The sequence below is a fragment of the Micropterus salmoides genome, unplaced genomic scaffold (assembly GCF_014851395.1).
Source record: "Micropterus salmoides isolate LMB-PRFRI ecotype aquatic unplaced genomic scaffold, ASM1485139v1 Ms_hic_scaffold_6, whole genome shotgun sequence".
In the NCBI taxonomy this organism is placed as follows: Eukaryota; Metazoa; Chordata; class Actinopteri; order Centrarchiformes; family Centrarchidae; genus Micropterus; species Micropterus salmoides.
The window spans coordinates 35,531,658-35,675,836 of NW_024044348.1; the positions used below are offsets into that span (position 1 = coordinate 35,531,658).

At 40.5% G+C, this 144,179-nt stretch overlaps 2 protein-coding genes across 6 annotated transcripts; one reads left to right on the forward strand and one right to left on the reverse strand.

Moving 5' to 3' along the window:
* Nucleotides 1–12,638: 12,638 nt before the first annotated feature.
* Nucleotides 12,639–20,010, reverse strand: dhcr7 (7-dehydrocholesterol reductase). The gene is made up of 8 exons (XM_038701233.1): nt 19,875–20,010; nt 18,836–18,944; nt 16,461–16,683; nt 16,240–16,330; nt 15,810–16,023; nt 15,437–15,641; nt 14,377–14,508; nt 12,639–14,194 (listed from the first exon to the last, which is right to left on the reverse strand). The coding sequence occupies exons 2-8, from the start codon at nt 18,922–18,924 to the stop codon at nt 13,730–13,732; spliced, it is 1,419 nt and encodes a 472-aa protein (XP_038557161.1). The 5' UTR covers nt 18,925–18,944; nt 19,875–20,010; the 3' UTR covers nt 12,639–13,729.
* A 17,828-nt stretch (nt 20,011–37,838) lies between these two features.
* mtss1lb (MTSS I-BAR domain containing 2b) lies at nt 37,839–119,859 on the forward strand. 5 transcript variants are annotated; one of them, XM_038700791.1, is made up of 16 exons: nt 37,839–38,431; nt 60,780–60,841; nt 61,417–61,490; nt 93,033–93,117; nt 95,392–95,483; nt 96,045–96,119; nt 97,193–97,201; nt 99,816–99,973; nt 101,767–101,874; nt 101,969–102,066; nt 103,287–103,434; nt 103,714–103,788; nt 108,822–108,977; nt 109,435–109,617; nt 109,802–109,967; nt 110,459–119,859. In XM_038700791.1, exons 1-16 carry the CDS (start codon nt 38,345–38,347, stop codon nt 111,352–111,354), a joined length of 2,472 nt encoding a protein of 823 aa, XP_038556719.1. In that variant the 5' UTR covers nt 37,839–38,344; the 3' UTR covers nt 111,355–119,859. The 5 variants fall into 5 exon arrangements, with proteins under 5 accessions (XP_038556719.1, XP_038556717.1, XP_038556718.1 ...); XM_038700789.1 differs by having other exon boundaries at nt 37,840–38,431; nt 103,152–103,434; XM_038700790.1 differs by lacking the exon at nt 97,193–97,201 and having other exon boundaries at nt 37,843–38,431; nt 103,152–103,434.
* Nucleotides 119,860–144,179: the final 24,320 nt, after the last annotated feature.

The window sequence follows — 144,179 nt, forward strand, 5'->3', positions numbered from 1 at the left end:
CTGGATAGTGTTTGCCATGTGATTATAACAGGTAACCAGATCTGGTTACCATGGTAATAAAAAGGTGTACGGTAATAATAACCGTCGGTAATTTTACCATGGTTTACCGTTAAACCGGTAATCGTTTCAGCAGCAAATTCCAAATAATGATGTTGTTTACATTCAAGTGACAAAGACCTCATTAACATTCTGTCACTTCATGCATCTTGGATGAATCAGACAGTAGATAGAATAATAGATAGAAGTGTGTCCAAGAAGCATTCAAGAAATTGAAATCCGAGGTGGTTTGAAAGACAGATGTTGAAAAGGTGTAAATGCACCTGTCTCAAAGATGTGTAATCTGTACTTCTCTCATGAAGCACGCTGTGGAAATAGCCTCTGCTGGGTCTGTACCTGTGACAGTGGCAGCAAAAGTTACACTCAGTCATTGTCCCTGTCTCATTAAAGCGATTTCATACAGAACGCGTACCGAGCTAATGTAGCGTTTATCTGATCCCTAATCAGTTCTACCCCTGAATGATCTGCGTGGGTGAGTGAGACGATAAAGCTTTTGTCCCACTCAAAGGTTATAGATACAATTACGTCCATGTGTTTGTGTTAAAACATTAAATAAAAGAAATAGTCAGAAACCAACCATTGTGCAATAACCCTTTAACACTAAAACATCTACTGTAGCTACAAATTATGAATACCATATATTAAAGTTTAAAGATACACTATTTTAAAACATGTACTGTACATACTGCACGCTGTATATACTGTATAGACATGTGTATACTATATATAGCCACCTACTTCATGTAAATATTGTAAAGTAACCTATCATTCAATTTATTCCAGCAGTTTCCACTCTGCAACCTTTGGTATTTTTATTGTATTGTTTACAATACAGACACAGGTAACAGTTGACAGTTGCTTTTTATATAGATTTATATACGCATCTTTTTTTTCACCTACTTGTATGTACATAATTATAAATGTTATATTTATGTTTACCGACAGTGTCTTTGTTCAGCATTTTTAGCTGTATGTCTATTTCTAGTCAAATTTCCAATGACCAATAAAGCGGATTCTGATTCTGAAATAATAGTTTTTAGGTGGCTAATGCTAGCTAAACAATTATTGTTGTAACTATTAACTCCAAAGTTATCCTTTGGCGTTTTACCAAGCAGCCTCAAGTACATTACCACCACCCTCTGGAGTGAAGTAGAGTCAACCCTGATTTGCACGTAGCCCCAAACCCCCCAAGATGGATTGCAATCAGATTTGTGATCTGGCTCACAGAGATGCATAAATTTGGCTAGGCTCATATCTCATCTGTTTCAAGTGTAAATGTGCCCACTGCCCTCAAGCAGCTGCAGGGATTGAGTCTTGAGTCTTGTCGTTTTGGAGTGAATGTGGAAGAAGTGTGATGCTGGTATAGAGCCACAGAGGGGGGAGGTCAAGGTGGATGGGTGGGTCAATAAAACGACCAACCGAGAGTCATTGTTGGTTTGTTTTGAGCGTGACCAGGATGTTTCCCTAACCTTAACTAACTAGTTATTTTAACCCAACAATGATCATTCATAACATTATCCAGTTTTGTTTTGCCTAAACTTAACCAAACCAATCTATCACCAAACCGCACGCACGCACGCACACACACACACACACACACACGCACGCACACACACACACAGACTCCACCCACAGCTCACTTCCAGTAACAGCAGGTTCAGCTAACCGACTAACCCGACTGCATGTGTGTGTGATGTACTATCAGTGGGGGGGGGGGGGGGGGTGAGGATGGAGCTGTATACTGGGCGAGGAAATGTGACTATGTGTGCCAAGGGACTGGCCCACAGGAAGACGCACACACACACACTCACACACACACACACACACTCACACACGCATGAAGGCTCACAGACGAGCTGGGAACATAAATGGCAGACAGGCCTCAGAATGGACTCAGATGGGCACTGTGCCAGCTGGCTGAGAGAAGAAACTGGTGTGTGTGTGTTTGTGTGCGTATGTGTGTGTGGCGGGGGGTATTTAAGTGTGTTTGTGAGAGTAGGACATAAAGACTGAGAGAAAGAGAGAGTGTCAAGACAATCACCGCACACTGTCTGTACTATGAAATGTGTTCACTTTCTATTGTCTTAACCTTCACCTGCAGCACTTCCTGAATGGCAGTGTCTGGTTGTGAATGTCAACTATGAGGCCTCATTCAGCTATTCATGGTAGCAGCTGTTTTGGTATTAGCCACATAAATCTAGTGACATTCCCTCCGTCTAAAAACAGCTCGCCCACAAAGCCCAGCCGCTGTGGCAGCAGTGATGGGAATCAGCAGCAAAGCCCGTTTGGCCTGGCAGGACAAGAGAGGAGACAGAAGTGTGTTCATTCACGTATAATATTCCTCCAATGGACGTTTTCATGTTTTATTGTTTAACAACATTGAATCAATGTGGATGTGGCTTTTTTGACAATGATGAACAAAAAAGATCCTTTAATGGTAAAGTGAAAATAAAATCTACAAAGAGATGCAAATTGATTACAAATATCACATACACAATACTTGTTTGCATAAGTTTTCAGGGGGCTTCAGTTGATTGATGTATAAATGCACTTAAGGCAAAACCTCAAACCTGAAGACAAAGTAACACTCCAAACAACTCAGTGAACGGGTGATTGAGAAGCACAAGTCACAGGATGGATACAAGAACATTTCCAAGTCACTGAATATCCATTGGAGTTCAGCTAAGTCAATCATTAGCTGCAAATCTGCCTTGAGCTGGCTGTCCTCAAAAAATGAGTGAATGTGCAAGAAGGAGACTAGTGAGCGAGGCCATCAAGAGACCTATGACCGCTCTGAAGGAGAAAGATTGGAGAGACTGTGCATGCAGTGCAACAGACTGTGCAGCAGTTTGGCTGGCGCACCAGTTGCAGCTATACGGGAGAGTGGCAAAGAGAAAGCCAGCAGTTTGTATTAGCTTCTATGGTTGGATGACACCAAAATTTAGCTTTTCTTTTTTTTAGAGGAAGATTTGTTTTCCAGCAAGACATCGAGCCAAATAATGAAACTGAAGCTACACAGGAATAGCTTCAAATGAATATATTAATGTCCTATAGTGGTTGAGTCAGAGTCCATGTCTAAATCCAATCAAGAATTAGTGGCTGGGCTTGACAAAGGCTGTCCGCTCATGATCGCCATGCAACCCAATGGAACATCAGCAGTTTTACAAAGAAGAATTATAGGAACTGCAGCAAAGATAGAAGAGATTTGAAAGAACAATTTGACTTCACATCGGGAGGAAATTCATAATCTTGCAGAGTGGTGCACAGAGAACAACCTACTGCTCAACATCACCAAAACCAAGGAGCTGATCGTTGGTTTTAGGAAAAAGGAGATAAAGACACACTCATGTCTACGTCAGTGGAGGTGAGGTAGAGCAGGTGAACAGTTTCAGGTTCCTGGGAATCAGCATCACGGAGAACCTGACATGGTCGTGTCACATCACCACGCTGGTGAAGAAAGCTCAGAAACGACCGTATTTCTTGAGGAAGCTTAAGAAGGCCAAATTCCCGTGCCAAGTTCTTGTCAGCTTTTACAGAGGAGCAATAGAAAGCATCCTGACTGGAAACATCACTAACTGGCATGGGATGTGCACGGCCCAGGACCGGAGGGCTCTGCAGCGGGTGATTAAAACTGCTCAGAAGATCACTGGTACCCATCTCCCGAGCATCAGTGATATGGGTGAGGTGCCTGCAGAGCCCAAAGGATACTAAAGGACAGTACCCACCCAGCCACAGCCTGTTCACCCTGCTGCCTTCTGGGAAGAGATATAGAAGTTTCTGCTGCTGCCCCACCAGACTGCAGAGCAGCTTTCCCCCCAAGCTATCAGACTCTTAAACTCTAATTCATCCTCAGCACTATTGTTTCAGTTTATTTCTGATTACAATTTTTAGAATTGTTTCTAGATTAATGTATATTGTCTGCTACGTAGCAGAAGGAAGTTACAAACTCAATTTCACTATATAACCTGTTGTATTGTGACAAGCATGCATAGAAAAACACCTCGCTAAGTAGCAATACATAAAAATATGGTAAATATGGCTTCATTTCTACCTGTACACGCAAACATTCACACACACATACACACACACACATATATACACACACACATACAAAGACAGACCCGCACACACCATGTACATTCTGCTCATGTACACAGGAATACATGAATGTAGCTGTGCACAAAGTAGGTCAGATAATACTTCTTGAACCATAAAAGAAGTAGGAGGGGAATCAATGGGACTTTTCATGGAGATCAAAACACACACACTAACACACACACACACACAGTTTTGATTCTCAGCATTTGACAGAGGAATACTCTAGCTTTACAGTACCACTGACCAGACAGGAAGTAGGAAGTGGAGAAAGGAAGCGCAGAGTGGCTGATGACAATACCTTCTACATCCTACCACTCTGCACAGTACAGCAAGGTCAGGCTCTGGTGGAAATCCATTCATTCAAATCTTTCAGAGCAGCAGTCTGATTAAGAGACTCCTGTTATAACATGTAAAGACCACTGGCAACATGAAGCTCAGCGGAATAAACTCGGCAGAAAACTGGCAGGTATAGTAAAAACACCCTTTATTCAGCCAATTTCGCTCATCCCAATGCAGCCAGAGGAAAAGATTAACACAACGTGTCTCTTTCCATCAGGTATTAACATTCAGACAGCAGCTGCTCACTGTGATTAGACAGAGGTTAAAGCATATATTGAATTTGCCTCTTATTGCACCCAAGGTGACCTGAATATTTGATAACCGACAGCCTCTGGAATATGTCAGAGATGAATTTGGCCACATGACACATAAAAAGTCTCTAAACTCAACCATCTAACTGCAGAAATGGAAATGAGTCCATCAGTCATTAGACAGCTCAGATACCGATCAGTGTTAAAGGGATTATTGTGTATGGGATGGTGTATGCTTTGTTGGCTCAAAGCGTTGGTCTGAAGCAGTGTTTCTCAACCTTTTTTGGGCCTGTGCTCCCCTATCCATTATCTAGGTCCCTCGCGGCCCCATCAAAAACAATTTAGGCTATTTGCCTTGAAAAACATTTTAAAAAGCACATAATTGAAACAGCCAAACAACATTTATTTCTTTCCCTGGGAACTGTCTGCTGTTTTGTTGGATAGGGCACTTAATATGTACGGGGTCTGAGGGTGCTCCCCCAGAAGATTTGAGTATTAAAGATTTAATTTCCTACATTCAGGCGAAAGTTTCTGCTCCAATTTCTGCCTTTCTGCACCAATTTATGGTGGAAATGTTTATATTAATATAAAGGGAAACACGAAATTCAGGTGCCAGGTTACAATTCAAAATATATAAATATAATCGAATATAATGTAGCGAGGCTCTCTCGCACGGAGCTCCACCACAAGTAGCTTACAGAAACATTGAAGAGAAAAAGAGTTACAATACACAGTCTCATCCAGTCGCGGTGGAGTAAACTTGCAGGTTTTAATGTTGCAGACCACAGTTTTATTGCAAGTAGTTTAAAGTTTAAACTCATATTGATGTGAATCTTTGGTGTAAACTCCCCTTCTGCTCAAGCTTTCTGCCTCTTAAAAAGAAGTTTTTCCTTGCCTGTGTGGCCTAGTGCTTGCTCTTGGTGGGATTTGTTGGGCTTCTGTAAATAACATCACAAAGTACGGTCTAGACCTGCTCTTTTATGAAAAGCGCTGTGAGATAACTGTTGTTGTGATTTGGCGCTATATAAATGAAATTGAATTTAATTAAAATTTTCACCTCAACAACAAGAGCACAAGAGCACCTCACCCCCTTTCCAAAATATTGCTTCCAGCGCTCCCCCCGTCATCCTCTGAACGCCCCTTGGGCGTTGGTACCACCCCTATTGAGAAACACTGGTCTAGAAGAAGGTACGGTATCTGGTCAGTTTTTCATTTACTCTGTTTTTTGGTAAGAAGCTATATAAATATCTTACTGTATGTCCAGGGGGAAAATATATGAATGATTCATGTTAGGGAGTCCAGGTACTTAATGTGACTGCATTTTGGTATGGGTAATAAAAACACAGCTTTTGGGAAATTAGCCTTAGCCATTAGACATAAGCCCCCTCAGACAGTGTTGGCGGCTCTGTTACTTCTAATTGTCTCTCCCCTCCTTTTGTTTTTGTTGTCTCAGCATGAACAGACATCCTTATGAAGATGATGACAAAACAGTAGTGTGGATGCCTTTGTAGATTGACCTGGCTTAATGTGGATCAGCAGCTGGTCTCTAGGGACCATTAGCGAAGCTAGACCTTCAGTCCTGAAGTCTGCACACGTCTTGCTCATGTTTACCATCCTCGCTTTGATCTTTAAAAGCAAGAGATTTACAAAAAAAATCCAATGTTGGTGAGTCCACCTTTCTCTTGACAGCATGTTGCTCCTGCTGTTAAGGAGGCAGTTTGGGTTTCCTCTTGGTAGGGATTTCCAGCCAGTGTAAATACCAACACCACAATTTTATCATCACTGCATCATCTTGCTTTGCTTGGTTGGATGTTCACTTTTTTTTTTAAACAATTCAAAAAGGGCAGCTTAAATAGCTGATAAGGACACCACTACTTAAACCACAGGTTAGCACTGACGAGGAAGGGGAGTAGAGATGACCTGATCATGAATGAGCGGCATTGGTGGGTGTGACGCAATCAGAGGAGGAATCATGATATCAGTAACACAGGAGGTAGCATGAGACAACACCAGACATAGTGATGGAAGGGTTGGGGATCAAGGTAAAATTAAGGGTGTGGTTCAGAGCATGTGTTTAGAGTTGTCACACTGGATAAAGGTGAAGAAGGGAATGGGAATAAGTTAGCTGTGAAGGGATGGGGTGACATATAGACAGACAGAGTTCAGAGTCAGGCCAGGGCAGGGTGTGGATGGTAATGGACTCTCTGTATGTGGAGCATGGTTTCACAGTCCCTACAGAACTGTATTCATCACTGTATAAGCATGTTCCATGGCGGTACTGTTCATAAAATGCAACATGTGTTAGCCCTTTATTTCTGGCTCAGTTTCTTTGGCTCCATATCAGTGCTGGAACCAACATGCAAAGGTCAAAGCTAATAATGTGGCAAGGAAGAGCTTCGCTCAGCAATAAGAGGGCTAGTAGAATAGATTGAGTAAAGGGAGGGGCATGGTTAATGTCTTAAACAAAGCGAGAAAACGCAGCTTGACTGCCAACAAAAGGCAAGATGGAACAGTGGAGGCACATGCGTGACATGTGTAAAATGCTGACTTCATACCAGGCACTGGTGTTAAAATCCAACTCTGGTTCCACTTCAGATAATAGAAAAGACAACGGATTGGTTTGCTGTCATCATGTATAATGTATACAGTGCACCATTTTAATGGTGTGTGATTGTGGCAAGTGTGATTGAAGGTAATGGAAGAGTGATTGCCCCTTGTGATTTATTAAAGAGAAAGCTATTAGGGGCTGTGTGAGGCGCTGCTGCCGCTTCAATTATCATTAGGTCCAGCTCAAGCCAGTCAGCTAATTGGTAAGGGGAAAGTGTAAGGCTCATTCAGCATCTCTTTACAGGTTCTCTTTCTGTAACTGTGAATCTGATGAGAGAAGTCAGGAGCTTACAAGGATGCTATCGCATTTTGACTCATTTACACACATTGGAAAATAGTTCAGGTTAGAGAGGTCAGGGACAGTCGCAGAGCAGCAGCCCTGGAGCTATTAGGGATTTAATGCCTTGCTCAACCTCACCTTATAAGGGAAGTGTGTCTCAAGCCGCAGCTATCTTCTCCATTTTGACCTCGGGCTCCCATAGAAATGGTTTGTTAGTTTTGGTGTTATTCTTCATTTAATCCACTTGATACTCCTCGCTCCAAACTGATAAGCAATTTAAGAGGCTGAAGTATGTTAATGTGATGACTCTGCTAGAAAGTAGCACACAAACTATAAAAATGTCTGAGTTTCTTGCTGATGTGAAGCCTTTCTGAGTTAAGCTAATGATGCCTCTTCACGCAAACATCTCTGCAAATCAACACTGAGGAGGGTGTTTTTTGCTAACTGTAGGTCGTTAGTCGCTCTGTCTTGTTTTCTTAATTGTGAGGAACCTCAGACAAATTTGGTTACAGTAGTTGTCATCTTAATCCGTGTAACATTAAAACATACTTAAAACATTCTGTAAACAAGTATGTAGTGCTAAGCAGCTAAACAGGGTTATGTAGGACGAAATAACGATAAAGTAGCTCTAAACTGATATTTTATGTCAACGATGTTGTTTCTTTCTTTCCATGTCTTCTCTTCAGCATGAATAATCAGCTGGGGGGATGCTGAAGTACCCCTGGGGCATAGACTACAGCTACAAAAAGTCAAAAATTTTAGGTCAGTAGAGCACGTACCCCATGTACTAAGGAGTTTTCAACCAGCTCATGTTAGCTTAATTAGCAAGCTAGCTATAGCTGATACAATGTGCCGGCATAGAAATCCACAGTTGCCATCTAGATATGAGAAGCTGCTTTTGTGTAGCTCTATCTGAATCCTAGGGCTCATTGTTTTAAAAAAAAACAAGCCATAAACATTTTTAAACTGCATATGTGCCATGCAAGAAGGGAAAGCAAAAGCATTCGTTGTACTTTCATTTGTATGTCAGCTGAAGTGACAAGAGTCAAACTTTCATGCCATGATGTGGGGAAAGACATCTCTCCGATTCTGCTTAAAATAGCAAGTAGGCTTGAGAATCTTGAATAACTGGAACCTGCAAGAGACCTGAAGTCTGACTCCCAAATTAATGTCAGCGGCTGTCATTGTTAATGAATGCCATGCGAGCTTATATCCCAAATTGTGGAGTAGGGCGAGGTCCGGTGAGGCTGGGAAAATCTTGTCAGAGAGCGTCCTTGGTGTAGAGGCTCTGTCCAGTTTGGCAGCTTTACCATTGGACTACCCTACTCCCTACCCTCTGGACAACTGGCTGTCAACCGGTAAATTCTGCCACACACACACCCACAAGCGCATGTTTGCCTATCTCCAAAGCAACCAAACAAGAGTCAAACAAATCTCCTCCTGGACACTACCCACCTGTTTCTTGTATATGTGCTATATAATGCTCAAGATTGTGCTCATGAGTATCATGCTTATGTTTTTTACAGTTCATGGTGTGTGTGTGTGTGTGTGTGTGTGTGTGTTTGTGAGCATGGCAGAAGCAAATAACTCATTCTGTCCTCCGGTTGTGTTTTCGGGAGTAAAATTCAATGTTGCTATTCTATCAGCATCATTTATAATCCGGTAAAAAGTGTAAGTGTAACTACAAGCACAGCAGCTCCCCTGCAGTTCTGCCAAGCTCAATTTGGCTCAGTGTTAGCGGTGCAGGATTCAAGCTGTTCTCAAGCGGAGTCTGACTATCAACACAGGAAAAATAGGTAGAAGGAAATCAGGCCCTCCAAACATGTAAAATATGGGCAATTTGGTGCCTGAGCTCCTGCTGGTGTGTCTACTGATGTGTGAAGAGTGTGCCTCCATGCCTCCCAAAGCCTTGTTAATATGAGTTGTAGAATCTACAACCAATCATTTTTTACCACATCAGCTATGGATTTGCGGCATGGCCTGGGAATCCTTTTTAATCCCTCTAATTCTTTCTCTGCTCCTAATCCTTTTTTAATTCAACTCTCTGTGTGACTTACAAGGAGTCAAGCCTAAAAGGTAGGCGTAGGATTCTGTCAGCTTATTTTGGCGGACCCCTCTTCTCAATCTAAGACCTGTTTCAATATGTCTGGTAGAGCACAACAGAGGAAGACTTTTTAGAGTTTAGGTGGGACGTGTTGTCAGGCTTCAAGCTAAAGACAGATGATTCTGGTCTGGAGTCACAAAGTTCAAGTTGTTGCTAAATTGAAGGGGAACAGATATCTGACAAAAACTCTGACTTCCACAGCCGACATCTTTGGGGGTTGTCTATTCAAGCTAATCGGTGTTAACCACATGCCCTGACCTTCAGCAGCAAACTACTGGGGCTCTTTTTGCTCAGCCTGATGGTCAGTCTGGCTGTTTCATCAGTCCATTAGTGAGAGGCCAGAGAAGAAAAGGAAGGAAGGAAGGAAGATCAGTGGAAGATTAGAAGACTTGAGAGACTGCTTTTGTTGTCAGACAGATGTACAATGAGGATGCTATAGGCTGTTGAAGCAGGGGGAAAAACTCAGACTCAGAAAACTCAGAGATTAAAGTTGAGCAATTTAGAAGTGGTAAATTCACTAGAATTCCTAGTTTTGTATCACAACATTACCCTTCTCCCCCCACTCCGTAATAAAAAAAAACAAACTACAATGTCCCTAATATGCCAATGTATAAATCTCACTCCAAACCACAGTCAATGTGCTTGCGCTCAAGCAAAAGTCAGGGAATCACCATAGACAGTAAGATATTTGTTCTGGGACGCATGCATATCTGTACATATAAGGCAATCCATCAGAGAGTTTCAGCCTTTACCAAAGACAAAACAAAGACATGAGTGACTCCTTTTGTTACTAGCCTGTTGTAGTAGAAGAAATTAAAGAAAGACACAACAATACACTGCAATAAATGTACCCATCAAACCCAACCACAAGAAACATTATGACGGCAAGAATTGCTCCTTTGCCACCTACCCCAAGCAGCCAGTCTATCTAACCTCACCCACCACAGTGTGATTATTAAGCCTACTGCGGCCTGGAATGTTCTTTAGAGGTCTGCTGTACTTTATGGTACATGTGAACTGTCAGTGCTCGCAGTTTGCTGACAAATCATGTACTTTCTTGCCTCTGAGGTGCCCCTTTCCTCCCGGATTACGACGCTCACCCACAAGTCTCTTGCCCCACAAACTTCCTATAAAAACTAATTTGGCCTCTCGGGAAATCAATCCAAGCACTAACTCCAAGTGTACCATTGTGCTTTCTGTACATTGTATTCTACTACTCCCCTTCTGTGTCTCACTCTCTTTGCCTCTCATCCACTCACTCAAACTGCCCACTCTGCTATGGCTATTTCTCTTTTCACTGACCCCCACTTGCCCCTTCATCGCTGATGAATGAGCAGCTACAAAAAGGGGCTTCCACAATATGGTTATTGTGTACACTGGACATTTAGATGAATGGGTGCATGATCCCCACTCACAAATTCATATGTCTGGCTTTTAGTGTCATCACAAAAAGATCACCCCTTTCTTCAGATTCCCATTTCTTTCACAGAGTACTATTTGTCGAATCGGTTATGAGTGAACCCGGCCATCACAAAGTACAGCCCCTTCAATATCACGCAACACTTCCTCACCTTCAGGGATAATTTGAGAATCACTTAACCTGAAAAAAGAATTAACAGTAATTTAGCTTCCCGTAATGCCGTGTGATGAATCTGGTGATTATTGCATTAGCTTTGAACAAAGGCAACGGAAATCAATGAGTCTTCCATTATGATAACTGATTTACATCATAACTTATATCATTACACTGGTGGGAGACCTGCTGATGGTGGCGTTCAGGGAGCAGGCCAGTGCTTACATGGCACAACAGGCCGCAAGGTCCAAGGGGTTACTTACACACTTGAGAACAAGTTGTCAAATCATAAACGGCAACGTCTTCACCTTAAATATGTATTTAGGATGTGTTCTCAAAGTAGTCGTATCACTTGATCTTCATCAGCAGATGGAGTTTGCTCAGATTGCGTGGAATTAAGATCTTCCAATTTCTCATTTTTTCCCTGAGCACATCATGTACTTCTCATCCACGTTGGCTTAAATACTCAGGTTAAAAGTTCATTCGTGACTTTGGAAACAGACAAGAAAACAATCTCAACGCAAGGTCAATTTAGAAGTTGTTCTGAAGCTTTTGATCATATCACATCATTTTCATAAGCAGAAATGTATGTTTTCATTCTGGTATGTTATTCAGTGTATCCAAGTATGTATCCACAAATGAGATGATGATTCTTTGTGGATTCTATTTGTACAGATTAGTATGACTACTGCAACCGCAAGAAGACGATAATACAGTGGTTCTACATTTTTTTAAAAAAGCATTAAGAGGATAATGCAGCAGCCTGTGTCTGGATTTGCCAAGTGACAAAAACCCTTTAGGATAAAGCTTTAAATAAACAGTGAGGGGAGCTACACGTCTGTTTTGTTTGTTGTCCTCTTTAAAGTGTGTTTAAAGATACATGACTGCTTGCGGGATCTCACTTGAGTGATTGTGTGGAATTTATGCTTTAAGGTAAACCCATTCCATGTGTGGAGACATGTACAAATGCAACTCTCATAATATTTATCTGACCACTGGGATTAGCTGTCATCTGCTGCCCCCCAGTGTTGAGCATTAAGAATGACACCACACAGCACCGTGGTGTGAGCTGGTGTTTGTTAACTTTTATTACTATGCTATACTATTTATACTGTTTGTATTAGCTTTGACCTTCAAATTCACAGTATATCTAGGCTTTTAAAGGTCATCTGGGCAGATTCCTTAAAGGACCTCTGTCTTGAAATATTTCACTGGTACAGAGCAAAATCTCTTTTTGACCACTCTGACTTGTTATCAAAATTAAGAATATCCCGAGAATAGAAAATGCAAGAATGAGTGAGCGAAAATTTCTACACAAAACACACACTGTAGGCAGATAGAAAAAAAGTTTATTTTGTTACCCTATCTATAGCTATAAGAAAGGCAGTGCTGGTATGAGAATGAACAAAAAATAACTGTAATTGTTGGAAATAGAAAACCTCTGTCAGCATAGAACTTAAACTTGGCTAGACCGTGATCAACTTAACATGTTGATTTAACACAAAGCAAATACAATGATATAACTAAATTATAATTGTAGTTTCAGAATGGCTTAGTGAACTTCAGAAAGAACAGACAGAGCTTTTTGTTGGTGTTAAAGTCAGTAGGGCAGCAACAAATTATTACAGTCAATGTGGATTAATAAAAATGTATTCATACATTACTCATTTAGTTTAAAAATGCCAAAATAATGAAAAGCCACTACCTGAGAGCCAAGTGACATTACATTGCTTATTTTTCTGAGCAATAGATAAAAAAAAAAACTTTAGTAGGAGTTACATTTAAAATGATATATAACTGATAACATCAAATGCTCTGCCATGTTTTGGTCTTTTTTTTTGATAACTTTTTTGTCAGTTTGATTACTATCAAACGAAAAAACTTGTCATTGATTTTTTTTTAACTGACAAATTGATCAAGTTACCGTATAACCCGTATGTGTGTTATGGGAGTGTCACAGCATTGTGTTGAATAGTTGACGTCACTCCACTACAGAATCGACTCTGTTCCTGTCCCTGATAGTTTGGCTTGAGCTGGTTAACACTGTTCTTGCGCTTATTGGCTCCAAAATATATTGTACTGTGTTAAAACATGTGGTTGAATGTGTTGAATGGTCACAGCATAATGAAAGCAGCAGACTGGTGTATCAAACTGCCTTTAGTAGTTACAGCAATAAACCATCTGTACCTGCATGTACAGCAGTTTAAGCACGTTGAAGAAATAGATACAAATTACAGAATGTATGTAATGTGGTGTTAAAACGTTCATCAGTGTGGTGTATTCTTGATACGTATAAAACACACACATGCATATGCGGTCGGTCACACACACACACACACACACACACACTTAATGTTTGTTTTGCTAACCCATTCCAATTTCTAGCTTAATCTTAGCCCCTCCCTCACCTCTCCCCCTCACTAAAACACCCCAGGAATTAGCCGGTAAGGCACCGCATCTGTGTAGCGTTTCCAGTCCTTGCCGTACTTGCTGCTGCAGCGGTGCTCATCGCGCACACAGCGGTGGACGAGCAGGATGGTTATGTAAACAATGTAGAAGTACGGGAGTATGTGGCCGAAGCCACAGGCGGCGCAGTATGCCAGTGAACCCATCAGGTCACCGGTGTAGTTGAAGTGTCGGGCCACTCCCCAGAAACCCGAGGTCAGGAGCTTACTGCGGTGGACGCCACCATCAGCGGAGCGGTACGAGCACTCAATGTATGTTGGCTTCCGGCCCCAGATGGAGCAGGAGCCCTCGGTGCGCCGAAACAAATCCTTCTGGTGGTTGGTGGAGCGGAAGATGTAATATCCAACAAGGCCGAGCAACAGTACGGCCAGGGCGTGGGCGTCTGAGAGCTGGACTGGATGGTACACTAGGTACAGACCCTAAAGAGTCAAAACACATTATTTATTTATTGTAGCTCCATATCTATTATTTGCCCATGCTAGAGTTATACATTCTATTCTTTTTTTAAATTTCTAAGGATAAGGATTTCATATTTACAGCCTAATTACTACAGTGTGTCTGTGTGTGTATATGCGTGGGTAAGCATGCATATGTTTGTTACCTGCAGTGTGTAGAGGTACGGCAGCCAGACACAGTCTCCCCAGCCCAGGTACCATCCAAAGTGGTCATGGCAGATATCAATGGTCTTCAGGTACCACGCTTCATTCCAGAAGAAATCCAACACATAAATGGCCTACAAGAAAACACAAACAATCCAATTTTCCAAAAACCTGACAATGGACTATGGACTTATTTTCTTTGGCAAATGCAAAGTGACTAAAACATGACAGCTATATTGTTTCGGCCTACTTATACAAAACTACTGAGCAAGATTTATATAAGACCAGCAACACCGTCTCTATCATGAGTATAAAAAAAGTTATCACACAGCAATGTGTCTGTCAGTACCGGATGCTTCAAATAAGTACAGCACATCCACTTTAATTATTACTTGGAGCCCAGACAGGGGCAGAAACTTACGAGTCTGCTTACTAATTCATCTGCACTGTTTGTGTTGACAAGACTTAACCTGATATCGGCAGACAGATTGCTAGCTAGCATTAGCTACCTGGCAGGTACAGCCTGAATGAAGTAGATTTCAAACATTGTTCAGTCGGCTTACAGTCTGACACCATGTAGAGAAAATATCTCCTCAACAAACACGACATTTTTTGACAGTACTATGTTAAGAAAATAGATAGACTAACTTCTCGGAGTTAACTTAAGAGGGAGTGAGCAAGCGGAGGTGCAGATCGAATATAGTGTAAATAAAAAAATAAGTGAATGGGAAGCACTGCAGTGTGGGGAATATTCTAGAGACTTATTAAGGCATCTTAGTTCTGATAGTGAGTTAGTTAAAATGGCCTTAATATCGTCGCATGAAAAACCAATCGCTGATCATCCCTTCCGATCCAATCGGCAATCGGAACAAGCCTACTGCAAATTTCAATATCCAAGCCAGAATGAGAAGTAAAGAAAACGCTCATCTAACTCATATAACAGTTTCTACTATCCCTATTTGTTTCCATTTTGCAGCACTTCTGCTTCCACAGGATCAGTACACAGCTTTGCCCAGTTCTTCCATAGATATTGGTTTAAAATCAATCCTTACTCTACCTTACCTGCAGTACGTTGACCAGGATCATGGAGTTGGTGACATGTCCGTACAGTTCCTGCTGCTTGGCCATGTAGGAGAGATTGATAAGAGTCCAGGCTACAATGCCGGGCCGGCCATTGAAGAATAGCTTGAAGTCAAACCACTTGCCGATGCGTGGGTTGAACTCGATGCCCATCATGTAGTTGTAGAAGATGTTCCCTGTGAACTTGCTGTAGTATCACAAAAAAAGGTGGAAGAAAACAAGTTGATACAGTTGTACACTAATGCGGAGTACACGACAAGTTTACATTTTAGATATTATAAGCACTGTGCAGATATGAAAAACTTTTCAGCTGTAGAAATCTGCTTAAACGACTTGTTATCCACTCAGTACTCACCAGTCTTCGGAGTTTGTGGGGAAAAAGTAGGCCTTTATGAAAGCAAAGGTGGCCACAGCATATCCCAGTATGTTAGCACACCACATCAGGGGGATCCAGTTGTCGAAGATGATGGTGGGAGAAAACCAGTGGAAATAGTGGGCATTGGCAAACCACAGAGCATGGGTGATCAACCAAGCCTGCAGCCCGTTGATCTCATACTTGTTAATCAGGCCTACAGCAGTGAATGGGGAGACAACACAGAGAGATAGTAGCTGCACACTGGTTTGATAATGAATGCCATATAAGTGTAAATAAGAATAAATCTTTTGTTACAAGTTGCTACTATTTGCTATCACTGTCTCCAAAAGCATCGAGTCAGATTGGTGTAATACCGGACCTCTCACTTGTGTACTGTGGACTGATGAGCGTGGAAATGAGTTTTAATTACCAGCAGGGGTCAGTGCTCCGTCCTGCACTCCACCAACATAGCCAGGAATAAACTTATGAGTGACATCAGGAACACACATGTACAGGAACCCCTAAGGCACAACACAACCTGTTTTAACTTGCTGACATTTGCCACGATGTTTGGCAAGCGCTGAAGACAATGGACGGGTTTCTGTGAGTCACACCTCCCAAACTCTTCCGCCTTACTCTTCTTTTTCTTACCTGGAAGGCCACCCAGATGGCATATATCGTGGCAGCTGACCAGGTGAAGGAGGGTGCCCGAGCCCAGATGGAGAGCAGCGTGGCCTCTCCTCTGCACAAATCAAACAGAGGCTGGCTGATGGAGCACTGGTACTGATCGCAGGCCATCACAAAGTAGAAGACAATGAAAGGGGCAAAGCAAAGGAGGCCAATCACGCTGATCAGGGAGAACCAGTCCACTTCCCTGAAAATGAATCAGATATACATACAGATAGGGATGAACGGTTACCGGTTTAATGATAAAACACAGTCAAATTCCTGACCTGACAAGTCTGTATTGCCGTTACAAATTTTAATTGTACTGCTCTTTTAAAAAAGTCACTGTAAACACTGTCCTGCATCAACCAAAGTTAGCAAAGGTTGACACAGGCGCAGCATGCAACGTGGGTTTGTGTTGAGTCAACTAAAACATAGCAGATGGCACTGACAGCGCTCGGGAGATTTTCCCAGCCTTTCTGAAGTGTGGTCATTTTATGTTTTTATAAGAGTGCTGAGCTAAGAAAATCACATCGTAGCGAATGCAGGGCAAGTTAACTTTTACCTCAGTGCACAATGTGGGGACTCCGGGGTAAAGGAACACGTCACGGTTTGTCCGTCTAACTCGCTAATAGCTTGTAAACTCAAGCTCTCAGCGTTACCCACTCTTAAAAAACACTAGATGTTGTTCTGCAGCTGTATGTGTCATGTCTCTGCTGACTCTATTTGCCCACTGCACATGATAACATGGTACATAGTTTAGTCACACAACCAACATTCAACTGAATTGTAAAAGTAAAAGTGATCTAACAGAAGGAACACAACAGACTCCAACAAGACTCCTCTGTATTCATGTCAATTGGGCTCATTGCAGTTACTGTCACTGTCTTCTTTAGACTCATTCGTATAAATGTAAACTGTGCATGGAGTCATTGCAGATTTGATATGGTTTTCATATCCAAGGTACTGGTTGTTATTTTTTTATTTTAATGTTTATGCAATATAAAACTGCTGCTAAAAGGCGAGAGCAGTCACCCTACCCGGATTCGAACGCGGGTCTACAGGGTAATAAACATACAATAAACAACACAACTTTGACCGCAGCGCCAAGGAGCCAGGCTCATTGGTATAGCGGTCCTGGTGCATTCTCAACAGTAGTGATGGTACTCTGTCACATTTTGTTAATTTAGAACTCAGTGAAATTATTTCAGTGTGTATATTAGGGCTGTGTGATATGACGATATGTGGATAGAAAAAATCTACACACCCCTGTTAAAATGCCAGGTTCTTATGATAAAATAATGAGACAAAGATATCATGTCAGAACTTTTTCCACCTTTAATGTGACCTAACAATTCAATTGAAAAACAAATTGAAATCTTTGAGGGGGAAAAATGAAAAATAAAAACCCTCAGATAACCTGGTTGCATAAGTGTGCACACCCTTAGACTCATACTTTGTTGAAGCACCTTTTGATTTTATTACAGCAGTCAGTCTTTTTGGTAGGAGTCTATTAGCTATTAGCATGGCACATCTTGACAATATTTGCCCACTCTTCTTTGCAAAAGAGCTTCAAATCTGTCAGATTGCGAGGATATCGCCTGTGCACAGCCCTCTTCAGATCACCCCACAGATGTTCAATTGGATTCAGGTCTGGGCTCTGGCTGGGCCGTTCCAAAACATTAATCTTCTTCTGGTGAAGCCATGCTTTTGTGGATTTGGATGTGTGCTTTGGGTCGTTGTCATGCTGAAAGGTGAACTTCCTCTTCATCTTTCTAACTGATGCCTGAAGGTTTTGTGCCAAAATTGCCTGGTATTTGGAACTGTTCATAATTCCCTCCACCCTGACTAAGGCCCCGGTTCCAGTTGAAGAAACAGCTGAACTTTATTTATGATTAATCAGAGTCACTTCAAATGATGGCAGGTGTGTAATGACTTCTAATTAACCTGAGTTTGAATGTGATTGGTTAATTCTGAACACAGCCGTATCCCCAGTTATAAGAGGGTGTGCAACCAGGTTATTTGAGGGTTTTTATTTTTCCCCTTGGGAAGATAAACAGATGCAGAAGTATGATGATCTGGCTACTAGTATGCCATAAACCCAAAGGACAAGCTGGTATTGGGTTGAGTCTTCTGAGTCTATAACTTAATTACATTAATTTGTTAACAAATACTGTATCAGAGCTTTATTTGCTGTCATCAAAAGTTAATTCCTTCAATCTAAATTTACTTTTTAACAAGTTTTTTTCCCCCTCTGTCTCAATTGTCAGTTCCAAGGCTGTGTAATAAGCTTGTGGTGGAACTTTTGGTGTATAAGTATATAAGATGACAAAATGGACTTTGACATAATATAAACTCACCATGCTCTCCCCCACTGTGCTGTCTGCTCCCTCTGTTCAGATGTCTTCCCATTGTGACTGTGCTGGGTTCGTCTCCGTGTTGCCTCCATGGCCACTGCACCGTTAATTTCTGATGAAGGATCAAGTTAAGATCAGTTCGCAGAAGCATGCTGTATTTTCTCCACGACAGCCGTTTTAATTAAGACAGTACAACATACAGTGGCATGCACCAAATGTACAAGCAATTGGCAATGGCACCAATGGAAAAAGAAACGCCATCTTCCTCTTAGTTTCACAAATTCACTGTGTCTTTGTGTGCTCCAAAGTTAAAGTGTCATGAAAGGTCAACACATAGTAGTTTAGTTCCACGTGCCAAACATTTCAAAACAGATCATGAGGTAATCGGAGGTATTAAAGTGCATGCCTTGAGTCTTGAGTGGAGGTGAGCTTGATAAAGCTAGCTTGTACAGCAGGATCTGGGTGTACACATGTATTCAACTAAAATAAAAAGTGTAGTTCTCTCTCTCTCATACACACACACACACGCGCGCGCACACACACAAACACACAAACACACAAACACACACACTCTCTCTTCTTGGGCAAAGGTACTGACAGCACGGCTGGCTTTCCAGTGATCACAGTACATCTAAAGTTCCACCAACAACAGAATTACAATGTAAGGTAACGTTATGATGTTTATGCGTTGGAATAAAGATGAAAGGACTCGCGTGCCTCTCTGTTACAGCACCTCCTGTTTAGCATGTTTCATCAGTTTGTCCGACAGCTGTGTGACGAGGAAAAGGAGCAACCCACCGTTGCATAACGTTAACAAAAATCAAAACACGTAAGGCTTTTTAAATAAATCTTTAGATTTCAGCACTTTCCGTGCGCACGCGCCTCTTTTTCTGATGCTAAATTAGCGTGAACTGCCTCGAATAACTGTGCCAACATGCTTTGTTGAACGGTGCATCTTCAAAAGCAGGTCATATGATGTAACAGACGTCATACCAGATTATAATCCCGTTACAGAGGCACAATCATACAGTAGCTCACTCACCCGTAGATAATTGTGCGGTCAGACAGAGATGGAGGCAGGCAGCTCGTCTCTCCTTTCTTCCTGGCCCAGGTGCTGTTATCCGCTGGAGACCTCACAGTAGCGCCACAGACTCCGCCCATGTCGCCACTACGTATTAAAATGTAACCAATGACATCCATGCGAGTGCGGGCCTGGGACGGGAACTGGCCTCTGATTGGGCAATACTAACTGGAGCCACCAGCACCTGATAAAGTCGCCCGTGGTTGAATGGTGTAGTCTGAGTAAACAGGGAACTGGCAGTGTTATGAAACTCCTGTCGTTATTATCTCCTTTGCTGTCCAAGCACTGGCCTTTGGCACCCTAGCTTTTTATAACAGGTTGTTACATCACGATGAAACAATGATAATTTTGTAAAGACACTAATAGCCCACTTTTTCTTAGACAATTAAATTGAATTCTAATGCTTTAAAAAGCTGAGCAATGAAATTCCCTGGCCAGAAATCAACTACATGTATTGGTGTGTCTTATTTCTACAACATACATCTCTGAAATTAGTAGTATGCCATTTTAATAGCAAAACCAAACACCCTTTAATACTAAGAACCTAGCTGATAAAAATAATAATTTAATTTCAGACTAAAAATAGCGTGTGGGTATTACATGCACAACCAGTACTGAGTAGTAGTTAAACAATTGTTTCTGTGCAAGCAACTAAAAATCAGTGGATCTAATCTCCAATACATTCACATAAATGCATGTTTCTGTCAATTACCATCTCATCAAGTACAGTTATGATCCAGAACCCTAAAGTACCTTTAACCTGACCAGAGAGCACAAAAAAAAGATGTGGCCCTTGTGAACAGACTGTTGCATATTGTTCTAGTGGAGGATGAGAACTGTCTCCTGTGAAACCTTAATGGAATGAAAGACATCACAGTACTCTATACCGTGTTGTCACAGGTGGATGCAGTAGTGGGCAGTTACATTCTTGACATTCATTGTTTCTGCCAAATTGAATGCTGTAGTCATTGATACAACTTGGGGGGAAGAAGGTTCTTGGATCTGTAGTAAAATCTGAAGCCTTTGTGATATAAGGGTTCCTGTGTTTCTAGGTGCATGTACATAAATTAACCCCTAGAGGGTAGCACTCAGCTGTGAAATACAAAGGCAATGGATTAAAATGTAATGTTTTAGTTGCTGTACAGGTTGAGTGGACAAAAGTCATTAAATACATTAAGTACAAGTCCATACCATCACCGCCACCTGCCCAACATTTGATAGAATGATAATATCATATACCTAACACATAAGCCAGAGTTGTACACAGATACAGATCATACCAAACTGTAAATACCAACTAGCAGTGGGACCATGTATCAATGAGCAAATGACAATGGACAAGTTAGCAGCATGATAGCCAGTAACAACAATAAAAACAGAATTAGTGGATTAGTGTGTTCTGTAGATTAACTGTGTTCATGTCTGACTTTTCAAAAGCCAGTCCTTGAGATGTGTGAAGGTACGCTAGGTGGCACAGTTTCTTATTGCAGATGGTAGGGTTACTCACATTTGCAAAGCTATTACCAAAAAGCATGATTGGCTAAAGGAGCTGGGCCTTTGAGGTTACACAGTAACCCTCTCAGAGCAAAACTTATAGATCCGTTGTTTTATTTTTACTGCTTAATGAAAGTATTAAGAAGTGAAGGTGCTTTGTCTTTTAGGATCTTAAACATCGGATGCTGGTGGAGGAACTTGTGTCACTTGTGTATTTTATCAGATTTTCCCTACTAAAGATATCATATTTGCTAAGAATGTTGCACTGTTGAACCCTCCTTGAGTCCAGCTTGTCATCATTGCATTCATTTATACTTTAGCTCTGTTGCTGTAGTTGTATCTGAAAATTGCCAAAAACAAGCAGCAGGCAAGAGAAAAAATACTTATAGAGGAGAAGAGATCTGTTTATTTTCATTTCAACTTTTGGAATGGGTTGAAATGTGAACAGTTGATTTTGGGGTATTTCCTCTGCACTACTAGCTATAATATTGGGAGTGGGGATAAATTCCTGTCTCATTACTTGTGGCTTTTTGCGCCAAGTTAGGCAGTCGACCATTGCATTGTTCATCTAATGAGCGCCAAACACACTCATTCTGAAATTCAAGACAAACAGTATATTTCAGTAATGTTAAGGGGACATACTAATTTCTTTTATGGAAGAAAGAAAAAAGGAACTTAGCCTTGATTTGGTTCTTCTCCAGATCTACTGGTTCCCTGCAGAAGAGCTCCTCCCCAGCCTCCTTTAACATCATTCCATCCTTTTCTTTTTGTCTTTCTATTACTGGTGTTTCAAACATGTCTCTTTCCTATGTCCCTCTGCGATTCCCCCTGTTTTTGTTTTCTACCAGTTTTCTCTGTCTGTGTCTCCACAATCCGTATTCTGTTTCTCTCTTTCCAGTCCTCTCTTCTATACTCTTTGATCAGATGCCTTCTATGCTGTATCCAGACAGTATGATGTATCTGGGCCAAGCAAAAGACATCACTTCTTCACTGTGTGTCTGAGACAAAGGAGATGTTTTGTGCTGTTTGTATGTTTTTCTACTTTATGAAATATGTGGTAAAAATGCAGCAGCCTGCTCTCAAGGACCTCATTTATTGAACACTTTTGGTAACCTGTTTGACATTTTGGGATTCCTATAGATGTTTACATTACATCTTTACTCCTTATGAACCACAGCACAGTACAAAGTCATTGTATAGTATATAAAATACACTACACTGTATTTACCCTTTTGTTGCCATTTTGTAAGTGTCTGGATTCCCTATGCTTTATACTAAGGCCCTGGAACTGGCTAATCTGCAGTTGTTATTTAATATATTACTCATGGGCTTTACCTGCTATGACATGTCAAAATGTCTGCAATAAAAAAAGTATTTTCTGTGAGTGAATGCTGTGTGCACTTGTGAAATTAGTGCTTTAGGTTTAGTGAATTACTTCAAGGATGTATGGATGAAGTGAAATGTGCAAAAATCTGTATTACACTGTAATGTAGTTATAAATTTGAACAATAGAAGAAAATCAGGAAAAACCCTACTTTCCCCCCTTGGGTATAGACCAAAGTCTACTTTCTGGAATTTGCAGATTCCAATGAAGAAAGTGTAAATATGCATTTCAAGTGTGGATGCTGATCAGAACACAAACTAGTGAATGGAATATTATCGAGCTAATGTGGCACATTCTTTCTGCAATGAAATTTCCATGTACATACGACTGTTTTTTGTGATAGGTGTGACTCTTTTTCCAGTACGGTTCATGGGTTATTCAACAAACTGAATACATTTACAAAAGAATATGACGATTATAACCAAGTGCAAGGAGGAAGGTCTGTGCTCAGTGTGTCATCAATATAAAAAGAGCTGTCAGTGTTGTCAGTGGTGTGGTGGGTGGGTTGGGGGGGGGGGCATGTTGCCTGACAAATCTTACCCTAATCAGCTCCCGTGGGACAGTGCATGTGTGTCTGTGTGCACAGTAGTGTTAGTGCACATGCTATATTCTGAATTTCTGAATATTATGTATATATGTGCTACTAGGATTGGGCTTATTGGTGTCCCTTTGTTGATGTTTGAGTGTCTTATGAATATGAGGACCCATGCTGTATCACAGACGCAGTGCAACATGGCTTTTAAATAATTTACTTTAAATGAAAGTGAAAATTTAATGAGAGCAGATCCTCTCTTCTGTTTGTCCTCCTGATCTTAACGTCCCCTCCTCCCCCTCACATGCTTACTTAGCCTCACCGTCAGCATCAAGATTCAAGAAAATTCAAGAATCTTTACAATCTTTTCTTCTTTTCTTTTTTGTCCATCCATCCATCCATTAGCTCAACCACTTCTCCTTCAGCGGTATTTCCACTGAACAGGTTGTCAGTCAGTCACAGGGCTAAAAGAAAACCATTCACTCTCACATTCACACCTACAGGCAACCAAGAGTCACCAACTAGTCATTTTATTTCACACCTTTGTAAAAGTGTTTAGCAGCTTTCAGATTGCAATTAATCCCTTGGTGGATGTTCCGGGCTACTTCATAGGTGTTGTGATGTTGCTGTTGTTCTTCCTTTCCACAGGTTCTCTGCTACCTTACCGCTGACGTTTTCTCTGAAAAATATACATTATCAGTCATTCAATAACCCCCCTTCACCCCCGTCATTGGACTCATCATTATACAGTATAAGTTGAAGCCTGCTTAGGGTTATGTAAAAATACAAAACATTGTTCATTGTTTTCTTCAAATTTGTGGTCATAGTTTTGGATGAATAATCACGGTTATTTGTGACTCCTGTAATGGATAAAGCAAATACAGAGAGCTGATGGATTCAAGGATATGTTACCCAATTCTACATGTATGGGATTTTATGTTATTTTATTGTTGAAACCTTGTGTTGCTGCTATTCTTGGCCAGGTCTCCCTTATAAAAGACATCTATGATCTCAATGGGACAAAGCTGGTTAAATAATAAAATAAATGTCTTTATTTCATAAAACAACATGTATGTATTATGACCAGAAAAGACTTCAGAACATTCAATGAAATCACATAGTCACCTAATCTTCAGCAACCTCAGGACATATCAGTAGACCAAAATGAGGCAACCTTTTTATTAGACAAAAATACATATTCATAGTAATTTTATATAACACAACACAGGTCACCTGTTGTACTGGATGTTATAAAATATGTGTTCTGCAGAATATAAAACAAACTGAAGGTGTGTGCGGCCATGTTGGCAGGATGTTATGACACAAAAACAGAGACCACCTCATGGAACCTTTAGACAGCAGCCCAGATGGGCATCATGATGAGTCATTTCGCAATGATTTATTTCAACACCAAGGACCTTTAGTCACAGTTTGCGAACGAGGGTGTCATATTAGCAAAGGTGCTCTTGTTTTTAGAGCACCAATGCTACACAGTAAGTTGGATTTGTGTTTGGTTTCAGAAAAGAGGACAAGGCGCATGTCTGACAGATTAATAGTTTTATTGGAAAATGGGATTTGTCCTTTTTTTTGTTACCGATTAACAGAAACCTGGATAACTTCATTGGGAGTGCACCATGTTTTTCTGTCTTCAGCATGTCCTAGGTGCCATTAATGCAGCTACACCTTCACATAGTTTAAAGAAATTTGTGGCACAATAAAGTGCATTTACAGTGTGCTGTATTTTGCTTTAATGTGAAGGGGAAGGTCAAAAGTTTAAGGAGAACCACATGTAACAATTGCCCCTGTCCAAAACCTGACCTAGACGCGATGCTGTGTTCATTTCCTGGTTTGAGAATTAATAAAAGCACTGTAACCCCATGAGAAACCACCCTGAGTTGTCCATGTTACATTTAGTGTCATGAATCTACTGTATGCATAGCCAGTTTATGTGCCTACAGGGTACTCTCATGAGGAGAATTACACCAAGACAATAACTGAACCAACACACTGTTTTTACAGAAGATGCCTGAGGCCTCAACGGAAACAAGTACACAGAAAAATATACAGTGCATTGTGGCAAAAGTCAATTAAATTAAAGTCTGTGAGACATTTTCTTTTCCTTCTCCCCTACAACAACAGGGTGATAATTGGCATCAAGATGTGCGGGACACAAATGGGTATATTTTGATACAGATGTGAGCATGTAGACTAATGTTACATCAATTTCCTGTTTCATGGCAAGCCACTGATCTTCAGCGCTAATACACCCTTTTGACAAAACCTCACAAACAGTACTTCATCAAATTTTAAGTAGATCAGATTAATTCTCTAGGAGGAGTTTGTTAAAAATTTGGAACGCATGATTAGCCAAAAAAAACATTAAATTCAAAATGTCTGACTTCCTGTTGGGTTTATGATATGGCTCCAAGAGGCTTTTTTGTGTGTCCTGGGGTGATACACTCTATGTGCCACAAAACTTCTTGCATCTAGTAAAATGTTGTGCGGGGGCAGCATGGTTAAAGGGTCACTTACTGTTGCCAGTACGTGGCGCTATGACTTTGAGGCTTTTTTGTAGGTCTGAATATGATACATCTCGCACAATTTTTTTACATTTCTTTGAAACGTGGCCCGGGGGCAGCTCTTTAGGGGGCACTAGCGACCCATTTTGCCATGCCCATGTACAAAAACATATGACACGTACATTTTTGCAGCGTTTGAAATTTGTGCATTTGAGTTGTGGAACATGTTTAGGTCGCAAAAAAATTGCTTCATTTGCAGAAAGAAGGAAGAAAGAATTCCTTCATTTTCTATAGGGTCCTCGCATGTTTCATGCTCGGGCCCCAACAAGAATTGTTCCAATGAAGCACAGGTGATTTTCAGTCAATCCAACTTATCAAACCAATGTAGTCATTAATTACTTGAAATGACACACAAATGCCAGCAGAGGAAGTAAACCAGGTTATGAGGCGTGGTAGTAGAAGTATGTAAACAAAACCAAAAGCCAAACAAAACAACGTGCAGGCGAGAGAGAGAAATCCAAACTGATCACTTAGGCTTATATAACCCAAGGGGCACTGAGTCCATAGTGCTCCACACCTGTTGTAATTAGAACCCTTGAATATCTTAAAGACAGCACAGGTGAAGCATACACACACCACGGCAACACACACACACTGGCCATGACCCCCCAATAAAGACAGGGCCTTAGTGGCATACTTTACAACATACACAAAGTTGGAATAAAAGAAATATACCCCACTCATCCTCAGAAACCCAAGGGGATAGCAAGAGCCAGGTCAAAGCAAGGCACTACGAAATGTACGGTAATGCCAGGGACCAACATAGTGGCAACATGTTGGCTACAAATATTGCAAATTGCAAGAAAGTTGGCCTAGACGGGAGGCACGCTGAAATTGCTCTAGATGGCAGCTGTTTTCAGAGAAAGCTACAAAAATCCACTGGACGCTACCTGCTCAGCACCAAACAGGAGACAGACACAGTTAGGAAACAGCTGATGAACATAGTGGAGCATCTAGCAGCTAAAGAGCCAGAGGAGTTGTTAGAGACCAAAAACAGAACTTAAGGAGAGTGAATAAATACATTTGCTAGTGTTGTAGTCAAGACCGCCGAGACCAAGTCAAGACCAAGACCAGAGTTTATCGAGACTGAGACAAGACCAAGACTTTTAGGGGCTGATACCAAGTCGAGATCAAGACCGAGGGAGGGCGAGACCGGGTCAAGACCAAGACCAGTACCCACATTACACGACACACAATGTGGAACGAGATCATAGGTGCTTCTCAAATTGATCTGAAAGATCCACATACCTATTAAAACACCCACATACAAACACTAAGAGCTGAAATCAACGTAAGCATCTTTATTCAACACTCCTTTTCCATGTTTACCATCGTGGTTAGGAGTGACAGTCGTTAACGGTTATTGGTTGCATTTGAAACAAAAAGTTTTCCATCCAATCAAAGTTTGGATGTTAACAAATCAGACAATGCAAAACAATTTATTGATATTCCCAAAGTTATGGTCTTGACTGGTCTTGAAATAAAATCCCGAGTCCTCAATGTCCAAGACCGAGACAAGACCGAGCACGAATGCGGTCGAGTCCGAGACAAGACCAAGACCATCAAAAAGTGACCAGTCTTGGTCTTAAGACCACTTTTTGATGGTGGTCTCGAGTCCTGCAACACAAACATTTGCCACATTTGTCATATCAACTTGAAAGGCGATGATATGTCAGTGTTTGCAGTCACCCAAATGACCCTCCCAAAAAACCCAGCACTGGGTTGCAACAGCTATGTGTAAGTTTTCTCCTTAGAGAAGGGCGTAAAGTCGACGCTGGTTTCTGGCTGCACCGTAGCACATCGCAGTAAGCTAGATCGATATTGAAATATCATAACAATAAGTTAGGTCTCTGCTGGATGACTGTGGTGCAAAATTGCATGCTGATAATGAAAAATGATGCTGTATGGCCGAAAAACAACTTGTTTTCCCTTTTGTGAGTATAACTCTGTGACATTTTATGTTTTACACATATTGTAGTTAGAGTTATGTTGTAACTTATCTATGTGGTGCATCCTGTTTTACTTTAGTAACTGCTTAACCACCGTGGTGTTTGACAACGTCAGATACATTTTTTTTATTTAATTAGGAATATCAAGCGTATACATTTATGTATCCTCCCTCTCTGTAAAGTGTGCAAACATGATCATCAAATGTTTGCATACATCTGTGCAGGAGTGTTCGTGCAGGAGCAGATCATGCCTCTGTATGCCAGCGTGTGCGTTGTCCTCTCAGACTGTTGTGTGTCTTTCTGCAAGCATATTGTAAGTGCTTCTGTTTCTATGCACAACTGTGTGTGCATCTCTGCGAGTTGTGACGTACGTGCGTGTGTTTAGTCTGTGAGATGCGTCAGTAACTGGGGCAGAACTGATTGTTGCTGATGGCTGTAGGCAAGCGCAGACCTACATTCTGCTCTGCCACACAGAGGAGGAGGAGGGGTGCAGTAGGGTAATAAAAATTGGGGTCTCTGCTGTACTCCTCTCCCTCCTGTATCTCTTCTATGGCAACCTTCCACACTCCTTTTCTTGGCATTTCCAATCTCTGCTTCCTACTCTCTCCTATAACCTGTTGAAAACAGACACCCTTTTCCAAGAAAAACATCTAAAATAACACACCCAAAATGAATCAGGAATAATTCCTCAACCATTAGGCCTAGATGCATAATTCTGGTCTCCTTTGAAAGGTCGGAATCTAAGGAATATAAATCCATTGTACATTAACATATTTATTTTATCATTACAGTCTACATGGAAATGTAATACAGAAAAAATATGATATTTTCATCCTCGCCTGGTAAAAAAAAGTTATATTTTAATGCAATAAACCATCAAAACCATCAAGCTTATAATGCAACTGAAAATCATTTAATACACCTATAATGCCATTCTAACTGTAAATTACATGAAAATAAACTAAAATACACCAGTTATCATACAATATTTTCAAAATATACCAGGCGAATGTCCATATTTTGGCAATATTTACTGTTGTAAATGTTGACGCTCTTTCTGTCCATACAACCGAGTTCCAAGTAACAAAACATTAAAATATTGATAAAAACAGTGACTATTAATCAACATTCCTGTCACCAAAAGCACACCCATGCTTTACAGGCCTGTAGATTGGAACGGAACATCAATTGATCCGTCTTGAGCAGACCTTTCATTTGATACTCTGCATGTCTATGTATCTCCAACGGGTCGGCCAGAAAATGGACAAAAAGGCCGTGTGTATTAAAGCGGCACTTTTCATACTCTGCAGAAAAAGAAGAGAAATGGCAGGCAGCTCACGGGTATTGTGCAATAATCAAGATGACGCCCACTGGGACTCGGAGCGACAAAATAGGCGGATTATTGGACTTAAAACGGCGAACATAAAAAAATTTAATCAGAGGTTTCGCCCTGAGCCCCGTTGCCCTCGGTACCAGGGGGCGTCTGTTTTCAACAAGATAACCTCCCTGCATCTCTTCATTTTGTCTGGTCGGACACTAGATAGACACAGGGACTTACTCAGCATGCAGAGAGGAAGTGACTCTGGGAATGAGGGAAAGGCATGACCAAAAGAGAAGAAGGGAGGGAGAAAGTAAGATGAGATAAAATGAGTGACATCAGTGGGGGGTAAAGAGAGAAAATATTACACCCGTCTCAGAAAAGATCCAGTATCCCAGCATTATGGAGAAAGACAGGAGTGCTCCAACTGCAGATCTCCAACACGTGTCAGTACAAAGAGATGGGTACACACTGCAGTAAAGTGTATTTTATTTAATTCATCAAGTTCAGTATTCTATTCTCAGTATTTCTAAAATACTGGCTAAACCTAACCAAACCTTAACTGGACAACTAATGCTGTCCAGTCGACAGGGCGTCACATCAGAAAACACTTACTGTGAGGAGGGCAGTTACAAACAACATATTTATATCATAATTTGGAGAACTTGTTTGTTTCAGCCAGACCACAAAATCAGCACTTGTTACAGCACTCCTCCGCCAATCAAGATATTCGCTGTGGCTGCTACCTATCTCTGATAGAGTGTGAAGGTGAAGGTGAAGGTCGGACATGTAACAACCTTCTCCACCTCCTGACCAGGCTACATAAAGCGCTGGATGTAAATTATGAGGTGCGGTTCCTGTGATACTGAGCTATGAATAGAATCACCAGCCATTTCGTTTTATTCGCAAGAAGCAAGAATAGTTGAATCAACGTCTCTCTGATAAAATCAACACAGACGTTGTTTGAGAATTTTGAGAATGCACTGGGTTCCTGTTGTGTCCACCTCCTCTATTTTCCATGTCAGATTGATCACTTTTATTTATTTGTTCTCTATATTTGCATTATTCAGTTGTGATACCAAAATCGTAATTAGTCAAAGTCACTTACAAAACTGTGAACTACAACTAGGGGGTGTTCACTGAAATAGTCTTATCTTCCATATCTTCATCTACGGCTGCTTAGACCCCGTCTAAGGATTTACATAGTCGAATACACATTTACGGCTAAATCGACTCGCCAACAACTGCATGCACGTCACGGCTCCATGCGGGTCTACTCCAAGTTGCCTACTGTTTAAAAACGATATAAAATTCTTTGTGAGGTTCATCAATGGTGATAAACGATTCAAACGTCCCACAGAGTTCACGCACAACTCTGCACGACACCAGCGCTGATGTTGCTCTGTCTCTCTCCCTCTTCTACCCTGTACACACACACAGCCACGCTCCGCCACACAAGCACACTGACGCCCCCTACCTTTAGGGTTAGGGTTATAATTTTATATTTATTTACGCACTTTTATTAAAGCATATAAAATCTTGTTTCTCTTTGTTATCTCTGTTAAAACAAACACTTCCTCTTTGGCCAAAGCAAAACAGAAAGTTAGCCCTCTGTGAAAGAACATCACGGCTGATGATAAATCAGCAACTCACCCGATGACACCAACATAAGTTCACATACTGCTGGAAACTGTTGTCTTGAGAACTGCTCACATCTGCTTTCAGTAGACAACATCAGATGCTCAAGTTCTGCTGCTTCCCCTCAAAAGAAAAACCTAGTCATCAGAATTTATGGTCAGCTGACATCTGACCTCACCCAGGGACTTTGGTCTGTGTGTGTGTGTGTGTGTGTGTGTGTGTGTGTGTGTGTGTGTGTGTGTGTGAGTCCAACACAAGACAGAGCTAGGGCCTGCTTTCACTCCAAAATATACTGAGTTATGAAACAATTTTAAATAAATATGTAGAAAGTACAGAAATATATAAACTAAACAAAAACTACATCTTAGTTATTGCTTTTTTCCAATGCTCAGTGGTTTGTTTACATCAGCAATGTTTAAACAAACTAAAATAAACGAAAACAGAGCTAGATATTTAATTGCTACAGTCCACATTTTAAATACATACAGTATGTTTATATATATTTAATGTAAGTGTCCGCAAAAACATAAGTGAGGTAAGGGGGGGAAAATTGACTTAATGAAATGACTTAAATTACCCACCACGCTAAATATTTATCACATACATGAGGATGAGGATAATATGGGTAAAGGCAACTGAATTTGGGGTGGGTTTTAAAGCCAGTACAACCACTCAACATTTTAAGTAATTTCTACACTCTTCTAAATGATATAAAGCAACCGCAGTGATGGCTCAAAATGACAGCAAGAGGTAGGCTGAATGTGACTCAGCCTCTTTTATTAGATTCTCTCTCTTGAAACCAAAACATTCTCAGTTTAAACAGGACTGCTTCCTACACTGGCTCCATATAGGCTTACTGCTGTCATATGTGACTCAACATCTGAATTATCTTTTATGCTAACTCCTTCTGGGGCATGTAAAAATGCCATTTTATAACCCACTGACTAATCTTCTGAGCAATTCAAAATACAATAAATATTACGGAACTGTGAAAAATGCTTCCTTTTTTATTACAAAGGTTCCAGTTTCTCTGCTCACTGCAGAGGAGGGCAAAAAGTAAACAGATAAAGATAGCAGCAGACTAGCGTTGTAGTACTCGAGAGTGGTCTTAAGACCACTTTTTGATGGGCTTGGCCTCATCAATCGACCGCATTTGCACTCTGTCTTGTCTCGGTCTCGGACATTGAGGACTCGGGGTTTTATTTCAAGACCAGTCAAGACCGTAACTTTGGAATCAATGAATTGCTTTTGCATTTACAGACTAATTTATTTGTTAACATAAAATATTGCTTCAAATGCAACCAATAACCCTAAGTAAACGGTGTTGTTACCGTTAACGACTGTCACCCCTCCCTGCAATGCTTACGTTGATTTCAGCTCTTAGTGTTTGTATGTGGGTGTTTTAATGGGAATGTGGATCTTTCAGATTAATTTGTGAAGTACCTATGATCTCGTTCCACATTTTATTGTGTGCCGTGCAATACAGGGAACTGGTCTTGGTCTTGACTCAGACTCGCCCTCCCTCAGTCTTGGTCGACTGCTCTCAGCCCCTAAAAATCTTGGTCTTGTCTCGGTCTCGATAAACTCTGGTCTTGGTCTTGACATGGTCTCGGTTTGGGCGGTCTTGACTACAACGATACAGCAGACAAATGTATTAATGCAACAATGATAAAAGTTGCAGAAAAGCCCTTAAAGAGAGACGTGCAGTTGAAGATGGATGATGGTGAAACACTAGCTCACCAAAGGAGGTGGGATTGTTCAGGTTTTAAATGACTTTCTGACTCACTCACTGAACAAAGCAGGAATATCAGAGATAAGGCCATTTATATGAAAGAATGACATGTATTTTACAGTAATTTGGGGATGGAAGATGTACCCATGCCTTTTTAAACACAATTTGTTTCAATATTTGACTGAGAGCACAAATAAGCTGACCATTAACCTGATTATTAAATTGAAAAAAGAAAATGTCGCATTGGAACATGAGTGCGAGTGGAGTAAATTCTAATACTGTTTACTGTAGCATGAACAATTATGTCAGGCGATAGGACACAGTAAGTTTGAAGTCTTGCAGGTTCCCTATAGGCATAGGATAACTATGGAAGATTTTAGACTTTAGTATTTTTAAACCACAGAAAACAATCCACAAATGTGTACTATGATGCAGAAATATTTCACCATCTACAAATATTTATTTTTACATTTGTGATGTGTAAAATCCTATCCACAAAAAAACAGAGTGACATCTACACACAGTTTTTGCACATTTGCAGATTGCTTTCTGTCAGTTTGTGGGTCATGTTACATTTGTAATTTCCTTTTTAAACATTTGTGGAATTTTGTCCAAAGTGTACTGTGGAGATCTGTAAAAAAAATATACACAAATATCTCACTACCCAAAACATGTATTTTTACATTTGTGTTGTGTAAAATCATATCCACAAAAATGCAGTGCAATTTGCAAATATGTACAATTTACTCTGTACACACATATTTTAATTTCACAGAAAAAGTGTTATTTATGCATTTGTGGATCTATTTTTACACACAAAACAAATTTAGCACATTTGCGGAACATTTTCATTCAATTTGCAGGTCACGTTATATTTGTGACTTCCTTTTTACGCATTTGTGGAATTTTATTATTGTCAACATGTAGTGTGCAGTAGAACAGTTTGCCACATGCAAATGTACCTATACACAGTTATTTAATTGGTTTCAAGCAAACGGTTTTATTTCTAAATTGTGAGAATAATGTATAATCTATAATGACATGACATGATATTGCACGTGCAACAGTCAGGTAAAAGTGAGTTCAGTGGAAATGTGGTCTCTCTCCTCTCTCCTTTGCATGTCAAAATCTGCAAAGTTATAAAAATAAATTTCAAGAAGAAGTTAAAATATACAGATGCAGAAACTGAGTAGATAATGACACAGCTAGCATGCATAGTGTAAAGTGGTATGAAACTGTGAATGTTTGGACACAACAACAAAATGGACAATTGGCAATAGAAATGTTGGTAGAATTTGTTGATTTTTAGGTCCAATACCAACAGAATAGCAGGTGAGAAAACGCAATCAGGGTTTTCATTTGTATGAAGGGAAACAAACTGCACTGTCTGGCCCTTCAGTAGCTGTGCGTGAGACATCTTTAAATAGAAACCAGGTCTGCAGTTGGGAATGCAGTAAAACCTTGTCAAATTGATTTAACCTGTCTGGAATCTGTCACTTTACCATACGCAGCTGTTAATACACCCACTCTTTTCATGACCCTTTGAAGTATGCTTACTTTCTACACTGATCTGATCATTTTCAGGAAAGGCCTCGTGGGAGTTAACAAGAACCAAAGGAGGATTTTGTTGCGACTGAACACTTGCTCTCCAGTCCAAGGGAACCCGTAAATCTGCTGGGTGTTTGGCGGCCAGAGTGTGCGTGAATTAACTGTATTCAGGAAAGACAAGACACATAAAAGCACAGGAGGGGATAGGCTAAAACAAGACAAACACCGACCATGTGATATCTATTACATCCTTCCTTTCTGTCAAGGTCACAGGACTATCATAGCGGCACAAATGCTCACACAAACATGTACACATATAGGGAGCACATATGGTATTCACACACGTGGAGATGATCACATGGGCGTGTCCTCTCCTGTGTCCATATGAGGTCTCTCTCAGGAAATTTGGCGTGAGCTTACAGCTGAGCATGGGAATGTGTACATGAGCGTGTACTTATGCATAACACAGTGTGACATGCCTGTGGTCACCTGCTCTCTATACATACATACAAGGACTCCTGGACATTTGTTCTAGCTCGGTTTTCACTCACAGGGATCTCCATAAACAACAAGTAATTCATGTCCGGTAGCTTTTTTGTCGCTATTGAACAAATAGATGAAAACCTTGCAATGTGTCATCAAAACTGTCTGATTTTCAAGTGCATTTTTAGAATTTTACACAGTTTGTGACATCTGGGGTTATCGACACAAAGGCTGTTCCTATTAAAATATAATATCAAGACACTGTGTCCTGAAACCATCATGGGGTTATCATGTGACAATAACATCTTGAAACTGATACAAGAAAAAGATCCCATCTGCCCCCCTCCATTGCTGGCTGATTTCCGAGCACTTCTCTCTGACATGATCCATCTTTAGTCACAGGAATATCCAGGGCATATTGACCTTTGACCCTTTAACCATCATTATGGTTGCTTGCAGTATCACATTACTTGTATGCTCTGTAAATACAGTACACTTTGAACACAGACACAAAATCCTTGCTCTTTTACTTTTTCAGATACACAGCCTATTCTTCTCTCTTCTGTCTTAGTTTTATCCTAATCTAAAATCAAAACTGCATATTACCTCAGTTATAATGTTTAAAGCAATCATGTCAAGGAACGACACTGAAACAGACCAACATTACACAACAACCCCCCACTGAAGGAATTTCTACCCATGCAAGGACGACCTAGGGAAACATTTTTGTAGTTAGTTTTTAGTTTACTTTTACAGAATTACATAACTGTCTAAACTACAGCAGAGACGTTTGACTACAGGCACGGGAGTTATTATGTAACTACTAATCACTGTCAACGTGAAGCTTAAAACTCTTATTAGCAAAATCAGCAAACACAAAACTATCAGAGTTTCAATTTCAGGGTTGATTTATTTACTCTTTGTGTAGTTTAAATATAACACTATGATACTAACCAGTGTTTCTGCCAGCTTTATAAAGCCAGCTTTTGTCAACACTACTCCCTCACAGCGATATTAATTTAGTTAAAATCTCATTTAATACAATAAAAAGTTAACATACAGTAAACTATGCTAAAAAGAAAGAGAATGTTGCATTTTATTAAAATATGCTCCATAGACATATTTTTAAACCATGTCATTGTCAAGACATGCAGATTCTATGTTTCTTTAAAGTGACAGTATATCAAATGACAATGCGACCATGTGAAAGGGGTCGCTCGTATTAATTAACCTACAGAGAATCCCCCCAATCTTCAACTCCACTCTGCTTCACAGAGCTTTATAGTGAGTTTTAGCTCACTGTTTAGTTGTTTAGCGACTGTTTTGGTTCATTCTTACCAGCACCGCTCTCATATCTCTAAAACCCCACTGTGCCTGCTCAAAACAGCAGGTTGGTAGAGACCAAAACCTGAGCTAAAAGAGGCTTTATATTGGTCTGATATCACCAAGAAGCCAGAAACACAACGCCAAAGGAATAATCATGTTGCTCTATGAGTATCTGTGCAAATAATCAACCTACGAGGTGATGATACGTCACAACTTCTTTCCGCTTCCCCCAAGTATCCCAAAAATTATCTGTTATTGCAGGTTTAAGTCTCGTAGCCTACATCACAAGCTCTGTGCAGTTTTGTATGGGAAAGAATCGTGTGAATAATCTGTTGAATTCATTGCTCTGTGGAACTTCAACATTCTGCAGTCCTCCAAACACAACTTCTGCCAGCTTCCCCTGGTTGCATTAGAGGGCATTTAGGGGTGGTTAGCTTTGTCATAGTATTTTCATTCAGGAAATAGGGAAATTAGCCATCATAGCGGTACTTAACTTACCACAGGAGTTGAAAGGAGGAATACAAGACGTTTGAAACCAACACTGATATAGGTAAGCACTGAAACAAGTCATATTTCTATGGATAAAGAGAGGTAAGAGAAACTTGGTTTTTCATGCCAACTGATTCATAAAGATAAACGGACAAAGTTATGCTTTTAAAATACCCAATCTAAAGCACGAATATCCACTTGACAAGAAATTCAGAAAATGTGAAGAACTGCAAGCAAATAAATTGTTGTGGGTTATGTAGTAAGCAGTAGCAGTAGGCCAGCAAAAAGATGCCCTCTAGGTATATAAAACATAATCATCATAATAATAAAAAGACACTTGTTTCCTTACTAATCAGAGTATCGATATGTTGTTTTTATCTACAAGGCAATCCTGTGCAAATTACCCAGTTACCTTTGTAGGGACTTTAACTTTGTGGTCAGTAATTACAAAACTTGTTTCCAAGTTAGGAAATATTGCCTTTTCATATTGTGCACCGTCAACATGGAACTCCTTACAAAAGATTCTCCCGTTAGAGTTGCTGGTACCACTTAGGGAGTTCAAGTCCCTGGTTGCAGGTGTCCTTAAGGAGGAATGTAGATGTTTCCCATAAACTGGATTCTCTTAGTGAATGTATAGGTGTGCTGGAAGATGTTTTAATTTATTGTGTTGTCATATGTGTATCAGTGTAACTTTTAAATGCTGTTTGGTGCCTTTCTTAGCCAGGTATCCCTTAAAATAGAGATTATATCTCAATGGGCTTCTTCCTGGCAAATTGAAAGTTAAATAAATAAAAAAACTGTAAAATAAATTGATGTTTAATGATAAGTGTGTCCTTCTATGGTTGAATTCAATAATGTTTTGTTTCATGGTGAACGACTGGGTAAACCAACAAACCTTCGGGTCACAGCCAAGTTAGAAGTTAAGAACGGAGTTAAAAATAATCAAGATGACACAACAAGAGTTCACAGTGTTACAGCAACTCTTTGTTGGCAGAGAGTTAAGTCAAACTGGTTTCAGTCAAACCAGAGTTAAATTAAATCTAGAATGAGATTTGGAAAGTTTTAACACCAGCAATTTAACTCTCCTTACTTTGCTGAGTTGCAGATTCATATCAGTCTTATTGAACTCATTTTTCATATTGATGGGCTCAACAGACATGCCCTGCAACAATACCATGAACACGGTCCTATAATGGTATGCTACATCAAATAATAGCCCTATAAGTCTCTGAAGGGCTCTGAAAATGATATTTTATTTTACCAGTATTAATTAGGCTCATCAGGAAACATTCCTACACACGCACTCACTGTTTTTGGTAGCTATATCTGTGACATGTGACAGGCCGTTGTCCAGCCTCCTTTTTTTGACCCTTGCAGTTGCATGGATCGTATTACTGGCTTGCTCTCCCCGCACCGCTGAGCCCACCGCCTCTGCACCAATCACAGCCTGCCTTTACCTACGCGCACATGCATGCACGAACTCACAGGCACAGACCCTGACACACACACACACACACACACAGGCATACACGGCGATCCGTCGCTCCGGTTCTCCTCTGCCTTCACATGCGTCCCCACCGACTCCGCGTAGGCTGGCTGCGCCAAGATGAGCGGTCGCCCCTGTAGCCTACAATTTGAACGTCTCACCGCCTGACTGACCCAGAGCCGGGGAGAGAGAGAAAAAGAGAGAGGGGGAGAGAGAGAGACCATCTTACCTCTCTCACAACCCATCTTCCCTTCGCTTGGCGTCCGCAGCGCAAGCTGTTTCTTACGGCATCTTTTCTCTTGTCCACCCCCTCCTCCTGTTCTTGCTGCATCCCTCCGTTATTGTCGGGCTCCCGATTTGAAGGAGAACCCGGAGAGCCGGTCGTGATTTTGTGGAAATACATTTTTTCATCTTTTTTCCCTGCTGGGTGTTGGTAGCGCGCAGTTGGTGCGCGCTTCTGCAAATTCCGGTGAATGGTGGATTTGGCAAACATGGAGACCGTGGAGAAGGAATGCGGGGCCCTCGGGGGTCTATTTCAGGCGATTGTCAACGACATGAAGGTAAATAATAAGCTTGTTCTTTTAACGTTTCACTGGGTCAGTGATGGTGGTGAAACACATGTGCTTCCTCCCTGAGAACCACACAGCCTAATCATAATGGAGCTGGTGGGTCGCTTTCAAATAGGCTGCACGTTCAAAATGTCTGGACACACAGTTCCACTAATAAGCTCATGATGATTTCGATCGTATTGAGCATTAAGGAATTGAATGATGACACCGTTTTACTGACAGTGATGCGGCCCGCTGGGTTGTTGGTGCGAAACCCGCCCCCCTCCACCTGCTCCATCCCCAGAATACTGGCTGCGTCAATGCATCCGTTATCGGACATGCTTGACGTGATGCTCAAATCCCTTTCCCCCTGTAAAAAAAAAAAACAGACTACCGCACTCACAAAACAGCCAGTCCGCTGTTTTCACACAGGTTTGTCAATGCCTCTGGCAAATTTTGTGATGATACGCACATAATTAGGATTGAGTGTCAATTTGAAAAGCCTTTGGGCCTATATAAGCGCTGGGTCTCCTAAAAAAGCCCCGTGTTAGTGGCCGGAGTCTAAATTAACCAGGAACTTAATTCATCTCAATGGGTTCATGGAGCAAATTGGCGCATTAGTGAGGACTGTAAGACGATCTGTGACTTGTGTCCGATAAAGGACCCATATGTCGGTTAGGCTACACCTTTGACACATTCCGTTACATTCACATCATCGTCACAATCACCGTGGTCTTGTTCTTGCCCAAGCATAAATCTGCCGGTGTATGAGAAAAGATACAGACATGAGTTTAGCATATTCGGGCTGGCTGTATCGTTGCCGCCTTTTTCTATGGTTACTGTGCGTCTCCATGAGAGTGCAGCGTCATTGATTTTCTGTCAGGCTGATCTGGCAGGAAAACATGAAGGCGTGAGAAGCCATGCAGCCGTCAGACACCCAGCCTCCCTGCCTTTCTGGCTGTCTGTCTGTCTGTTTTCTCTACCCACCCTTCTCTCTGTCAGTCAGTGGTTCTGCAGCTTGATGGCTCCAGCATGCCAGGCTTTAGTGGTTCAGTACCCACCCATGCTGAATGCACTGCATCCACTGCTGGAAGATGCTTTGGTGAAAGCGTCCATCAGATGGCTCATGATACAGACTCTGTCAATGTGTCTGCCTGTCTGACGCCAATGCAGCTTTGCAAGTCCTTCTGTCTGCCTGCCTGTCATTCCATGTCATCCCCCTATCTCTCTCATTCTAAATATTGTTGTGTGTGCATATCTGCAGACTGGGATAGACTCTAACATGGGTAGTAATAGTATCTGTAATGGTTTTGTCCATTAGTGATGAAATGTTGTTGTAGGCTGTGGCTCCCTTTGTTGTTGTTGTTTTTTTCTTCCAAATTCTGCACATTTTATTGCTATCTGTTTGACCCCAAATGTTAGAGGTCACGACCAGTTCTTCACTCTTGCTGTGCCATATGGGAGATTATTGACTTTGTGTTGTTACATTGGGACATGTGGGAGTAGGAGGATGAGATACACAAGCATGAGCCTGAATATCAAGTCAATACTAATGCATGATACATGGATCAAAGAATATTCCCAATAGTAAATGTAGAAGCACATACATAGGCTCATTTAGATTCTGATCAGTTTAATTCAGCACTTCAGCATGGATAGAAAAACATCTAAATTTGCGTAAACATGGGCAATTGAAAAGGGGTACTCAAGTGATTTTCTATTTGGCTCCATGAAGTTGGGTGGCTGACTAGAGTAAGATTTAAAAAAGAACAGCCAAAATTGAAGCAGCAGAGGCCTAGACATCCTGACCCTTACTACTACCTCCCTACTGTTGGTCAAGCTCCAAAAAACACTGGATCACTTACATTAAATACTTATTTCACAGGCTGCGTAGTACTCCTCATAACTGAGCAATCTCTGTGTGTAAAATGCACCTTTAAAGTTGGTGTATGCGATTCTAATACAATGCACGTGCTTTTGTCAAATTCAGCGTATATTTTGTATTTGTACGCAGCCAGGAAACAAACAAAGTGGCGTGGACCGAGCCACACAACACTAATCCTTGATTCTCCAGAATCCCATACACCACCTTAAAGGTCAGATAGGTCAAGTATACATTTAGAAATTCAGAAACGGGAATATTAGTAAAGTACAGAGATGGGGACTTGAGTTTGACTCTTGGACTCGAGTCGCACTTAAGTCGCACACACAAAGACTTGACTCAGACTCGAGGTGCGGGACTCGTGAACAGTGTTTACTTTTAAATGTCTTATGATCCTGTTATTCCCGTCCCTGCGTTACCTTCCTACGTAACACATACTATGTATCTGCTGCGCACGGCCACACGTGAGAGAGGACAACAAACTGCTACACTGGTTTGAGAGTCTGGGTGTGTGTTGACTTGCAGTAATTAATAAGCTGTCAGTAGTTGTAGTCGTATTGTACATTACATGGTTGTGCTCTGTAAGTAAGTTACAGAATCCCTTATAGCTATGCAGTTTTATATAGTGATGAGAAAAGTGACTCTTTTGACAGTCTTAAATCTTCTATCTCCAAATTCAAACCGTACAACAAAATATGTTGTCAATATTCAATCGCCACTACTCAGGCTAAAACTGTCCATTTTCACAATCTTTCCTGAGTATACAACCAGACCAGCCATATATATGTATACATAATTATAATTACTATCTTTATATCTTTAAAGTGCTCATTCATACTGTAGCCTAAAAGCCCTATCCATTAGTAAAATCAGTATATTAACATCAGATTTGCTGGGAATATATTGAAGTAATAAGCTTGACATGCTATATGAATAAACACACTCTTATTAAAATTCAACCAATTTAATAATAATCTGGATAAAGCCTCCAAGTTCTTAAAAGAACTCCAGCACAGAGAGAGGAACAAAGAAATAAACACATTATATAAACGCAGCAGTTTGGCAGGTCTGGATGCAGAATGGGCCGCATCAGGTACGGATTCTGCAGACAGAGAAACAAACATGAACACATTGCTCTCAAACACTGCCATGTTGTTGTTCACCACATACATATATTTGTCAAAACAAGCAACTTCCTGACATCACCTGTGGCTCTGGGAAATTTTAAAAGTGAATTGTCCCTGATTTTCTGACAATAAATCACTTTTTAAATGGGTGTCCGGCTTATTATTCATGCCTGGACTGACATGGCAGTAATAAAAATACTTAGCATTGCTTGCGCTGCCTGTGAAGGGAAATAACCAGTTCAAGCTATACAGACCATCCATCTGTACTTTGGTAAACATTGAGGAGATTCTATTGAGCGCTATATAATGGGATGCACCCCAAACGCATGCTCATAAATCAAGGCAGTTCCAAGGGGCCCTGCTTATGGGAAATCATTATTCTGCCAAATACAACCATTTTGAGATGATAACAGACTAAAAATGTTCATCCCTCTGAAAAACATTCGGGTTGGTTGCATAGCAACATCAGCACCTATGACACAGCATTTGTACTGCTCCTCCACAGAGTACAGGATGTAGGTGTATAGTGAGTGGCACACAGAGGTTCTGCGGTACTGTGACATGTCAGAGTTGTTTCGGCACATTTTTCTATTAGGACAGTAAATTCATCCGTGAACAGTAAATCTCAATTGCTTCTCGTCAAATGACCACATACAGGTCTATTCTTAGCAGTAGTTGTGTTTTTAGTTTTGCAGGGAGGCTAAAGAGGGGTATAAGGGCCAAGCTTAGATAATTATTATTATTAATAATAAAATGATAATAATTAAATGTATTTGTATTGCACTTTTCATACAAGAAATGCAGCTCAAAGTGCTTTACCACTCAAGTACACGCACTGAATGCTTTGCATAAAATAAGGCATAGAATGAACATAAACAGGGATAGAAAGCCATAATAAATGTAAAAGGAGATGGAATTATTATATAATATTCATTATTTTTTTCAAATGTTTAGAAAGGATGATCCACAGCACTTTTCTCAGGCTGATTAGTACTCCTCATAAGAAAGTATTTGGCAAAAATATCAACAATATCACTAAAGCTTCAAGACTGAGATCACACTTTATAGTTAGTCTTTATCTCCGTCTCTGTTGTACTTCTCTTGTTCTCTCAGGCACTGATGCTCACACACAACATAGAATGAAATTGGGTAATCAATGTTCAAAGAATACCACTTTAAAGGCATCTCCCTACTCCCTCTTCTCCTGAACTGTCTCCGTTTTCATCTATTATTCAGTTGGTTTCTAATGGTCCTCTTGTTTGTGTTATCCAGCTCCCTCTGATATATGTGGGTCACTACAAACACTACTGCCCTAGTCTGGAATAGATGAATTCCTGAATCCCCTAAGAGGCAATGAATGAACATCAGTGAGTGGATGAGAATCATTGAGTCACCAGCCCTCAAACTCATGTTGACTCAACAGGAAACAATGTGGCTTTAATCAAGGTTCATGGCTCAACAAGGAAGAAGCCATTTTTCAGAAGAAATAAATGGATTCATACTTTTCCTTCACTGGTTTTTGGAAACAGGGTGGTTTTGACAGATTTGGTGAAGTGGATGTATAAGCTAGGAATTGGCAGACTTGGAAAGCAAAGTAAATACAGTTATAACAATTATTCAATTAATTCATACAGAAAATCAGCTGATATAATGACTATTTATTAAATGGCAACAATTATGATAATCGATTAAGCATTTCAGTAATTTTTCAAGTACAATGTCAAATGTTCTCTGGTTCCAGCACGGCAAAAATAAGAAATTTCAAGAAGTCACCTTAGGATTTGGCAAAACTGTGATCAGCATTTTTCACCATTTGTTATCATTTACAGATAAGACGTTAAATCAGTTAGCCTAATTGAGAAAATAATCTGCAGATTACTTGATGGAAATATTTGTTAGTCGCAGCCCTACAAATAAATCAAATCAAATAATATAACATCAGTAACCCTTTGAAATAAACAATCATTCTTTTTCAAATTTACATGGAAAAGTAGGTGAAAAAGTCGGTTTTATGGTCGGTCACAATTGTGACCGGTGGAATCTTGTGTTCCAGACCAGTTATTAAGATACTTAAAACTGTCAATGGCAGCTCCCAACATTGACACTATAATGCTCATCGTATTCTAGCATGACTAATTTACATATCAAAATCCATTATAGAACCCTGACAGTTCAGAGAGCAAAAACAAAAATAGTGTATTTCAATGTTGTAACTTTACTGCAACTTGTATTGAAACATTGATATTGTTGTATCATTGTAAACAGTTGTTTGTGTAACATTCAAAAATAGGATCTGCAGCGACAATGTTGGAATGTCATTTGTGCTGGACAAGTGCGGTCAGGTGATATGAAAAAGAGAGAAAATGATCAGAACCAAGGAGGTTGAACTACCAGAAGGCCACAATGCAGGTGTTCAGAACAGCAACAAATACCTTGGGATCCCCCAGGCAAATGGGAACCATAAGGAGGCAGCAAGGAAGTCAGCCTCAGCCAGGCAGGTCCTGAAAAGTCAGCTGAATGGGAAGAACAAGATCTGAGCCATCAACACATAAGCCCTGCCAGTCATCAGAGACCCTGCTGGTATAATAAACTGGCCAAAGGAGGAGATAGAGGCCACTGAGATCAAGACAGCTCATCACAGTGCATGGAGGGTTTTACTCCAAATCCAGCACCCTGAGACTGTACACTAAGAGGAGTGAAGAAGGCAGAGGGCTAGTGAGTGTCAAGACCACTGTCCAGAATGAAACAACAAAGGTCCAGGAGTACATCAGTAAGATGGCCCCCAAAGATGAAGGGCTGACTCAGGCAGCAGAAACCCAAGGAGGAGGAAGAACCATCATGGAGAGACAAACCGCTGCACGGCATGTGCCACTGACGGATAGAAGGACTGTGACCTCCAAAGTGGGAGAGTGGCTCCAGCAGATTCCAGGTGCAACATCTGAAGTCTCTGACCAGAAGAGTGCAGCCCTAGTAACATCTAAGATACCGCGCAGAACCCGCAAACTGCCAGACCTCAGGTAGAGGACCCAAACTTGAGGATGACACATACCACCCCACGAGGGAGGGAAAGGGGGGATTTTGTCTTTATATATCATGGTGCCTGTCTTGTCTGGGTATAAATACTGGACACCTTAAAGATACTCTCTGTCATATCTTAATGTTTACATACTTTACTAACATTTTGTTTGGGAAGTTTGATGTAGCCATCCAGTTCTCATGGTGCAACCAGGAAGTAAACACCTCTGGTCATGTGACAGTTTACACTAAACATGTGATACTGCACATATTTCATTGATACCCTATTTCAGTGTTTGCTTAAAATGCATTGATACATCATTCAGTAACATTTTTAGAGCCTTATAAATGAAAAAGTTTTTTAAGGTCACTATTATAACCGGATTAAATGGGTTAAGGGGTATATCTTTATATACTAGATATTTGAATGACAACGATCTGTGTCTTTATTTCACAGTGTTCTTTATTTTGTGGGCCAACACCACCAATTTAGCATATCACTCCTACATTGTCAGATTCAGACATTAAAGGAAAAACCTGGCACCTACATTTTCAGAGTGTTATGCTAGTAGAGGCTAATGTCGCCTTGAGATGGAGTGGGCCACAGAGGGCTGGTAAACTGACTTTCTAACTGCACACCCCCAGATTTTTTTTATTTTCCGACTTCTAGTGTTCAGCCCCAACTGATGGTGACTCAAGTGACATCACTTGAGGCAATTTGTGAGATTTTGCACAGCTATCTCTGGAGCCACAAAAGGGTTAATGCAGCAAGACCTGTAATTAGATGTGGCTGTGTAAAATCACTAGACTTCCCTTTTAAATGCCAATACAGGGATTTCTGACAAAGTCTGATATTTTGTGTTCTGTACTTCCAGACACCTGAATTTACAAGTTCTAGCAGGAATTATCAGTATGCTCTACCATAAAGACCAATATCAGCCAGCTAATGCAGCAACCTGGCAGCATTTAGAAGTGAACCATCTCTCCCGCTGATACTGTTGTGCTTTTAGGTGTCATGTAGGCTCACATTTACAAGAGCCAAGCTAAATGCTGTTGTCAGCCAATGTCAGCAGATTGAATCCATGCTGTTTAGAAAGCACTTTTACTTCCTCTTTCCCCACAGTCTTCTTATTCCTCCTTCTGCTCCTCCCCAGGTCCTCCCTTCCTTTTTCTCTCCTCAGCAGATCCTCCTTCCAAGGCAACCAGTCACTCCTTGCGTGTCTGCTTTATTTGTGTGCATGATATATTGACTTCTTTTGTGTTGCGTAGACCTGATAATTTTGAATGAATAATGGTGGACGCTGGGAGTTGCAAAGAAGCTCATAAAGTAATAGTCTTGCATTTTGATAGTTGTTGTGATTATTCCTAGTGCAGATGTTTGGCATTTGAAATATTCGTACAGTTTGAAACCTTCCCATATTCAGAGTGTGTGTGTGTGTGTGTGTGTGTGTGTGTGCGTTTGTAAGGGCATTAAATAGTTGTCTGCCTGGGGGCTATGTCTCGCAGCTTTCTAGTGAATTACACACACACACACACACAGGTCACAGCGGTGTAACGGGATGAGACGTAGAGGTCATGTTCACGGTCAGTAGCAGTAAGATGGAATAGATTTCCCGGTTCCTTAAGAAACAGGAGAGAAAGGCCTTTAAAGGCTTTTTACACTGTTTTCACTTGGTTGTAGCCATAGACTGTATAAAAGAAGTGGACGTAGTCACCATTGTTTGTGGACTACCGTTTTAAAGCCTCGAATTTTGCATTTTGGCCTTCGTCATCTTGGTTTTTGGAACCAGACGTGACCATAATTGGACCAGAGGATGGTGCTAGCTAGCTTTGTTTAACAAGGTGTATTCGTAATTCACATTAACTGTGTATTGTGTACAGGCTTAAAACAAACAACCCTTAATAAGTTTTTTCAACAGTGCTGGTCAAATGTACGCAGTGCAGTGGATGCAAGTATCCTGATTTATCCTGATTTATAGGTCACCATGGTAGCCACTTGTCAATTACAAGGTAGCCACGCCCTAAAGCATACCCTGCTTTATCAACTATTTTCCTCTAAATGCGACCATAATTTAGAAAATGAACATCATGCTGTATTGAAGAAGACTTGAAGCTAGTGATCGAGACCATAAACTCATTAAGAAAGTGTTTACTGAGGTAATAAATTAAGTGAGTAGTAGGGTCATTTTGTCATAAACTCCAATGCAATCAATCTTCTTTTTACAATCAGTGGAGTTGCCCCCTTCTGGCCATTAGAAAGAATGAAGGTTTAAGTTATTTCCTTAACTTTTCCAACGTGTTCTCATCTCTGTGCGTCATTACCAACGCTTTCAGACAGCGTGACAAAGCGTAATTATTTGACGCTAAAGGTACCCTTCAGCATTGCAGCAACACAAAGGAGGTTAACCCTACCTGCTTGCAGACAGCTGTAGGGTTAGCCGGTCGACATGCATAAAGTTAGTGACTTAGGTTTAGGCACTAACATTTCTGATGGTTATGGTAAGCATAGGTGGAAATCGCATCTGAGGGTTGTCCCCCCTAAAAAATCGTTAAATAATATAATGATATATATTTAATTGTAATATAATTACTTCCCCCTTACTTCACCAACACACACAGCTCCCCGGAATCCTGAGGAGGGCAGTAATATGCCTAGAAGCGTCTAAATTGCCGTAAATCCATATGAAGAAGAAGAAGAAGAAGAATCTCTCCAGATGGATATGGTACTCCAGTATGGCTGGCAGGGCTATGTTATTCACTTAGAATATCAGATGAACTGATTTTTTCTTTTTAATACAGATGATGTGAGTCATTAATAAATTAATCATGACAAAAAAATTAGGCTGCTATCTATTGTAGCTTGTTTGGTCACTGGAGTGAAGGAGACATAGCACTTACTATTTACACCTGCAGAGAAACACACAGAAAGACGGTGGATATTTTAAAGCACGGAGCAGGTAAAACTACATAGGACACAGCTGTTGGCGCTGATGTCATTCATACCACGGTGGCTCCATTGGTAATTAACAACAAGCCTTCTCCACACGCGGCTCACATGCTGCTGTGAAAACGGAAAAGTACGAAATGCGAGTTGTCTTCTATAAAACTGCTGACAAATAAAGTCAGAACACACAGATACAGGGAAAGAGAGAGACAGGTGTAGGTGCATGTGTGTCTGAAGGGAAAAGAAAGGTGAGCAGATTACTGTAGTTTGTAAGTAAACAATAAAATAAGGTGGAGAATTAAGTAAAATTGAAATGGTGAGATTAGAAATAATATACTAGAAATGGGGTAATGTATTCTTTCATCCATCCATCGTCAACCGCTTATCCTGCGTACAGGGTCGCAGGGGGCTGGAGCCAATCCCAGTTTACATCGGACGAAAAGCGGGGTACACCCTGGACAGGTCACCAGTCCATCGCACGGCATGTACTCTTTCAAATATTTTCAATGAAAATGGCCTAATTTTTTTAGTTGGATTTTATTTGTAGCTATAAAACAGCTCCCTTCAGTGAAAATGCGAACGTTAGGCTATCTAGTTCTTAATGGTCATACAAATGAATGGACCCCAGTGACAATAGCCAACGTCTATGCTGGTGCTGATGGGGATCCTAATAAAAAAGGAATTTTCCAATAAAGACAAGTTACAAAGATGTTTGTGTATGCTGTCAGTTAGTTGTTAGAAAGAAATATTCGGAATCAGCTGGTCAGACCTTCCAATAATCGGTAATTGTAATCAGCCAGGAAAATTGCAATTGGTGTATCTCTTACTACAACTAACATGGCAATAATCCTATGTGTGAACTGATATTAGGCTAATATTTTAGAACTACCATTGTGTTAGGTTTTGCAAGTATGATGTTAAGTGGCAGATCAGTTGGCTTGCTGCAGCTGAATATCTAAATAAGAGACGTCCTCTTTCCCAGAGGAAACCTAAAATACTATGTGGAGGATGCCAGATAATTAGGATAAAATGATAGATGGTGAACCTATGAACCTAAGTCATATTTAAAAAACTAGTGCTGTGTGTTGTTGGCCAGATAAAAAGACAGAGAAAAGTATGTACAAAAAGTCATGGCAATTTGGTAACATCACAGTCTCCATGCTACACGTATCATATACAGTACAATTTTGGCTGGATTATTTGTGTCCCCTTCAAAAATTTTGCTTTAGAAATTTGTATATAGTGTATAGTGTCCCTCCCCAACTGTTAGATGAAATTTGTGCCCTTGATGGTAAGGTTAGGGGGCTTCAGGGGGCTGTCAACACCTTTAACAAGAATCTAGCTAGCTAGCTAGCTAGCAATTATGGTCTGTACAAGACGCCCCAGAGCATCTTGTACAGACACGTTCCTTTAGCGTCAAATAACTACGCTTTGTCTCTATTTCTGAAAGCGTTGGTATTGGATGCCCTGAGATGAGAATGGTCTAACTTTTCAGACACAATAGGCTTGGTTATAACCCAATTCCTCTATATGCATATTATTAGCACATGCCTAAATTGCTGTGTACAATATCAGTAGGTGCATTGGATAACACAAAAAATATACTATGCTTTGTCTCCAGTATCACTGTTATTTTTCGGGTCTTTTATTGCCCAGTTTTTCAACAAAACACTGATCACTGACTACAATAACAATTTCTTTGACACAGAGATGAGAAACAGTTTGCTGATTGCCTTCCTCAAATGTCTTCCTCAGTGAAATCAGTTTTATAGCATACCGTTGAAGAGTTAATAATTATTGTTGGAATAATGATGTTGTTTCTACATGTTGTTTCTTAGTCATTGCTTGACATTCTTTTATTTGTTATCTTTCATGCAGATCATATTTTGAGCTGGAACACACACCAAATAGTCAAAAAGACAGTTTTTGCAAGCATTTGCAGTACAGAAATGTGGAAATAGTGTCACCATTACATGCCGTAATTGTAGATTGTCCCACTCTGTACGAATCTCATAAACAAATTGGATCAACTTATTTTTAACATCCAAATATCAGTATATATTTTCCAACATACATATATATATATATATATATATATATATATATATATATTAGCCTTCATTAAGTGAAATGCACAAAACTTATACTATTATGTTGCAAAGTCATGATAAGTTATGCTATCTATTTTACATAATTGTATATTGAGCCTATTTGACTAAATAAGGAGATTTGAAGACATTATTTTTGGTTCTGTGTGATCATTTGAGCATTTGATCATTAGCTGCAGCTCTAGTTTAAAACAGGAGAACAGACAGAGAAGGCTTCAACACAACCTTACTAAATCATTTCTTTCCAGTACTGCCAACCAGCAGAATCCCTGTTTTATGTTATGTTTAATGTTCACTGATTGATTCATAGCAAGGACTGCTTTTTTCTTCAGTAGGTAGAGATGCCTCCTCAGAGTAAAATCTTCAGTTCATTTATGGTGGAAACCAAGAAGAGACTGCGGCTTGTGTTGGTCAGTCACATCTGCTTCGCTTCCATTCCCTGGCCTTGCAAGCTTCACACTGCAGTGTATGTAGCTAGTGTGTGTAGTCCACAGCTGATATATTCTTGTAACTGCATGTTTGTATTGAAAAGTTCAAAGCCCAATGTTTACCATCGCAGAAGGTTAAGAAAAACAGAAAATATTCATAATTGAGAAGCTGGAGTGAGCCAGAGAATGTTTGTAAATATGACTTAAGCAATCAGTTGATTGAAAATGATTGCCTATAGATTTTCTGCCAATCGACTAATCGATTAATCAGCTAATCATTTCGTCTTCCGCCAATTTTCACTCTATCATAATGGCACATTGCTGTTGTTATTGTTGTCACATTACTCTGGAGTTTGTAATTAGACTGTTGAAAAAATGAGCTAATTTACATTTACATAGAAGTAAACAAAACAATATGTAGAAATGAGACTCAGTACTCACTTTACAATGCATTGAAAGCCTTCATTCATGAATGGGTTTCAAGAATGTTGATTTTAAATGTTTTTCTACAACTTGGGAACAAAATCCCATCGGTAGTAAGGAAGGAAATTGGTGGAGTTCATTGGAAAAGTGTCTGAAGATTGTTTGCCTCCTCATTAAAGTAGATCAACAACATCAACAAACCAGGAGAAATGAAACTGGCCATTATTGTCCAGCCCTTTAAAATCCTGTGGAAAATTATGTGCAGAACTGAGGAACTCTGTGGAAGCGTATCATTAGTCCAATCTGTGGTGTGTTTGTGTCTGTGTGGTCCAGAGCACTTCCCACCGCAGCACTGTTGTTTAAAACAGAGGCCGAGATGCATGTTGATGGAAAGAAGGAGGAAAAAGACAGCTCCCTCATGCTCGTGGTTTGTAGACATGCAAATTTAGCAGCCATTAAGTTGAATTCACTCTCAGCATCAATTTTTTCTTGTAACAAGTTTCTGGTGTTTCATAATAGGCTCTTTTCACAGCATACACTTTGGCTTATCATAACAGGAACAGTACAGGTGTGACTAAACATGACGACTCTGTTGTCTGTGAAGGTTCTCAGTCACCCAGGTCATAGTTATCCAAGAAAGGTAAAAATCAAGGTTGTTCTGAGTTTTCTGCACCTCACGGGACGTTCAGATCATTTATCTCCATTAATACACAAAGAATATTATATTGTTTTTAAACAGCACTTGGAAGAGACCCGTGAGGCACCGCGACATGCATGCAACTCTGCACAGGACAGGTGAATGGCAGGTGAGCAGAGCAGAAAAAAAAGTGTCAACAATAAGCCTCAGTTTTGCTGGAAATGTAATTACAGTGTAAGTTTCACTGAATAATGATTAGAGACACAAGACATGCACACTTATGATTCGATGATCGGTCGACTATAGGCATGACTTGACAATTCTGATTCGACAATATAAATTCTTAGCCGGGGACCCTAGTAGCCTTACTAACACAAACGTTTTATTGCTGTGTATAAAATCCTTACATTAGGCCTACAACATGTAGCATGTCAACTCACCAGAAAGTGGCGCAGTGAAATTTGTTTGAATATCCTTGAAATGGCGGAAGCTTGGTGATATGGCTACGTTGCAAGGTACTGTGGCTGGCAATCTAACCAGTAACATTCTAGCTAGCTGATGACATAGTAATACAACTAACCAGCCACAATAGCTCAACAATCCAGTTGGCATAGTAATGTGGCAGTTAGCAAGCCTGCTAGCTTGGTGGCTAACCAACCATCAACCGATCAAACCATGCCGCTTTTGCAGAGCCGTTTGTAACGTTACTCCGTCACAGCTTATATGCTAGCTTTCTCCTGTTTGGACTTTCAGTCTCTCTCTGTTCCCTCAAAGTTTAGCTCTAAGACAGTTTGTAGTCAAATGTGCAAGTTTGAAATGTGACTTTATGCAAAACCTCTGCTCAGATTTACTTTACTCCCCATAGCGTAACACCCATTGAAGTTAATTCATTTTGGTCAGACATTTCAGTTCTATAAATGACCCTTGGGATATTTGACTTGCTTAAACATCCTTGATGTTGAGAAAGCAGTTGAGAGCAGGTTTGGTGTGTCTAGCAGCTTAAGGAAAATGACCTGCATTGACACAACTTTATTTTTAAATGATTCAGATGATTTTGACGTTCTGAACTTTTTCATTGCAAAGACAACCATGTAAACACAGTCGGTGCAATTCACAAGGAAAAGGTGCCAACGTGCCAGCCAAATCATAGGACGTGTAAAGGAGCATCTCCCTGATCAGTTAGAGCTCGTTAAAATCTCTGAGGTTGTTAGGGCCCCGGGGCTCGTTAGGCCCGGTAGAGATGAATGGGTAGGACTGGCCATGGGAGGCGTGGAGCCTGCTGGGAGCCAGCCAAGACAGCCTCTCTCACTGAACCCTTTGTCAGGCCTGTCAAAGCCTTCTCATCACACTCAGCTGTTCACTGTAAAACACACTGATCATTATGAACAGGCCAGAGACGGAGACAGAGAATAACAATGAATGTGGCCAATCAATATTCTCTTGTTCATTTCAAAAAGAGACTACTGAATGAACAGAAAGTTCTCTTCATGCTCTATATATCACATGTTCATGTTAGAAAGATATGTTTGTATTGGACTTAACTCTGTATGTGCTCGTGTGTGTGTGTGTGTGTGTGTAGGGGGGGATTGCATACTTGTGGAACAGGTGAAAAAGAGCTAATTTATCCATATATGATTCCACATACTTGTTCTCTCTTTCATGCCAGAAGCTGCAGAGTTGAGTGGAATGGCACACTGCAGAGAAGTTCAGAGGAGAAAAATTCCATTGCAGCATCTGCATTCAGCCATAAAGAAACGCCGCCCCTCCTCTCCATCAGCACTGACAGCTTCTGCATCTCCCAACACACTGTAGTGCTGCGCTGTCCTGTCTTGCTTCCTGCCGTGTGTGTAAATTACTGTACATTAGAACATCTCCAACTGCATTGCTGCATTAATAAGCAAGGCTGATATACAGGTCGAAGTACAGAAATGGCTAATACGCGTTTGAGGTAATTTAGAAAATAAAACATATTAATAAAATTCATAGAGAAGTGCAGCTTTAATGTCAGAGTTGTCACAAATTGTTGCAACCACTGTTAAATAAGGCTCAAATAACATCTCTGCACACATATCTCTCTTCGTGCCGAGGGTCACAATAACGGTTGCTGCCACTTACGCTAAGTGGTCTGACAGACACACCGTCAGCATGCACCAACAGCCCTTTCACACGATTGGAGCAGTGCAGGTAACGATGACTTTCAGCCCAGCAAAGGAGATGAAAGAGAAAGCAAGAGAAAGCTGAAAGTGACATCTTTATACCTGGCTGATTCATGGCTGATTGTGAACGTACCATCCAATGAAAGATAATGTAGATGGCCCCAACCTGGTCTTAATCCAAAGTCGTCAAATACTGCGGCTTAGTCAGTGGTCCTTTGCTTCAAAATATGACACTGTAGGTACTCTAGTGTCAATTCTGGCACTAGAGTTGTTGTGCCTGAACCTTACCAGTGCAACCGTTACATCATACAAACTTTATTTTGAAAGTCTGACCAGACATATTTATTATTGCTAACTTGACCGCGGAGCCCTGAGCATCCGGAAATGGTGCTAGAGGGGTACCCACATTGTCATATTGAAAGCAGAGGGCCACTGAGTACGGGGCAGTATTTGACGAGTTGGGAGTGAGAACATGGCCCCACCGCGGTCTTGTCTGTTATCAGTGTGCTGTCTGTTCTGTGTCTAATTCTCTCTTTACATTTCATGACTCGTGCCTGAATATTTAGGTTTAGATTTGAAACACGGCTATGGCCTGAAAGGACAACTCAACATCAATATCAGCTTACATAGTGAGCACTACTAAGGCTGTGAAAACAGGCTGTGCCCCTGTGAGGAGCTTTCTAAAGTCTGAGAAAATAATGGATGATGTCATTAGGGGTATCTCGAGCGTCCAAGATGCATTATGGGAAGTATAGGATGTTTGGATGGGCCAGGTTCCATAGATTTTCTCACTATGTAAATTATCATGTCAGTTATTTTGTGCTTTGTTTTACACTGTTGTTCCATAACTTCCAAATGGTTGTATGCCATTATTTTATGTTGACTGTGTTTGAGTTATGTTGTTATAGTTTCATATATTCTCAAAGTCTTTGTCAGTCATTATGAGCATAGTGGGAAGAAAATAACCCGGTCAATTAGACAGACTTTGGTTTTCAGACAGGCAAACATAAACAGTTACGGATCCTAAAAATCCACATGTTTGTAGCTGCGTCTGAAACTAGTGCTACTGTCCTTTCGTCCTCATCTCTCGTCTTTTATTCTTGCTGTGATACGTGAGATGAGGCAACTGATTATTTGTGTACATTTGGGCCACCCCTACTTGGAATATTACATGACATTCATGAGTATTGATTTACCCAAAACATGGTGCAGACATCCCATTGGGCAGATGTTTCACTGATAGGGCGTCTGCCATGATCTCTGGCCTTGCAACGCAGAGACACAACAACACACATGGTTGTCCTCTTTCCCCTCAACACTATGTTTAGACTGGAATTAGCTTCTGCACTTCATCAATTATGCAGTGAGGCAGCCTCCGTCTCCACATCTGCATGCTGATTCTTTTCCTGTTGAAACAAAGTGCCAGCCGATGTGCTGGGAGAAGTGTTTTACTCAGCATGGCGGAGGAGATCATGACCCCACATATCTTCATACCCTCGGAATTTAGGGTCTGAGGATAAAGGGTGTCGAATGCTGTACAGATTGCGAAGCCCTAGATTGTGGTTACGGTCAGAAGAAACCAACATTGACTGTTGGTAGTGGACAGAGCCCAACCCATCCTCCTTCCTAAAACGTGTTGTTAACGTTTTAATTTTATGCTACTTGCCCTCTGCTCTGAATAATTACTGCAAAGTGAACATATGAGATTAATCAATCACTCGCCTGCCAAGTTGAATCAGACAAATCCTGACACATCTCATCTGGTTATCATATAATTACTCGACAGTTGAAACAGTCATCAGTCATTAAATGTGTAGCCTTTGCTGTGAGATGGAGTGCCACAGCTCTTTTTACATGAAGCTTAATGAGCCTAATGTTTTCTGTTAATAAAAATATAAGTAGTATGTAATGGTGCACTTTTACAGAGCAGACAAAAACAACCATTCTTTCTGGGAGAAGTGGAGAAAGTTAATATGTAGCATTTTCCTTTGTGCGTTATATTCACCCCCAACCTTGATAAAAATGAGTTGGATCCTCTTTTTGAAAACTCCCATCCAGTCGATTATGCATATGAAGCTCTGTGAAATTAGCTCCTTTTGTTTGGTTCTCGCATTTCTTTTTTAACGTGCGAATTGGCTCGATTATACAAAAAAAACTGGCTAATCCTTATATCCCTCTCTGCCTGCCTCCACCCGTCCTCTCTCTCCCTCTGTCTCTCTTGCTGGATTTCCTCTGTTTTTCTGTCTTGCTGTGGGGGAAACAAAGGGAACAAAAGAACGAGAGGAGACAGTAAGCTTCTCATCCACTGTAGTGAGTGGTGGAGTGGAGCTCTCAATGGAGTGCTGGGCAGAGTGGGTGGACTGGTGGCGCTCTGAGAAGTAGGCCAGAGGACTGTTGACAGCACCCCATGGTCCAGAGTCAGGACCAGCTGAAATGGAGGATTACTGGAAGACAGAAAAAAAAAAGTCAATGTATTGCTCTTTATCAGGGATGAGGATGGAGGGATAGAGGAAGATGGAAGGGTCTCTATACACTGTTAGCTTTAAAACAGGGATCAAGTGGAGAGTAAAGCATTATATACATACTTTTTATTTTTATACAAATTAAAAAGGGGATGTTTGAACATGATTGATAAAATCTGCATCAGAAATTGCAACCCTTTCTCTCAGGCACAAGGCAGTCAAATCAGTAGTTAGATTTAGCTATATCATTACCTTCAGGGCATGTCAATCAAGTCAAAAGCCGGTGTGGAGCAGAATGGCTGTCCACAGTTAACCACTGCGCTGTAGTAACGTTATAACTGAATTTCCACAGAAAGCAACATGAAAAACAGCTGCAGGCTTCCGACACACTACGCTCCTTAGTTAGTGAGCTTCAAATGAGGCTTACTGTCCACAGTTTCTCTGGACTGTCCGTCAGGATCACAACGTTGGTCCAACATCGCAGAGCGTGCTAGCCACATTACCCGCGCAATATGCTAATATCAAGTTAGCTAACCTTTAAAATATACAGTAAAACAACACAAAACACTGCAACACTTACAGCTTCAGAGTTTGTAGTCGGGTCATGTACAGCCCATGGTGATCCATCCTTTAACCGTTACAGAGCTCGTTACGGTTGTGGAACTTTTGAAGCACTCATTTATTAATTTAACATGCCCTGAAGTGTAAAGTATGAACATTGCGGTTGTTGCGGTGCTTGCCATCCTCCACGGTAGGCTTGACCAGTAGCGCGGTATTTCAGTTTTTGCGGTTATCGTGACAGCCCTACTTGTGTCAAAAGTAATCCAGGCATTTGTACAGGAGCAGATGCAACAAGACTGTTCTTGGTGCCAGTTCACGAAAATGCAAACAAATATAGGCTAAATAAAAGCAGCCTGATCAGACTGAATTGCCATTTTTGTTTTCGTTTCATTAGTTCATGCCTGACACCGTGTTCATGTTAGCCAAATTCTTGATGTGGGGTGGTGTTATTTTGTTGTGCCCAAATCAATTAGTTGTGAGTGACGTATCCATCTCGCCACTCTCCTATTGTGCAGTTGTAGTTGCTAGGAGCAGTTAGCTTCCCGTTTTTCCACATTAAATAAATAAATGTCACTTTAAGTTGAAATTTGATAGGGAAAAACAATAAAATCCATCAATCAACATAGTTCTGTAATCTGAGAGTGTCACTGGAAGGAACGAAGAATGGAGGGAGAAGGAGTCTAAAACATTTTCTGGTGTTAAGACTAAAGTTACAGAGGGCGCCTCCAGCTGCAGTTTGGTGCTTGCCTCTATAGTTGTTTAAGTTTAGGTTCATGAGTGAAATAGTAAAAATGTATTTATATAAAAAATCTAAGGTGTGATTGGCTATCACTGTGCAAGTTCCAAAGCTCTCTGATTTTAATTGCCTGTTATGCTACTTACAAGCCGTTTCGTCATAGAAAAAGACTGGAAGGCAGCAGCCACAGCGCAGCTCGCCACATTCAGTACAGCCTGTTCCTGACAGAGGCAGCGATAAAGGACAGAGGAAGGAAGGGAGGGTATAAAGGAAGAGGGAAAGGTGAAGTACCAAGGTGAATTGTTCAAAGCTGAACGTTTCCCTCCCTGATACAGTAAACACACAGTGTTTCAAATCTGGTATCCACCGTGGTATGTAAAAGCAGGGAAGGAAGAAAGCTAGGGTGCATTCTCGTGATATGTTTACACTGGGATGGATCGGGTAGCATGTGCGTGTCTGTATCTGTTTGTGTGTGTGCGTAAGAGGGAATCTTGCATGCCCGGCTGAGTTTTTTTGGTGACACAGGAAGTGGTGATGTAATAGTATACAATCCAAAAGCTTTTTCACACACTCACTGTCTCCCGCTCTGTGTCTCTCACACACGAATGTATTTCCCCCTCGGCAAGGCCTATAATCATGTGAGCGCAGTAGTTATGGTTGCGGTCTTTGAGCTCTCTGGTTGAGACAAACACACACTCACAGACACATTTATAGAGCATGGAGCTTGAAGGCTGAGAGCTTTGTAACCTACTTAAATTTTTGACTTTGACAGTGTACAGACAGCCTCTGTCTTTGTAAGATGATTCCATTTCCCACATTTCACCAGAACAAATCTATAAAGTTTCATCTGATCAAGGAATATTGAAAAGAAAAATACCAAATCTACAATAATTATATTTGTGTTGGGGCTGTTTTAAAGAAAGCAACAATTACTACACCAGCAATCATAAAACACTAAATATGAACATCTATGCCAAGCTCTGTATTTATTTTATGATCTCTAACCCTTACAGTATGTAGAAATCCAAAGTGGGTGGTGACGGCGCAGTGGATGAGATGCCTGCCTTTGGTGTGAGAGACCACTGTGACCCATCCACCAATGTGTCTCTGAGCAAGACACATAACCCCTAGTTGCTCCAGAGGCTCCAGACCTCTGATATAATTAGCAATTGTAAGTCGCTTTGGATAGAATCGTCAGCTAAATGAATAAATGTAAATTTAAAAGTCCTGATGCCATTTCCTGGCTAGCCTCCGCTCCACTAGCATCTGGATCTGGATGCAATCTGTCAACGACAGCTTCTTCAATCTCGTGGTTCTAAGAAAAACAAAAGTTCCCCGGGGGTTTACCATCCATACTGTATCTACTACATCACTTTCCATGAGAATTTAAAACTTTGTGATTTCAATTTAATTCTTGAGTTTAATTTCTTGTCATTTTTAAAACTAAAGCTCTCATTGAGTGTTCTCCAGTGCAGCAGTGCATGTAACACGTCAGGACAATTGTTGTTGTTCGCATCATTGCTAGGTGCCATCATTCCAGGTGTCTAACTGTAATGTCTGCGGTATGAGAAACACATACTCTGGACGACTCTCTCTGTCCATTCTGTTAGTAGTCTGTCCAACTGGTGACATTTAACCAGTGAAGGTCCGAAGATGTTTTCAGACAGAGTCCTTGGCAACATTTAGAGACAGGGTGATTGCACACATTGTCAGTGGAAAGAGGCATCATACATAGTGATAACACAAGGGGAGCTTTTGTCTAAATACACGTTTAAGCTGGTTGGAAATGGTCTGTGTTATTGGCTACAATGTCTGAAATGTGGCTTGAAATGTTAGATAATAATACATTTAAAATAAAATACATACAGTTTTCATACTTAATAGTACTCCAAATGTTACACTCCTACTTTTAACATTTTATGTTTTTTGAACATGGTACATGTTGACAGTACTGCTGCCTCATCATCTCCTTCCCACTGGAGTGAGTTTAGCAGGTTACTGTTAACTCCGTTTGGTCAAAGTAAATGTTCCAGGTCGTCATCCATGTCTTGGTTCCTTATGGTACCTCACAGCAGCATACAAACATTGTGTGTGTCTGTGTCTCTGTGTGTGTGTGTGTGTGTGTGTGTGTGTGTGTGTGTGTGTGTGCGTGTGTGTGGTTAGGGGGTGGGTGCATGTTAAAGAATAGGCAGCAATCACACACACACACACACACACACACTCAATCATCACTTGGTCACTTGCCACCAGGCTCTTTTACAGGATTGAAATGCATGAAATATGCTAAAGACATGCAGGACTGCTCATGTGTATATGTATCAGTGTGTGTGTGTGTGTGTGTGTGTGTGCAAGGAGAAGGGCAACACTGCGTCTCCCATCCACACTACTTAGGCACTTCAAACAGCCTACAACGGGTGAGTGTGTGTGTGTGTGTGTGTGTGTCGGTAGTGCATGTGGTAGGGGGGAGCTTTTGGTACCAAGGGGAAATAGGACTATGATTTCAGACCAAATCAAGCCACATCAAACAGGCCAGATCAAAGGGTATACAGCCTTTACTGTCTGTGCCAGTCTGACATCACAACAGGATGCTCCACCCCCCCAGCACACACGCCCACCTATACACACACTCCCTACTTTCCTTCTTTGCCTTTGCTTTTTAAATATACCCTGCATTTCTTTACATTTCTTTTTTTCATATTAGGCAGATTTTCCTTATCTTTATGTTCCTGTAAGGCAGTAGTCGGCAATAGGCGGCCCATGGGTCAGAACCGGCCCGCCAGCAATAATATCTTGCCTGCGGCCAGATTGCTTTGATAGCAGAAAAATAAAAAATATATAAACTGATAACGGCTGGTGCTGAAAGAGATCTCAGTCATGACAGCTTTACTTCCTCTTAAGTGACTGTGCCTTTAAAATAAAAGTGTGAGAACATCTTTTGCAGCAATGCTTCGTGTCAAGTTTATTAAGAGCTTTTACCTTGAACAGTTCTGAAGGACAATTCAAAAGAGTCTGTGGCGTGCTTGACACATTGTCTTATTTTAATACTTTTTACTTGTTACTGATGACTTGTAACATGTAAGCAGCTGTTGGGTGGGATAGTGCATTTTTTAGGGCTGCAACTAATTATGGATTAATCTGTCCATTCTTTTTTTAATTAATCAACTGGTATGTGAAATCACACTTTCCACAAAAAGGTTCAGCAATCAGTAATTACAAATTCCTAAAATCCTAACATCACCTACTTCTTCTCCCTCATTGAAAAAGCTATATCTATTAATATCCAATGAAGATCAATGCACTGGAGGACAATATATAAGTATCTTAAAAGACTTCTTCGTCCAGTACTTCAGTCAATTTTATTAATGTCACACTGGTGTATTTCTTGACATTGGTTTGCCAAGAATGACTTTTGTATTTCATGTCAGTAAATTTGGAAAAGTGTAACTCCACATTGACTGAGGTACAGCAAGCAAGTGAGAGAGATAAACTGAGACACAGAGTGATAAAAGGTAGAAGGAGAGACAGCACACCAGAGAGGAGAAAAGGAGGCAGTTAAAATGGTTATGGATCCACTCTAAATACAACACGGTGCCGCAAGTTTTTAGAACGAAGCATGTTTGTGGTGTTTTATGAACGTCTGATCGCTTGGCTGTGAGACATTAAAGTTAACATTCATCTGCTTAGAGCAACTACCTCAAATCCTCAACCAAATCAGTGTCATTTTAGTTCCTTCATGAATGCCTCCCCCCCACATTTATTTACATGTGAAGAACACCTGGAACATTCTGTAAAGTTTAAGGTTTCGGGCATGCCGCTGTGTTTTTTTACTAATATGTAATGTCTGTTAATACTAATGCATATTATTGTCTGTCTGTTGCCAGTGCTCCTATCCTGTGTGGGAGGACTTCAGTGCCAAGGCCACCAAGCTACATTCCCAGCTCCGGTAAGTTTCTTTGACAACAAATCAAAAATAAACAGTAAATACATAAGTTCAGTGTAGTGTAACACTGTTTTTGAAAAATAATGTAGAGACTGTAGTGAGAGGCGAGTTCTTGCAGGAAGACAACGGTAGAAATGTGAGTAAGAGTTGGAGAGAGGAATATTTTGAGTACTGTTGAGAATAATTGTCTTGCTAGCAGTTTCACTGCGGACACAACAAACTCCACTCCCTCATTTCCACCGTTGTCAACTCGCCTCTCACGATATTTCAGAGCGAGAATTGTTTCCTTGAGCGAGAACTGGTTTAACAGTCTGAGTTTGTTGGTGGCAAAAGAAGCACTTTTTGTAGATGTAATTTTGATGTGCACAATTGCCCAGAAGGAATACGTTGCAGCAACTGCAGACGGTTTGTGGCTGCCGGATGAAGCCGTCTACTGCACGGATTCCAAAACCTTTCCAAAAACTAGTCCAAAATATGTGAAAATAGGGCATTGGGTTTAAAAATGCCAAACTTAACCTTTAAATAAAGTTAAATCGTAAATGCAGCTTCTTCTAAAGTAATTTTTTTTTTTTGTCCAGAACCACTGTTCTGGCTGCTGTGGCCTTCCTGGATGCTTTTCAGAAGGTGGCGGACATGGCTACCAACACCAGAGGTAGGATAACAGCTGTGTGTGTGTGAGTGTGCCACAGAAACAATTGATTCCCAGCTCAGAAAAGTAGAAGCTGTGTGCACTGGTTTGTGTCCCTTTGCTGTGGGTTGTTTTGCTCCTCTAAAGCGCCCTCCACATGGCTGTACTATTAAGAATCATGTTGAGATATTATCAACCAGCCTGCTAAATTCTCTTTTGGTTGATGAAAGTGTTTCCAGCAGCTTAAAAGGTACACTTTGTCCCAAACTTCAAAGCAGTTGCGCTGCACTGCTTGCAGGGTCAAAAAAAGAGAATCTATGTCTGTAGCAGGATATGTTTTGTTAGACTTCCCAATGCAATGGGAAGATCAGTTTTGGATTTAGTGTGTTGTAAACAACATGGGTGTTTGGAGGCTGATAAAAGTATTTTTGGGTGGAAGCTGCTGCTTGTTGATCGTTTACGCCAGTCTAGCAATCTTATTTGACATGTGTGATTCATAAAAATCCTGAATTCTGTCTTTCCATTAGTGCTTTATTACTGTCAAGATGGAAAAGCTGCTGAAACACGTTAAGAAGTGAGGTTATTACTTTTCCAACAACAACAATTCTCATTCGAACTAATTCGAACAACTTTGATTTTAAATGCGAACAGAGAATCACTGAAATTCTACGAGGTCTACAAACAATCCTGAGACAAATTAAAAGGAAAACCTAACAAAAAAAAGTTTTGTGCATATGATTTGTGTGAAGTCTCGGTTAGAATTATAATTGCTGCTACCTGCTGTCTCTCACTGGAATTCCATTAGCTAGCCAGAGCCGATAGGGTAAAACAGACATGTACCAAAAAAGAATTAAAAATACAAGGACTGCTTATAATGTACTTTAAAAACAATACTTTGACAGTTTTTTAAGCAAGTTCTCTCACTTGAAGTAGTCCTTTATTAAGCTATCATGACATTCTGGCATTGTGTTTTCTACCTCTTGCTGGACTTGTTTGAGATTGTTTTTGAATGCAAAGCTCAACATGTTTTTTTAACCTGCACTACACTCAGCAAAAAACTCACTGAACCATGAATTATGTTCAATGGAATTGTATTTTGTGTTTTTGGCTCGACACTCTTGATATTCTATGTGTAGGCTTAAATGCGGCACTAGTTTTATTAGAGTGTGGGCTGAGAGCTGAGAAGGTCAGACAAACACTCACCGCCCACTGAAGAGCATCTGAATACTATGGTACCACAGAGCGCATAGAGGGAAACGGGAGAGACGACTGAGGCTGTAGAACAGGGAATTTCTCCTCCTGACTTATTAGGTGCAGCTGCCAGGCAGTGTATGGGATAGTGATGTGTGTGTGCGGCCCCAGGTGGGTTCCTGCACAGGAGGATACAGGAAGAGGCTCATGCTGCTTTTACAGGCCAGACAGGAATTCACCAAGCTCTGTCAGCCCATTACACATCCCGCTACAACTGCCACACACACACACACAGAGGCAAAATTAAAACATAAATGATGTTGGCACAAAGATACAGACTGCATCAGAGGCTCTTTGTACTTTATGTGCAGATGAGTCATTCCTGTTGGAGTCCATTTGTCAGATTGCTGTACAATTGCTGCTCTTTCTCAGTGTGTGATGTTCTCTAATAGATTCGTTAAATGGATGGAGGCACAAGACGGCACCAATAATGATGCTCTCTGTCTTCCTGCCATTTTCTACATCAATGTTCCACTTATTACAGCGTGTGTGAATCACGCCCCAAAGGGTACTGATGATCCTGTGCTCTGCTCTTGTACTGACACTCCCATTTATAAGCCTGCATTGGCTCTGTCTCTATTCAGCGTGTCAACCACATTTTATGTGAACCTAAGTGTTTTCATCAGCTGGGTGAAAATGGAACGAAAAAGCTCCCTGAATATTATATATGTATTTCTGGAAGAAAGAAGAGAGAAAGACAAAGGCATTTGCACTCGTGCCATGTTTGGTAAATTAGCAGAAAGGAAGCTACACTTCAGGTGTTTAGTCACGTGGCATGTGGCAATGTCGGTTGGCCCATCGCTTTGGTCCAGACTGAGATACTGGATGGATTGTAATACATTTGTGATTTCTTACTTTTCATTAGGTCTAAATGTATTTGCTCAGGACTTTAGTTTATGACCAAATACATGAAAACTGCCAGCCTACTAACCATACTAACCAGTGTTTGGAGTAACATTTTACAAAAAACGCTATTACAGTAATGTACTGCTTTTTGCTATAACTCATTATTTTAATAAAACGGTAATATTATACCCATTACAATTTAAGTAACATGCGTTAAAATGCTTTTTTAACCCAAAATTAAATGGCGTTTTTTTTTTATAATAACACTGAGAAACATTTCAGTGAGTAAAAGAGTAACGTTATTTCCTGTTGCTTGAATCTTATGGTTGAGACTGTAGGCAGGGTGTAAACTACGGGGAGCTCGGCTAACAAGATGGTAGCTCCCCTGACAGCTCCTCCCATCTGTCAAACTCTTGAAGTTTGCTGATGACACAACGGTCATCGGCCTCATCCGGGACGGTGATGAGTCGGCCTACAGACGGGAGGTTGATCAGCTGGCTCTCTGGTGCGGTCAGAACAACCTGGAGCTTAACACGCTCAAAACTGTGGATATGTCCGTGGACTTCAGGAGGAGCCTGTGTCTACTGTGGAATCCTTCAGGTTTCTGGGTTCCACTATATCCCAGGACCTGAAGTGGGAGTTCAACACTGACACTATCATCAAGAAGGCCCAGCAGAGGATGTTCTTCTTGCGTCAGCTCAGGAAGCTCAACCTGCCTAAGGAGCTGCTGATCCAGTTCTACAAAGCCATCATCCAGTCTGTTCTCTGCACCTCCATCACTGTCTGGTTTGGATCTGCCACAAAAAAGGACAGGAGCAGACTACAACGGACAGTCAAGACTGCAGAAAAAAATCATCGGTACCCACCTGCCCTCCATTCAGGATTTATACATTTCCAGAGTCAGGAAACGGGCAGGAAACATCACTGCAGATCCAGCTCACCCCGGACACAACCTGTTCCAGCTCCTCCCCTATGGTAGGCGCTACAGAGCACTGTACGCCAAAACCAACAGACACAGAAGCAGTTCCCCTTCGAGGGAACTCGAACTGCGTCGGTTACGACACTATGAGGCGTTCCCATAGTGTCGTAACCGACGCAGTGTCTCGTTCCCCTTCTCGGGGAACCAGGGTTACATATGTAACCCGAGACGTTTCTTTCCACAAGCCATCACTCTGATGAACAGCTGACTTCTGACTCCCAGTGTCAGGAACAATTCCTGTGCAATAACCCATTAACTCTGTCTCTAACCAGCCACCTGTTTACTGGTTACCACTTATTATTTATTCACCATTTCAGAGCTGTTCATACTGTCACATTGTATATACTGTCACATTGTATATACTGTATACCAAATCCAACTATCTCAAGTACATAACACCTGCACATAATACTTATTCATTCCAGCATCCTTTACACTATGCTCCATCACACTGTGCATGAGTACATGTATGCATGTATGTATACCTGTAAATCTCATCCACCTCTGACATGTACATAATAATGATAATAACTTTACTCCTGCATCCTTTGCACTCTGTTCATTGCCCTATTGTCTAATTCTGTCCATAGTGTATAGCGGACATTAAATAGCAGTAAAAGTAACTCAGAAGAAACGCAAAATTAGTGTAATGAATTACAATTCGGAGACAATAATATTGTAATATAACTAATTACTCTCAAATGACAGTAACTTGTAATCTATAATGTATTACATTTTGGAAGTAACTTGCCCTACACTGATACTAACACACTAAACAAACATAATGAACATGGTAAACATTATACGTGCTAAACGTCAGCCTGCTAGCATTGTTTTTGTCAGCATGTTAGCTCAAAACACAGCACATATTAAACAGAGTTGCATCACATACTGTGCGAGGTGGCCAATGGGATCCCTCAAAAGTGCTAGTGGTTTTGATCATGGCCAGGCTTTGATTTCTGCTGGGTTCCTAATGGCAGCACAGAGGATTTTGCTTGTGTTTGTGATAGTGTGTGTGTGTGAGAGAGCGATTTAGCAAGTTGGTGAAATCTAACAGGAGGAAACGCACAAGTGTTAATTCCCTGGTGTGGGGTGAAGTTGAGTGCACTTTCAGATGTGCCCTCCACTCCCCTCTTAAAGCCCAAACATTCACTTTCCCCAGGGCAAACTGGCTGTGTGTGTGTGTGTGTGTGTGTGTGTGTGTGTGTGTGTGAGTGTGCGATAGCATACACAGTATACACAACACTCCTGCTTCCCTGATATGGGTTGGTAGAGGCCCTTCGTGTGTGTGTGTGTCTGTGTGTGTGTGTGTGTGTGTGTGTGTGTGTTGTGTGGGGTGTGAGATCTTGTTGGTTTGTTGGCTTTAGTTTTCCAACCAACCCCAGAGCTGTTTAATATGACAATATGACAATGTGACAATGTGTAAAGCAACCAAAGTACAGTGACCGCAGACTACAGTATGCTCTCTGGTTGTACATGCCTTAAGACGTCTTAGATCAGGCCTGCATAGGCAAAAATATGTTCAGGGAAGCCACAGTTGGTAAAACAGTTTACTTTTTAAAGGAAATCTTTATAGAATTGTTCCTTTGTGCCACACTAGTCATCTGCTGTGCATTCTTTGCATGATTATATCTGCCAATTTCTGTCACCACCCTCTTCCTCTTCAGTCATGTAATATTCCACTGCAATGATGTCCAGCATATCTTGCATGGCGAGGACCACCTGAAAATTTGATGATGTGTGAGCTACTGAACATTTGGCAACATGATCATATACTTTTAATTTATTCTTATTTGTCCCAGCACCCTTGAAGTAGATGTTTAGTGGCTCTAATTTGATATTTATCTCATCCAATGACTCTTTCTACTTTTGTCAAAGGGTGCTTTGTGGCATGGAAGTTATTCTACTTTACTTTGTGAACTACGCCTCTGGTTTGAAATAACTTTAGTGGGTTTGAATGTAACAAAATACTGCTCAAATGGATATGATATTTGAACAAAAATAAATGACACGTTTTTGAAACGTTATTTAAAGTTAAGTCAGCACCATGGATAGTCAGCGCTCAGAGGCCTCAGCTGTGTGTGTGTGTGTGTGTGTGTGTGTAGGTGTGCTTGATTTGGTAAAAGTGCAAATAAATGTCTGTAGAACAAGCTTTAGAAAATACTGATCATTATTAGAAACCAGCGTCTAGGACAGTGTTTAGACTGTGTTTAGTATCTGTTTATCTAGACCATAGATGCTGTATGTTACCAACGCTGCTGATGAGCTCTAGACTCTTTCAGTTCTGAAGAGCTTTTGCTATGTCTCTCTTTATTCACATGTTAATACCAATATTAAACTCTATACTAACTATCTTTCTGTCTCTGCAGTAGCAGCAGTTAAACCTGGGTGGATCCCAGGACTCACACTATGCACACACAAGGAACAGCAGTAAAGCTCAACTATGTGTGTGTGTGAGAAGATGAGGATGATGATACAGATGGTACAGAATGTCTGTTGGTTTTATTGCCAGGCTGCCTGCCTGCATCTGAATACCAGATTCATAAAGAATATCATAAATCTTATTAATGCACACACACACACGCACGCATTTGCAAAAATGTAATTTAGGGACATTAACCTCTTGCCGTTCCTGTAAAATTCATGCAAAACTTCTATTCAAGGCATATCCAAAGTAAATTGAATGTAGTTCTTGAACCATTTGGAGTATATGCATGGTTTTGGGCCTTTCTGAAAGATAACACCCTGGTGTCTAACCCAAAAGTCAGAATCACTGTAAGTGCTACTGAAATTGCACTATTGCTTGCAATTGGCTCGGCCTACCCATGAAATAATGCGGACTGGCCCTTCCTTACAGCGCGGGCTCTCATTGGCTATTGTAGGCTGTGAAAGGAACATATGAGGTCCTATTGGATCGAATTCTGTGTCACTCGAAAGGTTAGAGTTCTGTGGCTAATTTGAATACAAGCTATCATAGTTGTTTACGGAATTATTATGGTTATAATGAGGCTTCATAGGTGAGTTGTGTCAATTTTGATTGTAATGGTTGGTCAGACAGAGGCGCTGATTGTACCCGCTGTGGTGATTATATCTTGAAATGGTTTGCATTGGTCGAATCACAAGGATTTTAGCTTTCAATCATATGAATATGAAGTTAACATAGCAGTTGTGTGCACACACTGAAAGCTAGCACCAGGACCTAACCTCTAACCCCAACCCTGAGGTTCAGAAGATGTCTAAAAGTGTACTCAAACAATAACAAACAATAACAACAAATTAACAGTTAATATTCACCATTACAAAGGCATGTGTAAGGACACGTAAGAGGGTTCACTCACTTAGCAGTTTCTTTCACTTGTCCAGCTATTACAGTATACATCATCAAATGATGTGCATCGGGACATGATCACTCCTCTGACCTCTGCTGTTCGTCTTTAAGATAATGGTAACTGAGATCTTGTGTGTTTTTTAAGGATGAAGTGAGAATAATGAGAAAATCAGACAACACTGTTTACAGGCAATATAACTTAGATCTTCAGATTGTCTTCTAAGTACTTAAATGAAATGCAGAAGCCAGGTAGTCAGTCATTTACTGTGTGGTCAACCCAAACAAGCTTAAGGTGCTCCCAAAGATCAAAAGACTGTAGGTAAGGAGAAACTTTATTGTTTATAATAAGCATTTATTACTGTATTAAGGAGGTCATACTTACATACATAAATTACTTTTAATATTTGTTTCATCCTTCATCAGGGCAGTGTTAAAAAAAAACTAATTGTTCTCTGTTCACCCGCAAATGCCAAAGCAATAGGAAAACAGCTAAATGTCTACTGACTACATTTCGAGTAATGTTTTGATAGTGGCTCAATGAGACTACCTGTTAGCAAGACGTACTGTGATGCCAACCAGATCAGTGATCACAGTCATCTGACTAATAAGTACAATCAATGACAACGCCTGTATTGTGCAGTCTACTATGTCAGCTTGAATTGCATTTTCAAATGTATCCAGTCTTGAGAGGTTTTTAGGAAAGCATCATTTTTGGAGTGTAAAAACATCATCTTTGTGTGTAAGGAAGCTCAAATCAAAGAATGCCAAATCAGATTACATGGAGCCACGTTGCTCCAAAGCTTGGTAGTTTTCCAGCTGATAAGGCCAAACAGGCATACTTTCTGACATCTTGATGCTTTCCATTACACCCCATACACTTAATGATGGAAAAGGATCTCTAACTGTACATAATTTTACAAGATTTTTTTTTTTAAACTAAACAAGAAGTGGGCAGCAAGAGGGCTGAGGTTTATCTTGACTGCAGATGGTGGAAAGGAGAGAAAAGACGCTGTAAAACTCATTTCCAACATGTTTATCTTCAGTGAGGCCAAAGGAAGAGAGATGGCTGGGGGTGGGGGGTGGGGTGGCAGGAAGCAATGAAGTTTATGGGAAATGTGGTCTTGATTTTGAGAAACACTACTGCTGATAATAATACTGGTGTGACATAGAGGCTGCCAGTGATCCCGACTGTGGTCTCATGCGTTCACAGTAATTTTGCCAAGGTAGGAATTTTAATTTGAGAACGGTTTATAACCTGCTATACACAGCACATTTAAAACTTGACACAAATAAGAAGAGCACATTGATTTGCTGTTAATAGAGAACTGCAGATTTGAGGCACAGTGGCGCTGTGTGGAGAAATGACGTGTTAATGTGTAACAGTTGAGGATTGTTTCAGATGACTGTATGAAAATACAGAGACATCCATGCTTGAGAGAGGGTAGTCGGCAATAAAGACCAAAAACGGACAGAGGACTGTTGTGGGGCAATTGTGAGGAAGTTTTCAACAGCAGGCCTGTGCTGTTGCTCTGGATACGAGCATCAGCCAGTGGCTCCCACTGTCAGATTAACCCTTTATCAACACCATCCACCAAATTTATTTATTTTCATATTCATTTTGTACTTAAACGCCATTAACCATATAAAGTGGACATTGTAACAATTTAACTGTCAGTGTTTCGTGGGTTTGGTCAATGCAAATTCTGTTACCACTTGTAGCAGAAGCTGGATGTTTCAACCATTAATGCATTACTTTTAGCTATTTTAACCATTTATCCATTAGCTAACTAGCTCAAATGTTCTGTTACTCTTACGTCTAATTTTTAAATCTAATCTGAGTAATCTTTTACTTTTAGTAAGCTATTTTGACTTTTCGTTCATCGCTTATTTCAACCAGTTACTTTAGCTGAATGTCTGGACTTCTCTGCTCACATGTTAATTCGTTTTCACTCACTCTCACTTGCAACACATGGTGCTCAGGTGTTGCTGACACAATATGTGGATATATAATTATTAATCAAATTCTAATTTGTAATTATTTTCAAATAAGTTAGCTACTGAGCCAAGTGCCCAGAGAGTAATTGTGCTGGTGCTCTGAGTGTTGCAGAGGGGGGGTAAGTAAGACAGTATGGGGTAAACATGCCTTTTTTACCAAAGGAGGTAAAACAAATTAAACACAACAAAAGAAACAAAAGTTGCTGCTTATTTGCCTTTGGTTCAAAGCGGTCTGCTGTGTGTGTGTGTGTGTGTGTGTGTCTTCATTCAGTAGGCTATAATAAAAAAGTATCGCTAGTAACAGTCCCTCATTAACTAGCTCGCTGCCTGGCAAAGCACTCCATGCTGCACTGATGACTCCCTGGGTGGGAGGAAAAGAGGTAACACTCAGATGTGAGGCCACTTAAATACACACATAGTACATACAGACACACACACACATGCAACTCAGCAACAGTGGTTTCCCTTATTCAGCTAGTAGCATGGCACCCCCCTGCAAGGACCACCTGCTAGTTAATACCATTACTCACGCAGACACTCACCCCTACACATGCAATTCTGACATGCATTCATATTAGCTCTCTGGCATGTGTTTAAACATATCGTCACTGCACAAAGCATGCCAAGCAATTGTGATCACCCACGTGCACATACAGACATGCATGGTTCAGCCTGTTGAAATGGCATGCAAAGGGCAGTGGGTATTGCCCCAGAAGAGCATGCACAGTGTTTATACTCCCAAAGGTTTCTAGCCTTTCGGTTGTGTGGTATTTGTAAGGTTATACCTCCCGTGTGTGAGATGCATGATGCATGGGTGTCTCCCCCTTTTGTCACTCTGACACTGACATGGCTCTGCTGTCCCTTCAGCCAATCGCAGACAAGACAGATCACATTTACGAGCATGGTTGCCAGGCAACAAGGAAAGAGAGAAAGAGAGTGAGTGTGTGAGAAAGAGAGCGAAGTGGTGGCAGAGAAAAAATAGCTATGTTGTTGCCAAGAGGAGGGAAGAAACCTGAGCAAGATGGCTTAATTGCATTTCACAGATGCCATTCACAGTCAACGGGAGATACATTTGATCTGATAACAGTTGATCATGCACCCAGAGTGTTTGAACTGGAGTTTTGTACTATACATAACTGGGTTAGCATGAGGATAAGTCATCTACTGACCCCACTGAATACATTATGACCTATAATTACAATTATATGTCTTTCCCTGACTTTGTCTCTTCCAGATGTCCAGTGGGATAGTCAGAGAATCAGACAGGTTGAAGACAAGTTTCAGTATCAGGTTACTTAGATTATCTAAACCATGTCATTTAGAGGTAAAAAAAACAACAGAAAGTGAGTGCCACTGTTGGGCTGTAAACAGTATTTGACAATCATATTCAGTAACAAGTAGTGTAACTGTGTTCAGATAAAATACAAAGTGAAACATCTGCCCACATCCCAGGGCTTTATGAATCTCCTTCACAAGGTGTGGAGACCTGGCTAGCAAGTGCACGGCTAACGTTCAGTTGGTACATTGGTTGCTTAGGGCGGATAAACAAATTTGAGCATATGAAGAAAGGCAGAAATGCACTTGGTTTTCTCAACGCACTTTAAGGGATTACAATTTTAAATAAATTAAGTAATTACATCACAATTAAACATCCCAGTAATTCTAGCTTGTTTTCGAGTGGCTATGCTAACTGTTCATGGTCAGTACATAGTACATCCAAACCTTAGGCTGACTGCTTGTTAAACAATGATGTCTGTTTGTTTTTTTACTACACCTTCATAAATAGACAAGATGTGTTGGAGTGCAGGCTTTTGAGATGTTCATTTGACAGAGTAAAAAAATGAATAGGGCCTTAACTAATGATTATTGGACTGTAGATTCATCTGGTGATTATTTCCTCAGTCAATCGATTACCATATTAGAAAAATAAAATGAAATGAAAAATACCCTTTAAGATAGCTTGTTTTATTCGACCAACAGTGCAAAATCCAAAGATATTCAGTTTATACACACATGCTTTGTCTTTACCTTTATATACCTCTTATTATTATTTTTTATGTTGTCTATTGATCCATAATTTGTGTCCTTGTGCTGCTGCAACAAACCAAATTTCCCCTCTGGGGATCCATAAAGGCATATCTTATTTTATATAAGAAAGGAAATCAAAGCATTAAATCCTGATAGAAGAAGGTTTAGCACTTAATAATTAATAAAAATTATTAATCTATGGCCAAAACCTCAAAGATGCAAATTGCAGTAAACAGGAATTGTCCTTTATTGTATAATGCATTTGTGTATTAGTAATTCTTAAAAAGCACATAATGAGTCATATCAGTCTGGTATGACTGCTACTTTGCAGTCATCAAATTGAACTCTATTGATCAAGTATTTAGATAATGTATAGAGGTTTGGGTTTGGTGTTGATAAGAAGAGTTTACAACTCCTTAATTCTTTCTTTCTTTCCCACCCTCTTTTCCATATGTAAGTAGGCCATGGCTGAGAGCCTTGCTGTTGTGGAGGGCTACTAAAAACAACATTATTGTCTTTAATTAAGCCTCAGCCACAGTGTGCATCTATTTCCCAACCTACTACTGCCGTCCCTCTCTCTCTCTCCCTCTCTTTTCTCTCACTCATCCAACTTAAGTGCTTCCTCTACCCTCATCACTCACCCCAAATGCTGCTCTCCTCTTCCCTCCTCACTTGTTCCCCTCTGCCCTCTCTGACTTCCTAACACATTTCTGCCATCAAATCCTGCCTCCCATCATTCCTATTCCTCCATTGCCCTCCTCGTTCCCTCCATCCCTCTCTCTGTCTGTGGCAGCTCTCTAAGGACATTTCCTGATGTCACAGTGCAGCATTGTCCTAGAGGTCAACAACACAACACACGCTCTGTTGCACACACACACATACGCAGTGCACTCACTCTATCAGCATGGGAAGCTGAGCTCAGTGAGTCTCGCTGCTCTAAGGCCAAGTCCTGTTTAATGAGACAAGAGGCTGGAGTGAGGAGTGGTGTGTATCTGTGCGTGTTATGGTGGGTGGTCAGTGATATATTTCCTAAATGTGCTCTTTTCTGCAGCGTAAAATTTATTTAGATTTGTGTTTTCAGAAAGTTTTCTTGTGTTTTAATGTTGACTGAGTAGCTCTTACTGAATTTGTCAAAATATTAAAGCAACACTTGCAGCACTTAGGGAGAACGGGGTATATTGGTGTGTGTGTGTGTGTGTGTGTGTTCAGAGTTAGTGAGAGGTAGGTGTTAATCCGCAGCATTAACAGCCGTCAGCCAGGCGTGATAACTGGCGTGGCTGCTGCTGGCTCAGCTGTACACACACACAGACAAACTTGTACTGCTATCCTTCTGAGGACCCTCCCTTGACTACTTCGGACTACATTATTCTGTAAACCCTGACTGGTATGATCAAAACTACAAGCCTAATCTCAGTCCTTTCTCTGACCTTAAAGGTGCAATGTGTAACAATTGAAAATTACTTTGGCCACCCGTCGATTGTTGTTTCATACTCCAAACAAATAGGGGGCAGCATATCACCAGAGTAACTGCTAACTGCTGCTAACTGTAGGGGCCTTTAGCTAGTTAGCTCAGTTAGCTCAGTTAGCCGTGCAGTTGGTAGTGGTCCTAATAGGTAGTAGCTGACTCTGCCCAGACTGGGAGCATGGAGCACCAGGGGAGTGTTGGTGTACTTTGGAACACTGGAGAAGGTCTTTCAGGCCTGGGGTGCTCACCAAGCAGGGAATGCTGTCTGTGAGCAGAGCTGTAATGTGCATCAGAACCGTAGCAGGGTGAGCAGGTAACGGACCAGGACTTTGACTCCAGGGATGTTGAAGACACAATGGGTTAAGGCAAGGACAGGAGAGGCATCAAGTGGGAGAGGAGTAAGTGGGAGCTCAGGCATCAGAGAGGCAGGAAGCCAGAATATTTCCAAATCTAACTCTTGAATTAAAGGTCCAGTGTGTAATATTTAGAAGGATCTAGTGGCAGAAATGCAATAAAATATACATAACTGTTTGGTGTACAAAGACCTTACATAATTTATCTTTTTAAAATTTTATTACCTTAGAATGAGCCATTTCTATCCATATACACTGCGGGTCCCCTTACATGGAAGTCGCCATGTTTCTACAGTTTGCTAGTCCAAAAGGGCAAACTATTCTTCAGAGAAGAAAGAACAAGTGGTAGTAGTAGTCGTCTTCTGGTTGGTTAGAAGTAAGAACATAAGAGAGCCCACACATATTTATCCGGGGTCGGGTCGCGGGGGCAGCAGCTCCAGCAGGGGACCCCAAAATTCTCTTTCCCGAGCCACATTAACCACCTCTGACTGGGGGATCCCGAGGCGTTTCCAGGCCTGTGTGGAGATATACATATCTATATATATATAGATATATATTTCCACCTAGTCCTGGGTCTTCTCCGAGGCCTCCTCCCAGCTGGATATGCCTGGGATACCTCCCTAGGGAGGCGTCCAGGAGGCATCCTTACCAGATGCCCAAACCACCTCAACTGGTTCCTTTCAACGCAAAGGAGCAGCGGCTCTACTCTGAGCTCCTCGTGGATGGCCAAGCTTCTCACCCTATCTCTAAGGGAGACACCAGCCACCTGCCTGAGGAAACCCATTTCGGCCGCTTGTACCCGCGATCTCGTTCTTTCGGTCATGACCCAGCCTTCATGACCATAGGTGAGGGTAGGAAAATTGACCGGTAGATCGAGAGCTTTGCCTTGCGGCTCAGCTCTCTTTTCGTCACAACGCTGCAGTAAAGCGAGTGCAATATCTCCGGCCAATCTCCTGCTTCAATATCCCCTCACTCGTGAACCCAAGGTAGTTGAACTCCTTCACTTGGGGTAAAGACTCATTCCCTACCTGGAGTTGGCACTCCACCGGTTTCCTGCTGAGAACCATGGCCACAGATTTAGAGGTGTTAATCCTCATCCCAACCGATTCACACTCTGCTGCGAACCGATCCAGTGAGAGCTGAAGGTCACAAACTGATGATGCCAACAGGACCACATCATCCGCAAAAAGCAGTGAAGAGATCCCAAGCCCACCGAACTGCAGCCCCTCCTCGCCACGACTACGCCTCGATATCCTGTCCTCCCGGGGGACCCAGTCATACGCCTTCTCCAGATCTACAAAGCACATGTAGACTGGATGGGCATACTCCCAAGTCCACTCCAGGATCCTTGTGATCGTAAAGAGCTGGTCACTTGTTCCACGACCGGGACTATCGGCCGAACCCTCCGTTCCAGCACCCTGGAGTAGACTTTACTGGGGAGGCTGAGAAGTGTGATACCCCTGTAATTGGCACACACTCTCTGGTCCCCCTTTTGAACAGGGGAACCACCACCCCAGTCTGCCACTCCTTGGCACTGTACCCGACTTCCACGCAATGTTAAAGAGACATGTCATCCAAGACAGCCCCTCCACACCAAAAGCTTTTAGCATTTCTGGGTGGACCTCATCAGTCCCTGGAGCTTTGCCACTGTGGAGTTGTTTGACTACCTCAGTGACTTCCTCCAGGGAAATTGATGAGAAACCCCCATCAGCCTCAAGCTCTGCCCCGTTTGGGCTTACCGGGTCTGTCCAGAGTCTTCCCCCACCCCCTGACCCAACTCACCAGTTGGGTCAGATGGTGATCAGTTGTCAGCTCCGCCCCTCTCTTCACCCAAGTGTCCGAAACATGCGGCCTCAAATCAGATGAAATGATTACAAAATCGATCATCGATCTTCAGCCTAGGGTGTTGGTGCTGGCACCACGTACACTTATGAATATCCTTATGTTCGAACATGGTGTTCCACAAGCCGGGGACCTGAGCGGGGGTGAGTATCCCCACATATCCCCCACTGCCTGGCACCTCACACCTTTAGCAACACCAGAGAAGAATAGAGTCAATTCCCTATCAAGGAGTACAGTTCCAGAACCGAGACTGTGCGTGAAGGTCAGCCCCACCAGATCTAACTGGTAGCGCTCCATCTCCCGCACAAGTTCCAGCTCCTTCCCCCACAGAGAGGTGACGTTCCAAGTCTGGTCCGTCGAGGCCCGTGACCTTCACTGCCACCTGTGTGGCACTGCACCCGACCCCTGCGGATCTTCCGATGGATGGTGGGTCCAAAGGATGGAGAGGGGGGTGCCACGTTGCTTTGTCAGGCTGTGCCTGGCTCCAGATGGGGGCCCGGGCTTCCTCCTGGCAGGGTCTCTGCTCTTCTTCATCGTAGCTTCATCAGGCGTCTTTATGAACCATTCTCAGTCTGGCCCCTCACCTGGAACCACTTTGCCTTGGGACCCTACCAGGATCACTAGGCTCCAGACAACACAGCCTCCAGGCTCACTGGGGCACGCAAACCTCTCCACCATGATAAGGTGATGGTTCCCAGAGAGGGTCTATTACAACAAATGATTTTATTGCTCTGGAAAGTTATCACTGCAGCAATCATTTTATCTTTTGTTGTGACAATTGCAAGGGAAATAAAACTACATAGTTCACATTACAAAGTGCATTTTTGCTTGATAAATCAGTTTATAATGAGTCTAGTTGTTCTGATAGCACTAAACTGCCTCAAGGTTCCTCCTCAAAGCCCCGAAGTTACAGAAGTAGCATCTATAGACATGTTTTGGCATGTTTTAAACCTTCCTGCCTTTGCCATATTTAGGTACAGTATTTTTTGTATGTGCCAAATTGCTGCTTCCATTTGTCCTTCATGATGCACACATATGTCTATTTGCGAACAGGTAGATGTGCATACTTCATCCTCACAATTCATATTTTTTCCCTTCTTCCCTGTCTGTCTGCTCTGCGGCTCTGCCACTGGTTGTGTTTCCATGGTAACAGTGGCACACACAGATGCCAGTGTGTTATGTTTTGGGACTCTCTGTCTAACCCCATATTCCTCCACACACTTTTTGTATGTTATTATTGCAATAACAGTTGTAATATTTTTGGATTCATTTCATTTCTGACCTTGTGTGACAAAAAATCTCCACTGAAGGTCATCTTGTGAGACACAGTTGAAAGCAAAAAAAAAAGTTTAAATGTTTTATCACACAATTCTAATATTGACGATGTGTATTTCTGCGAAGTCTCTGAGAAACGTATTCTGTGCACAAGGAAGCTGTTCATGCACTTCAACCAGCTGACGAGGATTCTCCTCATTTACTGGTTATTTGTTGTGGTATGTCAACAGTTCTCTTGAAAGTCACTGGAAGCTGGAGGAAACATTGTTAGAGAGAGACTCAGTGAGAGAGAGACATTAGCAGTAACAGCAGAACAGGGTTTCCCACAGCTACCTGACCTCCTGACAGCCAGTCTGCTCAAACTAAAGTGTTCTCAGAGACACCCTGTCACCCCCTGACTGTGTGTGTGTGTGTGTGTGTGTGTGTAGAGGGTGTATGTGTGAATTAGTGAGAGAGACAGAGGGAGCTTATTTGATGTTTCCCTGACTTTGCTGTATGTGCTTGAGTATGTTTAATGATCTATCGGTAAAAATCAGCGTTACTTGAGGAGTCGTGACCCATCGTTTTCTCATTCTGCTAATTTTCCTCCAAGCCAGTTCTCTGTAATGCTTTATCTGTGGGGGTCAGGAGTGCGCAAAGAGGCAGAGGAGCATGCATGATGCCTAGACTACATTACCCACAATGCTATATTTAGACCACTGCAGTGTGTGACTCAGCACAGCCAACCCTAACTGTGGTCTGACAGCACAGCTCTTACTGGTTATGCCAATACACTATATGTACATGCCTGTTTCATTAGTATGTCTTTTCAGAAAGGCTAAGCCACTGAAACAGCATCACGACAACCGTGAGTGCTGGAAACCACATGATAAAATGAACTGAATGAAAAGAAGCAAAAAATCACAGTTTTGCCACAAAAGGGCTTTACAGAAACTCCCACAATATGTGATAGACATTCATCCAAATAACATATGATGGTTGCTGTAATCAACGGCACATAGTAGTTCCTATCAACGTGTTTATGTAAATGTGTGTGTGTTTTACTTTGTTAGACATGGAGAGATGTATTAGCCTAAGATTCATTTAATTACAGTAGGGGTTAATATCCCTTCAGAAGCACGTATGTGTGTGTGTGTGTGTGTGTGTGTGTGTGTAATCCTCTTTCTGCTGACACAACCAGGTGCCCAAACCACCTCTTTTGCCCCTAACCAATTCATACAATGCCTCAATGTGTGCTGCATGTTACATACCATGTGTAAAATGCAATGGTTACCATTGTGAATGTTAACATGTGAATGCTCTTAAGCCCTTAACGCCTGAATTTATTTACAATCAAAAAATAAAAATAAATATTTTTGTTTTCATTTGCTTTCAAGCTGATGTTAAATTAAGTGAAGATTGTTAATTTGTCTGTAGAACATAGAAAAGATATAAATTCAGGTATGTGTAGGTATGACGCAAATTAGCAACTGGCATAAACGAGAAACCAGTGCTTGCAAAAGGTTCCTAGGTTCGTATCAAATATGCACCAACAGGCATTGGGGGAATCCATGTGCTATCTTGGCTTGCAGTCTGCAAGGAAGAGGTATGATGCGAATTCGCGACAATCGGCATCAAGGGGTTAAGACTGTGCGAGAATTTGTGTTCCTACGAGGCATGCATATGTGAATCTACTGTATGTTTCAGTCGGTGTGTAGGGAGATATGCATATGTGCTCCGTGTGACGTGTGTTTGGTGACATTAAGGGTGGATGAGCAGTGAATTCCAAACACCTGTCCACGATATGCATGATCATGGACGTTAGTCATGTTTTCAAGCCTCTGTATGTGCACTACATGCAAACCAAAGTGCAAGGAAGCCATGACAAGCAGCCACCCTGAGTGTCTCATGTAATGTGTGCATGTGAGAGAGAGTTTCTTTCCTAGTTGCTCTTCTGTTAGTGTTAAGAAATACAAGTTTACTTGACTGCTGAATCTTGACCATTCCCACATTGCTGTCTAACAAACTTTTTTTTGTTGGAAGAGCCTGATTATAGCTCTCATTTTACCAAGTATCCACCTTGCGAGTGTCCTTGAGCAAGACACTGATTCCCTACCAGCTCCAGAGTTTATTTCGTGACCCCTAACCGCCCTGTGGACAGGTATTTCTTAATAAAACATTGTTTGACAAGAACACATGATTTCAGGTCAAAATAGTAAATTTGATAGGTAACAGCAGGAATATCCCCCTGATGGAGTATAGATGCTGGTGGAGGTGGCTGAAGATCTGCATAGATGTGATTAAGAGTGGGACACTGATGATCTCAGTGGAAAGACCCATGGGTGCTGGATGTGATGAGAAGTGGAAGTGAATGGGGTGGAGGTCGGGATGCATTGATCTGACACTGAAATGACACCTGACAGCAGAAGAGTAAGGAACAGTTTTGAAGTTTGACAGTAACAATACAATTGGCTCACAGAGGTTGTGGAAAGATCTGATTGGTTTAACTAAAAGAATGAACACCCTCAGCCGATTGAGTTGAAATACAGTATATATACATATATAGTTGTTATATTGTTTGTTTTTTTATTTTATTTTATTTTAATGTATTGTTATGCTGTTGTTTTGGCAATATGAACATTATTCTTTCATGCCAATAGAGCCATTATGAAATAGAAAAATTTTGAAAATTGAGAGAGAGAATGTAAATAAATAGAGTAGGAATGAAGACAGTCTTCCTTCTACTAAGCTTCATATACTGTACAGATACACGAGATGACAATACTGTCCTGGGCTATTCCTTAAATGCTATTTTCTTGAAGATATGTGGCCCATAGAGGGGGCTCATTCAGATACAAATACAATGAATGAGTCCTTGTTTCAAGACCATATTTGGAGATTTTCAAACTGTGCAGAGTACAAGCCAAATTATCTCACCCTATTGGCAAAATGTTTTTGACAAAAAACAAGACTCTGGACTGGACTGCATGACTCATTTGACAGATACATCAACAGTGTATTGTTAAGAACACTTGACATGTCTCCAGTATTAACCCTCTGTTCTTTGTGCATAAATGTTTGATCCTTAATAAACTGTTGCAAGTGCAGACAGCTCAGAAAATCTGCCTCTCAACAGCCAGTTTTGAGAGAAGCATTACCACTTACACTGACATCAACAGCGGCTTTGTTTAAACCGGTGTGTTTACTGTTCAGAATTCGTATCAGATTGTGATCAGTGAAGAAGAATTTCAGGTCTGGCTGTAGAATTTTAGGATGTTGCCCTGGGATTACAATGAGGATACTGTATAAAATGATGTACTGTAGGACTGACAGACCTCAAACTGAAATTCAAACATCAAACATTTATTGATGAGAGGAAAGATGTCAGATCAATATCCGGTTGCTCAGGTGCACAAATGTATTTTCCATTGATTCTTCTTTTCATTGATTCTAGTTCAGTGTTAGGTTGCTGTAGTAATGGGAACTTAAAACAGTAATGTGCTATATGATGATGTTGTGATATTGCTTTTCTGTGATGAAAGATGGAATGTTTTTTCAAACGCGTTAGTAAGGTCATTGACCCTGGAGCTGGTAGGGATTCAGTTTCTTTCTCAAGAACACTCAGTCTTTCTTTTGAATAAAAATAATTAGTGCAGTTTGTAGCTAATGTTGACATATTGACATCCTTCTGTATAAATGCTGTGGATTAACAGAGTCACACACATGGAGCCCAGAAAGTTGCAATGTAGTAGAAGGTTATCAGAAAACTGATTACATCTATAATTGTGGTCTTGGCACACATGTTGCCTATAGTCATTTATCTATTCTCTGTTTTTAACCTCACAACATTTTCCATTTCCCACATCACACGTCCAGTGTTCTTAATGCCTATAATGAGATGGCTGTGTTTATGCATGTCCAAGGTGTGTGTGTGTGTGTTTTGACATGAGTGGAGCAAGGTCTGTGTTGTTAACTAGCTAAACACACTGTTTTAGCTAGCTACTTAGCTTAAGCTATATTTTGCCACAAAACTACACTGCTTAGTGCACATAACGTTAATCATCTGTATACTGTACTGAATAAAGTAAACAGTACCTATATCCTTGCAACAGCTAAATCAGGATTACATGCTAACAAAGTCAGCTAGCTGGCTAACAGAATTATTTATTGATGTATTTAGTAATTGTTTTGACTTGTCTGACACATTTTTACCACATTTTGTGCAGTTTACAGCACCTCATCAATGACACAGACATGATTTCACTCTGGTAGAACAAACGGCCGGACTTCCCAGTAGCCTATGATTTGTATTCACGGTTAGATGCTTCAAAAGGTAAGATCAGGGCAGAATTGTTTATATAGCAGTCTTATCTACCAGCTTGCCTTTTACAACACACATTTCTCTCCTTACTGGTAAACATAGACAGAGAGATAGATCCAGGGCAAAACCTTTTAAGTCCCTCTGAACATTTAATTTTTTCCTGCTTTTTTTTCCTTCCTCTCTTTTTCCGTCTTTCAACAGTTTATTGTGTAATGACAGTGGAAGCTGGCCTGGCCGGTTTCACTTTCTGTGCTGTTATTTTTAGCAGCAGAAACTATCCTTTGCCAACAACCCCCATTTTTGAGTAAATATGTCTTGTCTGGAAGCCTGTAGTTCAGCCCTGTGTTGGTCTCTGGGGAAAGAGTGTGTATCTCTATTTCAGTTTGTATATGCGTGTGTGTCTTTGTGTGTGTAAGACAGATTTAAAGCCTCTGTAATCAAAGCCAGAGTGTGCATGCTTTCCCAGGCCCAGCTGACTCCACTCTAAACCATTACACTAGAACACTCGCTATTCTACAGTATCCTGCATCTTAATGGGTCCAAGCCGCTGGGCTTTTGTGTATGTGTGTTTGGGAGTGAGGAAGTTGTCCGGCAGCGGGCTTCCTCTATGATGTTAATGTTGTTCTATAACTGGTAATCCTGGAATAGTGGGGTTTTCTTGAAAGTGATGGAAATGACATTTATCCCATACAGAAGACACCACATGAACACATAAACAACATCAATTTGATCGTTTTGTCAGCTCTTAAAACGTCGCCGCAGAAAACGTTTCTTGGCATTGAGGTGATTTTAAAAAACAGTGTATCTCACAGTAAGTGGATATAGGTTAAGCTGTAGCCTGTGTGAGTGCTGTGCTGCAAGAGTATACAGAAAACTCCTATTATGCTGTTTTATGCTTCTACACTTTCAAGTCAGTGCTTTGAGCTGTCAGATTGTTTGGATGGTTATTCCCACATGACAGGAAAGCAGCACATCTCTCCCTTGGAGATGAATTGGTGTGTATTAAAGAGAGACAGAGAGGAAAGGAGAGAGCAGGACTACGATAGAAAACGAACACATAGAGCTGGCAGACTTTAACATGCTTTTATCTGTAGAACAACAATGCACATGCACACATAGTCAGGCATCTCCAATTGCTTTTGAGCTGAAGCATCTGGCTCTTACCTTTGACCTCTTTATGTCCTACACAGAGGCACATCATTCCTCCTGTCTCTGTGATCAAGGTGACTTTTATCTTAACATACAGTAGGTTCCCTCCTCATTGGGGTTATCATTCTGCTTATTTGTTAATCAATTTGTTATTGTCATGCCACTTCCATAAGAGCTGGTGATATGGATAAAATATTCTCACAGTATATGTATATTAAATTGCAAAATGTATGCATTTAATTATATTTGACATTTTTTGGATAATACATTGAGAAGATGTATCATGATCAGTAAACATTCTGAATCAATGACAACAAAAATGTAACAATATAACACAAAGACACAAAGCACAAGCCTGGACAATAAGACAATAACAATAATTTCGCGATATAATTTCTTTCAATAGCAATATAACAAATGTTCAATAAATATTCAATAAATGTTTGATTAACTATCACTTGAATCATACACAAATTTGGACTTATTTTTTTGATTTTTTTTTTGAAGATGTTTATTTTGTTGAGGAAAGAGGAAGGAAGGGTCAATTACATTACATGAGAATAAGCTTGGAAATCGAATTATCATACAGTATATAATAAGCTATTATTAATTCACAATTTACTAGCTCATTCTAAGGTATAGTACATTAAGACTGACTAGACCTTTTTGGCTCAGCTTTTATTAGACCAACAGAAAGTGTCTAAAAACCTTTGGTCAAGGTAGGTTCCTCACTTTCAGGTCTGTCCTTATGCTGCGATGTAGTTAAACACATCTTTTACATTACACAAGCATTTTAAGTTTAGCTTCATTCCATGTATGAATTTCATTTACTTTTGTGAACCACCAAGAATGTGACTGGATTTCTACTCAAAATAAGTAGTTCTGGCCTGTCGAGTGCTGTGTTTTCTGTCAATCCAGACATCAGACGACATTAGAGAGTGAATGTACAACTCACATGGTCTGTCTCTTCCTCTCCATGACTGAAACTAATTTGATATGTGAAATCAGTAAGGTGTCATAAATCTAGTACATTTTCTATCTATTTTGTGAAAGCAGCAGGTGATCCCAGTAGACTGAACACACAGCGTGCTTAATGATTTCACCTCATGGATAAAAATAGATTAGACAGATGAAGAGATTCTCGTTCTTTTTATTGTGGCCACACCACTTCATAATAATTTGTTAATGCCGTGTGCTGTTCAAGGCAACTGGGGACGGTGCTGACTGGCCGTGGAAATCAGCCAGACTGGACCAGAACATCGACCGTTTAGGTTTATCACAGCGGACACTCATCTAGGTCACATTCTCCAGCGGGATGGGTCGCTGAGGACAGTGTCTGATAAGCAGCAGTGGCATTAAAGAGCTGATGCTAGATAGGCAAACAAATGATACAATTTTACATGACCGTCTGGGAAAATTAGACAGGGCAAACAGTAACGCTCATTTTGTGTGAAATGTGTGAATTTAAAAGAAAATAAAATTCTGTTGTAGGGAAACAGCTCATTTCTTTTCTGACCTTTTTGGGGTTTTTTTTGCCTTGATAGTGTGTGTCAGCTCAGCTGTCATTGGCAACATCCCACCATGCTGACCATGACAATAGCAGCTATGGTGGAGAGATGTGTTTTGACAGGAAATGACCTCACCATGACCTTCTGACGTCATGGGTCCAGGGAGGATGTCAGAGGTCAAAGCTGGCATGTTGTGGTTTTTTATACAGTCTATGGTTGTGTGTGTGTGTGTGTGTGTGTGTGTGTGTGTGTATGCATATCAATTTCTGATGCCTGGAAGGATATCTGACTGACAGGACAACTTGGCTGGATTTTGGTTTACAAAATGGCCAGTTTGAGTCTGGTTAAACCAGGGCACTTCACCTTAACAATCCATCTTTTTAAACCAGTTTTTAAAATGAAAGGCAAATGGGTAAAAACAGTTTAAAAAGGTAGGAAAATTGTTTGCTGTACTTGGCAGATGTGGTGATCTACAGTAAAAGTCACACGGCACAGTCCATGATGAATGGACTGTGTACAATCCATTAACCGTGTGAGATTTTTAGACATGTTCCTACTATTTACTGATAGAGCTCAACAGAGGTAACAGCTATCTTTTAAATGCTCTATTTAAAACACAAAATACGTTCCAGAGGTATATTATTATGGTATAGTAAATTCTAGAGCAACTAAAAACACACAGTATGCCTTCCTGTGTGAGTGCACAACAAGTTTGTTTTGAGCATACCCTTAACACTCCTGCCTGTGATCTAAGCAGATGCCAAACAGGTAAACAGACTCACCGTGAGCTCATTTAAAATTGATGTACATTCTGTAGAAACACACGACAACAGTTGCAGTCTTGCAAAGCTATGATGTGTTTCAACAGGGTCCAGGTTACCTGCATGATCTGACCGATTTGTGAACAATATTTGAGAGAAACAGATCTTTTGTGTACATAGAGAAAGTCTTAGATCTATGAGTTCAGCTCATAATGAATGGGGGCAAAAACAAAAGTGTTGTGTTTATAATTTTGTTCAGTGTATATATATATATTTATTTATCTTGTTATTAACTCACTTCCCAATATCACAATATTTCTTGCTCATCACATTGTTAAATTATTAATTAGTAAACCCAATGAGCATTTACTCTGTTACCACTAGTTTTCTCCTCAATCAAAACCCTTCCAAAACCACTGCCTCCTGTGGCTTATTGTAAGTATAATGTTTCATGCTGTAATGCATTCCTTTAGCATGCGGTATATGAGGTTTGCTGCACAGGATAGCCTGGAATACATTTCAGTGTGTGTTGATGCTGTTGTATCAGAGGCGGATGGCTTGTTTTGGTCTGGGTGACTGGCTGCCTGGTTGTCTGGGAAGCACAAGCTCTAACTTGGTTTCATAGTGAGAGGAGAATCTAGGCCTCATGAATTATTCTGCTTTATCTGGCGCTGCTACTACTGCAGTTTCTCTGGCTCTGACTCTTTAATCTGTCTCCTCATCACCTCCTTCTTTGCAACTCTTTGTCTCTCCCCTGCCTGGCTTTCTTTTGGTCTAACTCTCTCCCATCTTCTTATTGTTGCCGTGTCACCGCAGAGATGTTGGTGTCAGGGGAATAGATGGGCGTGTGGTGCAGACGTCTGTAACCTTGGCAACCGTAGCCTCACCTGCTCTGGCATTAACCCTCCCTCCTTGTTATGCCACCCCTGACACAAAAGCACCGTCACCCATGACTCCATGTTCCTTACCCTTTTTAATATCACCTACTACATCATTAGTCTAATATTGTTTTCCTCCTTCCATTCTTCTTTTTCTCATCCACCTACTTTTAAACACTGCCTTATTGCCAGTATTTGATTGTTATGGTATTGGTCAGTGAGTGTGTGTGTGTTTATTGGATTATATCTATCCACTTAACACACACACACACACACACACACACAGATCTTCACATCTCCCCATTTCTGATATCTGGGCCAGTGCCCCTGCATTGGTCATATGGTTTGTGGGACATTGTGACTGCTCCTCCAGGCTCCAGGTTTCAATAATGTTGCTGTCTGTCTAGTTATGAATTCACATATTTTTAACAGCATAAACCCTGATTTTACCCTCACATTTCACCTTAATAGGGCAGCACCCTATTATGTCCTCAAGGGGGATGACATTCTAGCCAAGGGCACATTGGGACCCAGTGGGGATCAGCAATTTCAATATAAAAAGAAAATGTACAAGAGCAATGTTGCTGTTTGTATTATATATTAAGGTTGTACAAAACAGAGTATGACACACTGCTAGAATAATGACTGCTTCATCTCCAAACACAACTCACCACTCACTTTTTGGATTGATCGATATGTAGGTGAACACAGACCTGAGAGTTTAACTAAAGTAAATAGGAGACAGGACTTAGCTAGTGTGACTCTAACTTTAGGTTAAACAGCATGACAAAGCAGATGTCTAAACTGTGAGCTATCACCTTACCTAACCTAGAAAACATGACTGTACTTGACCTTTTGACTATTGACTTTCTGCCCATCACCTGATGTGACATAAAAAAGAGGACTAGGCATACACAGCAACTACAAACACACACACACACATGCTGGATGCATTTAGCCAAAGTCAAATGGGCATCTAGTCATCCCTACCATTGGTTTTTCCAGTCGCATGTGGGCTTGCATTGCGCAGCAAATGGAGATCCAGAGGCTGACAATTCCCTCTGCAAGATTATAGATAATAGTTGCCATGGAGATGCACCGGTGGGAAGGCCAGAGATGCCCCAGGCAAAGAAAGAGAGAGAGAAAAAAGATAGAGAGAAAGCTTGTTATCATTAGAGAGCAGACTGTGTAATGAGGCTCATTGATATTCTCCGGGAAGGCAACAGTATACGATGGCACATATGTGTGTATGATTACAGTTACAGTTACAAAGTACCTGTAATCGCCCCAGCATATTATGGTGGGGTCTGGGCAGTCCTGCTTCTGTACTGAAGGGACAGAGTATTAAACGATTATTTGATGGAAAAATCTCTCCAAAGTCTTTTTAACTTTTAAGACTTAAAAAAAGCAATTAGAAAAGTTTCTTGTATATCCTCCTCTAAGTTGAATGGCTGCTGGACTGTCGTTGTACATGTACTGTAATCTTGATCATTTTGTTATGTAACTAATTATTTCCAATATGGTGTTTGTGTGTGTGTGTGTGTGTCTGTGTGTGTGTGGTTTATCTGTTCCTGTTCCCACCCCCTCTGCTCTAAGCCCTTCTCTACTTTTCACAGTGAGGTTACTGTGTGTGTGTGTGTGTGTGTATGAGTGAGTGACAGCATACTGTTTGTGTGTTTGGTATACCCTTTTTGACAAGCACTAGCATTTTTCCAAGGAACAATTAGGTTGGTAGATTTATTTTGTCACAATATAACAGGTTATAGAGTGAAAATGAGTTAATAACTCCTTCCTTCCGTTACATAGCAGACAATATACAATCTATTTTAATATAGAAGCAATTCTATATTATGTATATTATGTTATAAATGTTAAACAGAAATAAACTATATTAAATTAATAAATGAATTACTAAAAATAATATGATAAAATTACAGTAGAATGATTTAGTTGATTTGTCAGTCTTTTGAGTTTCCACTGGTTGTCCTCAGTTCATGTCATGAGAAATATTTTGCTGCCATGATTTGGCATTCTGTCATTTCTCCCAGTAAATAGAGGAGTTTCTGATTTAAATTTGAATTTAGTGTATATTTGGGAAATGTTTTTCTCTTAGTATTTTATATTTACGGCGTGAGGTTAGAAAGTGCAGCTCTGTCTCTACCTGTCCCCTGTCACCCTGGGAGCAGAGTCTCTCCTCTTGTGGTAGCCAGCTCTGTCTGTGGCGACACTTTTCTACGGCCAGGCTGTGTTCACTCAGTCTGTATGTTGGCAACATTTTTCATACTTTAGGACATTTATTGTGCTCAGGTAATTTGCCAGTGCCTGTGAGTTCTCTTTTTAGGGCCTTATCTAATTACATAATTTACTTTGTGTTTTGGTCATTTCTTTCCAGTATTTTATATACTTTTCTTTTGCTTGTTGATCATTTGTTTTGGTCTGCTTGAGTTGGCATTGCTGTCCTCAGGACCAGCTGGCTGATGGGACTTCTCTGTTTTCAGCTCCTGGTTAGGGCTTTGTGATGGTATTTCTGTAACTATTTAGAGTGTAATGTTTGGTATTTCCCTACTCCAGTAATATTAATATTCAAGATGGCTCTTTTTTTGGTTTGAACAGGTTTTACGATCCAAACGCAGGACACACAGGCAGAACAGGTACAGTTTCTGGATATTTATTTAAGCCCACAGAACCTACGGCAGAGTCCAGAGTTCAACAAAGGGTAATCCAAAAACCAGGTAGGCAGGCAGGCAGGCAGGCAGGCAGACAGACAGCAGGGGAAAACAGACAGACACTAATAAGTGTCAAAACACAAGGCAAGAATGTAACTGGAACTCAGATACTGAACAGACCAATAAACAAAAAATACAGAGACCTAAACTAAACTGGGCCGATCACACAGGCAGTGTGACACTAATTCTGGTGACCTTAAGCAGCACCTTTTGTTGCATATATACAATTGATACCTAGTGTTTCATAATGAAATTAAGGGTTTTACATTTCACATTTCTCATGATGGATGAGATACATTGTAGAAATGAAACAAAATCATGAATGTTGCTACATCTGTGAAACTACCGTACACGGTTAGCATGGAAACCCTAAGTTCATCTGTTCTGCTTCCGCCCCATGGGACCTTATTTCGGAAAAAAATATGTACAGTAGCCAATAGCGAGAGACAACGGAGACACATATTTTATCCCATTTGAACTGTACCCTGAATTACACATACGATGTTTGTTCATTAAAAGTTAATTCTGTCCGTCAAGTAAGTTGCAGTTTGTTGTAAAACAGTTAAGTAACATTTAGTGTTGTGTGAAACCTCTCAATGAACTACATCTCTTGTCTCACACAATATACATCACCAACATGTTAATGCTAGCTAACCCTTGCTGTCTGCTTGCTACTAGCTACGTAACTTAGCTATGATGTGTTTAATCCATCCACTTCTGGTCCATTCATCACATCATCTACGCTCAGTAAAGTTAGCTTCAGTCAATGAGAGAAAAGGTTGTGACATCACATATGTGACTTTTGGGTTTGTGGGCTTTCTAATTACATATTTTCACAGTGTTATACTTTTATAACAAACAAGACTTTCTTGACTTGTAAAATGATCTTTTAAATTGACAAACATTATCTGTAATTCAGGGCGCAATTCAAATGTGATCAAAAAAATGGTTGTCTGTCTCCATTGACTACTCTACATTGAAATAAGGTCCCATGGGAAGGGACTTAGGCTCTTTATTCAGTACCTTGTCTGGGTTGGTCCCTATCAAAGACAAATGCATACTAACACATGTATTTTACAGGGAGCTTTGCAACCAGGAAGCAGATCAGAAGCAGATCAAAAGCAGGAAAGGGAGAGCGAGTGAGGGGAAGAGGAAGGAAAAAGAGTAAAGTCATGTTTCACAGGAGGGAGTCTTTCCTGCTCTCTGCAGGACAGACAGCCAGACAGAAAGTGGAGTTATCTCTGAATTCTAGGATGTTTTATACCACTCCCAAATCAGTTTATCTATGCAAGTATACACCATAGTCACCTATGCGCCCAGTGTAGAATATTGCCTTTTTGTGAAATAAAATACCATCATACACATAAAACAGCATTGAGTAAACATTAAAAATGCAATTCCACTTGTTTTGGTCATTTTGCAAAAAAACAACAAGCCAGACTAAGCTTGATTTATATTTCTGTGTCGAGTCTACGCCGTAGGCTACGCACTTGTTTGGTTATACTTGTGCGTCAGTGTCTGGTTGTCTTTTGCCGGCCGAACAAGCTAACTTCCTGTTTAGCCCTCAGCTAACTTGGATGGGGGTAAATTGATACATGTGCTCTTATAGACTTTTCACATGTTATTGACCGAATGGATCACAATCTGATAGTGAAACGAGTCATTTAGCGTGGGTTGCAACACTAAAACAAATTGATCCACAGTGTTACAGCCGCTGGTTTGGCCGCTAGTAAAATTTACTTCAACCCACGGAGCACTTCCTGTGGTCTTGGAGGAAATACGAGGCTACCCAGCCGACCAATCACAGTTCTTGCGGTCCGCAGCGCCGCGAGATGTAGTTACATTTTTGGGGAGGTGCACGTCAGACTACGACGTAGGCTATCGTTTAGATTTCACGAAGAAGTATGAATCAAGCTTAAGTGTGGTTTTAGGCATTGCTAGGCCTCTTTAACTTCAAGTATAAAGTGCTGAAACATTTTGATTTGCATTGGAAGCAAATAAATACTGATTTACACACACATATACACACACAGTAGCTGTATTCCAGATGTGAGTAGTGTGTGTTTTGTGCTGCCCCTATGGAGTCTGAGAGGCATGGTAATAACAGAAAAACAGGAAGGGGACAATCATAAACGTAGAGATCAAACACACACACACACACAAACACACACACTTGGCTGTAACTCCAGTCCCATGGTTCTCTCGCCAGCAGAGAGCTCATTAAAATGTGCAAGGCGACCCTTCTCGTCTTCATGCTCTCTCATCTCTCTTCCATCTCTTCCTCTCTCATTTTTTTCCCAGTCCTCGTTTTTTTCTATACAAAATATCACACACCCTCTTTATATCAGTTATGTGACTTTGCTTCACTCTCTCCACACATCAGTTCCACGATTCACTTATTGATTTCGTATTAGATCACACAGTCAACAAACAGTTCAAAATTCTGTTACAGCTGTACAACTGATTGTGTGTGTGTGTGTGTGTGTGTGTGTGTGTGTGTGTTTGGGGGAGGGTGGCTCTGCTTTAATGAATGGTTGCCGGGTAGAACAGGAGGCATGAGGGAGGAATTTGTTAATTATGAATGGAGCACTTCTCTCTGGATGTGAACAACAAACAGTGTAAGTATGAGTGTGTATGTGTGTGTGTGGTTTGGCATTTGTGAGTGAATGTGGTAAAATATGTGAGTAGGTACCTTATGATTGTTTTAATCAGAGGGTTGCCGGTTTGAATCTGCTAACTGGCTGGTGAGGAAGTTAAACACTTGCCATTAAACAAGGCGGTGTAGGTTGATCAGACCACAGGCATGAGGCCATTCGTTTTTAAAATAGAACCAGGGGGAGGAGGTCTAAGGAAAGAGGGTGCAGTATGCCGTACAGATTGTAAAGCCCCTTGAGGGGACTATATAAATAAAATTGACTTTACTTGACTATTTGTATCCTATATCAATAAGATACCATGTACACATAAACCCATTTACTGTGTGTAGCAAGGCAGACAATAAAGGTGTGGGAGCCATAGTAGTGAAATGGTATGTAGCGTGTCTTGTCATGTCATGACTTCATGCAGGAAACTGGAGTTTGTGTTCTGTCATAAACTAAATAAAATTAACCAAGTGTTTTATTCGTCTAACCTTAACCCTTACCCTAACCTCAGCCATAGTTAATTTGCCATAACCATGATCTGTCCAGTTACGAACAGTAGTGTTCTACAGTAACAGTAGAACACGTTAATGTCAGGAATCTACTTGACCGAAGTCTATTTTTATATGCCGCTATACAAAATGTTATATTTATGAGGGGTTATCAAATAACAAGACTAAAGTAAATTGTCATGTTTAGTCTTTATAAATAAAGTAAATGAATCAGAACAAGCACACAGTTTGTCACAGATGTAAAGCAACAAACATTGTTGCATATTGAAAATGCTATGACAATTCCCCCTCCTTCACCCCAGGTCTTAACTGAGTGAGTGATATATTATCATAAACTTTACGTGCTGCCATTTTGTCAGGAGTAGGTATGGGTTTTGTTAGGATTATATTGATTCTAAAACTCCTTTCGATACTCCTTTTCAGTTTATTGCTTACTTACAGTAATGAGCATAGTTGTCAACTCAAGTGATCTCTGCGGCGGCTGCCTGATCTGCTGTCATGCATGACATGCATGGGAAATGCTGCAGCATGAGCCAAATGCTAACCTCAGCATGCTAACATGCTCACAATGACAGTACGAATGTGCTATATTTAGCAAGAGACCTTTACCTTAACGTTTTAGCTTAGCATGTTAGCATGCTAACATTCTCACAGTTAATCCTGTGGTGGCCATACTGTAAATGTCTGTATCAAACTTGATGACAATCCATCTTAAAGGTGTCAGGATAGTTTACTCCTAACCAACAATGTCAGCCTTATGGTGGAGCCTGTGTGGGGTGGACTGATTAACCATTAACCAACTCAGTGAGCGTAACTGCGTTCTGTGACATCATGCGCATACCCTCTATTTTGGAGAAGTTACCCCCTTTTTTTCCAAAAATTGGATTTTTCAGTTTTGGATGAAAATATATATCTGGTGCATAACATTTTGGAATTACACCCTTCCTCCCTCTGCACTCCTTGCATTTTACTGTGTAAGCCTACCTAAGCTCTTATGATAAACAGTGTCTCTCGAGGAAATCCCATTTGGCTGCTGTTTAATCTGAATTTTCCAGTGTGTACATTTCAGTGGCAGCAGTGATTATGGTATTCTCTAGGCACCGTATACTGTAAAAGCCTTACCTCTGCTGGAAAGTCTTAAAGTACATAGCATGAGAGTGAAGCTATAATCCAGTTTTTCTTATTGGTCCGCCACCTGTACAGCGGCGGCAGCAGCAGCTCTGAGCACCTTGTTTGGAAGTTAGCAGTGTCTGCCATCAGTTAAACTGACTTAAACTCCAGGGTCAGCTTTTTCCACATGGACCTACTATGCCTTAAAATAGACTGGTGTTTATAGTTGCAGGTTAGCCACTCACGAAATTGTGTCCCTGAGCGGTTGGCTCTCACACAAACACACACTCACACAAGATACTACTTTATTTGGACGAAGCAGGGAGTGTATAGAGTATCCACAAGAGGCAGATCAGTGTCTTTTGTAAATACTGGCTGAATGTAAAAGGGTACAAAAGCTTGGTAGTTGATCGTCTGTTTATACAACACAATACTTTTACTAGCATTCATTTCACTACACACTAATAACTGTAATGTAAATATTGATCACTGCTTTGTGAGATTTTCTGAGGAACTAAAAAGGGCCTTCTGTGCTAAATGTGCAGTAAGACTCTTTCGTAGCATCTCTATGTGTGTCTGTGTGTGTTTTGTCATATGAACCGGGCTGTTTTGTGTTTCCAGGGGCAACCAGAGATATCGGTTCAGCTCTGACCAGGATGTGCATGAGGCATCGCAGCATTGAGGCAAAACTTCGCCAGTTCACCAAGTAAGATAAATGTCCTACGGGCCTTCTTCCTTCTTGCCTTTCTGTCTCACTGTTTCTGTCACACAGACTACACTGTAGCCCATCTAGGTTTTCAGAAGTCTAACCTCATGTGTTTTTTAATCTTAAGCTGACCTTGTTGTGCCTCCGTGTTGGCAAAGCCATCGCCGGGGGCATTATGTTTTCGGGTTGTCCATCCGTACGTCTATCCTATTCTGGGGAAAATGCAGTATTTCGCTAACGCCTGGAGGGAATTTCTTCAAATTTGGCACAAACATCTTTAACTCTAGGATGAACTGATTAGAATTTGGTTGTCAAAGGTCAAGGTCACTGTGACCTCACAAAACACGCAATAGCTCAAGAACTGAGGACCATATTTCACATTTGGTTGAACAACAAATGGGTGACACTTTTGACTCAAAGGTCAAGGTTACTGTGACTCCGAAATGACCTTGACAAGCACGTTTTGGCCATAACTCAAGAACCGATCCAATAATTAAAAATGTACTGATTGCAATTTTCCTGGCAAATTTCGATTTCAGATTTGTTAAAAGGTTTGACTTGCTGATTCTGATTGGCCAATTCCAGTTTTCATTCTTTCTAAGCTGTATAATTGTCAGCATATACAAACATTTTTGTAACTTTTCTTTAATGGAAAATTGACTAAAAACATGACTATTAAATAACATTTACATATTAGCAAAAACTGCACCAGGTTACAGGAAATTCTCTCACACACATCTCAAAATATAAAAAGTTAGGCTACTGGACAGAGCTTTTTTGTACGAATAAAATCCAACTGGAATTAAATTACAGCACAAGGCTCAGCATAACTGTGGCGTGGACAGGGGGTATATTTGTATATTTTATTTGAAAATATTAAAAAGAATACTTTTTCCTATTTCTAGTAGGTAATTTATTCTCTAATTATACTTACTTCCACACCTTACCGTACACTCGCCTTGTATGCGTTTACTCTGGTTAGTAAAGAAACATGGCTTATTTGGACCTTATTACAGATTGTAAACCTTGTGTCTACTTCACTCACGGTGAGGAACTTCCCAGCTTCTGACAACATGTTTTCGTGTGTGTGTGTGTGGCTGTGACAGTAGTCGGTTACTGCCTGTGTGCATGAACAACGTGCAGTGCAGCATGCGTCTAAATCTTTCCGGCACAGGATCAGATAAGTGGTTCTAATCGGGCCAATTCAGCTAAAAACCGTCTGATTCCAGTCACTGGCCAGTCGACCGGTGCATCTCTAGCTATAATTCTGACAAAATTTCACACAGATGTTTAATGGGATACAACAATAAAGTAATGGGATTTTTTTTACCAACTTCCCAGTGACATCATAAGGCCATTTTGGCCATTATTCAACAGGAGAATAATGGGAGGTAAACTATAATTCACAGTTGGTCGGCCACTAAATAGGTGACACTTTTGACTCTTCAAAGATCAAAGGTCAATGTGATCTCAAAATAAGTATTGAGTTTGACCTACAGCTCATAGATAGACTTTGCATCTAAAAATTAAATTCCTTCCAAGTATTCCCTACATATATTTTGAGTTTGGACAGTCATGGATGTAAACTATAACTTGACTGGTTGGCAGAGGCATACAACCGCGCAATTCTAGTTTTAGGGTTATGATGGGACAATTGCTGTGTGGATTCCATTAGGAACATTACTGTGTCTGCACATATTTAAATGACTGTGAGAGAATACAACCATTGGCTTGCAACACAGACCACTCTTGAAACCTGGAGTCTGTTTTCAACCAGTGTGTGCCTTTTCCTTCATTCTCCACACTCTCTAATGACTTTTCCACGACAAAAGCTATTACATTGATGGAGATGATAATGATGATGATGATGATCTATGTCCGTGGTAATGGCGGGGATCCCCTTAAAGACTGAGTCAGTCTAAAAGCTGTAGTGTGTCTGTATGTCTGTGCACAAGATCCAGTAATCCTCCATTTACTGTATGTGTATCCATTTGTATCACTAATGTATGCATGTGTGAAGAGGGATGGGGGAAGTGTTCCAGATACTAAAATCATGAAGTGGAACGACATGTGGAGGGAATTTATATGTACTCAATTTGAGTGGGGCTTGGTGGTTGGAATATGGGGGTCACTACTGTTTAGTCTTGTCAAGACGCCAGACAATGGAAATATTAGGATTTATCTTGAATGAAACAAAGCAGTAGCTGTTGGCATGGTGTCCAAGCTGTTTCTTAATTTATGTATCTCCCTCTTAAATCTTTGTCTCTCCTACAGTGCTTTGATGGAGAGTCTGATCACTCCTCTCCAGGACAAGATTGAGGACTGGAAGAAGACAGCCAACCAGCTGGACAAAGATCATGCCAAAGGTACACACACATAGCAGCTTATGATGCTAATTAGAGCAAGTACCTATTGCTTTGCGAGATTCTGCTCTGTGGCTTAGTGACCAAACTGCAAACTGCATCTCATTTTACAACACTGTGATAATATGACAAATGGATGTTCTTTGTCCCTTGAAGGTTGGATATAAGAAAAGAGATCAGTGTAATCAGATGGCATATCATTCAGGGCAATCACCAATCAATTTAGAATATATAGTAGAAACTTTGAATTGAGTGTGAAAGCACGCTGAGACTTACTTATGTACTATAATGGTTTTCTTGTGCTTATATAAAAATCTTACTGGTCGCAGTTCGACTGTACTGACCGCCTGGACTGACTGCCACAAATCAAATATATTCTTCAATGCTAACTCTTACCATTAAGGATCAGTGTTTTCCTCCAATCAATGTTAAGGTCTGTAGCCAGTGAGCTCTTGGTTACACACTAAAATTGTTTCTAGCTAAGTTAGCCTTTGAAATGCACAAGTTCACATATCAGGCTTTACATTCCTGTTACTAAAGCATCTCTGTTCATCCTGTTTCAAGAGTACAAGAGGTCACGCCACGAGATCAAGAAGAAGTCATCTGACACCATAAAACTACAGAAGAAGGCTCGTAAAGGTAACAGTCAGCAGGCTTACAGCTGAGCTCAGGCTCCTCTCATATTTAACAGAACAGACAGGAGGTCAAATTGTAGAGGTCAAACAGTGGTTTGTAAGGTCTCTTAGATACCATCAATTCTACTAGTATCAATAGTGTTTCTGTGTGATTAATGTGCTGTAGCTGTGCATTTGCACATTCAGGTAATTTGTACCTCTGTTATCTCTAATATCTCACTACTGTTGCTAGTAGTGCTAGTGAACAGTAAATCAACACCAACAACAATATTGCCTGGGCCAAAACTAGCCAAGTGTTGATTTATATACATATACATTGATTAAATTCAATGCCAAAACACACATAAAATTCAGTCATTCACCGAGGTCAAGAACCATAGACTTCATCCAGTCTAAATCAAAAGAATAATAGGTTTATACTTCCATCTAGTGGAGCACAGTAGTATTGCAGGTCTTTTCTCATTCGTCCATTCGTCCTGAAACACAAAACACTCAATGAGGCAGCAACCAATAATTAGTGCTGTCTTTCTGGAAAAGCTTCTATTCAGTTGCCTGGCAGATGAATACATAAATGTAAGATGTGCACACACACACACACACACAGGGCACTCAATGACTTTAACTCTGAGTACATTGTTATTGTTTTATGTAAAACATAATAGTAGTACAATGTATTAAATGAAGTGTAATAAATACATAAAATAAAATAACATAATTAAACTAAACAGCATTAATAATTACATTAACACAATGTTTGATGAAACTGACAGTGAAACAGTGTCCTGTCCTTTGCTGTTATGTTTGTGAGTGTCTGGTTATCCCCATCAGTGCTGATGCTTGGAGGTATTATTATTTAGTTTTTGGTTGCAGCAGTGTTTTTTTTGCTCTAACCTGTGGCACAGTGGCGGTCTTGTGATGGCTTCCTTGTACTAACCTTAACAATGAGTTCTGCTATTTCTGCTCTCTCTCCCCCTTTTCTCTCTCTGGCCCCTTTCTCTTTCCTTATTTTGCTTCCTTTTTGCTGTCTCCCCTTCTCTCTGTCTCTCCCTCCCTGTGGTATTTGTCCCACTGTAATAGAGATGCTGGGTAAGTATCAGCCTACCGCCTGCTACAGCTCTACCTCATCACCTTCTTTTTTACTCACATTCCCAACCTTCTCCAGTAGCTTACCAGACTAGCATGTACCCAGCAGAGCTCAACATATTACTTAGTGGTTATTACAAAATTTGTGATACAAGGGTTACTAGTGGTCATGGAAATGTTTCGATGTATGTTAAGCAGTTGTTTTACAATACGGAATAGTCATGAAAGTTGACTTCAGGGCAGCAGAGAGAGCCCTGTTGTCAGGGCTGGATTAACCCACCAGGGAGCCCCAAAATAAGCTGTGGAACCCTATTTTCACCACTTTCTGTGCATTGCAGTAGCTATTTAGTTAGTTAGTGATTAGTTTGTGGTAACTTGCTTTAGCATACATTTATTCTGTGAAATACACCACATAAGCACAAGATAAACCAAAATAACAACAGCTTCTCTCTTTCACTCTATCTGTTACTGCAGACACCTCTGCTGACTTTGTTTTGCATACTGTAACAGTACAAAGAGTTTTTAGGTTCACTGCAGAGCAGAACTCTTTGATACCAGAGGTTTTGATGACAGTTTCTTAGAAGTCCCTGAGGCAAGTGATGATGGATTGTACTTTTGTGTCAAGTGATCAGTCAGATATTGGATAAGTATAATTTTAGCACAAGTATAACAATGGTAGCTCAGAGGACCCGAGTCCTTAGTCATCTTTTTTTCTCACTTAAAAAAGGATATGATACCAGCTGCTGTGAATTTTCAGAAAAGTAGTTGCAGCACTAAAGTTCCCAAATAAACTTCACTTAAGGTTTTGTCTCCTGGTGACATTTAAGAGTTCAGCTTCTATAGTTTTACAGTTGTTTTAGAAGTTGAAGTCGTGCAGTTTCAACCCCGGCAATGCATGATGTAATTTAACTTCTTCCTTGACTCCTTCATGACTTCTGTAGCTGCTACTGTTAGCTTTGTTGTCACGCCGCAGGCTTTCGTTCTGCTCTCATGCTACCCCACCTCTCTTGTTCTCTCTGTCAGTCTGTCTCTGTTACTTCAGACATCTCTGCTGACTTTTCTGCATGCTGTAACACAACAAAGAGTTATTTCTTGTCTTGCTCTCCATTCATTGCATTTCACGTTTTTTCAGTAAATCGGATTCAGATTTTCTTCACCATACATATGCACCTATGTCTTACATTAGTGATTGCTGCACAATTACAGCAAGTAGTGAAGTTTTAAGACAGAAACACATTATTTGTGTTTTGGCTCTGTACTGTCATCACATATTATATATTGTGCTCAACTTTGATCTCAAGTCTTAGTTTACAAACAGAGAGGCCACAGAAAAGCATTAGTCTCTCTAGAGTTGCAACTGAGATAAAACTAGCACAAAAGACATATGCTGTTAGCCTGATAGCCTAATTGTGAGTATTCACTAGACTGAACTGTCTTGCAGTAGATTTTGACTGCAGTGCAATGTTCGCTGCCTGTGCTGAAAAAAGTTTAAAAAAAGAAGTCATTCCCCTTTATTATTTAAAGCTGCTATAATGAATATTTTCTCTGTAAATCCATAGAGATGAGCCCACAGAGAATTATAACCTAACTCTGTTGTTCCTCCCCCCTTTTTAAGTCATTGGTTTTACAACCTGCAACTTTACTGTTTTGTTTCACTCTTGACACTCTCATCAATGCTGTTTTTATCCGTGGCAGGCAGCTGTGTTTAGCAAAAATAGCCCTACAAAACCTACTTTACCCTGTCCAGCACCAAACAGTGGACGGACAAAGTTAGCGACTAGCTGGTGAACATAGTGGAACATTTAGCAGCTAAAGAGTAAAATATTTCCCTCGGCGGTTGTTGGTGGAGACCAAAATAGAGCTGAAAGTGAGTGAATATTGGATTGGATATTGTCTGCTGGATGTGTAAATAGGTTGTAGTTTGCCAGTAACACATTCACCATACCAAAACAAAAGGTTTATATGTCAGTGTTGTTTACAGCTTCTTTCTGCTGCCCCCAAGTGGAAAAAAATCAGTTATTGCAGGTTTATCCTTAAGCTCCTGTGAAGTTCCTACATTTCATATGAATTACCTGCAATTTTGCTAAACATGATCAAATCTGTTCAGTATCGAAAGACAACATATTATTAATAATTGAGCATCATAATGTCCCCAAACTATACTATATGCTTTTCTGATTTTTATCTCTCTATCCATATACACATACATACAGTATGCAGGACATTATATCAATGGCTTGGCTGCTGTCTGTCAAATATAATGATATATATGATGATGACACTTACAGTACAGATACAAAACATCAAATGAGGTGGCTCTGCTTACTTTGTCTCACTCACATTATGGGAAGAAAAGGATGTTGGACAGAGATCCCATCAAGGCCACATCGTGTTAATGTATTGTTTTCTTTTGCTGTAAATACCTACACACGCCTTTTCTCCCTTTCACTTACACTATCTGTACCTCAATTTTTTCTTTCCTACTTCCTTTTTGTCCACCTCCCTGGTGAAAATCACGTTTCTACCATCATCCTCTCCCTGACCTGACAATCTCAATTCCACTCTCTTTCTATCTCGTATTTTTTTCTCTCACCACCACTATTCCCTCCCTAACCAGGGCGAGGAGACCTGCAACCTCAGCTGGACAGCGCCATGCAGGATGTGACTGACATGTGCCTGTTGATGGAGGAGACGGAGAAGCAGGCAGTGCGCCGGGCCCTTGTGGAAGAGAGGGGTCGATTCTGCACCTTCATCAGCTTCCTTCAGCCTGTCGTGGTGAGGATAGTTGGTTGTAGAGTGGAGGGAAGGGTGGAAGCAAAGATGGGTAAATGAGGCGCAAGCATTTTCTGTGACCATAGTCTGCCATTGTTGCTGAGCAGCTCCATGTTAAAGATGCAGGTTGAGTGCTTTGCTCAAAGTGACCCAAATGATGGTGATTGTGTTGTGTGATACCAAAATGCAAAAAGTGACACTATCACCGCACTTGATTTTCACTGGGAGGCGACATACTACAACATACTATAACTGACATAAACAATAAACTCACATGTGTCTCTGTTTATTAATCTTACAAAAACTTATATTATTATAATATTATAATAATATTATAATATATTACTGCGCCGCATGACATATCAGATCTGAAATAGCTTTTAAACTCAACCAGAAATAAAACTATGATTTTCCCCCCTGAGCAAACTAAGGTTCCAACCCACTCAATCAATACTCATCACCAATACTTGATGGTGTCTCTATTCAGTTTGTTGATAATTAAAAATGTGGATGAACATAAGTCAAAAAACACTACATTGACTATCTCACAAAGAAATAGAAATTCACACTGGGCTTTTTTATAGCCAGAAATTGCTGCTTTGCTTTTTCTGATTATTGGTGATATACAGATTTACCTCACCATCAACCTTGCATAAACTAGATCTCCTGTATCACTCAGCCATAAATTCTAGTACATGACCTGTCATTAAACCTTTACAGAATGGTGGGGTGGTCATCCCTTACTTTGCGTAAATTACTGGTACTGGCATTTTAATTTAAAAGATCATCTCAGTCAAATTTCCTACTAACTTAAGCCAGAAGTTTTTATTTTTGCAGGTCCTTGTTCCTGGAACGATAGGCAAACCATGCTCAAACTTGAGACCCCTATCTCTTTATATGATTTAAAACTTAGAATAATGGATGTGGTCACTGCTAGCTGCAGTTGATTCCATTAACTAGCAGAAATATGTTAATGCACTATATTATGTAATGTATTTTTTGCCGTACCTATTGTTGCAGTTATGATCTTGTTCCTGTTATGTTTTGGATGTGCTATTTGACCCTGTCTTGGCTAGGTCTCACTTGTAAAAGAGGTTTTAATCTCAATCTGACTTCCTAGTTAAATAAAGGCGTGTATACACCAATCAACCATAACATTATGACCACTGATGGGCAAAGTGAACAACACCTACTGTCTTGTTACCATGGCACCTGTCATCGGGTATGATATATTAGGCAGCAAGTGAACATTGTGACCTTATAGTTGGTGTTTTAATGCTGGAAAAATGGGCAAGTTTAAGGATTTGAGAAACTCTAACAAGGGCCAAATTGTGATGAGTAGATGGTGTTAGACCTATCAAAAGTGGTCCACGAAAGGAAAAGCGGTGAACCGGCAACAGGGTCATCAGTGGCAAAGGCGCACTGATACGTGTGGAGAGCGAAGGCTGGCCGTGTTGTCACACAGTTTCATCACAGTATAAAACTGGTAACCCCCCTCCCACACACACACACCTCTAATACATACATAAGAAACGTTACACACATTTTATGTTATTTATTATAATTAATTAATCATTTCGATAAAAGTTATAAAAAAAAAGTTTTGTATGTGAATGTACACACAGACACACAGTCCTTTTTTTTGATTATGCAAAATAATAAAAATTTAATTTCACTTTGAGATTTTAGGATTCACTCTCTTGAATGACACATCCTGTACCTCGATGTTCGGATCTTGTTGGAACACAGGGAGATTAGCAGGAAATTAGAGTCCTTGTTTCTATCTTGTTTTTAAGAATGGAGAGATCGCCATGCTGGGAGAGATCACCCACCTCCAGGCCATCATTGACGACCTCACTGTGCTGACAACCGATCCTCACAAACTGCCCCCAGCTAGTGAACAGGTGATACACAGACACACGCACAACATGCAAAACACACATAAAGAAAAAAAACGATAATAAACTAACTGTCTCTCTGTGTGTGTCTCTTTCTCAGGTGATTAAGGATCTGAAGGGATCAGATTACAGTTGGTCCTATCAGACCCCTCCTTCATCCCCAAGCAGCTCTGGCTCCCGCAAGAGCAGCATGTGCAGGTACTCACATGTATACACCGAAATAACCCACACCTTGTGTTATAAACTGTCTGTGTATCAGAAAGAGGAGCCTTCCCTGATGTTGGCGTTTCACCGCGACTGTTAGTCTTTCTGTCTGTGTGTCAGTCCATCATTACTGTTCGTCTAGTCATCTTCAGTTTAGTGAAATCTCCAAAAAAAAAAAGAAAGATCCACAACCTTCAGACAGGGAAACATTCTGTAGAAGTATGCTGACCAAAAATATATTGGATATTGGCTTAAATGCTAGATATCAGCATATGCACAATCTCTGCATTTTATGGCTGTAAATGCATACAATACTCAAATTCAGAGTCTTTGAATAACAAAATATATACTTCAATAATAATATTGTAAAGTACAAATGGATTTCTGTACTTCTTTGTCTGAAAAAAACACCTGCATGTAGAAGCAGTCGCTCTCAAGGCGAAGCTCTAAAGCATGCAAGTTCACAGCTTTTGCCTGCAGTGTTTAGTGTGTGTGTGTGTGTGTGCGCACCTTGGATTCTCATAAGCGTACCCACTCTCTGTCTACCCCCTCCTCCCCCTTCTCCCCCCTTTTCCCCTCACCACAACCATCATTCTGTCTCTTTCTTCACATGTCTATCTTCTATTTTTTTGTGTCTTGTTTGTTTGCACTCGTGATTTGCCCTCTTTCTTGAATCCTGCGGGGTGTTACCTGGTTTCCTTTCATTTTCGGGTTCTCTGCTTTTAACTGTGACTGGTCTGTGACTCTAATGTGTCACTGCATCCTGGGTTTTCACTAACCTGATAAACCATCAACTTACCTTGAACTACTCCTGAACCTCACCACATAAACCAATCACAAAATTCACCAATGCATCCTCCAATCATCAATGTATGATATTTGCCAATAACCAACATGTCACATCTTCAACTTCCTCTTCCTAAATCAAACCATCACTTTGACATCGCTTTAATCATACTGTCTTTACCCCATATTGGCAACTGTCACCTTCATCCTTCCCTCACACTCCTCACCCTTCCATCACTCCGCCCTCCCCCTGCTCCTCTGTACTTTTCCCTTTCCCCCCAACCCCCTTGCAGCAGCGTCAACAGTGCCCACAGTAGTGCCTCCCGTTCATCAGGGGGAGGCGGTAGTGGTGGTATTAGTGTCGGTGGTGGAGGCTCGCAGCCCCACTCACCCACCTCATCCTCCTCCTCCTCATATCGCTACCGCAGCAGCCTGCCGCACCAGCCTCCGCCACCGGGGGGGATCGCTGCCCACCGCCTCAGCAGCGTCTCCTCCCACGATTCGGGCTTCGTGTCCCAGGATGCAAACATCTACTCCAAGCCCCCCTCGCCCATGCCCTCAGACATCACTAGCCAGGTACTAATGCCTTAAAATGTTGGTGCCCAGCCATGCCACTGAATTAGCATAAAAACATTTGATTTGGATTTTCCAAATTAATTTAGATTTGCTTTGATTTGGAAATCAACCAGAATATTCTCACGTCACTAGCATTTTTAGCTTGTTTTTGGAAATAATGATGATAGTGGATATTAAGTTTCACACAAATGCAATGCTCACATAAACATGGACTCTTGATCAATTTTGACAAATCAATTAACAAATTGATGTTTTTTCCCACCCTTTTTTCTGCTGTAGAAGTCATCCAGTTCAGCATCGTCAGAGGCCTCAGAAACATGCCAGTCAGTCAGCGAGTGCAGCTCCCCCACCACTGTAAGTCCTCTTATTCATACTGTACAATATGGCGTCCTCAACAGTATAACACTCAAACTACATTAAAACGTAAAAGCATGGTAAAAAGTGTGCCACAAATAGGAAATTAGAGGTATGTTTTATTAATTTAGGTTTGCAATCAGAGCTTTATATATGTGTAGTTCACAACTGGGCCAATAAAGAAACAACATTCTTAAATGATTGGATATTGAATTAAATAAATTAGATAGTTGGTTTTTATTTAAAAAACTACATAAGGGAATTGCATTAACCACAACAGTCACAGAAGGACTGTGAAACTGCCTTCAACACCCAGAAATCCTCCAAATGTGACATCAGTAAACTGTACACAGCATGCCCATATTTACTGATGCTACCGATGCTGTAAAGCAAAGACTTTAGAGTGCAATCTCTAAATGGAAAGCCTCCTAAACTCCTGTTTTATTCTTAAATTTAGATTTTGCAATCTCAGTTTGGGGTTCAGCAATGTCATTCATTCAATTAATTAGTTGTGATTTTTCTATGGACAATGAGTCCATAGAAAGTCTCATGTATTTTCCACAGTCAGAAGATACTGCCGTCTGTTCTGCAAAATTGGTCTTTTAGTGGTTTTATGCTTTTGGTGTACAAAAACATAACTTAATTTCTGGTGAAAAATAGAACCATTGTTTATTATATATAAAAAAACAAAATGAATAAAAAGTATTATATTAATGATAAATAAATACATTTGGATTTGGAATATGTGTGGATAGGAAGTTGTCAGTGTTATGGAAGTTGGGAAGTGCATGTTTGTGTTTACAAATTGGATTATAATAATATAATACCAGAAACAAGATAAACTCTATGCATTAACTGAAATATAATAATATGTCATAATAAAACATTTATAAAAAATAATATTTACATCATCCTCACTACCGTAGGCTGGTTGGTTGTGGATACCTGGGGCCTGTACCACGAAGCAGGATTTGAGCTTAGCAAGGTAACTTCAGGGTTAACCCTGGGTTTTCAGTACCAGGACGGTGGTTCACTTCTTACCAGGGTAGATCACCATGGTAACTTATGCTTATGACCAATCATTTCTCTTGGGGAAATGACACTGTTTTATAGTCTGCTTTTATTTTTGCTGCTGAGAAACTTTTGTATAGCGATATCATCCTACAGATGAGGAAATGCCGACACACAGCCGAGCTGAAAGAATAAGGCATTAAAGGGGCTATATGTAGTTTTGCAAAATCACTTTTCATTGCCTTAGAAATGAAGCACACACCTGTTTTCTCTGTTGCTTGCATTAGCCACAATTTTGCTTTTAATGTGAAGGCACCGGGTCGGGATTCAGCCCTGTGCGCGCTCCTGAGTCTCTCTCAGACTACAGCAACAACACCGCAGCCAATAAAATGCAGTCCACTAACACCACAAAACAACCAGCTTTCAGCACAACACAAACTCCAACATAAACTCCATGTAAGCATAAAAAACAGCACTTTATGTTATGGACCCTGTCAGGCCAGACGAAATTCAGATGATGTCGGGTGAGAACAGTCAACATCAGAAAGGCTGGAGTCACAGAAAAAGTCGCGTTAGCTTGCCAGCTAACACTCAGCACTTGCTATTGTTATCCGACGCAAAGTTGTTTGGCTTTCCACTTTACTACACCAGCTAACACGACCCACATTACTATCCTGTGTACCACTGGTGTTATGTCAAAGTGTTGATTTAGCCTCCAATTAGTTATGTAATGGTGCAAAGCAATTGGGAGCGATTTGTTTATGCTAGCCCATTGTGATGCAAGGCAGGGAAATCAGCCAACTCTACATTAGCTCGGATCTGCCGCTGTTTGCTTGGTAACGTTCAAATTAGATTTATTGTTGTTTTACTGATACTCAGGTACACAATACTGCAAAGAAACTGCGACAACAACACAGAGGAAGAGCCAAAGACCCCAAGCCTATGGTTGAAGCACGCCTACGAGCACAAAATCAGCACTAAACAATAATAATGACACATGGGTCCTCTGTGGGTAATGGTTTTGTTTAGATATATTGAACATTGAATGACATCACTATTTACGTGAAATTCTGCCTTAATGAGCTGAATGTTATTCCTTCATTTAGCGCATACATTTTAAAGGTGGCAGGCAAAAAAAAAAGCTAATTTCAGACTCTGCTACAATGATGTATTACTAGTAAATTAAAACATTTACCTCAGTTGATTAAACATGGCAGAACAGACAAGATGGAAGACAGCGATTGAATGCAGAAAATTTCTGAATTTGGCCACTCCTGATCTGCACCGTCACTACAACCATCAACATAAACAACAACAACAACAACTGTGATAGTTGTGGTGGTAGAAAGTCATTATAGAAAATATTTATACAACACATGCTGTTTAAAATGATAAGTTACATTCACCAAGGTGGCAGGAGATTTATTTTAAGAGCTTAATGCATTTTTGAAAACAGTGGGAGACTGTTAGAAGACTGTTAGTGGGCGGTCAGGCAAACCGAACAGAACAGACAGTAGTAACTCTAGGAGCTAAATCGGCTGTCCAGCAGGGAATGCTTTTTTGTGGTACAGTATCAGTCAAATCAAACACCATCGACTTACTACACGAGAGAACAATCAGTAAAAACAATTATTGCACTGATGTATTTCCATGTTTACAGATAAAAAAATATTTTATTGTGGGAAGTAGGCTGACATTGATCTATTTTGTGCAAGCTCAGTGGGATCTTCCAGAGCACACAGAATACTTCCCTCACCTGCTCATGTTTTGCACTTTGATGTATTTTGGTTACTCGTTGCAGTGTTAGAAGAGGTGCAGTAGAGTGTCACTGGCAAATGAGAGACAATTACAATTTTGGTTTTAAAATACAGCAACTCAATATCAAACTATGCATGGGACACTTCTCATCTCCTCAAAGTCACAGATTCCTTGTATTTATGTTTGAGAGGTTGTCTTTATCGCTTGAATTATTTGTTCTTTGACCAGTATGCACATCTGTTTGCAAAAAAACGCACAATTCACATGTGATTTTAAGCAGCATCTATCATCCACAACAGCTTGCATATATGACTGCTGTCCCTTTCAGTTGATTAGCACACTTTACAGCCATCTGACGGCAGTGTGTGATCCATCTCTAATTTGACTGACACGCATTGTCAAGATGGATTGTGTGATCGACATCCACCAGTTAGGCTACCTTGATTACATCTCGCACAACCACCGTAACGTGGTTGTGCAAGAAGAGGACGTATATGAGGATTTTCAGAGACTAAAGACGAGATAAGTTTTTATTGTCTTATGCTGTCTCATGGAGCTGAGTAGCCAGATATAACGCAAGTTTGATGTTCAGAAGAGAACAGAACAAACTTGTGTTATATCTGGCTACTTTTAGTTAAATTATTAGGAAGTAGAGGTACTGACATCATCTGGACACACACACTCAGCTCCATGAGAAAGCATCAACTTCAGCAGGTCATCTCTGTGCCCACATGAAACAAAATCAGGTAAACAGCTGCATCTGCCTGTGACAGCAGAGATACCGTAACTTACATCCAGCGCAAAGCAGCGCATAGTGCAGTGCAAGTGTCATTGCTGGTTTCCAACCAACCAACACAGCTGTCATTTTCACGCCCACATTGTGTAAGTAGCAAATTGCCCTTATCTGTGCGCCCACGGGAGTTCTGGTCTTAAAATGAGGTGCAGTCAGGTGCACTATTGGTGCATTGCTATGTTGAGGCAGCAGAAAGTGATTGCACCATTGACCAACAAAAACCTGCTCTAAAGTCAATGATGCAGTATTTTCCCGCTTCCCCCCCCCCGCCTTTATTTATACAGAGAATCAGACTGAGACCAGGGTCTCTTTTACAGCTGAGCCTTGTGTACAGCAAACAGATACAAATATTCATGACAGATATAAATTTATATAATGTAATTAAAAAAACAACAGACAATTTACAGGTAACAATTACATTTGTGAGGAAAGTGTTCATTCCACTTTGCTTTAAACTGTCCTGTTGAAATCAGGACATCTAGTTTAAACTTTTCCTGTAATTTATTCCAAGAATTCGCAGCATTATATTCAAAGGCTGTCTTCCTAAGCTCAAAATGGGCTACATTATTCATTGAAAAAAATGCAAAAATACTCAATACTACAATAAAGCATGCATATACCTTCTTCTGGCTAGACCACTTGTTTTTGAATGTGAAATGAGTTTATTGCTGCCCTTTGTGGCAAACGTTCAATGTGGCTACAGCTCCCACCCACAGTGGATCCATACGCTGTATATGAAAATGTACTTGGACAAGAAATGTATGCTTTATCAGTATAATAGTGGGGGTTTTACAAGATTAAAGTATTCAAGGATGAAGGCTAACTAGCGGTGGTTTTTAGAGATGCACTCCTGGTGAAATTCTCCATCTCTGAAAAAAGCAGCTGCTTCCAGCTGCTTTTCTGTAGGGACCATACAAAACTGTCTCCGACAATTTGGATGAGACAGTCTAAAACAGGGCTACAACAGTACTAAAAACTGCAATGATTCAGTCTTACACCAGCACACTAGTACAGCGCATCAAAGTTACCATTTAATATTTTCTGTGCCACAATTATGCAGAATTACTGCACTAAATAGTACCGGCCAAATCAAATCCATCAGAATTTTAAGTGCTTGCATGGTGCTGCTATAACACATCTCATGACCTTTCTAACATAAACATATAAAGTAGTTGTGAAATGTAGGCTTTCTATGCTTCACTGATTAGTTCTTAGAGTGATTACGCAGTTTGCATATAACCATTTTGATGTATGAACAGTAGTAACTGATTGTCAGGTCTGTTCCTCCTCTTCTGTTTCACGCTTGGTGTGTGAGTGTCTATTGTAGTTATGTGTATACTGTACATGTGTTGCTTTTATTCTAGTGTTTGGCCCAGTGGTCCCCCACCACAGCTGGTCTCTGTTTCTGTCTTGGTCTATGTCTCCGGCTTTTTCATTCTCTGTTGACGTGACTATGCCTCTCATCCCGCAGTTTGGCACATCCTTCGCTACCTTCCGCCCCGCTCTCTCTCACTCTGGCTCCAACAGGCCTCTCTCTGTCATTCTTCCCGTTCCTGCGTCCCCACCCTATAACTGCCCCCCCGGATCCAGCTCCTCCTCTCCCACATCAAAGGTTCCTATCTGGAAGGTTTGTTCTCAATTCGGTTCCATTTCTTCAGTTGCACCTTTACTTTTGTTTCTGTTTAATAAGTTTCAGTTAACTTATTTTCTTTTAATTTCCATCATCTGATTAACGCATTCATAACCACATTGCTTTGCTTCCTTTAAGTGTCATCCCTACTTGCTGTGTGTGCATGCATATTTTTTGGTCTCCACTGTCTCACTTGCTGGTTCTGCAGTTTACTCACTGGGGGTTGACCAAAACTAAGCAAATCAAACTCATCAACATGAACACATTCAACCTCTTAAAAAGGCCCAAGCCCACATACACCCATGCACAAACACTCTTCCAAGCACAATCCACCCATAAAGGCCCCCTCTCTCTGCATTCAGATGAAGGGCTTCAAACTGCTGGATAGTGGACAAGTCTCTCATTCTAATCCTACCTGCTACGTCATGTTTATTAATTCCACTCACCTCTTCAGGATTGGTCAAAAGCAGGTCAGTATGAGCAGCCCGTGGCTGCAGCAGCAGTTCAAAGGAGAAAGGAACCTCTCGATAGACTGAGGGAGAACGAGGCATCACCGGGCTCCCAGGGATACGCCGGGCCATCCCAGCCTGATGACGCGCAGAGATCCAGGATGACCCCGGCTACCATCGCTGCCAAGGTAACACTAGTCATTGTAGTAATTCCACATGCATGTCTTAATGTGTAAGCTCATTAAATTACTTCCATAGCATACGTGCAATTAACAAAAGGACAGAAATTATTCTCCTGAGTCTGAATTTAGTTCCTCAAGAACTAGCTGATTAAATGTCATTCCAATGCGGCCTGTCTCTGTATGTCCTCAGCATGGAGAGGAGGTTTCTCCAGCGGCTAGTGACCTGGCCATGGTGCTGACCAGAGGACTGAGTATGGAACAGCAGAAAAGCAGCAGAGACTCCCTGCAGTACTCCAGTGGCTACAGCACGGAGACCACAACCCCGTCCTGCTCCGAGGACACAATTCCTTCCCAAGGTGAATCTCTAATCCTGTTCATCCTAAGGTTCCTCAGGAAAGCCAGCCTGTTAAAGGAATGTAGTCCTTCCTCCGTACACTTTCTTGTTTTTAAGCTTTTAAGTAAAATATCAGTATTTACCAGCCCTGCAGAATTTTGACTTTATCACTTTCACTAGAACTCCTGTCTTTAGAGTGTATTGTTATCAAAATCAAATAAGTGAATTATCCATTTAACTACCAAGCAGCCTGCACAGTATATGGCAGGTATATTCTGAGTTTCCTTGACAGCAGCTGGGGAATGACAACATACAGATGAAATTGAATGATAGTATCCAGCATCATAGTCTTAATCTAGCTGTTTCTGGCTTCCTTTATCCAAATACCCTACCCTTATACTGTGGCTTTTGCTATGTTAATCCAGTGTGAGTTACCACAGTACATTGTCTTTCTTCTCTTTCCTTTGTGATGACAAATCTCTTCTCAATCACGCCTTCACCTTTCCCCCCTAGGTTCAGATTATGACTGCTACTCAGTGAATGGTGATGCTGAAGGTCCGGATGGGCAGACAGAGTTCGACAAGTCCTCCACCATTCCTCGCCACTCTAACATCGCCCAGAACTACCGCCGCATGATCCAGACCAAAAGGCCAGCCAGCACAGCCGGTCTACCCAGTGGGGTTCTTGGTCCCGGGGCTCATGGGATACCAGGACAAGCTGGCGGAGCTGGTGGAGGTGGAGCAGGTACTCCAGGCACTGCCACCATCCGCCGAACCCCGTCTACCAAACCAGGCGTGAGGCGCACACTGTCCAACGCGGGACCTATTCCTATTCGACCACCCATTGTGCCTGTCAAGACACCCACCGTTCCCGGGGACTCGTATTCAGCTGGAGCAGGTGGTGGTGGGTATGCTGGTGGAGGGCACTCGGGTGGCGTGCCTGTGCGTGTGGGTAGTGAGGAGTGTGTGTTTTTCACAGGAGTTGAGGATGCACAGGGAGCGCTTGATTATGTGAAGGCGTCACCGAAGCGCCTCAGCCTGCCTAACACCGCCTGGGGATCAGGGGCGGCGTTAGAGGTGTATGCCCAGCAGCACGGTGGCCTTGCAATGGGAACGGGCTCAGGGGCCGGATCAGAGGAGGATCAGATGATCGCGGCCAATCGGCACAGCCTAGTGGAGAAGATCGGCGAGTTGGTAGCCAGTGCGCACGCTCTTGGAGAGGGGCAGTTTCCTTTCCCTGCCCTCCCTGATGACCCGGCCCTGCAGCCTACTGGGCCCACCGACACTCAGACAGGGACAGAAGGGGCAGAAGGGGCAGAGGGTTCCGGTGACATGTTGACCACCATCAGGAGAGGAGTCCGCCTTCGCAAAACTGTCTCCAATGACCGCTCTGCACCACGCATATTGTGATTGGAGGAGAAGAAGGAAGAGGATGATACTTGTCAGCCAATAGGGAGTCAGGTGTTGGTGTGGTGCAACCCAACCACCTAGTACATACAAAAACTTAACCATGTAGGGGAAAGCTATAATATAACAGAAGATGAATGAAAACAAAAACATACACATAAAATATGTTTAAAGACACCATTAGAGTAAATGATACATACTATATAATAATAATAATAATAATAATAATAATAATAATGATAATATTAACATTAATAATGTTAACCCATGCTGACAATTAAAAGTTAAATACTGAATATTGACAGGCTCCTAGCCAGCCACTATAACTAGTGTGTGTTGGACGCATGTTTGTCTTCTCTACACCTTCACCCAGGGACGGAAAGACTTGGAGGAAAAACAGATAAGATTTAAAAAAAGGCAAAGAAAGAGAGAAAGACTGAGTCCTGTTTGCCAAGTTACACCCTTCCCCATCTTCTCCAGCTAACCAATGTCTAACTCCAGATGAAAGACTGATGACTGAAGGAGGGGCCCGTGGGGGGCGAGAGAGAGGGGGTCAGAGTGCCATGTGACCAGCTGGATTTGAACCCAGGCTGTCTCAGCAGAAACATACTGTACTTACTTGCCCACTGAACTGAAGCTTTGGTATTAGCATGGGGAGCTAACAAGCCGGAGGGCTCCTCTGGTTCATCCTAATCTAAAATAGTCTTAAAAAATACTGTTGGCATTGAACCGTGCTAGTGCTCCCTTCCCCTCTCTCTCTCTGTATGTAGTGTGTGCGCCCATTCATGTGGATGCATTTGGGCAAATGAGTGCGTGTGTGTGTGTGTGTGTGCTTGTGTGTGATGGGGGTGGGTAGAGCTCTGCTGCAGGACAGCTGGTTACCCAATGAGGGCAGGGCTTTTCTCCTGTGTGTTGTGCGTGTATTTTCTTGTTTATATCGTGACGTCATTTACCTTGTTACCACTGTACGAGAAGTTTCGAGAAGTAATCCAGGCGTATAGATATATTCATATATATTTTCTAGAACCAGAGAGAAAATGTTAAATCAGAAATGGAGCAATAAATGTGTTTTATTTTCTTGTTTCCAAGAAGAGGATTGATGGAGGATTGTAGGTTCTCCTTTGTCACATTCAGGCAATCATCAGGAATGCTAAATTAAACATCGACTGTGAATTCATGCCTAGCTGATTTTGGCGTGTGTCTCTCCCTGTCCCTGTCTCATTGTGGTGGAGGGAATGGATTACAAAAATGTTGAAAAAAAAACCTGTAAGCACTTTGATAGGTGGTAGAGTATGTACTAAATGTTGTCATAGTCATACTGTATGATAGGGAGAGTGAAAGTGAGAGAGATGGTCGCCAATAAGACTGTGTCCTGAGGAAATTATTTAATTTGTAGAAGAAGACATAAAGGGACAAAGAGGAAGTGATAAATACTGGTGGAATTGGAGTGATTGGTCAAATGAGAGATGGGATAAGAAAGTAGAGCAAAATATTTATGTACAAATGGAGTGGACGTCAGGGCTGTTCAGGGCTCTACAAGCCATCGCCTGCTGTGGATGGTAAATAGTACTGAAGCTTTTTATGATATGGTTACACTGGTATCTGAATGACTGAACACATAATGCAAAAAAATAGGCTGCACATATAGGTCAGACTACTACAGTAATAATATGGGCTTTGAATGACAAAACAAACATATGTTCTCACTAGCCATAAAAGTAGTCACCTTCCCAGGTGATGCTTCCACCCCAAAACAGTGGAGGTGAAAGGGATTTTGTTTGTGTTACTCATAGCACTGAATCATTACATTTAAAAATTTCAACAGCTACATGTCTTTCCAGACACAATGGCTTTGGATCGTCTACAGACCTCATCTTTTGTAGACTACTTTCTATAACGATAACAGTCCTTCCAACTGTTAACAGCACATGCAGTATATTTTACAACAAGGACACTGTTTCAGAAAACACAGTACTGTTGGACTTTTCAAATGTCATTTTTCAGAACTGTGGGCATGACAAATGAAGTTCTTTTCACCTCAGTTGTATCGGGGGGGAGGCAGAAGTCTTGGACAGATAAAACCAAAATTATCAGCATGCCTAAATATTGTTGAGGTACATGTAGAAAATATGTTTATTTGTAATTTGGGTTCAACGACACAACATACATTAACAATGGACTTGAAATGTATTTGCACATGTAGTTTATGTTCATTGGATGGATATACATTTGAGTGGCATGAATGTACTCTAGAGTTTTCAACACTGACTGCTGTGGGTCTGTGTTTCCAATACTGTATCTTAGAAAGTCATTTTCACTCACATTGAAGTGCAAATACATATCAACACACCTTATCTACAAAAAAATTCTTACCTATAAATACTGTATATTTTTGCATTATGGAAAAGTAAAGTTAAGCCTTGGAAATAGCTGAACAACAGTTTTATGCCTCAGATTCGCTCTAGTTAAAATCTTCCCCTGTGGCTCGACAGTAACATTTGCCAGGTTGCCTTTGGAACAATTGTGAGAAACTGGCAAACAATTGTTGGCCTTTGGTTGCCATCAACAGCAAACCACTTTTTAACATATAAAAATACGGACAGCAAACAGCAAAACATGCACCCCAAAATAAATAAATGTTTAATATTCATTGCATTAGTAACATATTGCTGTTACAGTGAGATCCAGAACCATGCTGTGTCTTGCCAGCCAGCATGTTTGTTGGTGCGTTTACTCGCATGCGCACAGGCATCTTGATTATAGCTGCAATAATGTTACCATTGATAAAATAAATTATGAAAACCATGAACTGTTGGTTGCTAGTGTTGGGCAGTAAAGCATTACCTGTTAACACATTGCAGTGATGACTTTTTTCAGTAACGGATTACAATTTGAAATTCAACAACTACATTACAGTTACTAATCGAAAATTCCAACCTGTGTAAGTTCTTACAAAGGACAGACTGCAGCTGTAGCTTGGCGCAGGGTCAGGATATGCAGCCTCCACCAAAAGAGAAGACATAAATGCACCTTTTCAGTAACATTATTTACACGCGGTGTCTTTTTAACTACCGAGCAGCGACTGGTAGATAAGCCTTTGATGGTCTTCTTTTCCGGTTCCACATGTTCCAATACAGAAGATGTGAAATGCTGTACAAGTAATAAAACTAACTACTATTGCTGTTGAATAATGTGTAATGAGTAATTGATTACATGAAAGTAAGTTGCCCAACACAGGTTACTAGACCAGCATTTATTCAGACACAGAAAATAAACATAGATCCCCAGATCAGGTTCTTTTTTTTATTTTTGTATGAACACAAAATTGCTGTTTAAACTAAAATATGCACCAGGCTACCCCAGTATGGTTCGGCTCAGTTCAGTACAAATAACCCCGTTCGGCTCAGGACATGGCTGTATGAAAGGATTGCTTAGGGACATTAAGATGTGCGAAAAGGTGAATTCAGTTTGGTGCGATTGCTGATGGCAAAAGAGCAGGTTTAAATTAGACTTTTTAAGCTGACTGAGAGTGGAAAATATGAGTGGAATGAGCATTTCACTGCCTGTTCATACAATATGTACTCTATGTGCTGTACTTGTAAATGAGAATCAGGCGCACAGATTTGGTATAAAGGTTTGTTAGAAAATATAACATGGAATATTCAGTTTTATTCTTTTTTTTTCCATTCTGCAGTACTGTTTGAATATTTAGACTTTTAATTAATGTAAAAAGAAGAAAAAAAAACTCCAGTTGTAACACAAACTGCTAAGCTGTGTAACATATGGATGTAGGATGTGTGGGACGAGAGTGAGTGTTTCCTTGTTTGGCTGTTGATCTGTAGGCTAGTGGACTCTTCATCAACATGTCTGTACGCTCTTCTAGCAGTGACCTTAACATCGCCGGTGACATCAGCGCTCTTAACCTGCTCTTTTTGTCAATACATTTCCTTTTTTCCTCTTCACTAGAGCACTGTCACCCTCAGCCAGCCCACTTTTTTTTTTATTACTACCTTTGAAACGGTGCTTTGGCAATGGGGATGATTTATATTTTTTTCTGGAGGAAACCTCTGTATGTATGTTGTCACATGTGGAAGCTGTGTGTTGTATCAGCTGAATCTGACTGGGTGAGAGGGTGGAAGGGGAGAGCAGCGGGCTTGGACTCAATCCCCCCAAAAAACTAATTTTGGGTGAGAAAATGTTCATCTGAAGTGTTTGTGTACGACCGCCTGTCGAGGTCACACTGTACATGAATATACGTACGTATGCTGAATGTACTGCAAGGTGAAGGGGGACATCGACTGTACATGTCTGACGTGCTTGAACTTTTGCAATGTCAAAACTTTGTTCTTGTACACCTGAATGAAGTTTACAGTTTAAACTGTAGGAAAGCAATACAGCGATAGCATGCATGTACGTACATTCGCAGTGATGTTCCAGTGTGGGTATGTTAAAGGAAAATACCACTGTTATGTCATCTCAAGGATACTTGTGTTCCCCATCTAAACGCTATCCCACCTTACATGGCTCTCATGTATGGTTTAGAGACCCTTTACTATATGCCCAAGGACACTACTAGAGCCAATTCAACTCGTCTGACTGTGTATGTGCTGTATATTTATTAATTCTAAACAGTGTGTCTCCTTCTGCGGAGGAGACACGCTGCTTAGTTCCAAATGATGGATAACAACTCAGGACACAACAAGGAAGATTGACCACCATGGTCCATGATGGTTGATTTTCACGTCGAATGTGATCAAGACAGTCATATCAAACTACGCACACCCTGTCATGCAACAGGATGACTGGCTATAGGATGAGTGTGAGATGAGAGTAAGATAAAACACTGCTATTTTCCTTTAAAATGCCCAGTTAACAGCACAAAAAGTTATCTAACTAAACAATAATGTCTTTTTCTTAACATGCTGAATTAACTGTGTAGTGAACTAATTGTCTGAACAAGCTGAAATAACTACTCTTCTGCAGATGTGTCAATATGCCCATGAGTGTATGTGTATGTGGGTAGTAGTAGGCCTACCGGCATTTGGGCACTGCAGGAGCTACAATGAAAACAGGACATTCTGTAGGAACACACATGGACACATAGATTTACATGCGTGCAGGCATGCGTGCTTACACAAACACACATGTACACATCATAGGACACACACACACAAAACAATCCATTCTTCCTCAACTGAGAAAACTACACAGTCCTTACTACAGCATGTCCAAAAGCACTGTAAAAAGTAACATTTTAAAATTTATTTTGTAATTTGATTAAGTTCAAAAGGTTGAAAATATCCCATCTTAATTTTCAGTGACATTACTACATTTGAATTTCTCTTGCTATTAGCTGTCTTGTTGCCCTGCAAGAGTAGCGTGTGAGCTAGACAACATCTAGATGAATACACAAATGGAACATGGTACATTTCTTTTGTTACAGATTGTTACTCATAGCATGCATACTTGATTAAAAGTTGAAATAATGCCTTCAGAAAGTGAGTGTTCTATACATACAGCTACCGTAAGACTATAGCGCTGTTGAGTATTAATACCTGTAGCTCACATTGGAATTGTTGACATTTTGGGAAATATTTGCTTTCTTGCTGCATCTTAGATTAGCTTAGCACAAAAATGGAAGCTAGCCTGGCTTCTATAAAGTTCACAAATTAACATGCTATATCTTGTTTGTTTAATTAAATAATTAAGTACAAAAAGGACAAGTTGTTGTGGTTTTATGGAGGGTAATGTGCAGGATTATTTCTTGCTTGGTCTAGTGACTTCCTGTGGAGTCTCTGCTGATTGCCTGGCACCCAGTGACAAAACTCTCTCTAAGAAAGAGAATAAATAACTGGCTAAAGAGCACATTTTCCAAAATGTTGAGCAGTTCCTTTGACATTAAATGTAAACTTGGTGATTCGTTGTTTCAGAAGGTGTGAACACAGTAGGACACTCAACAGCACCATTGTCTGAGAAGCCTGGATGTGTATGAAAAAGAACAATAAAACAACTATGTAATTAGCATTTCTTGTATGGAGAAAGCAAAAGAAAGCTGAATTTACATTTTTCTCTGATCCCAGACTTTTTCACACTCATGTATCCCTCTCTTTTTTTCCTCTCTGTTATCTTCCTCTTTTCTTACGACGCCCCTCAGCCTCCATCCACTGCTCAGCCCAGTAGGCTACACCCAGAGATGCCGTCTAGTTGACACATTAGAAAACAACACGTGTCATGCCAAGAGTCCCATTGGCTGTACACGGCCTCTTTGTGCCTCGCAGCCCATCAAAGCTAATTAAAAATAATTCTTTATTTTCACCACCGTCCACAGTGAATATGAGCTCAGTTTTTCTCTCAGTCCGTCTCCCCTTCACTCTCTTCCCTCCCCTCTCTGTCTGTGTCTGTATACTGTATGTCAGTATGCATGTGTGCCACAGTTCAAATGTGTGCGTGTGTGGGGTAATGGCTAATGGGTGGTATTGTTATGGGTCCTGGGTGTGTTGTTCAAAGAAGGGCTGGAAGCATTAGCTAGGGTAAACGTCTCCCTGTTGAACACAGCTGTATGCCTGATGCTGTATCTCAGTGCTAGATTACATTTTCATACATTTTGATCAGGCTTTTTGGCGTCACCTCACAGGCAGCTTATATTACTTTCATGGCATGGAATCAATAAAGAGCATTGGTACTTATGTTAAATTGAGCTAAACTGGTTAAGGTAAAAAGCCACACAAAGGCAGACTTTTGTTGAACTGCTGCCGCTGTGGCCACAAATGAGACAAATACAGCATAATGGTAAATGCTAAGATGGATTGTAACATTAGCACAGGAAGGAAAGAGTTAAAGCTGCCAACATTAAATAACATTAGCTGCCGTTAGTCAGTGGGCAACGATATATTTTATCTGCCATGAATTTAACTTTTTATTTGTAAGAGGAAAAATTGGACTTCATTCAAAAGTTACATAACCTTACTTTCAGTAGAAGCTAAAAAACAAGATCATAATTTCAAATGGCATAATGCCAAACCAGTACATTACCAAATCACTTTAAAAGTCTAAGTTTTCAACAGAGGAAGTATTGTCATAGGCCTTAGGCTCTATTTAAGGCAGAAGTAAGTCTCTAATACAGTGACCTGAGTTTTACTCATATCAAAGTACATTTTTGTAAACATGCTTTCACTTAATTCAGATGAATTTAAAGAAAACAGTACTTTTACTCATAATTTGAAAATGAAAATAATACTATAAATATAATAATAATAAAATAAAAGTACAGTAAAACAGATGCTCAGGCTGCCTGTTGATGGATGATCATAAAACATTCAACTGTGGCCACCCTCTCTCAGCAGGTGAACTTGTTGTCTAGCTAAGTTTCCCTGGTTACTCAGATTTATAGGAAATTGGCAGACTTATTTCCACTGTGAGCATTTGCTCACAGCATGAACATGCTGTTAGAAATCTATGTGGAAATTTTGTGAACAACAGCCTTCTTTGTGGTGTGGAATTCTTCTCTTCGTACCTTTGGTTCCCTTCAAATATGTTTACACTGGAAACTCGCTCAACATGCTGACATTCTTTGTTTGACTGATACAAATAAGAAAGACCCTGCGCTGGCCCCGAAGGACAAATTGTGTTGTATTTATGATCAAACCAAAAGAAGTATTTGTATTTGCTGGATGTACAACCCACTCGTTTAGCCATCTGCCCAGGTTATATTGAATGTGTACTTTATATATGTGTGCATTTGTGTGTGTTGCACAAAGACCCCTACTGTTCCTCCCTCCCACCTCCCACACACAATCTGTCAATCCTCCCTGCTGTCTAATACCCAAGAAACCCACTACACTCACACAAACACACAAACGCTCGTCTGGAGCGAACGTGACTAAGGTAGATTCTCGGAAGCTACACGATGGTTCGTTGAAGTCCTCCAGGGGATCATGGTGAAACACATTGAAACTTCCTGTCATACAGCCATGCAGAACAGAGAGGCCAAAGTGGCCTCTTGGTGCCACTGCCACTGTACCTAAACTGAATGTCTTACTGTCAGTAGTCCAGTTCTCAGTAGTGTCTCTCGCTCGCTCTCTTTCTCTTCTTCCTTCACAGCCTCCATATGAACTCTACAATAAAATCTCCCCACAACCCACCATTGAGGCGTTGATATCCATTTCTATTGGGCTTTATTGTCCAACGGATAACATTATGACAGCCAACATCTGCTTCATTGTTCTGTACAAAAGAAATCTTTTGCTCCTCTCTTCCCTCCCAAGTAGCCCTGCAGGCCCCGTGGTCTTGTCTTTCTCTCTTCTTTCTGTCTCCTCTTCTGCTCTCCTTCATTAATTTATTGTGAGTTGATTTCTAAAGTTGTTTCGCCACTGTCGCTGATGATAAGGTTTTATTTTCTGTCTTCCTTTTTGTAAAGTTGACCATTTTTTTGTTAACTTTAGTCACTGCTAATGTAACAAAACGCACTGTGATGATTCCAGTATTAATTAAAGTTGTACTTAAACTGTGTGCTGCTGTGTAGTGGCTCTTATTAATGAAGAAAGACACAAGTTCAAGGTCTTGAACCAACCTGCACAGTTAAGAAAATCCTGTACAGTGAGAGATGTGAATGAATATGGGTAAATTGATTTGTCTGTATACCTTCTAAAGGTCATTTGCGGGAAGAGAGACTAGTGATTAAACCTAAGAATTAATAATGGCATGGCACTGATTCTTTCACTGTGAAGGTTCTGTGTGATAAAATCGGTGAGGAAGAAATTACATGTAAGAGAATTGTTGAATCTTATCAGCAACAATATTAACTTAAATCATACATATAAGGAGTTTGAGGTTTCTGCGCAGTATCTTAGCTGTTCCTAGAACTGCACTCTTCTGGACAGAGACCTCTGATGTTTTACCTGGAATCTGCTGTAGCCACTCTCCCAGTTTGGGGGTCACAGCCCCCAGTGCTCGGATTACCACTGGCACCACTGTTGCTCTTACTTTCCACATCTTTTCAGGCTCCTCTTTCAGCCCTTGGTATTTCTCAAGCTTCTCATGTTCCTTCTTGATGTTGCAGTCGCTTGGGATTGCCACATCTATCACTGCAGCCTTCTTCTTCTGCTGTTTGTCGATCAACACGATGTCTGGTTGGTTAGCCATCACCAGTTTGTCAGTCTGGATCTTGAAGTCCCACAGGATGTTAGCTTGGTCATTCTCAACTACCTTAGGAGGCGTCTTCCATTTTGACCTTGGGACTTCCAGCCCATACTCATGGCAGATGTTCCTGTGCACTATGCCAGCTACCTGGTTATGGCGTTCCATGTACGCACATCCAGCCTGCTTCTTACACCCTGCTGTTATGTGCTGTACTATCTCAGGGGCATCCTTGTGCAGTCTGCACTTGTCTGTGGTACATGCCGTGCAGCGGCTTGTCTCTCCATGAAGGTTCTTCATCTTCCTTGTAAAAATAATAATAATTTATAGCACTGATTGATTTAGTGTGACAGCCTAAGACAGTGGGTAAACAGGACGTCCATCAATACTAAAAACACAAAACACTTCTTCTCCAGAACACCATACCTAATTCACCACACCAAATCTTTGTGGCTATGTCAGGGTTGTGTCTGGGTTTCCTTTTATACAATCCACTGATCAGTCATGTGACTTGTAGGTCACCACATATACTAAAAACATTATTATTATAACTCTTAAAAATGACTTTTTACAAAATACATTTACTTTTATATGATACAGAAATTTACAAGACAAATATAAATGACCATGAATATAAAAATTTAATACTGTAGCCATCATTTAGAATATTCTTTAACAAATAACACATTCCATGTTCACCCATTAATGGTGAAAGGGCTGCATATCCCTCTGTACATACAAAGCAAAGTCTGTATTCTTTCAACTTATTATAAATTCCTAATTCTTTTTAAAGATTCTGTTATCCTGTCATTCGTAAAAATGCCAATTATTATTATTGCCAATGCCATTCTAATGTGACATACTTTAGAGATAATATCTGGTTGAATATATCAACAGAATGAAAAGACTGACAACTTATTTTCACAAATAGGAACACTGAAGCTCACATTTGATGCACCGCCAGGAGCCCTAAATATAAGGGGTCACAATATGATCAACAAGATTGGGAACAAACATTTCTGCTCTCCGAGCTATGTTCTTTTCTCTGACTTCTCCAATGTTTTCTTTTTTATCGTGGAATCCTGGATAGATTTACCTCCTCAGGCCACTAATATTAAATAATCTGAAAAGGGAACATGACTGTTGAAGTGGTCAAAAAGGATAGACATTTGGAACCAGCAATAAGAGGTTGCAAGTAGACCTTGCTTTGCTTTAAAGGGTCAAAATAAAGAGATTTGGGAACCACTGTGTAAAATTACCACAATACTATTGATAGAATCAGTAACTTTAATAATCTGGCACTCTGTAATTTAGAATTGTTAATTAAACCTCACACAGTCCACTTTGCTTTTTTGTAAAAGCAAAGAGATTTATTTAAATTCACTTTTAATACTGAGATCCCTAAGAGCAGTAGTGTAAATGTAAAACATAGGTGATTAATAGCAAAAACGTATTCATCATGATAAAAAAAACAGCCACAATGTAAGTGTTGGCAAAACCTTGTTTAATTATATTTTGGAACTATACAGAGACTAATTAGAAAGACAAGGATTGAGAAATTAAGCCAGATCCAGCTCATACTTTAGCGGACATGACAGCTTTCCTGAGTGAATGCTGAGATTTTGGTCTCCAGTTCAATTCATTAGAAATGTGGTAGGTGCAGAGAAATTAGATGCGTTGTATTGTGTCCTGGTGGGGGCGCCCAAGACCTTTAACTTGCCCACGCAGAAGTCAGTCAGAGGCAGACAGAGCACTGAAAATCCACGCTGCTTACATACGGACAGACTATTTCCATGCAGATATGCTAGACACCTGAGCTGTTCAGGAAGGAGCCAGACAGGCAGCCAGGCTACACTATCTTCACCCAACATGTCAGCTGATGTTCCTGGTTGCTAAGAAATGAATTCACTTTTTTTTAAATTTTAAGTATTGAAAATAACCTTACTGAATACAAAAGGAGGTAAAGAGACAATAACTTCTCAAGCATGAAGCAGCACTTAATTCATAAAAAACTGACAAAACATTTCACCTCATATTCTTTTATCTGCTTCTCACAATGTATGTTCATTTTCCAAGACAAACCAACAAAAGCTGCTGCTGCAGGCCATCATCATCATCATCATCTGCTGAGAATCAGTTGACTGGTTAACGGAACAAACACTTGTCAGCCTGTCTTTATTAAACCACAGTGACAGAACAAGGACAAACTTCTTTTACTTAACACCTACTCCCACGTTACCAGCATGGAACCACACAAAGAAACTTTAATTAAAAATAAGTGGGCCACAATTAATCTGAGGGAAGCACGCTTCATTCAAACTCACAGCAGCTTGAGACTGTAAGCCTGATGTACTGTCTTTTGTATGTATGTGTGTGAATGCGCTCAGCTCAGATGCTAGAGAAGTGAGTGGGAGTGTGTCTCTGCTGCTCTGTCTTTCTCATGTTGTGACTCTAATTAAATGTTTAAATGGTGTGGTTCAGTATTAGCACCACTAGCGAGCTGCTGAATGATTACTGACTCACTTATTGTTATGGTTTATTAAGAGAAAAGCAGCACACGGACTGAGAATGGGTGGCTTATTCTGCTTTTCAGTAATGTTGCACTATCAACAGCTTATTTATTACTTTTATAGATTCTTCCCCTGCACTGTGAATTCATTTAAACAGGTATGTGTATGTTTCTCTTTACTCTTTGCAGCAAATGATGTATCCAAACCAAATTAAGGGGGCTTTCACACCTACCTCATTTGGTCCGGACTTTCAGAATTTTCAGTTTGGTCCGAACCAAAAATACAGGTCTGAAACCTCCCACGGACCACGGTCCGGACCAAACAGACGAAATTTGGTCCAACGAAAAGAGGAAGTCTCGGTCCGGATCAAATTGAACCATGGTCGGTTCGTTTCTGGTGTGAAAGCATTTTTTGGATGGTTCGGACTTTCAGAATATTTACAGGAAGTTCTGCGTTTGCCGTATAAACCGGAAACAAACAAATGCACAGAGAAATGCATTGAAATAAGGACACAATTATAAATCTACCATGACGGCTCATCTTTTCAAACAGAGGGCCATTATAGAAGCACACTGCCACTCATCTCTTTGGTCCCTCCTCAAACGGAGGTGCAGAAGGATCGCTTGGGGTCTTCTCCTCCTTTCCTGTCGGCGGCGTTATAATGTTCGCACAACAAGGACGTTTAATTGTGACTAGCTTTCAGTATAGTTAGTGCTGCAGGTAGTAATGCCATAATAACAATATAGTGGCAAATAGGGTAGAGTGGGGTAAGACGCCCCCCCTAAGCTCAATGTCTATTTGCTGAGACAGAAAATAATATTTTATAGTTTTTTTTTGTATCTTGGAGATCGCCATGCTTAGGGTAACATAATATGAAGTAATATAAATACCGACAGTTGAGAAATTAATTAGAATTTAATCAAATGTTAATTTTTACAGAAAGGCATTTTTCCCAACTAGTGGGGTAAGCCCCCCCCACCCCCCATGATGTGAAATCACTTTAATATGTGCAAATACTACTCAAATAAACTACAAGTAGCTGGTTAAAAGCAAGAGGATTAAAGACCTACACTCCCCTAAAGGATTATTAGGAACACCTGTTCAATTTCTCATTAATGCAATTATCTAATCAACCAATCACATGGCAGTTGCTTCAATGCATTTAGGGGTGTGGTCCTGGTCAAGACAATCTCCTGAACTCCAACCTGAATGTCAGAATGGGAAAGAAAGGTGATTTAAGTAATTTTGAGCGTGGCATGGTTGTTGGTGCCAGACGGGCCGGTCTGAGTATTTCACAATCTGCTCAGTTACTGGGATTTTCACGCACAACCATTTCTAGGGTTTACAAAGAATGGTGTGAAAAGGGAAAAACATCCAGTATGCGGTAGTTCTGTGGGCGAAAATGCCTTGTTGATGCTAGAGGTCAGAGGAGAATGGGCCGACCGATTCAAGCTGATAGAAGAGGAACTTTGACTGAAATAACCACTCGTTACAACCGAGGTATGCAGCAAAGCATTTGTGAAGCCACAACACGCACAACCTTGAGGCGGATGGGCTACAACAGCAGAAGACCCCACCGGGTACCACTCATCTCCACTACAAATAGGAAAAAGAGGCTACAATTTGCAAGAGTTCACCAAAATTGGACAGTTGAAGACTGGAAAAATGTTGCCTGGTCTGATGAGTCTCGATTTCTGTTGAGACATTCAGATGGTAGAGTCAGAATTTGGCGTAAACAGAATGAGAACATGGATCCATCATGCCTTGTTACCACTGTGCAGGCTGCTGGTGGTGGTGTAATGGTGTGGGGGATGTTTTCTTGGCACACTTTAGGCCCCTTAGTGCCAATTTTCAGTTTAAATGCCACGGCCTACCTGAGCATTGTTTCTGACCATGTCCATCCCTTTATGGCCACCATGTACCCATCCTCTGATGGCTACTTCCAGCAGGATAATGCACCATGTCACAAAGCTCCAATCATTTCAAATTGGTTTCTTGAACATGACAATGAGTTCACTGTACTAAAATGGCCCCCACAGTCACCAGATCTCAACCCAATAGAGCATCTTTGGGATGTGGTGGAACGGGAGCTTCGTGCCCTGGATGTGCATCCCACAAATCTCCATCAACTGCAAGATGCTATCCATCAATATGGGCCAACATTTCTAAAGAATGCTTTCAGCACCCCAAACATAACTAATCTAGCATTTTAAAAAAACAAAAACTATAAAAATCTTTCACTTTAAATAAATGCACAACTTATCTCAAGGTTCCCCTTAATGTAAATATACACATATATATATATATATATATGTATAACGTGAACACAAAACACACAAAAAAATGTCCAGCTTATTTTAACTGACTAAAATTAGATCAAATTAGGTCAGAATGGCTTTTATCAAATAATAAAAAAAAACTGTGATGAAACAGAGGAAATTTTTGTTCAGTGAGACGAGGGGCAGCCAGAAGAAATGTTGAGAAAAGAAAATTATGACATTTTATGTTTTTTGTTAGATTTACCGTGGGGTAATTACGATTATTTTTAATTACGTCTTACCCCATGTTACCCTATGCATGTGTCCATTTTTTATTAATTCATTCTTGTCAAAGATACCCGGTGTTTAATAAACCAATCAATCTCAAGTATGGGGAGACGCAGCCCACATAGATGATGACGACAGGAAGCAAGTGCATCATGTAAAGTCCTTTACTGCGGTCAAAGAATTGCAGTGTGAAACCAAACCAAAACTAAACGAATGTATCGAAATGTATCAAAACTTTGGTTCGGACCTTGGTGCAGACTTTCAGGTGTGAAAGCCCCTTTAAAGTGACATATGAAGTTCCCCAACTCCTACTATTCAACTTTTACATATTTTTGCCATATTTTACATAATTGTTGCCAAGTTTCATGTGTAGTAAACTTTGTACCCACTAGAGTCAGAGAGGAAAGGCAACTCTCTTGCGGATAAGAAAATGTATTGTTGGTTTGTATGGATTGAATCTGAATTTGATTTGCTTTGATTTTGAAATGTTGCTAAATTTGTATTTCATAGATTGAAGTTGAATCTAGCTGTTACAAATTGAATTTAACTTATATTGCTTTCAACTTGTGGGTATTATTTCAATTTCCGTTCTAAATTCAGATTGGAATTTAGTTTTCAAATTCAGTTTCGACTGAGAGGCACTCAGGGCTCTGATTCAATTCAACTCCATTCAAAGAACTTGTTCAGAGCTAAAGGCTTTCCGAGTGCCCCGGTGTTCAATATTCATTTTGAACATTTCAATTTCAAAACTATTAAATTTAGATTTAATTTGTGCTGGCAATAAAATAACTCCCTAGTTTTGGTCTTCTGATGTACTTATATGATGGTAATAACACTGCCATTAGACTTAAGGAGTAATTCCTTGAAAAACATATTCATGCATTTATCTCCAAAAAGTTCAACTACTTCTCAGGTCATGAAAGCTGAACACAACCCTCCAGTTTTGTTTCCAATGTGTCACAGAACTGATTTTAGAATAGTGCTGCTTGTTTATCCACTGGTTTAGTTTAGTTGCTTTTACTGTACGAACCCCCTTGGTCTACAGAGACTGGCTTGTTACTACTAAAATAAAACATGGTGAATGAGTTTTTTGTGACACAGGGTTGTAACAAAATTATATCTGAGACTGTAAGCCTGATGTACTGTCTTTTGTTTGTGAGTGTGTGTGTGTGTGTGTGTGTGTGTGTGTGTGTGTGTGTGTTTGCGCTCAGCTGAAACGTGAGTGGGAGTGTGTCTCTGCTGCTACTTTTAAATCAAAGCAGAAGATTTCACTTATGAGTCTAATATTGATTTTTTTTGTTCCTTCTATTGCAGCATTTATCTATCCATATTAATTTATTGTGTTTTGACTGCACTTTACAATGCACAGTGTGTAAAAATATATATATCAGTACTATCAATAAACGTGCTTCTGCCTCTTTCTCACACACCTCATTGTTCTGGTGCAGTAGCTGTGTGTGATGTCCATTTTGTCTCCTTGAAGATCAAAGGTTTTAAGGCGTCTCTTTATGTGATACAACATACAATGACAACGTCATTTGTTCTAGGGGCAGTAATAGCACCTGCTGTGTATAAATTCATACATGGAATATACACTGTGCCCTGTGTCCCAATTTTATAGATTGAATATTTTATTTGACTTTGATGAAGATCTGAGGGAAATTACTGGCACTCCTTTTCCATGATGTTATGCATAAGCATTTTACCAACTGATGTGCCGCAATGTAACAATAAATAAATATTATTAATAATATATTTATATGTATAGTGGGTGGACACAATTGAAGAAACACTGCTGAGGTGTTATGGAAGCCCAGCTGGTTTTGATAGAGAGCTTCAGGTCAGGCAAGATGGCTGGCCAATCAAGCACAGTAATATCATGGTCAGCAAACCAGTTACTGGTGGTTTTGGCACTGTGGGCAGGTGCTATATCCTGCTGAAAAAGGAAATCAGCATCTCCATAAAACTTGTCAGCAGATGGAAGCATAAAGTGCTCTAAAATCTCCTGGTAGACAGCCGCATTGACTCTGGACTTGGACACAATGGACCAACACCAGAAGATGACATGGCAACCCAAACCATCACTGACTGTGGAAACTTCACACCGGACTTCATTCACCTTGGATTATGTGCCCCTCCACTTGTCCTCCAGACTCCTGGACCCGGATTTCCAAATGAAATGCAAAATTTACTTTCATCTGAAAAGAGGCCACTGAACCAGGGTACAGTTCTTTTTCTCCTTAACACAGGTGACACACTTCTGACGTTGTCTCTGGCTCAGGAGTGGCTTGACACTATGAATGCGACACTTGTAGCTCATTTCCAGGACAAGTCTCTGTGTGGAGGCTCTTGATGCACTGACTCCAGCCTCAGTCCACTCCTTGTGAAGCTCCCCCAAGTTCTTGAATCGGCTTTGCTTGACAATCCTCTCAAGGCTTTGGTCATCCCTGTTTCTTGTGCACCTTTTGCTACCACACTTTAAAGGAGACTTATTATGCTGCATTTCCTGCCCTATAATACCCTTGAATGGTATCTTTGCAAAATCATTTTCTATCTTATACTGGCGTAGAGTAGCAGTTGCAAGTCAAATGACCATATATGGAAAACCGGCTCCATATGACATCATACATAGCCGAAAGTAGAAAAAAAACTGGAGCATTCAGAACATTTGGTAATCTGAGGTTTTGGCTGACAAGGATATCTTTTAAATCTGTTTACCTCGTTATTCGAAGCATTGCAATGTTTAACACAAACATCTGACATTGTAACATTATAGATCAGACAGAAAATACACAACAAGCATCATAGGGCTCCTTTAACCTTCTAGTCAACCTTTCATAAATATGCTTCAATAAAGAACTGTGCAAACAGCCAGCCCTTTCAGCAATGGCTTTCTGTGGATTACCCTCCTTGTGGAGGGTGTAAGTGCCAAAGTCTTCCCCATGATTGTGGTTGTGTGAACCAGAGTGAGAGATTAAAGCCTCTTCTCAGGTCGCAATTTCTGTATTATATATTCTTTGTTTTAATATTCTAATAGTTTGAGATATGGATTTTTGAATTTCATGAGCTGTAAGCCGTAATCATCAAGATTAAAAGGAAAAAAGGCCTGAAATTATTACTTTATGTGTAATGAATAAAGAATATAGAACATTTCACTTTTTGACTTAAAATGTGGGGAAAAATGATATTGGAATAAAACTTTATTTTTTTCCTGAAATATAATGGAGTAGCCATAGTAACATAAAGTTGATAAACCATAATAAAAAAAAATTTATTCAAGCGCGGTAGTGAGTTGGGTAAAGGCACTTGGTTACTTTACAACACTAACCACATCAACCTATAAATATACTTACAGCTGCAGTGTTTATTAATATAAGGCCAAATAATTAATTAAAGGCCCTCCACACCCACACACTTTCAATTAACCTGCTGATTAGACCTCTAGTCATGTGGATGTTGGATTATGTCTTATTAGAAAACATAAGTGAAAACACCTTGTGGGTGGACTGTAGACATGCTGGGGCTTTTACATAATAAATGAATTATCAATATTTGGTGGTGGACCGTAAACCCATGTTTTAAAATGGAACTGAAAATGTTCCCTGCTTGTAAGTTATCATTGATGTCATGGTGCTGCTGGTGGCTGAGGCACAGCTGAGGGAAGCTTGGAGGGACAGAGTCGACTGAATCATGATCTTGATTAGCTGTGGTGTGGCACAGGTTGGTCTAACAGATGTTAGACTAGTTAAAGACTTCACCATATTTACAGGTGGCACGCATGGAGCCGCATCACCAACTGTTACGCCAGGAATCCACTGACTCTGGCTTTTTGATGCGTTCGTAGCCCGGCGTCAAAGTCCTCTGGAAGCTTCTCAGAAGCTTTTCAGAAGCAGAGCATGCAGCCTGCCCCACGTTATTGACTTGTTATGAAATTGTCCTTCTTGTGCTTCTACCTTCTTCACAGCTCTCTGTGACCCCGTTTCCTTCTGTCATCTTCAGGCTGCATTTCCCACAAGGAGCATTTCAGGGCATTTTGCCTGCCTGATTTTGCTGAGATGTTTAGATTTTGTTGATTTGGTAATCAGTGTTTGCTTTTTGTGCTTTTACTATGATTATTTAGTATACGTAGTTAAATGATTTCTTTTTGTGTCCGTTTTAACCATGTTTATTGTTGTTTTACGATCGGAAGTTTCCACATGGTGTTTTATTTTGAAAATTGACCGGATTCTCTATGTCGTTCTGTGTCTGACTTCCTGCCTGGTTCGATCTGCTCTGTGCTGCTTGCGCCAAAAATAGACCTGCTATCTTTTTTTTTTTAAAGTGGTATCACACATCGCACATCACTACTCATTTAACATCTTGCAAATGAAAACTTTACTGTGAGCAACTGGAGACACCAACCTCTTAAACAATCCATTCAATAACTTTTATGTGGCATGAGGCATAAGGACAAATTGATGGCAGATGGTGAAAGAGAAAGTGAGGCAGAAAGAGCGATAGATTTGCTTGTGATGAAATGTAATTCTAATCATGGAGCAACAAGGCCACAGAGTGACATGTTTTGATTGTCAGACAGATAGGTGGCCTACTGTGAGACCTCACAATGAATCAGAAAGATCTCATGTTTAAATGTATATATTATTGAAAGTTGAGGGAGGGAGTGGGGGAAAAGAAAGGGAGGAATCAGAGGAGAGAATAACAAAACAAGGTTGCTGGAGATGAAAAGCATGTCTGGAGTTTGGGTGTCTGAGAAGATGACAGAAAAATGTCAGTCTTCTCTGCATTGTGTGGCTCTCATCATGTCCTAACATGGCTGTCAGGCTTCACGGAGAATGGCGGCTCCTTCTTCTGAAGCTGTTGAAAGCCAAATCAGAAATCACAGAATACCTCAGCTCACAGCAAAAACCATCAAGAGCGTCTCGTCTGCATACCGAGTGGCCTCGAGGAAGCGTGGGGACGGGAGAGAAAGAAGAAAGGAAAGAAGCTTGACGGAGGAAAGCCTGTCTCAGGAAAATGACATGCTGTATGCTCTCACAGCATGTCCACAACAAAGTGAATGACTAAGAAAAAACAATATGAGAAAGCACATCTGTGAAGTGACACGGAGATGAGAGTGATGACAACAAACACATAAATATGTATAACTTTTAACTGAATATAAACTGCCAAGCGTTCACAGATATACTAGAAGAAGAATTTTTTTGTCAATTTAAGTCCCATATATGGTGGCCTTGGTGGGACAGCTCAGAGTCTGTTGCACTTTCATCAGCCTCACTTTGACATACTTTGCTCAACATCAGTTGCACTTTAGACTTTAAGGAATCTAGTGCTTATTATGACTTGAGTTTAATTTTCGAATCTCTGGCCATTGGTTCTATACCTATAAATACATCAGACAGGTCAACTAAAGTAGGCAGTTTAGCCAGATTATCTAAACCACTTTATTTGGAGGTACAACATGAGCACACCTGTAATGCTGTTAATAATAGCTCATTTCACAGGAGAACCACAACTATGGTAAGTAGGCCTCAAAGTTAAACCAGGAAGTCTGTAAGCTTTAAGGAATGTTTGAAACGGACAGTCTGGGAAATCAGTTTAATCCATAGTTATAATCCGTAAAGGTTCAATGTTGAAGAACTGAGACTACTCTCCACCTGTCAAATTTATACAAATAATTAAGGGACAGCATATCACGTTTCAGGTAATAACTTCTGCTAACCGCCGTTAGCTAGTTTGCTCAGTTAGCCTAACTTAGAGGTCCTAGTAACTGACTGAGAATAGGCACCAAAAGCCAGCCGGGCAAGCAAGCAACGAAACCGGGCTCAGCAACCTCCCAGTGAACGCAGCCAAACCGGGACTAAACGCAGCCTCTGACACCGACGGAGGCCAGTTTGATGACAGGGAATTGCTATCCATTTGGTTTTGTTTCAGTTTGAATAAAGAGTTAACTTGAACTTAGAAGGAAAACAGGTGTAAAATATTTGTTATTGACATTTTGTGAGTTTATTTTGTTTATTTAATAGAATAATTTGTGTAATATAGCAAACTCGCCATTCGCACACATCTCCCATCTTAAACTACTGAGACCTGAGCTATACTATTGGACTACTTCACATTCTGTTGATAATGTTAGTTTTTTTTTTTTTTTATTAAAATTCCATATCTTACACATTCGGCCTTTAAGATTATCATGAATTCAAACCAAATTTTTAGTACTATTTATGGTCTGTATTTTTTTTTCACTAATTGAACTAATAAATTCAGTGTATTTGCATTTTACATTTACAGTTACTTATCTTCGCCTCAAGGTAAAAAACTTAACTGCCTCACAAGAGCTCTTGTGCTGCTCTGCTCTTGTGTGGAAAATGGCTAGTCCTGTGTACAGCATGAAATCGGATTGCAGTTGATCATGGCCTGATGGAAGAAGGCCAATTATTGACTGACTACTAAAGTAAGGTGACCAGATTTCTGAAATGAAAACCGGGGACATTTTTGATTTGGTGGTCAGTTTGTCATTTAAAAATAAAATTATTTATATATGTAGTTACATATAGTTACTATATGAAATAAAAAGGGGGACAATTTTGGTTTTATAATCTATCAAATATAACTCTTCTGAATTAAGTCAATCATCATTTTTCAGTCAATAAGTAGAGGCTACAATCACTTTCTGGCAAGTAGAATGCTGCATTTTATGTGTTGTTTTGGTCATTTAAAAGTATTTTATGTGGTAAAAAGTACTGAACTTCTGAACAAAATCAAGTAATTTTGAATCAGTATCTTTCAGTCAGTAAATAGAAGCTTCAGTCACTTTCTGAAAAGTGGAATACTGCATTACATAGGTTGTATTGGCCATTTAAAGGTATTTCAACAGGTAAAAAGTAGGCTACCATTGGTTGATACATAAAAGTCATAAGTCATAATGATGATTGCAAAAGAGATCATGTCTTTATTTTATATATAATTCAGCAGTAAGTCATGTTAATAATAGACTGCATTCCGCTTTCCAACTATAAACAAGGATATTAGACATAGGCCTACCAAACACATAATCCATCGGCAACAACAGGCTTCTATAATTTTCTATAATCACGTAAATGTCATGCCAGGTTACACTAAAAACTGAAAACACTTAGCCTTATGCCACAATTGTGATTTTTCTGTTAAAAGAACTACTGCCCTGGTGGAAAAAACGTAATTATTCACTTCTAACAGCATTATGATAACAAGACAGTGTGCCTATCAGTTGATCATTAATGCCTACTTTCAGAACTTGCATTTAAAAAACACGTATTTGTTTGTAGGCTATTGCTTTGCTACTGTGCACACAAATGTGTAATTTGATAATTCACAGGGTAAATGCCCATTAAAAACGTTGCACTGTTTTACCACAAGCAAAATTTATTGCTATTAGTACTACTTTGTGTTTCTGTTGTATTTCAAAAAATTTAAGAAGACATTTTCGTAAGATTTGCAGATTGCTTATCTAATTGAACAAAATGGAGAAGAGCCTTGATCCTCACCTGACAATGCCTTTGTAAACAGTGGCCATACTTGATGCACTAGATTTGATAATTTTTGAGATGTTTTACATTTACTTTGGTATGTTAGTCCAGATGAGCCAACCCTCCCAAGATGTAACAAAATGTATGATTACAGTAGAGTAAAATAATGTATTACAGGAGTATGCAACACATCGTGTAGCACATTTTTTATTTTTCTGTTGTTTGATGAATAATTAACAATAATATTGTGCTTGACTACTAGATGTCACCTCCAAAAATGGAACTATATGTCTGACGGACAGCAAGAACTGGTCGGCTTGGTAGCATCACATTTCCTCCAAGCCCACAGGGAATGTCCCATGCTTTGAAGTCAATTTTACAAGCGGACGAACCAGCAGCTGTAATGGGGTTTGAGTGTCTCTATTTATTAGGTAGGTAGGTACATTTATTTGTCACAATATAACAAGTTATATAGTGAAATTGAGTTTTTTTTAACTCCCTTCTGCTGCATAGCAGACAATTACATTAATACAGAAGCAATTATAAGAATGGTAAACAGAAGTAAAACTATAATCAATGAAGCAGTGCTGAGGATGAATTTGAGCTTAAAAGTCTGTCTATTATTGACTAATTTGACACAAAGCAAACCTGGGCTAGGTATTCCAGCATTAGTTTTTACTGGTAATGGGCTCCAGGCGAAATATAATGAAGCTGGTGATGCTTTGTTTGCACTGGGTACTGTATATGATGGACAAGTTATTTTTTTGTTATTTTATTTTTGTATTGTGTAGCCTGCATACAACATATAACACACAGAGAGACCCAGTGCTCATATATGCCCTGGGTCACTGTGGGGATTATACCAGCCATGCCAAAAATCACCATCAATCTCTTAAGAAATCTGTTTGGGTTATGACAGAATTGTCATTCATCACTATACATGTACCTGATCTAATGAAAGTCATTTCTTCGGAAGGTTGATTTATAGGGTGATTGAGGAAAGCGTGTTCATTTGATCAATTTGTTGTAGTGAAACCCTGGTGTTAGACGGTGTTGTGGCAACAAATAAAGTTAATTAGATTTATTGCAGTACCCAACAGTTGTAGAACTAAGATGGAAATCCAGGGTTTCTGCAGCTTTAACCTATTCAAATTTAAGACTTTTTAAGACCATGATGAATGAAATTTAAAATCTATATCACAACATCAAAAAAAGAAAACTACAAAGGAAATGCAATCACACAATTACTTGCAGAGTAAATAAATGTATTCAACAGATTAGATGCATTGTTGAAAAGAAACATACAAAAGTTTGTGGATGCGTGAGTGTGTGTGCACACTGATAAACTACACCCGTATAGCTAAACTTGCTAAAGAAGGTTTGAATTATAACCATCTGGGAAAAGTCATTTGGTTAGTTTTTATGCTGTCTATGTATACAATGATTTTACATTCATGGTGCAACACCAAGCTGTCACAAGCCTCACCATCTTATAATGGCAGGAAAAAACTCTTAATATGACCTCGGAATCATTACAGATAGGACTGTACATGTTTGCCTTTTGTGTCTTAGTTTACTGCTTTGTACAGAAATTAACATAAAAAATAGGAAACATGAGAACTGTATAATTACAGTTTATTGATTTGTACATTAAAATCCAAAAGAATCCTCTCCTCATTAGCTGAAAGGGACTAACATTAGTTTGTCTCCCCAATTTGCTCCATGGTCACCACCCTCCTTTCTTTTTAATCTAATTTAACTATCCAGCTGTACAGTATGTGTACAGGACAGAGCTGTAACCTGACAACTTAATGTGAATATTTTCCTCTGGTAACTTTTTATAAAAAGTAAAAATTAGGAGAGTGAGACAGCCTTGCGTGAGTGTTAACGTGCTGTAGCGACAGGGTGCTTTAAATACATTGCTAGCGACTAGTTTGAACCAAGCAGAGTTCTGTTTTTTCTAGCCAAGAATTACTGCGATTGCACTTCCGCACAGCTGAAGAATAAATCCGTTTTATATCTGTGGTACAATCCGAAAGACACTTGCATCAGTAAGTTTGTAGTCATAATACAGAATATTAAATTTAGACTAGCAAAGGAAAAACTACAACATGACGGGAGGAAAAACATTCTAAAGCGCTGCGGGAGCATTTCAATGAGCATTAGAAGCAGCGTTACATGGACGTTGGAAAATTAAGACCTGTTTAAAATTATTTTAGACCTAGAACACAATACTTCAGCAAATTTAAGGCTTTTTAAGACCGCGGAAATCCAGAAATCAAAATGTCTTGACTCTCTCACGTTCACTAATGCGATACACAAACCTTACAGCAACACTGGACTGTCCCCAGTTTTTCCACACCATCGTCAATCTGAAGTTACACTGAGGGCAAATGGACAACTTTCAGTCCCCACGTGTGGCACAATTTATCCTTTCTTTGTACTCATTTACATTTACAAATATGGGGTGATAAGACTAGACCAGCAGTCAATAACTCAATATAGTGCAAGGAAAGGTCATAAATTAGTGCAAAACAGAAAACCTATGTTTGCAGTCCCCATCCTCATCGATACCCACCCGGGTGCAAGTTTTCATTTTAGCCAATCACTACTGAGCTGATATCCCTTTCTGGTAATATGCAGGCCCATCACTGTTTTGTTTGCATGTGTTTGAGAGCCTCTGATTTCTGAAATCAAATAACATAGGCCCTGGTTAATATGCAAAATAATGAAGTTGCTCTGCAGCAGATCAAACTGTGCCAAGGATGTGATTGGGTTTCCTACTGAATCAGAGAAAATTGTGTTTTAGTATATCCTATCAATACTCCTCTGCCCCCTTTTCCCCCCTACTTCTTTTCCTCATATTCCACCTTGGCTCTTCATAAACATACTTTTATGATGGTGCTTTAGCTCTCCCTCTCAGTCCCAGGCTGTTGTGGGCACTGATGTGTGTCTCTTGTCTGTTGTGGTCTGGTGTTGGTGGCTGCTGTTAGCCAGAAGCCTACAGCGGCACACACACTAATTAAAGACAGCTTATGAACGACAGCATTAGCATATCAATAAAGGCTCACGCTCTCTCTGCCTGGCTGCTGAGTTGTCGATGATGCTGCATCCATGACCAACCACACAGAGCCAGGCTACTCAGGGGAGAGAAAAGATAATGCAGACCAATGGCAAACATACAGGTTCAGGCGGAGAGTTCACAACACAGATTTGAAAATAAATTTAACCATAATAAAGTATTAAATAATGATATCTACAATCTCCAAAAAAAGCTAAGCTAAGCCTACTGTGAAATTCCTGCAGGTAATGTAATTGTTGTTAGTGGGAGGTGACATGATGTATGACCTGACCTTCCATAATGTATTTCTAACATGTGGCTGCTTTATGCACACGAGCAATATTTAAATACATCTCAATCCTAACTGAGATTATTGCCGTTTCTTGTGGTTATGGTAATTAAAGAATTCCGTCAGTCTTGTGTTTCAAATGTATAATTTATCTCTGTTGGGTACTGCCATACAAGGCTTAGTTAGGTAATTAGAAAACAGGAAAAAACTTTTCGTAATCTTGACCCCATTAACATCTGTATCTGAAGGCGTGATCTTGATAATGACATCTGAACATTTGCACCTGGTATTGATACGTGTTCTTGATATCTTGATTGATTGCACACATTTTTATCTAATCTTAAAATGGAAATTAGGTAGATGGAGTTGACAGACATTTCAACAAACCTTGTACATCTTAGGTCAAGAGAGGTGATGCCGGATACTCTCAGGGGACAGCTACATAATGCGATGCAGAAATGACAGACAGAGATGTCTGTAGGATACTTTTTAGTGTAATAACTCTTCTCAGCCAAATAATGCAGTTTCAGTTGCTATGGAACCATATAAACTAAACTAGAAACTTAAAGTCTCCTTTGTGCATCTCTGTTTGAGATACTCCCACAGCTGAAGAACCGTGAAGATTAGGCTAATTTGTGCGATAGCAGATTAAAAACAGAGGTATTTGAGATGCAATCTTTACACACGAGAAAACAACAAACCAGACTGATTCATTTTTTATGACTTAAACTTAGTTATCAAAGTTGTGTTATGTTAAAATGACAACAGTGGTTTTCTCATCATACTGTTTATTCCAGTGGCACCCAGTGCTCAATTATTGTGCAACTGAAGCTTTATGACTGAAGTTTTATGTTTGTGTTGCCCAAGATAAGTAATGCTGCTGTTTCTACTTATTTTTTCTTTCCTAAAGAAGCGATAATGACAAGTTTTTGACCAGCAGATTGATTTCAGAAAGCAGTGTACATAATTACTAGCATTATCATAAAAATTAATAAAAGGGAAGCTTGTCTGTCTGTAGTGCTTCCTTGCATTGTCCTTGCATTGTTGCTTGACATAAAATAATGCAAGAGCTTGCATCACAGTCTCTGATGCAAGCTTTTTCACTATGCCATTTCACAAAGCCATGGAGACTCATTGACACACTGGTTCCACTTCTCTCAAAATTTAATGTCAAGAGCACAGCTGATACTCAGGGACTGACACTTTGAACCCGCATTTGTACAGCTCTGGTTGAGCCTCAGCCTACTGTGTATTGTGTATCGGATCTGATGTAAGCCTCTTCACAGATATTGTCTCAGACAGAGACTTTCCGTCCTTAGGAAGTTCTTGGGTGTTGTTCCATTGCAGAGAGGGCTAGCCTGGTGAAAAGTGACCCCAAGCATCCAATATATAGAGCCGCTTATCCTTAAGGGTTGTGGGTGCCAAGAGCCAATCCACTGGGTGAGAGGCGGGATAGACTCTGAACACTTTGCTAGACAATCACAGGGCTGACACACAGAGACAGACAAGGCATTTACACTCACACCTTCGGGCTAATTTAGAGCTAAGCCAGTTAACCTAACCTGCATCTCTTTAGATTGTGGGAAGAAACCGCAGCACTTCTTCTTGAGAAAACCCACGCAGGCACAGAGAGAACACGCAAACTCTACACACAAAGGCCAAGAACCCAGAGCCTTCTTGCTGTGCAGCAACAGTGATAACCACTGCAACCCATGTGCCAACCTCTGAAGGTATGAAAAGTTATATTCCTCAATAGGCCATTCTGCTACTTTGTCACAAGTACCCAGCATGCTTTGGTGCCCAAGGCTATCTATTGATCATTCAGTGGAAACTACAGGGCTGGAAGCTACATAGGGCTGGACTGTATGGACGTAAAGAGGTGGTATTATGCTTTTTGGCTTTTCCCCTCTCCTTTATTGACTTATATATCTTTTTTGTGCATGTAACAGGTTTGCAAAGTGAAAAAGCCAGAAGTCCAGCCCAAAGGGAGTTCCCATCTCCCACAGAAAACAATGCTCTGAACTGCTTGAAAACAGCTCGTTTGTAGTCCAGCCGTTTCCCTTTCATCCCAGTGACGACACAGACATGTAAGCAAAATGCGCCTCATTTAACGCTCGCCAAGTGGCTAGTCCGACACGCCCTCAAAAACACGAGGAAAAACACTGAGCTGCAGCACACAGCTCCTCTCCCTTCCAAACACTAGCTAGAGGACATAAAGTTGTTATTGTGATGTAGAGACAGAGCTCAGTTAAAACTTTATGGATGAAAGATACATTTGTTACAGATTAATAACTCACCACTCTGAAACTCTTGCTCCAGTCTATGTTGCTAAGCTGATCGGCAACATGTAGCCTACAGCTGAGCCGAAGACGTGTTTACCGGCTTCTCACTGACCCGCCCTTCTCTGCTTCTGATTGGCTAGTCGTCCTTAACTAGGAACTGCGCATGTGCAATTCCCAACAAAGATCATGTAGAGACAAGATGTATCACTCCATTGCTAAAATGAAGCCTTCAACACACAGGGTGAAAAGAGGAGCTGCAGCAATGTGCAGTATGACAAAAACTATGGTGTTTTTTGAAAATGAAACCATGTAAACCTGTTCTGATACAACCCCTAAATAAGATTTTGAACCTGAAAATGAGCAGAATGCCACCTCTTTAAGCTCAGTTGGTCGTAGTGTAAAGGAATAGAAGGCATAAGAGAAAAGTAAAAATATAGCTCTAAGACTCAAACAACAGAATTTATGGGTACAGAGTCCATCAAGCCTGGTGCATCATGGAAGCTAAATGATGTGATTGGTCTGGTCAGGACAGCACAAATTCAGTGAGAGTGGTACTGGTCCCCTTTTCTTAAGCCCATAGCGGCTGATGGCTGCCAGGACAGTGAACTACAAAGGCTGACCCAACATCCTGTGGAGAGGACGAATGGTTTATTAATCTTTTAGTTGCATGATTCTTGGCATAAAGCAAGAGGGGTAAAAAAAAAAAAAAACTGCGATGATAAAACACTGAATTAATTAGCCACTTTAATTGTGTGTTCTCCAACTCCTATTCTCTGCGGGCATAATTAAGATGTGTTTATTTGGACACAGTTTGCTCTTCAAGGAGGTAACACAGCTAATTGGTATTATACTCAAGTCACGCATACATTGCAATTATATCAACTAGCTGCTGCTGCAGAAGCCACTGTGTAGAGCTGGCATCTCCAATTACTGATTTAAAAGATAAAAATTAGGACATATTTTAATGGATTTGTAAATGCAATAACATTTAAAGGGGGAAAGTTGTGCACAGTCTCTTGGGAGGAGGGAGGGGGTGGAAAATTCAATTGGCTCTTTCACCCACAATGTACCCCCCCGATCAGTTCCACTGATTGTTTCAATGGGGAAGTTTGGGTGGGTGGGATTAGAGAATGGTTCATTTTCGACCTGATTATGTTGCATAATTATACCCTTCATTAACAGATTAAACCCAGATCACCACAAGGTAGTTTTTTCTCAGATGCTCTGCAGTGCAATATCTTAGCCACACTGTGATTATTTAAGCCCACCTCAGCTTCTGTGTTTCTGCAGATAATAGAATATCAACTTTTCCACCTATTTTCCTCATATCATAAACATTACTTGCCTCTGCAGTTTATTTAAAACGTTGAGTTAACTTTGGTGGGGTGTTTTTGGAATAGGCTGTCAATCAAAGGCAGGTGGTGGTTTATATAAGAAATAAAGAAAAGGAACACATTGTGGGACATCGTAGACAACGGATTCAGGGCTTACCTTTGTTCTTGAAAGAGCATTAAACAGTGAAATGGTTAGAGGGTGCTTAGATTTCACCATGTGACATCTTTCTAAGTGAAACAGAATATGTGTGCATGGTAAGACAGATTCAATTGGATTTTTTTAACCATAGGCATGACCATCAGGCTAGCCATAGTTCCACTAACTTCACAAACAACCACTCACGCTCACATAAGCACTAATTTAGAGTCACCAATTAACTGATTAACCTGCATGTCTTTGGACTGTGGGAGGAAGCCGAACACCTGGAGAAAGCCCACGGTGAAACTATGCATATTCTTAGACAAATGAGTATCTACGACAGGACTTGATAATAAAAGTTGAAACCCTCTTGATCGAAGTTAAACAACAATTCTTTGTTATGAAAATGTTCCAGCGCTGTAGCAGCATTTACACATCATGACAACTTGGTTTCTTCCATATCCATGAAATCCACCACTTTTCACAGTACTCTTTGAATGTCATCTGTGCAACTTTTTAGCTGTAATCTCTGCTTTCTAATCTAAAATGTAGATATGTGTCTATATTTACATTTTCTCTATCTAGACATATGAAGTAAACAATGTAACATCGTTTTGAATAAGGCTATGTTCCAGGTCTGGACTGTTTAGTAATTTATGTTACCAAATTTCATGAATATGATTTTGAATGAGCAGTTCTTATATTTTAACAGAACCTGGAAGTGATGGTAACAAGATACAGAGCTATAGAAGACTTTTAGCCTCCATACACACCTCCCACTCTTGCATTGTCAGGAGCTGGGCAGAGTTAGTTGGTCACTCCAATTCACATTTGATTGGATAAATTTATGTATACATCACCAATTTCAGAATGAGCTCTCTTATTCCCTCCACTTTTACCAATGACAGAACCCTTGATGATACACTCCCCACAAATGTTTACAACTCTTTTCTCCTTGAGTGACAGCTGTATTGACACAAATAATATAGTCACAGCTTCACAATACAAATAATCCATCTAATTAGAGCACAAATCCCACAGAAATACATGGAAGAGATTATTTATCAAAACTCAAAATACGTCTTGTCATATGCTGTTTTTGACTTGAAAACAAGTTTTTTTTTAGCTTTTGTGGCAGAAATTTGTTTTGACTTTCCCTTGATCACTAGTCGCACCATCTTCTGTCACTGAGTATTTAAATATACAATTAGGTAGAGATGGGGAATTGCAAATAGACGTTCCCATGCACATTGTTTCATAAGTGATTACCGGTCGTGCGAATAGATTTTGGAAAGCCAGAAATCTCAGCACCTGCCTTCATAATGATTGAGCCTTTGGTGTTCATAAACAATACTTTCAGCAATCCCCCAAAGATTTTATTAGGTTTAGAAAAATCTCATGAATCACAGTGTTAAGACCAGCTGTAAGGGCTTTGGTAGTGCTCCCTTTTTATATATCTGTGAGGGTTATGTGAGAGTTATAATTTGCTGCTTAGCTGGGTGCTGGATGTATTTTCTCTTGATGTTCATATACTATGGGCAATTTAGTCTTCTGAGACAATATTAAAATAAGCAACACATTGATTTATTATGATAATTGGAAATAAAAAACCTCTAGAGTTCAGCCTGTAATGTATTGACAAAATCACAGCTTCTTCTTGAAGAAGGGATTTCTGTTTGCTTGATCTTTGCTTTCAAAAGAGACTTTTTCTAGTTGCAGTCTGAAGGCTGTGCAATGTATTTTTCAGAAAGAAATAGAGGACATATAAAATAATAATGTTCAAATGTTTGAAACTTTCTATTTCTAAACTGATTGCAACCGCATAAATAAATGTACTATAATTAGTCAATAGAGGTCAGTTGAACCAGCAGTGAGCTTGGAAGATCTCTGTTATAAACATTGCAGCACCACAGTGAAAGAGTAATTCTTTCATTTAAAAAATAAAGATTTAGTCCTTGAGACAGTTTCAATATTTAATGCAAATTTAATATCACAGACTTAAAAAAAACAAAACTTTTATACAGTTCCAAATAAATCCACGATGCAGAATGAAGAACCTGCTGAACATATTTTAAATGAAACTCGATGGAATGACATCTGGATAGCGAGAGCAACTGTTTAAAGCTTTGAACGCCCCAGTTAGAACATCATAGCTTCTCTCTCTTCTTACACATCTTCTGCTTCATCTCCCCAGAGCCAGTCGACCCTACTCCCACCCCTACCCACCCTGCCCCAACCACTACAACCACCCGTTTGCAAAAGAACAGATATTGTTCCCGCCGATCTGTCTTTGTGATAAGGACCAGACAATACAGCAATGTTTATTACCATGGTAATGAGGAGCCACACTTGGAGAAGATACAAAGAATTGTATTAATTGTTGCCATGGCAACTGATCTATTAGCTGTATATGAGTTAGAAATAGTTGTACATAACTTTTTGAGGAAATTCATTTTCAGAAACATAAAACAATGGAAGAGGGGATGATTTATTCAGTGGATTTTTCAAAACCGCCTTTTCTTTTTTTCCTCTTATTTTCTCAAAATGACAGTATGACTTTAATTGTACTTAACTGGGAGAGCAGAGTGAACCAGTGTGTGTGCAAAGGCAGAAATGTGGTTGAAGTCTGAAGACTTCCAAGTGAAGGACAATAAAGATCAGCATCAGTCTATGCCTGGCCCACTCTGCTCTTTAAGAAAGAGCTTTGCAGCCCCATTGTATGTATCATTCCTTGCACATAATGCTCTTACTCCTCTTTACAGATAACACCTCTGCTCTTCTTATCTCCTCCCTTCATCCTGTTTCAACTCCATTCACCTTGTCCTATCCCGATCCTTTTTCAAACACTCCTACTTTGTCTCCTTTCCTCTGATCCCACCTGTCCTTCCATCTCTCATAATCTCCTCTCCTCTTCGATCGCTTCCCCTTTTCTCTCCTTTCTTTTATCCCTCATCTGCTCTCATTTCCTTTATTTTTCACCGCACTCTTTCTCTTCCTCTCCTTTCCTCTCCTCTCCGCATTATTGTGAAGCCTTGCCATGCCACATATACACTCCTACTTTTTGCTGATCTTTTTAATCTCCTTAACCCATTTGCATATTCACGCTGTAATTTTCCTCCCAGGTTGCATTTAAATAATACAAATCCAGTCTATATTTGTCAGCTATGAGACTATCCTATATTTATGAATATAATTGAACACATTCCAGCCTTCAGAAGATGATGCCAAGGGGGGCGTAAGAACAAGGAGTCACATCTGGAGGCCCACTTTTCTCAACCTCGTTTATTCTCCTGGCGAGAGCCAGAGTGCGACGCCTCACTGCTCAGGCCCCATTCATGTCTTCATTTCATTTTGTTGTTGTGTTTTTAGGTTGTTTCTTTGAATAAGTTTACATTTCCATCACCGACAAAAATATGCCTTCCTTTCTCCCATGGTTTTGCATGTGTGAATGTGTGACAATGTCTTAACTTCCACAAGGTTCATTAATTTGGTTTCAAGGGTACTTACAACATAGCAGCATCCTCTTTCTCTCGGTTTCCCTCTGTCTCTTCCTCTGTAAGTGGGTCAGACTTGACAACTAATGAACCACTTTTAATACTTCATCTGCAGTTATAAATGAGAGTATTCGTCAGTGTGATTAATCAATCAAATAAGTACCCCTTGTATGATGATATTAGTGGTATCAAATTGAGTAAAAGGATGATAAGAGGATGTAAAAATTAAATGTTTTCTTACCTCACACGTGTGTGTGTGTGTGTGTGTCTCTCTCTGTATGTGTTTGTGAAATCTGAGAGGAGGTGGAGAAGCATAACCCTCAGAGATTGTGATCTGATATGTATCTTTTGAAGCTGTGTTCTTGTAGTAACTGTGGATAATTGATCCATGCCTTTGATTCCAGCTCCATGTCTCTCCACAGCTGAAACCGTCATTTCATGAGATGTGTGTGAAATCCACGAATTGAGGTGAGAGGACCTATTAGAAGCTTTGAAGTTGACATGATGATTGCCCTCAAAAGAATCTTTTTGAG

What these genes read in the sequence shown, in the direction of transcription:
- dhcr7 (XM_038701233.1), bottom strand. Translation starts at nt 18,924, where the DNA reads ATGGAGGCAACACGGAGACGAACCCAGCACAGTCACAATGGGAAGACA. An exon ending in TCCTGGTCAACGTACTGCAG is followed by an intron (nt 14,509 to 15,436) that starts GTAAGGTAGAGT and finishes GTTTTCTTGTAG; the next exon opens with GCCATTTATGTGTTGGATTT. An exon ending in CGTACCTCTACACACTGCAG is followed by an intron (nt 14,195 to 14,376) that starts GTAACAAACATA and finishes TTGACTCTTTAG; the next exon opens with GGTCTGTACCTAGTGTACCA.
- mtss1lb (XM_038700789.1), top strand. Translation starts at nt 38,345, where the DNA reads ATGGTGGATTTGGCAAACATGGAGACCGTGGAGAAGGAATGCGGGGCC. An exon ending in TGCCCCCAGCTAGTGAACAG is followed by an intron (nt 101,875 to 101,968) that starts GTGATACACAGA and finishes TCTCTTTCTCAG; the next exon opens with GTGATTAAGGATCTGAAGGG. An exon ending in CCTCAGACATCACTAGCCAG is followed by an intron (nt 103,435 to 103,713) that starts GTACTAATGCCT and finishes TTTCTGCTGTAG; the next exon opens with AAGTCATCCAGTTCAGCATC.